General features: G+C 34.2%; 1 protein-coding gene across 1 annotated transcript; it reads left to right on the forward strand.

Annotated features, from left to right (window-relative positions):
• Positions 1-4,745: 4,745 nt before the first annotated feature.
• LOC101887940 (scavenger receptor class B member 1) lies at positions 4,746-109,426 on the forward strand. The gene is made up of 9 exons (XM_059130831.1): positions 4,746-5,379; positions 57,382-57,408; positions 82,608-82,693; positions 101,838-102,090; positions 104,715-104,888; positions 104,950-105,142; positions 105,208-105,586; positions 107,407-107,528; positions 107,600-109,426. The coding sequence occupies exons 3-9, from the start codon at positions 82,633-82,635 to the stop codon at positions 107,975-107,977; spliced, it is 1,560 nt and encodes a 519-aa protein (XP_058986814.1). The 5' UTR covers positions 4,746-5,379; positions 57,382-57,408; positions 82,608-82,632; the 3' UTR covers positions 107,978-109,426.
• The last annotated feature ends 16,718 nt before the right edge of the window (positions 109,427-126,144 follow it).

Consider the following 126,144-nt stretch of genomic DNA (forward strand, 5'->3'; position numbering starts at 1 on the left):
TATAAACAGTAGGAAACACCCAGGTATTCTAGAGCCAGTAGAAAGTCTCCTGGTCTTCCAGAGACAATATAAAACCTCCAACTGTGAGGTCTTCTACAGGCTATAAAAAAAATTCTCAAGAACTGCTGAGGAGAGAATCTCTTTTGCACATCTTCTAAAGGAATATTTGAAGGCAAAATCATTGAAAAATAAAAACAAAAAGTTCATGGAAAAATTCCTTTTAAATATTCTCCCTCTTCTCCTTCGTCCACCAATGAGATCTAAAAAATAACCTGTTACCTTTTTTAATGTGTTTTTATTGACCTAATCTGGATATTAACCTCCACTCGCTTAATTTTGTCTGTCATATCTCCCACCACCCCTCCTCCACCCCCCGCGATTGAGATTAAGTGCAAAATATGTTTTTGAAACAAACAAACGGAACCAGAAACTAAATCATCATTATTTTTGTTTTGTTGGTGTTTTTTTTTTGCGGGTAGACCCATCCGGCCGCTGATCAATAAACCCGCATCAATTTCAAAATTATTTTGCATTTATTTCAGTCTTGTTGTTGTTGCTGCCTTTGATTTTGTTATAATTTTTATTTCGGTGGGTTTTTGCTACATGTTTGCATTCTTCTTTCCTTTACCTCCGTTGTTGGGGCTGTTGTTGTTGCTGCTGCTGTCGCTTAAGTGAAACGAGTTCAAGGATAACTTCCATGCTGCCGGTTTTTTTTTTAAATATTTTCCTCTGCTTTCGCACATTCTCTTCTTCTCAGCAGCATTTAAAATCTGCGTTGACTTCAATGGAGATTTATCTTTGAGTGTATCCAAAAGGTTTAAACCTCAACTTGTTCCAAAGCTTTATTGGTCCCGTTCAATCGGTTTGTTGGCTATTGGATATAAGCTACTGGTGTTGTTGTTGCTGCTGGTGCTATTTCGGAGTGTTGTCAACAGTTTGTGCCGAGCCGATGATGATCACCGATCATCGGCATTTCGTAGACGACATTCGAACGACGTTGTGAGGTCGTAGAGTGGTGGGGCCGTAGCTTTTGTTTGATTGTGCGTTTCGTCGGCTGGGAGATTTGTTGCTGTGTTGTTGGTGGTCGTTCGTTTGTTCATTCGTCTATTACTATTCGTTGTGATTTGTTTGCAGGTATGGATAGGTGTGTGTGCGTGTGTGTTTCTTGGCTCCACACTGAGAAGATATTTCAAATTATCACATTGGAAGATAAATTATTGAAGTTTGCTAAACATTTACTCAAAGATATTCCGAGTGGTGAATATCTAACCATATTGGTGAATAATTTGAAAATCGTTTTCTCCAAAGTGGTGAATATTTTATACCAGTTATTGTATAATACATCTAAAGGGGTAAATTTATCCATTGTTGGTGGATAAATTTTTTTAACAGTTATTGGTAGATCCTCTGTGGTGGATAATTTATCCACAGTGGTGGATAAAATTTCCACTGTGGTGGATAATATAAAAAGTATCCACTGTGGTTGATAATATATCCACTGTGGTGGATTACATATCCACTGTGGTGGATTTTATATCCACTGTGGTGGATTATATATCCACTATGGTGGATAATATATCATATTCCGTGGATAATATATCCACTAAGGTAGATAATATATCCAAACTGATGGATAATATATCCACAGTGGTGGATAACCACAGTGGTGGATAGTATAACAACAGTGGTGGATAGCATAACCACAGTGGTGGATAATATATCCACTGTGGTAGATAATACATCCACTGTGGTGGATAATATATCCACTGTGGTGGATAATATATCCAATGTGGTGGAAAATATATCCACAGTGGTGGATAATATATCCACTGTGGTGGATAATATATCCACTGTGGTGGATAATATATCCACAGTGGAGGATAATATATCCACTGTGGTGGATATTATATCCACTGTGGTGGATATTATATCCACTGTTGCATAATTTATCAGCAGTGGTGGACAATATATCTACTGTGGTGGAAAATATATCCACAGTGGTGGATAGTATATCCACTATGAAGGATAATATATCCGCTGTGGTGGATAATATATCCGCTGTGGTGGATAATTAATCAGCTGTTGCATATTTAATCAGCAGTGGTGGGCAATATATGTACTGTGGTGGAAAATATATCCACAGTGGTGGATATATATATCCACTGTGGTGGATAATATACCCACAGTGGTGGATAATATACCCACAGTGGTGGATAATATATCCACTGCGGTGGATAATATATCCACTGTGGTGGATAATATATCCACTCTGGCGGATAATATATCCACTGTGGTGGATAATATATCCACTGTGGTGGATAATATATCCACTGTGGTGGATAATATATCCACTGTGGTGGAAAATATATCCACTCTGGCGGATAATATATCCACTGTGGTGGATAATATATCCACTGTGGTGGATAATATATCCACTGTGGTGGAAAATATATCCACAGTGGTGGATAATATATCCACATTGGTGGATAATATATCCACTGTGGTGGATAATATATCCACTGTGGTGGAAAATATATCCACTCTGGCGGATAATATATCCACTGTGGTGGATAATATATCCACTGTGGTGGAAAATATATCCACTGTGGTGGATTATATATCCACTGTGGTGGAAAATATATCCACAGTGGTGGATAATATATCCACAGTGGTGGATAATATATCCACTGTGGTGGATAATATATCCACTGTGGTGGAAAATATATCCACAGTGGTGGATAATATACCCACTGTGGTGGATAATATATCCACTGTGGTGGAAAATATATCCACAGTGGTGGATAATATATCCACATTGGTGGATAATATATCCACTGTGGTGGATAATATATCCACTGTGGTGGAAAATATATCCACAGTGGTGGATAATATATCCACTGTGGTGGATAATATATCCACTGTGGTGGATAATATATCCACTGTGGTGGATAATATATCCACAGTGGTGGATAAAATATCCACTGTGGTGGATAATATATCCACTGTGGTGGAAAATATGTCCACTGTGGTGGAAAATATATCCACTGTGGTGGATAATACATCCACTGTGGTGGATAATATATCCACTGTGATGGATAACATATCCACTGTGGTGGATAACATATCCACTGTGGTGGATATATATCACTGTGGTGGATATATATACACAGTGGTGGTTAATGTATCCACAGTGGTGGATAATATATCCACTGTGGTGGATAATATATCCACTGTGGTGGAAAATATATCCACTGTGGTGGAAAATATATCCACAGAGGTGGATAATGTATCCACTCTGGTGGATAATGGATAATGTGGTGGAAAATATATCCACAGTGGTGGATAATGTATCCTCTGTGGTGGATAATATATCCACTGTGGTGGATAATATATACACTGTGGTGGATATATATCACTGTGGTGGATATATATACACAGTGGTGGATAATATATCCACAGTGGTGGATAATATATCCACTGAGGTGGATAATGTATCCACTCTGGTGGATAATATATCCACTGTGGTGGATAATATATCCACTGTGGTGGAAAATATATCCACAGTGGTGGATAATATATCCACAGTGGTGGATAAAATTTCCACTGTGGTGGATAATGTATCCACTCTGGTGGATAAAATATCCACAGTGGTGGATAAAATATCCACTGTGGTGGATAATGTATCCACTCTGGTGGATAATATATCCACTGTGGTGGATAATATATCCACTGTGGTGGAAAATATGTCCACTGTTTTGGAAAATATATCCACAGTGGTGGATAATATATTCACTGTGGTGGATAATGTATCCACTCTGGTGGATAATATATCCACAGTGGTGGATAATATATCCATAATTATTCCACTCTGGTGGATAATATATCCACTGTGGTGGAAAATATATCCACAGTGGTTGATAATTATTCCACTGTGGTGGAAAATATATCCACAGTGGTGGATAATATATCCACAGTGGTGGATAATATATCCACTGTGGTGAATAATATATCCACTGTGGTGGATAATATATCCACTGTGGTGGAAAATATATCCACAGTGGTGGATAATATATCCACTGTGGTGGATAATATATCCACTAAAGTGGATAGTATATCCACAGTGGTGGATAATATATCCACAGTGGTGGACAATATATCCACAGTGGTGGACAATATATCCTCGGTGGAGGATATTTTTCAGCAGCGGTGGTTTTTCCACGTTTGTAAAAAAATTATAAAAGGTAATTTGTATTTCAGCCACAATGGTGAAAAAAAAAAATTAAAATTATGATTAGATTAAAATGCCCATCTTTATAGATGGTTTGAAAAACTAGCCTCTTTTTTCTCTCGGTGTTTTGGCTTGGCTCGCATTACCTGTTTAGTAGGTTTGAGCCAAGCTTTATTGTACGTCGACACAAACACACACTAATACACTTGCACTCATACAAAAGCCCCCTTTTACGACACACACACACCGGCACTCACATAGAGGTGTTTGCTGTTGGGCTTACGGCCAAACAAAAAACAACAACAGCAACAACAACTACGACGGCAATAACAACATTAAGATTTTTTAGAAACTGAAAACATTGCCGTCTCAATACTTGGCTCTGAAAATACGAATTTCTTGTCTTCAGTTTTTCATAGACGTTCATAGCGTAAATACGGCTATTTAAGCTTAGCTTAAAAAAATAAATAAATTAATTAAAATAAAAATATTAAAAATAAATTCTTCAAAAGAAAGAGAAAAAATTAAACGAAATATTTTTTTTCGTAAGAAAAATACATATCCACCAAAAAAAGAAGAGAGAGAGAAATTTAAAAATAAAAAAGAAATCGAACAAGTGTTGGCTTTTAGAGATTTTGTGTTTCGAGTCATTTTTTTCTTGTAATTTCGAATCGAATCGCGATTTCTCGAGGAAACCCCACAAGAGAAATATTGGAAACGTGTTTTTGTTGGAATTAAGAAAAACCAAAAAAAAAAAAAACAAAAAAAGAAAAGTCATAACGAAATAGAAAACAAAAAAAGGCAAAGAAAAATTGAAAAAAAAAGAAGAAAAAACAAAAACTAGACCCCAGTGAAGTGAACGAAGTGAGTACGGGTTTGGAGTTGGTGTCCAAACCAATCGTTTGTCTGCCTGTCTGTCTGTTGGGTGTTTTGAACCCAAGTGTGGGGTGGCAGCGTATCGAACGGAATTTCAATACCAAAGACACTCAACGGTGACAGTCCGGCACAGAAACTGTGCGGCCACTTGAAACCCTAGTTTTGTGCAAAGCTGAGTCTGAAAAATTTCCATTCCATTTGGCGACGGAGTAGCAGATATCTGGTGCCACGCTTCAACGACAGCTTCTTCTTCTTCTTCTCGTGGAATTGAAAAAGTAATGATACCCTCCCAACCGATACTAACCAAGCTAACAAGCATCAGCAACTTTGTTTTCAGCATTGCATCTTGTCTGCATCACAACCATCGTCATCGTCATCATCTCTGCCATTCCAATCGTCATCATCATCAGATCACCAGGTTTAGTCTGCATATCCATCAGCCAGTCAGCCATCCATCCATCCATCTAGCCATTCAGCCAGCTCTTGGTTTTTTTTTTTTGCTGTTGTATCTTTTGTTGTATCAATCTTTGATAATAATTATTGCTCACTCGCTCTTAAGCTCCAAAACAAGACTCCAAAAAGTAGCAACAACAACAACACCGCCAACAACCAAGAAGTTGTAATAACAAAAAACACAACAACAACCACTGAATTTTTCTCCATTTCCATCATGTAATCGTGCAAAATTGTTTAGATCTTGCAAAAGACTTGGAAATAATGCCTCACACACACACAGAGACACATGGAGGCATATTTACACACACACTCACACAGGAAACTCCTCTCTTTGCATTCGTTGTCACCGGGCCCCGGTCCTTGAGTTAACACTGCATGATTTTTCTTTGGCTTAATGATGTCAATTTAAATTTGGATTTTAGATTGGGAGTTGTTAAAGTGAGGTTATGAGGTGGAACAGGAGGATCATTGGGGTCTGTTGGGCCGGTCTAGAACAAAAATGTATTTTTTTCCGGGAGGAAATTTTGATATTTTAGAATAAAATTTAGAATATTTGTCAGCCAATTTCAAGCTAGGATCATTGGGGTCTACAGGGGGATCTAGAACAAAAATATTTTTTTTTCGGATAGATGTTTTGAAATTTCATACAAAAATTTGGGCTATGATTATGGATGTCTCTAAGCCCATTTCAAGCTGGGATTTTGGCCATATTCCAAATCGGAAAGAGATATTCATTAAGTTCTCAAAATCAAGGAAGAAATCCCTCAGAAATTTGAAATGGCGGTTTTAGGCCCTAGGTCTCTTTGTACCAAATCCGTTTCAGGACAATTGGAGTCGATCTAGAGTCCGCCCGTCCGTCTGGCTGGTTGGTGCACACGATAACTCTCGAAGGTATTATCCGATTTTATCGAAATTTGATACATCATAATATTATTACCAAACTTAGATCGAGTCCAGAGATGGGCGATATCGGTCCACTCCTTTTGGTACCACAGAAAAAGTCAACATTTTCACAGAATAGAACATGAAATGATCATCCAATTTTGTACAAACTTTGCAAGCCCGAATGTTTTAATTAGTGCTATGTCAGGTGCGACCCACAAAGGGTCCAAATTTGGAATAATTACAACTCTTATAACATGTGAAATAAAAATCCAAGTGTCTTCAAATTTCACACATCCTAATGTTTTTAGTAACACAAGAATTAATGGGAAGATGGGATATATCGGTCCACTCCCTCTGGTATCTCCCTCACAAAGGCAATACATAGCCCTGATGCTCAAAAAATGTCAAATGAGCATTCAAATCTTTTCAAAATCGACATATCTCAATATTTCTTCCAAAACAAGATTTGGTGTAAAGATAATAGATGTTGGCCCACTCCATCTGGTACCTCTCCAACAACGGGTCAAAAATTTTGAATAATTATAACTATCATAAAATGCAAAGTGTGCATCCTATCCTTTTAAATTTCACCCTTCCAAATATTTTTTCCGAAACAAGATCTGGTGTACAGATGGTATGTATCGGTCCGATCCTTCAGGTACCTCCCTGACAAAGGTTCAAAATTTTAAATATCCGTGGAACTCATAAAATGCGGAATTAACATCCGATTCTATTCAGGCTTTACAAATCTCTATATTTCTATGAACACAACATCTGTTTTAAATTTAGAAATTTGACCATTTCTTCTGGCACCTCCCCCACAAAGGGTCAAAGTTTTGAATAACGAAAATGATTGTAAAATTCGAAATAAGCTAAATATCAAACACAGATACCATCAGTAGTCTAAATATCAAATTTCAGAAGTTTATCTCTATTCCTTTACGCAACACAAAATATAGTACCATTTAGTACTTTTTGTACAATTGTAGTACACAGTTCCGAAACCACCTCTATATACCGACCGAGTCTACACATAAACAGTGGCCACTTATACCAAATTTCAGATTTCAAGTACTATATGCTCATTAAATACCAAAGTGTACTAAATGTAGTACTATTTAGTACTTTTCGTGCACTTGTAGTAAACATTTCCAAAACCACGTTTTTATCACAAACCTATCATCAACAGGGACCCCAATACAAAATGTCATCCTATCCTTTAAACCAAACTTTACCAAATTTAGTACCACTTAGTACAAATCGCACTTTTAGTACACATTTCCAAAACCACCTTCATATATCAAACTTACTTGCCAACCTTGATTCTCATATCAAATTCCCAGTTTTTCGATATATCCGTTCCTATAATACCATATGGTGCCATTTTAGAAGTTTAGTACAAATTTAGAATACTTCGTAACCCTAAAATTCGAATTTTCAAAAATGCTTTTGTACATCTATCCTGCACTCCATCATTGACTCTCATTCCAAATTTTAGAATTCTAGTTCGATTCAGTTGTCCAATAAAAAGTATTTCATTATATCATTTTCGAAGTTTAGTACCATTTCAGAACTATAAATCTTAAAGTTCGAATTTCTAAATACCTTTGTTTATCCTGCATTCCATCAGTGTCTCTCATTCCAAATATCAGAATTCTAGATCATTCCATTTGTCCAATACGAAATATTCCATTTTTAGTACATTTTAGTCTTTTCGTGCATTTAAGTACCGTCTGGTAAATTTAGTACCCTTAAAGTACGAAACTCCACCCTACTTTCCAACCTTGTTTCTCATACCAAATTACAAGTTTTTCGCTCTATCCGTTTACATAATACCAAATGGCTCTTTTTTAGATGTTTAGTACCATTTTCGAACTTTTCATAACCTAAAAATTCGAATTTCTAAAAACCATTTGGTACATCTATCCTGCACTCCATCAGTGACACTCATTACAAATTTCAGAATTCTAGTTTATTCCATTTGTCCAATAAAAAATATTAAATTTTTAGTACATTTTAGTCTTTTCGTACATTTTAGTACCTTTTAGTATGTTTAGTACTATTCAAATACGAAACCCAAACTTACTTTCCAACCTTGATTCTCATACCAAATTTCAAGTTTTTTGCTCAATTCGTTCACACAACACCAACAACACCAAATGGTACCTAAAGTTCGAATTTCCGAAAACTCTTTGGTACATCTATCCTGGACTCTATTAGTGACTCTCATTCTAAGTTTCAGAATTCTAGCTGATTCCATTTTTCCAATACAAAATATCAAATGTTTAGTACATTTTAGTACTTTTCGTACGAATTTGGTACCTTCTAGTACCCTTAAAATACGAAACTTCAAAAGTCTCGGTTTTTTCGCCCAAAAGACAAATAGTGATTGCTTGTCATCGATTGCTCAATCACAATGTTGTACCATTTTTGGACTTTTAGTACCTGCAGGGTACATAAAGTACGCATTTCAGGAACAACTGTCGTACTTAATCCTTCCAATCATGCTATGCAAAATTTAAAATTTTCAGCTTTTGCTGGCATCTTAATAGCAATGTTGTACCAGGTTGTACCATTTAGTACTTTGGTACATTAAAAGTACAAATATTAAAAAAAACGAAAATATCATTCTTGTGTGCCAGGAGTAACTGACAATGACTTAGTGTTAAATAACAATGTTGTATCATTTAGTACGTTTCGTACCCAAAGTACGTAACTCCCGAAAGTCCAGCGGGATCTCGACGTCCACCAAAGCCAATGATTGTAATTGAAAATTAGAAAATTTCAGCTGCTACAGGTAGCTCTATATGACTATTGTACCACATTGTACCTTTTAGTACTTTGGTACATTCAAAGTGTACATTTTAGAAGAACCCGTCATATTTCCATCTTCTGTGCCTGGAATAACCGTCACAGACCGTAAGAGACTCTCATGGACCATGAGTGGTACAATAACAATATTGTATCATTTAGTGCTTTTCGTGTCGAATGTACGAAATTCAGAAAATCCTGTCGTAGATCATCCTTCCACACAAATGGTGATTGCCATGCTAAATTTAAAAATTCCCGTTTTTACCGGTAGCTATTTATGAAAGTTGTATCACATTGTACCTTTTAGTACCTTTTCACTTTCAAAGTACACATTTTTAAAAATTCCGGCATATCTCAAAATTTTTTTACCAGAATTTTCGAAATTTAAAAAAAAGAAATTGAACTTATACTGGTAGTTCCATATAAATGTTGTGCCATATTGTACCGTTTAGTACTTTGGTATAATAAAAGTACAAATTTTCGAAAAACAGGCATGTTTCGCAATTTTGTACCATTTCGTACCCTTAAGTACGAAAATACTGCCGTATCTCATTCACCCCCTCCCCCACACATACACACAAAATGAGAAAAAAAAGAAAGCAGAAACTCTGCACCACTTTCGTACTTTTCGTACCCCAAGATTATTTAAACAATTTTCATTTTTCCTCCCTTATCATACTGCCCCTCTTCTGAATACAACATGCATATCCATTAGTTTGAGCTTAGTTTAATAGATATATTTTATTTGGGATTTGCTTCATGCATATCAGCCAAAGTGTTTTGTTGTTTTTGTTGTGGCATAGACGGCTTTATGCTACAGGTATTCAAGCGAATAATACGATTCGAACATAAAAATCCCGAACCATTCATAGACTTGAAACATGTTGATGCCAGTGTATAGATATGTATATGGACAGATCAACATAAATATGTATCATACATATACACTCTCATACCATATAACACATGCAGATCATGCATGCATGTTGCAATGGCCCAGGTATGGCTTGAATTAGGCCTAACCCAATACTGACTGGTTTGGCCAATTGCCCAGGTTTTTTTTTCGTCTTTGATTTACTCCCTGTAATTTGTATCTCTGGAACGTCTCCCACTCTTGCTCTCTCTCTCTCTCTCCATTTTGGTATGCTGTAATTTGAGAGCGGTGAGAGTACAAAGTGACTTGCTATCCGTTTATGTTTTCCTTTTCCAATTGAAGACTTATCAACCAGTTGCCTCTCGGTTTTGCCCAAGTTTTTCTTTTGTTTACTGTCATGCATGGCAAAAACAAAAACAACAATAACAGCAAAAATATTTTCAATTGAATAAAGTTTGTTATTTTTTGAAAGAAAAATTGTTATTCGAATTGTTTAGAAAAAAAAAAAACACTCACACACAGACACACGTATTTTTTACAATCACATATTTGAAGTTTGGGGAAAGGGGCTGTCTATAGTTTTGCTTCATTGATGTTAAAAACTAAGAGACTCCATGAAAGACAGACTAAAAATAAAAAACCAAACAGCTGAGCTTATTCGTCTTCATGTGCCTCTGTGAAAAGGCGGAGAGAGAAACAAGTTAAAAAGCAGTAAGTTCGGCCGGGCCGAACTTTTAATACCCTCCACCATTTACAACGAACTTGGAAATTTTCAAAAAATAAAATCCTTAAAAAATTCTGTTAAAATTTTAAAAATACCGAATATAGCCGTTATGTTGGGGTCTATACGACGTGGACATACATATGCATTGTTTGTCATAAGCCATATTCAAATTCGAAACTGGACCCGCACCGACAATTTTCTGTCACAGACTGTAGTTCCCATAACGAACTTCAATTATCAAATTTTAAACAATTCCGGTTAATAATGTCGCTAAAATCATCAAAATACCGAACATAGCGAGGTGCCGTTATATGGGGGCTATACGAAGACGTGGACCTGCACAGACAATTTTCAGTCTTAGGGTGTAGAATCCATTTGGAACTTAAAATACCAAATTTGAAACAATTCCAGTGAATAATGTCGCTAAAATCATCAAAATACCGAATATAGGGAGGTACTGTTATATTGGGGCTATACGAGGACGTGGACCTGCAAAGACAATTTTCTGTCTTAGGGTGTAGTATCCATTTGGAACTTCAAATACCAGATTTGAAACAATTCCAGTGAATAATGTCGCTAAAATCACCGAAATACCGAATATCGGGAGGTACCGTTATATTGGGGCTATACGAAGACGTGGACCTGCAAAGACAATTTTCTGTCTTAGGGTGTAGTATCCATTTGGAACTTCAAATACCAGATTTGAAACAATTCCCGTGAATAATGTCGCTAAAATCATCAAAATACCGAATATCGGGAGGTACCGTTATATGGGGGCTATACGAAGACATAGACTTGCACAGATAATTTTCTATCTTAGGGTGTAGTATCCATTTGGAACTTAAAATACCAAATTTGAATCAATTCCGGTGAATAACGTCGCTAAAATCATCAAAATACCGAAAATCCGGAGGTACCGTTATATGGGAGCTATATGAAAACGTGGACCTACATGGCCCATTTACGAACTTAACCTGCCTACTGGAAAAATAAACATGTGTGCAAAATTTTAGCCATCTATCTCAATTTATTCGAAAGATAGCGTGATTACAACAGACAGACGGACAGACAGACAGACAGACGGACAGACAGACAGACAGACGGACATCGCTAAATCGACTTAGAATTTTACGCTGATCAAGAATATATATACTTTGTTGGGTCTGACATGAGTATTTCGAGGAGTTACAAACGGAATGACAAAGTTAATATACCCTCCATAGTATGGTGGAGGGTATAAAAAAGACAACAATGAATTGGAAATTAAAGTGGAAGTGTAAAAATAGTTTTACCATTCATTTACCACATTGTAATTGGTGGTTTTTGTTGTTGTTTTAATGGGGCTTTACTCCGCTTTGTTGTTGTACCCTACACCCATGTGGGTAGAGGTGAGATCAATATTTGAGTATTTATCAAGAGGAGGAAAAGTAGGAACAGAATATGCTTTTTTTAGAGAAGGACGACAGAGAACCTTTTTAGCTCAGAAAAATCTGATAAAGAGAATTTAGCCATATTCCATACATTGGAGTTCGAAAGGAGTTTTTGTTTTTATACAGAGAACTTGCGGACGGTCTTCTACCCAAAGAAGATTTCTAAGAAGCCATCTATAAATAGATGGTATTTTCCATAACTGATGGGCCTTCTAAAGATCTCCATGTAAAGACAACTTTTTTGAGATTTCCTGAACAGAAAAGACCTTTCGGACATTTTCTGCACATAAAGGGTCTTTAAGAAATCCTCGAAATAAAGCCGATTTTTTAGAAGTCTTAGAAAAGTCGTAATTTTCTGCATTTTCTGAAGATTTCGAAAAGGAACAATTCAAAACTCTCGAGTTTTTTGAAGTTTTTTTTTTCAGAGGTAGGTGCTTGCACCCTGATTCCGGGAAAGTATTTTTTTCTTTGGGGACGGACTTGGATATCCGGATATTTGACAATTTTAGAAAGGTTATATGTGGACACCCAAAATGGGGCCTTTTTCGATTTTTGGGGAACTTTTAAAAAAAATCGATTTTTTAGAAGTCTTAGGAAAGTCGTAATTTTCTGGATTTTCTGAAAACTTCGAAAAGGAACAACTCAAAACTCTCGAGTTTTTTTAAGTTTTTTCCAGAGGTAGGTGCTTGCACCCTGATTCCGGGAAAGTATTTTTTCTTTGGGGACGGACTTGGATATCCGGATATTTGACCATTTTAGAAAGGTTATAGTGTCAACATTAATTTGGCATAAATGATGTGGGCACCCAAAATGGGGACTTTTTCGACTTTTGGGGTACTTTTTAAAAAAAAATCGATTTTCAGAAGTCTTAGGAAAGTCGTAATTTTTTGCATTTTCTGAAAACTTCGAAAAGGAACAACTCAAAACTCGAGAGTTTTTTTTTTAAATTTTTTTTTCCAGAGGTAGGTACTTGCACCCTGATTCCGGGAAAGTATTTTTTTCTTGGCGGAAGGACCTGGATATCCACATATTTGACCATTTTCGCATAAATGTTGTGGACGCCCAAAATTTGGCCTTTTTCGACTTTTGGGGAACTTTTAAAAAAAATCGATTTTTTAGAAGTCTTTGGAAAGTCGTCATTTTCTGAAAACTTCGAAAAGGAACAACTCAAAACTCTCGAGATTTTGAAGTTTTTTTCGAGAGGTAGGTATTTGCACCCTGATCCCCGGAAAGTATTTTTTTTCTTGGGGGACTGACCTGGATATCCGGATATTTGACCATTTTAGAAAGATTATTGTGTCAACTATAATTTGGCATAAATGTTGTGGACACCCAAAATGGGACCTGTTTCGACTTTTGGGGAACTTTTTAAAAAAATCGATTTTTTAGAAGTCTTAGGAAAGTCGTAATTTTCTGCATTTTCTGAAAACTTCGAAAAGGAACAACTCAAAACTCTCGAGATTTTGAAGTATTTTCCAGAGGTAGGTACTTGCACCTGATCTCGGGAAAGTATTTTTTTCTTGGCGGACGGACTTGGATATCCGGATATTTGACCATTTTAGAAAGGTTATAGTGTTAACTTTAATTTGGCATAAAGTTGTGGACATCCAAAATGGGGCCTTTTTCGATTTTTGGGGTACTTTTTAAAAAAATCGATTTTTTAGAAGTCTTAGGAAAGTCGTAATTTTCTGCACTTTCCGAAAACTTCGAAAAGGAACAACTCAAAACTCAAGAGTCTTTTTTTGAAGTTTTTTTTCCAGAGGTAGGTACTTGCACCTGATCCCGGGAAAGTTATTTTTCTTGGGGGACTGACCTGGATATCCGGATATTTATTTATTAATTTCATATCATAATACTAAAGCCTCCAAGGCCAATGACAATGATGATATTTGACCATTTTAGAAAGGTTATAGTGTCAACTATAATTTGGCATAAATGTTGTGGACACCCAAAATGGGACCTTTTTCGACCTTTGGGGCATTTTTTTTTAATCTGGTCCCAAAAATGTCAAAAATTTAAATACAACTCCGGAACCGTCTTAAACAACCCCCATCATATGTCCACTTGTTACGTAGGTTAGTTCTAGGTTAGGCTAGCTTTCAAATTATAAGGTCCGGGTATAATTTGACTTAACATCAAATATCAGGATTTTAGGTCTGTAATTTCCCTATAATCAATTTATGTACCACTTAGTACAATTATAGTACCCATATCCAAAACCAGCTCCTCCTCTCAACCACGGACTCCAACAGTGTCATGCATATCAATTTTCAGGGTTCCACCTCTATTCCTTCATGCAATTCAAAATTTCGTACTATGATGCAAGTTTTGTACAATTATGGTACACATTTCTGAAACCACATCCAAATCTCAATTCCAGATACCAACGGAGATCTCAATATCAAATTTCAGGATTCCAGACCTATCATTTCACCTAATACCAGTTTTAGTACCATTTAGTACTTTTCGTAAAAATATGGGGGACATTCCAAACCACCGCAATATCTCAAACACAGATAACATCAACATCAAATTTCAGAATTTAAACTACATCCCTTCACCCAATACTGAATTTATCAAATCAAATTTCAGGATTTGATTGTATATTGGTACGCATTGGTATTGTATATAGGACGCATATCCATAACCAGCTCCTTCTCTGAACAATATCAAATTTGAGAGTTCCAGTCCTATTATTTCGCCCAATACCCAATTTAGTACCACTTAGTACTTTCCGTACAATTATAGGAAATATTTTCAAAAAAATCTCCATATTTCAATTCCATATTCCAACAGACCCCTAACTATCAAATTTGAGGATTCCAATCCTATCCCTTTACCCAATACCAAATTTAGTACCATTCAGAACTTTTTGTACAATTATACTACGCATTTCTAAATCTCAACCTCAGATACCAACAGCGACCTTAATATAAAATTTCAGGATTTTAGCTCTATATGATCACCAAATACAAAATTCAGTACTATTTAGTACATTTCGTACAATTATAGTAAATATTTTCAAAACCACAACCATATGTCAATTCCAGATACCAACATAAACCTTAATATCAAATTTAAAGATTTCAGACATATCCCTTCATCCAATAACAAATTTGGTACCATTCAGTACTTTTTGTACAATTATAGTACACATTTCCAAAACACATCCATATCTCAAGTTCAGTTACCAACAGAGGCCTCACTATCGAATTTGAGGATTCCAGCTCTATCACTTCACCCAATAACAAATCTAGTACCAATTAGTACTTTTCGTACAAATTTAGGAAGAATTTCCAAAAAACCCCGCCATGTATCAAACACTAATGCCACTAGTAATTTAAATATCAAATTTCAACATTTTATTTCTATCCCATCATCTAACACCAAATTTGGTACCATTCAGTACTTTTCGTACAATTATAGTACACATTTCCGAAACGACCTCAATATGTCCAGGCTACACATGAACAGCGACCTTAATATCAAATTTTAGATTTCAAGCATCATCTTATCACCCAGTACCAAATTGTACCTAATATAGTACCATTTAGTACTTTTCGTGCACATGTAGTACATATATCCAAAAACACCTCTTTATCACAAACCTAGCACCAATAAAAATGTTCAAAATTCCAGCTTCATTCGTCCAACCTAAATAAAACTGTTCCAAATTTAGTACCATTTGGTAAAATTCGCGAATTTCGTACACATTTCCTAAACCACCTTCATGTATCAAACTTACTTTTCAACCATGATTTTCATACCAAATTTTCAGTTTTTTATCCGTTTTACCCGTTCATATAATACCAAATGGTACCATTTTAGAACCTTTCGTAACTTTAAGGCCCGAATTTCCAAAAAGCCCTTTGGCACATCTATCCTGCACCCTATCAGTAATTCTCATTCCAAATTTTTAAAATTCTCAATTTTTGGTACATTTTAATACTTTTCGTACGTTTTTAGTACGAAAAGTATAAGTACAGTCTTATCACACCCCCAAGCACCAATATTGACCCTAGTGAAAAATTTCAGAATTCATATGTTTTTTTTTTCGTCTGGGCTTTAATTGTCCGTCAGTTATTTCGCTACTCCTTTATATACATATGTGAGATATAGTTATTCAAAATTTTAATCAGTTGTGGGGTAGGTACCAGAAGTAGTGATCCAATATGTTCCATCTTCTCTTCAGATCTTGTGCTGATAGAAATACTGGAATGTGCTGAATTTGAAAGGAATCGGATGCTCATTTCGTATCGTATGAGTTTCATGGTTATTTAAAATTATGACCCGATCACCCACAAAGAGTTGTCCGGCAATAAAAAATTTTTGATGTACAAAATTTTGAAGAAAATAGGACTCTTATTTCATATTTTATAAAAGTTGCCATTATTCAAAATTTTGACCCTTTCTGGGGGAGGAACTTGATGAAATGGTTCGATATCGCAATGCTGCAAATATTAGAATTTGCAAAGTTGGAGCAAAATCGGATTATCCTTTCTCTTTCTGTGCAGTAATATATATATATTTTTTTTTGAAAATTTAAACCTTTTGTGGAGAATGTATCAGAAGGAGTGGACCGATATTGCCCAACTCCGAACTCGATCTAAGTTTGATAACAGTATTATGATGTTGCAAGTTTGGACGTAATAGAATACTCCCTTCGAGAGTTTTCGGGCACATCAGCCAGATAAACAGACGGACACACCTACATCAACTCCGAATGTCCTGAAATGGTCCAAAGAGTCCTAGGGTTTAAAAACGATGAGGCACGTGTTGGTGGTATGACGGCCGAGGGTAAAAAATTCGTATTTGTAGATTTCAAAAAAAATCCACATTGTTGGTATTTAAGTCCATATTCTTTTTCATTTAGAAAATTATTCGAAAAAATACACTCTTCTTGTGGCTTCAAAAATTTAATTTTAAGTCCCTAAAGACCTTTGAGCACAAGAAACTTTCTAGAGATTTTTTTTTAGCATAAATTACCTTCACATCCCCTGAAGATGTCCTTTCTTTAAGGTTTTTGAAAATAAGTGACTTTATTTTGGGTCTCATGAGTTCAGGGGCTTCGCAGAACATTGAAGGCCGTTTTTATTCGTTTTCAGTGGCATCTCTTCTTTTTGGAACAGGCTCGCCAATGTAGGTAGACTAACTCGAGCGATTCCATCATCCATTGTCACTTTTTCCTCTGGAATTGATTCATTCATTTTTGTGATGACAAACGACAACGTCAACGACGCCGAAGACTTTTTCTTTTCTTTTGTGGGCACTCGTTTGAGGGGGTTTCTCAATTTCTCTCTCACATTCCCTCACTCTCTCTCTCTCTTTACAATTACAGGCATTTATTTGTTGAAAGCACAAGGGAATTTCTTGCCGCTGCCGCTGCTGTTGTTGTTATTTTTTTATTTAAACACCAACTTCATTGCGCATGATTATCATGTTTAAATACTTACCAGGCAACAGCTAGAAAACAAACTGAAAAAAACGCTTTCTTCACCAGGTATTTTGTTGTTATTAACAACAACAACAGCAACAAAACAAACAACTCTGCTGGCTGGTGGAGATGGAAAGAAAAGTAGCAAAAAATAAAGGTAGAAAAATGAAAACAAAAAATACAAAACGCGTGAAAGAAATGCTCTCACAAAGCCAACAACAATAAAAACTCCGTGTTTTGTTGTTGTTTTTTGCAGTTGTAAAGTGAAGAAAGAGGTGTGTTAAACATTTCTTTTTTTCGGTTTTTTTGTGTTGTGTTTTTTTTTTGGATGAGGAGTTTCTTATTTTTTTTTTGGTTGTAAGACACGGTATCACAACACGAAAATGATTTAACAATAAACAACAACAACAGCAACAACTTTATAACAAAAACGAGTTAAAAGTTTGTAAGCGCTTTAAAATTGGGGCCAAGCTGGGGGAAAAAACTCCTCAAAACTTCGCTGAGCTGAGGTGTGAATGATCTAATTTTTTTCCTTGGGTGTAATTATGAATTAGAGAAGGTCGCAACTGCTGCTCATCATTGATGATTGTTAAATAATAGCCAGAGTGTGTTCATAATTTTCGGTGTGTGGTGCTTTTTGGGTAATTTTTTATTTCGGCATTTACATGAATTTAAGAGCTAAACAGGTGTGTTGACGAGGGGAAGAGATTAGAAATGCAGTTTTGAAAGGGGAAATAAAGTTGTTTATTTAAATAATGAATCACTTTGTTGGGTGTTGTTAAGAAGGCGAAAGGAGGTGTTGGTGTTGAAATCAACGCTACTTCCGTCTTTCCCATGTGAATCTTCATGGGAGAATATGAGAGGAATAAGGAACGTAAATGAGATTAAGTTCAAGCCTTGGTTACCCACTTACTTATAGGAAAGTGGGACCCCCTGGGCCTGGATTCTCTCGACTTCGTCAATTTGTGAATAATTTTTGTTTTTATTTTTAATGAAAAAATTAATAATTTTTATTTTTTACAAAATAAGAACTTCAAAAACCAAAACTTGGCGAAAATTAAACGATAAAATTTAACTGAAACGTAAAAAATAGTACAAATCGGGGTTTGCTCTTATCTGGCAACACTTCACCAAAAAGGAAACTGGCATGATTTTCAAAGTAATCCAAAGCTCTCTATAAATTTTCAAAACTTTATACTTAACGTTTCGAAGTATATTTCAAAATATTGAAGTCCCTTTTTAAAATGGTTATGGATTATCTACGCGCCTCAAAATGTTTGACCTGAGATCCCGAAACCCTGGGGATTGTGATTTATTAATCGGCTACTACAGGCCTCAAAATGTTTGACCTGAGATCCCGAAACTCTGGGGATTTTGATTAATAAATCGGCTATATATATTCAAATTAACTTGGAAGTTTTCACAGCTCAGGTTATTGGATAGTGAAATGAAATTTGCAGTGAATTCGGAAAAAGTATTTAAGTTGTCGACATTAAAAAAGGTTTTTTTTTTTCTATTTGATTGATGATATTTTTTAATGGCAGATATTAAATATACAGATTTCTTTCCTTTAGAAACTTACATTGAAATTTGATGAAGAATATTTCTTTCTTTGACAATTTCCCCCAAAAGTGAAGCAATAAGGGAGATTTTGACTTAGAATGGAAATCTGTTAACCTGGCAGTAAAAAAAAGTAAATCCATATTTTCACTTGAAATACGCAAATTTTGAATGAAATTTTATTAAAAACTATTATACCTAGATGTATGATTTATTCTGAGTTTTGTAGTGAAATTTTGTGTAGAATATTTTTTCCTTTGATACTTTCTCCAAAAAATGATGTCTTAAAGGGGATTTTGACTTAGAATGGAAATGTGTTAATTTAGCAGCTGAAAACTTAAACACATAATTTTTCACTTTTGGTACACACATTTCGAATGAAATTTTATTATAAACAATTAAACCTAGATGTATAGTTTATTCTGTGTTTTATAGTGAAATGTTGTGTAGAATATTTCTTACTTTGATAGTTTTCCCAAAATATGATTTATTCGTGAAAATTCGGACTCAGAATGTAAACGTGTTTAATTTGCAGTCAATAACGTCAACACATAATTCTCACTTGTAATATGCAAAGTTGGAATGTGATTTTCTTATAAACTACTAAAATTATGTTTATGATATATTCTAAAAATTATTATGAAATTTGGTGTAGAATATTTGTTCCTTTGGAATTTTCCCCAAAAAATGATATATTCGTGGAGATTTGTACTCAGAATGGAAACGAGTTAATCTAGCAGTTAAAAACATCAACACTTGTGGTACACAAATTTCGAATGTAATTTTCTTAAATACCATTAAACCTAGATGTATGATTTATTCTGAGATTTATAGTGAAATTTTGTGTAAAACAATTTTTTCTTTGACACTTTCCCCAAAAAGTTATGTTTTAGAGGAGATTTTGAATTCGAATGGAAACGTGTTAAATCAGCAGTTAAAAACGTCAACACTTAATTTTCACTTGTGGTGCACAAATTTCGAATGTTTTTTCCTTGAAAACTATTGAACTTAGATAAATGGTTTATTCTGAAATTTATTATGAAATATTGTGTAGAATATTTGTTCCTTTGACATTTTCCCCAAAAAATGATGTATTCGTGGAGATTTGGACTCAGAATGGAAACGTGTTAACTTAAGCAGTTAAGAATGTAAACACAAAATATTCAGTTGTGATACACAAAATTCAAATGTAATTTTTTTTAAAAAACCATTAAACCTACATGTATAATTTATTCTGAGATTTGTAGTAAAATTTTGTGTAGAATATTTCTTTCTTTGACACTTTCCCCAAAAAAATTTGTCTTAGATAAGATTTTGTCTAAGAATGGAATCATGTCGAATTAGCAGTAAAACTCTTAAACACATACATTTCACTTGTGGCACACAAATTTCGAATGTAATTTTCTTAAAAATTATTTAACTTAGAAGTACGGTTTATTCTGAGATGTGTATTGAAATATGGTGCAGAATATTTCTTCCTTTGAAACTTTTCCCAAAAAATCATTTTTTACAGGTGGTTTTGACTTAGAATGGAAACGTGTTTTCCTAACAGTACAAGAGATATTTTAAGTGTACGCTTGTTATGAACAAATTTCGAATGTAATTTCTGTGAAAACTATTGACTTCTGATATATAATTCCTTCGGAGATTTTTAGTAAAATGTTGTGTAGAATATTTCTTTCTTTGGTAGTTTTTCACAAAAATGAAATATTAAGGGAGATTTTGACTTGGAATGAAAACGTGTTAAATTGGCTCTAAAAACCGTAAACCCATAATTTTCACTTATAACATATATATTTCGAATGTAATTTTCTTAAAAAATATTTAACCTACATATTTGGTTTATTTTGAGATTTATAGTGAAATTTAGTGTAGAATATTTCTTCCTTTGACGGTTTTTGCCTTGAGCAAAATTTTATGTTACTTTCATGCCTCAACTCGACAAAAGACCAATGAATAATTGATCAAAAAATTAGGAAATATTTTCGCATTTTATTTGCCAACATTGATGTAGACATTTCATTGATATATAGTGGAAATAGAGATTTCCTTTCTTAGGTGACTTATAGTGAAATTTGATGAGGAATAATTTTGTCTTTTACGTCATCCTTCTAAAATGATGCTTTGTTGGAGTACTTTGCCAAAACTCACCTAAGGTACTGCTTTAAATCTAAAATGTGTTCTTAGCTTTTTTTTGAATTATTGGCATTTAGGTAAGATCTGGACTTTAAATATCTTCTGGGACCTATGGTAGAATTTCATGATAAAAAAATGTAGGATATTTTGATTGTAGGATGTTACGCTCGCGTTTACCGGCAACTTTTTTTAACATATTTTAAAGAAAGGACCAAAAAGACCCTTTTTTTGACTCGCTTGATGGTCAACTTTGCTGAACAAAATAAACTTATTATTCTCTGTAATATTGCCGAAGACACTTAGTACCTCAAATTTCGGGATTCCAAAAAATCTCAATCCATTATTTTCAAAAATGCAAAAGAGGGGAAAATTTCGCACCGTATTTCCGTTATTTTGTGTTGGACTTTTAGAATATGCTGATATGGGTATCTTCTGTTTTTTAGTCATACTTTCATAATCTGTTGGATTTTCCCTGTACTTATGAAAAAATGTGCAATCATCTTGCATCAAGATATCGCTGGTACAATATTTAATACAACCTAGAAGAAGACATGACCAAAAAAGCAAAATATCGGTACGTGTTCGTACCCCAAAGAAGTCCACACTTCCAAGTTCTAGATCCCAAATTCAACTTAATAATTCTACCCTGCTTACTGAAAGCTAACTTTCAAATCCTTTTTGAATTGTGGGTGCCCTGTTTAGTACCACAAATGTACGTTTGTCAAAACCGATGTAGAAGAATTGTTTGTGGTTAGGTAGTGCTAGTACTCTTTGGTATAAATTTTCGGAAATTTTTTGAAAATGACTTAAAATCTGAATTATTGTAATTCGAAGCTTTACGTATTTGTTGTTATTAGAAAAAGTCAGAGGACTTAAAGAAGAGCTGCCTTATGTCCTAAAATGTCTATAACATATGTAAAGATTGGCCAGGCTTCTTAAAAATTATAAAGTTTTCAGTCTATAAAGGTATGCCTTTAGAAGGCCTAAGAAATTTCATTTTTATAGATGACCCCCGAAGGTCTTCAACCTATGGAAATTTTTAAGAAAGTATTTTGTCTATAGAAGACGAAATTAAGGCTTCTTTGAAGGTCCGAACACTCTAGAATGTCTTATATTTATGAAATAATTTTCATAGGTACACCATCTGCTAAAGACCTTTGGAAGGTAAACTTTAGATTAGCTTTAAAAAAAATTCCCACGAAAATCAGGAAGTAATTATGATCTGCACACATTTTCATTGAAATCATTTCCAAAACATTTTTAATTAATATAATTAAAATTAATTTTTCAAAATATATTTTTTTATTTTATTCATTTTAAATCATGGGGAAAAAAAATCACGATCACGTTGTCTGGCCATTCGACAGCAAAGTTAGGTATTTGCTTTGTTTTTCGTTTTTTTTTATTTGGACTTTTTGACAAACAAAAGCTCAAGTTCATATTGCAATATTTATATAAGTCATAGAGCAATTAGCCATAGTTGTTGTTGTGAATTCAAATAATTTCAGTTAACCTTTGAGTTTTGTATGCCTTCCCTAAAACAGAAGAAAACTGCGAACGCAATAGACCTTGTAAATAGCTCGGATTCAAAATTGAATGACGGACTGTCAGATAGACAGACAAACCGACATCATTCATGTTTGAAATGGTTTTATGGAATTTATGTGGAGTTATGCGCACGCGCACAAAAGCCCATGACGCACTTGCCCATTTGACGTTTGCGGCGTTGTGTGACACTTGTGTTTTTTTTTTGTTTTTATTTTTTTTTTGATGAAATCGAAAACTTGGTGTCAAAGACGCTCAACGCTGAGACATTGACCCTTTTTGTGATTTCAAAGGAACAGATAAAACTTTTGAAACTAAAAAATATTTAAATATGCGCACACACAACCACATGTGTGTGTGTGCATGTGTTGCTCTGTGTCAACTTGTGTAAAAGAACATAATTGTTATAATTGATAGCGAATTATGTTGAAATTTGCTGGGGTTAAAAATAAAAAGGCGGCCATCAAAGGCAAGCCATTCATTGTTAAATGCAAACCATAACATCGCTTTTTTATAAAAAAATAAAAAAAAAAAACACTTCTTCAAGATCATTCACACATTTCAATTTATCTGCAATAAAATGTCAATGGATATATGAATGGATGTTTGCATATTTCTGTTTGTTTATTATACCCTCCACCATAGTATGGATGGCATATTAAGTTTGTCATTCCGTTTGTAACATCTCGAAACATACATTTTAGACCCCACAAAGTATATATAATCTTGATCAGCATAAAATTCTATGTCGATTTTGCGATATCCGCCCGTCTGTGGAAATCACTCTAGCTTCCGAACGAATTGAAATAGATTAATCAAATTTTACTCAAATATATATTATGTCTGCCGAACTTTTGGTATTGAAAATGGGCCATGTAGGTCCACGTTTTGGTATAGCCCACATATAACTGTACCTCCCGATATTCTGTATTTTGATGATTTTTGCGACAATATTCATGGGAATTGTTTAAAATTTGGTATTTGAAGTTCGAAATAGATGTTACAGCCTATGACAGAAAATTGTCTGTGTAGGTCCACGTCTTCGTATAGCACCCATATAACGGTACCTCCCTATATTCGGTATTTTGATGATTTTAGCGACAATATTCATCGGAATTGTTTTAAAATTTGGTATTTGAAGTTCGTAATGGAACTACAGTCTAGGGCAGAAAATTGTCTGTGCAGGCCAACATTTTTGAATAGCCCCCATATAACGGTACCTCACGATATTCGGTTCTATGTTGATTTTAGCGACATTATTTACCGGAATTCTTTCAAAAATTGTATTTGAAGTTTGAAATGAGTACTACAGCCTATGCCAGAAAATTGTCTGTGCAGGTCCATGTCTTCGTATAGCGCCCATATGATGGTACCTCCCGATATTCGGTATTTTGATGATTTTTGCGACAATATTCATCGGAATTGTTTCAAATTTGGTATATGAGATTCGAAATAGATGTTACAGCCTAAGACGGAAAATTGTCTGTGCAGGTCCAGGTCTTCGTATAGCCCCCATATGACGGTACCTTCCGATATTCGGTATTTTGATGATTTTACCGAATTTATTCACCGGAATGGTTTCAAATTTGGTATTTGAAGTTCGTAATGGGTACTACAGCCTATGACAGAAAATTGTATGTGCAGGCCCACGTTTTGGTATAGCCCACATATAACTGTACCTGCCGATATTCTGTATTTTGATGATTTTTGCGACAATATTCATGGGAATTGTTTAAAATTTGGTATTTGAAGTTCGAAATAGATGTTACAGCCTATGACAGAAAATTGTCTGTGTAGGTCCACGTCTTCGTATAGCTCCCATATAACGGTACCTCCCTATATTCGGTATTTTGATGATTTTTTTCGACAATATTCATCGGAATTGTTTCAAATTTGGTATTTGAAGTTCAAAATAGATGTTACAGCCTAATACAGATCATTGTCTGTGCAGGTCCACGTCTTCGTATTTCGCCCATATGATAATACCTCCCGATATTCGGTATTTTGAAGATTGTGGCGACATTATTCACCGGAATTGTTTTCAAATTTGATATTGAAGTTCGAAATGGATACTACAGTCTATGACAGAAAATTGACTTTGCGGGTCCACGTCTTCGTATAGATCCCATATGACGGTACCTCCCGATATTCGGTACTTTGGTGATTTTAGCTACATTATTCACCGAATTTTTTTAAGTTTCGCATTTGAATATTGCAATGGCTTATGACAAAAGTAACCTTTGCAGGTCCATGTCGTCGTATAGATACTAATATAACAGCTACATTCGATATTTTCAAGATTTTAACAGAATTTTTAACGGATTTTATTGTTTTTGAGAATTGCCAAATTCGTTCCAAATGGTGGAGGGTATTCAAAGTTCGGCCCGGCCGAATTTACAGCTTTATTACTTTTTTTTGTTTTTTTTTTTTGGTTTTATTTTAACAGCCCAATATAAGCCCGCGATTATTTTATGTTTGATAAATTACACTGTGCAAAAAAAAAAAAAAAAAAAAAATCCAGACAAAAAACAAAGCTGGAAAACGCCAATAGATTTTAAAAGTAAACCTAAAAATTAAGGACACTTATATCGGTATTTTGATAGTTTACATCTCCAAGTTAGTAAATAGAAGGGAAATTTTTACCCATTCTTTATCATTTTTTGAAATTTTCAGTTTAAGATTCCTTGGAATTCCTACATTTTGGGTATATAGTGTCTTCGACCATATTGCTGATAACAATACAAGAATTATTTTTCTCAACAATTTTAACCCTTAAGGGGGTCAGCAAAGGGGTCTTTTTGGGTCCATTTTCCATAATATAACTAAAAACTGCCTTTAAACGGAATCATAGCCTCTCAAAATATTCCACAAATTTATTTGTCGTAAAATTCTACTATGGGTACCAGAAGACATCTTAAGTCTATATGTAACCTGAACACCAGAAAAAACACATTTTAGGGTTAAAGTCGTACCTTAGGTGAGTTTTGACAAAGTACTCCACAAAAGCATAATTTTAGAAGGATGACGCTAAAGACAAAATTATACTTCGGCAAATTTCACTATAAGTCACCAAAGCAAAGAAATCTGTATTTCCATTTTATATCAGAAAAATATTTAGTTTAATGTAGTCAAGAAAGCGAGAAAATATTGCCGAGTTTTTAAGCAATTATTGCTCGTCCATTTTCGGAAGTAACATAAAATGTCACTTTAGATAGAAAGTGTCAAAAGAAGAAATATTCTACACGAAATTGCACTATAAGTCTCAAAAGGAAACATATATCTAAATTTAATAGTTTTTAGGGAAATTACAATCGAAATTTATATACTACAAGTGAAAAAGTTGATTTGCGTTTTTTCCTGCTAATTTAACAAGTTTTCATTCTGAGTCCAAATCTTCTCTAATACATCATTTTTTGGGGAAAGTCTCAAAAGAAGAAATATTCTGCACAATATTTCACTATAAATTTTAGAATAAACCCTGTATGTAGATTTAATAGTTTTTAAGAAAATTATATTCGAAATTTTGTAGACCACAAGTCAAAATTATGCGTCTACATTTTTACTGCCATTTCAACGCGATTCAATTCTTAGTCAAAATCTTATCTAAGACGTATATTTTTGGGGAAAATGTCAAAGGCAAAAATATTCTACACAAAATTTCACTATAAATCTTAGAATATACTATATATCTAGATTCAATAGTTTTTAAGAAAACTACATTCGAAATTTATATATTAAAAGTGAAAAAGTTGAGTTTGCGTTTTTTTGTGCTAATTTAACAAGTTTTCATTCTAAGTCTAAATCTCCTCTAATATATCATTTTTTGGGGAAAGTATCAAAGGAAAAAAAAAAAAAAATCTACACAAAATTTCACTATAAATCTCAGAATAGATCATGTATGTAGATTTAATAGTTTTTAAGAAAATTATATTCGAAATTTTGTAGACCACAAGTCAAAATTATGCGTCTACATTTTTACTGCCATTTCAACGCGATTCAATTCTTAGTCAAAATCTTATCTAAGACGTATATTTTTGGGGAAAATGTCAAAGGCAAAAATATTCTACACAAAATTTCACTATAAATCTTAGAATATACTATATATCTAGATTCAATAGTTTTTAAGAAAACTACATTCGAAATTTATATATTAAAAGTGAAAAAGTTGAGTTTGCGTTTTTTTGTGCTAATTTAACAAGTTTTCATTCTAAGTCTAAATCTCCTCTAATATATCATTTTTTGGGGAAAGTATCAAAGGAAAAAAAAAATCTACACAAAATTTCACTATAAATCTCAGAATAGATCATGTATGTAGATTTAAGATTTTTTATGAAAATTATGTTCGAAATTTGTAGACTACAGGAAAAATTATGAGTTTACATTTTTACTGCTATTTTAACATGATTTTATTCTGAGTCCAAATCTACACGAATACATTATTTTTTTGGAGGAAATGTCAAAGGAACAAATATTCTACACAAAATTTCATAATAAATTTCATGATTAACCATATGTCTAAGTTTAATAGTTATTGAGAAAATTGCATTCGAAATTTGCATATTACAAATAAAAATGATGTGTTGACGTTTTTAGCTGCTAATTTAACACGTTTCCATTCTACGTCAAAATCTCCTCTAAAACATAATTTTTTGGGGAAGGTGTCAAAGACAAATATATTCTACACAAAATGTCAGTATAAATCTCAGAATAGACCCTGTATGTAGATTCAATAGTTTTTATGAAAATGATGTTGAAAAATTCGTAGACTACAAGCAAAAATTAAGAGTTTACATTTTTACTGCTGTTTCAAAACGATTTCATTCTGAGTCCAAATCTCCATGAATACATTATTTTTTTGGGGAAAGTGTCAAAGAAAGAATTATTCTACACGAAATTTCATCATAAATCTTAGAATAAAATATATATCTAGGTTCAATAGTTATTAAGAACAATACATTCCAAAATTCATATATTACAAGTAAAAATTATGTGTTGATGCATTTAACTGCAAATTTAAGACATTTCTATTCGAAGTCAAAATCTCCATTAAAACATAATTTTTTGGGGAAAGTATCAAAGAAAGAATTATTCTACACAAAATTTCACTGCAAAACTCAGAAGAAACCATACGTCTTGGTTTAATAGTTTTTAATAAAATTACATTTTAAATTTGTTTATTACGAGATAAATTATGTGTTTACGTTTTTTACTGCCAGTTTGACGGATTTCCATTCTAAGTCAAAATCTCCCCTAATGCTTCACTTTTGAGGGAAAGTGTCAATGGAGGAAATATTCTAGATCAAATTTCATTGTTAGTCTCTGAACAAGAGAATCTTGTATATTTAATATATCCATAAAAAATATATCATCAATGTTAGGTTCTAATTTTTGTATTTTTAACAAATTTTGCAATATTTCCGAATTTGCTGCAAATTTTCTTATAACTTCCCAGTCCAGTAGCCAGTGTGGGTTGTGAAAATTTCCAAGTGGATTTGAGAGTACTCAGTTTGTAAATAAAAATCTCAACTGAGTTTTGGGTTCTTAGGTAAAACTTTTTAAAGCTTTTTTATAACCTTGATCATTAAATTAAGAGAAGACCTTTTAAATGTTTAATTTTTTTAAGATTTTCCTAATGATTCTTTCACATGGAAAACAGAATTTTAGACGACCACCAAAGACCTTCTTTGAAAAGAAATCCCCTTAACAATCTGTCTGCACATTTTTTTTTGGACAAAAAAAAAACTAAAACATAGCTTAAGGGCCATCCTAACTCGGAAACAAAAGCCAAACAATTAATAATTCAAAATCGTTTCTTGCTTCGAATTCCTTGGCATAGTTTCTGCTGCTCTCCGTCTCTCTTCTTTCATTTATTAATAATGGTTAACAACACCATTTGTTATTGAACTGTATAATTAACACTTTTTTGTTGGTCTTTTTTTCTTCTTCGACAATATTTTGTATTAATTTTAAACTTTGATCTTGAATTTAAAGTTGTCTCGTTTTGTTTTTCTTGAATGTTGGTCAAACATTCAAAGTCATTGGCAAAACAGATAGATTCATTTCAAACCTCAAACTTGTGTGACGTCTATATGATATAAAGTGGTCTACTGGTATTTATTTTTTTAATATGTGTTTACATACATATATATATATACCGACAAGTGTTACTATGATTTATGATAAAAATGCAAAAAGACGATCTGCCGGCAGCTTTTTTTATCACACATGTCCGTCGTATACTGACTTTAGTTCAAGCATGTCGAGGTTAATGCCATCGTCGGATGCTTTCAAGTGAAGAGGAAATAAATGTTTTATTTCTTTTTTTTTTTTTTAAATTGTCAATGCGCCAGGAGATTTATATTTTTAGATATATTAAGAAATTGTGATAAATTCGCCAGAACTTTTTATGACCCTTCGGAATGAGGAACATTTAATATATTTAGTGGAAAATGTAACCAGGGGTTCAGAACACCATAAAATCTGGGCCGTTATCCTCACATTAAAGAAAGCTAAAGATAACTTCTTATAGGGACTATAGAAAGAAGTAGATCTACATTAAAAATATTGTAAAGGAAGTTTCTATCCTCTGAGGTCCCGAAATAAAAAAATACAGCCAATTCGGCTAAAACTCGTACATTGTATATGATTGCTCATCGTAGAATCGACATGAAGATGGTCAATCTCGGTGTACTGCATCTGATGTTTCTTCAGAGTTCTAATGAAAAAAGGCTTATAGCCACCCTCAATGGCTATCAGGTGAAAATCGAACAAAATTCAAATTACACTAAATATTAAGATGCACCAAGTCTGAATGGAATCGGATGGCAATTTCGCGTTTTATGAGCTTCATGGATATTCAAAATGTTGACCCTTTATGGGAGGAGGTGCCAGAAGGAGTGGACCCATATATTCCATCTTCACAACAGATCTGGTGTTAGTAGAAATATTGGGATGTATAAATTACGAAGAGATCCGGATGCTTATTTCGGATTTTATAATAGTTTTGAACTGGTCCAATCCCTACCATCTTTGTAACAGATCTTGTGTAGACGGATATATTGAGGTGTAGCAAGTCTGAATGGAATCGGTGTTAATTTCATAGATATTCACAGTTTAACCCTTTATGGGGGAGGTACCAGAGGGAGTGGGCCGATATATTCTGTCTTCACACCAGACCTTGGGTTAATAAAAATGTTGTGGTGTGTGTAATTTGAAGACAATCGGACTCTCAAATTTTGATCCTTTGTGGGGGAGGTACTTGATGGAGTATTTTCAATTTTCACACCTGACCTAGCACGGATGCAGACATTAGGATTTGCAAAGTTGGAGCAAAATCGGATTATCCTTTCTTGATCTATTGGTTAAATTATTTTCGGGAGGGGGGGGGGGTTGTTATGTTACCAGAAGCAGTGAACCGGTATTGCCTATCTCCGAACTCGATCTAAATAATATTTCAAAATACCAAATTTGGATCAAATCGGCTACTCCCTTTAAGAGTTATCGTGCATATCAATTAGACAGACGGACGGACACCTCTAGATAGACTCCAAATGTCCTGAAACGGATTATGTCCAAAGAGACCTAGGGTCTAAAACCGTTATTTCGATGAGGCACGTTTTGGCCTTATTAAACGATCTATACCATCTGTAGCTCCAAATGCAACAATTTTGCTTGTTTACATACGACGGAGCTCTGTGCTTCTCTTCTTCCCAAATCTGTACCCAATTTTCGCACACATTCGTAATTTTTCCATATTTGTTACGCGGAAGGATAACAAACATTAGATTACGGGCCCTTAATATTGTGGGGTCGATGAAGAAAAATCGAGTTTCTGATTTTTATCACGGGAAAAAGTCGATATCGATTTTTAGACTTTTTATACTCTCTACCATACATAGTATGGAGCTCTGACCATCCGTTCGTCTGTTGTAATCACTCTATAATCAAAACGAATTCAAATAGGAAGCTAATGTTTTGCACAGATCTGTCTTTTGTCTGCAGGCAGGTCAAGTTCGAAGATGGTCAACCATATCATATAGCCTCCATATAACGGTACCTTCTGCCCTATATTCGGTATTTTGATGATTTTAGTTACATTTTTCAATGGAATTGTACACTAGGAGTTCTTTGTGAGTACTTTACCCCCTGAAAAGGAATTGTCTATATATGTCCACAATATCGTATATGCCCCATATTTCGGCACCTTCCGCTATTCAGTATTTTTAAGATTTTAACAGAATTCTTAATGGATTTTATTTTTTTTTTCAAAATTTTCTAATTTGTCCCAAATTGTGGAGGATATTCAAAGATCGGCCCGGCCGAACTTACTGCTTTTTTGCTTGTTAATACTAAAAGTCGATTTATTGGTCAATCGAAGGATGACCTCGACGTTTGAAGAAATAATGTCTCTTCGACAATGTCTATTCCACAATTTCCAAAAAGAAAAAAAAATCTTAAAAATACCGAATGCCTATACGACGACGTGGACCTGCATAGGCAGCTTTTGTCATAAGTTATTACAACATTTAAATGCGAAACTTGAAGAAAAATCTGTTTATAATGTAGCTAAAATCATCAAAATACCGAATATAGGGGGTATCGTTATATGGGGGCTATACGAAGACGTGGACCTGCACAGAAAATTTTCTGGCATGGGATGAAGTATCCATTACGAACTTCACATGCGAAATTTGAAACAATTCCGGTAAATAATGTCGCTAAAATCATAAAAATACCGAATATCAGGGGGTACGGTATATGGGGGCTATATGAAGACGTCGACCTATATGGCTCATTTTCTGTTTTATGCTATTACGAACTTCAAATACCAAATTTGGAACGATTCCGTTAAATAATGTCGCTAAAATTATCAAAATGCCGAATATCGGGGGCTACCGTTATATGTGGGCTATATGAAGACGTGGAGGGTATAATAACGGCAAATATTTGTAAAAAGTATTTAAGGTATTTTTGTTTTTTTTTTTTTGTTTTTGTACTCAACTCATACGATGCGGTTTATTTGTAATTGAGGCTATTTGTTAAGCTTTTTTGTAATTCCCAGCAGGTAACTCAGCCGGGAGAAGATGAAAGAAAAGCAGAAGATAGCAACAACAACTGACATTTGTATAACATAATCAACAAAAAAAAAAAACCTAGACAAAATAAAACTTAACCACAATTTATGAAATGCGTTTTAATTTATTTCGACATAATTATCGCACGCTCACAAAAAAAAACAGCTACACTCGAGGAAATGATTGCTGATTATTTTGATGGGTTTTTCTATTTCTCTATTTTATTTTTGTGAATTAAACAATTTTTATGGTTGATTTCTTTGTTGTTTTCCTTATTTTTTCGGAATTCTTTTTTATTGGCTATTTGGCCATTATTATTTTTATTTGTTGCTTGCTTTCTTGCCCACTCTTGGCTGAATGGTCATCGATCGTTGTTAAGTGGCGTGGTTGCTGTTGTTGTTGTTTGCTTGGTTGGTTGGTTGGTTGGAGTTGCCTTATAACGTCCCATCCAACTATCATTTCCAGCAGCAATTTTGGCTGTGACTAACCATTCGTTCGCTCATTGCATGTTTTTGCATCCGGTTGTAATTTGGCAATCAGCTCAGCTTAGCTTGGCTTGGCTTGCCTAGTTAACTAATGCCTTGTCTCTTTTTTTTTTTTTGGTGAGAAACTGCCGGCAATGATAAACCATCTTCTTTGCCAGTCTTGTGGCAAGCTGTCACACATTTGAAGGTATTTAAATGAAGAGAAGATTTTTTTTTTCGTTTTTTTTTGGTCGATTGGCCAATTTTCCATGTCATGGCACAGATTTGCCAATACCTTCCCAAAAGAGGAAGAAGAAATGCCAACGAAAAAAGAATGGCATGGCAAATTAAAATTTTAAACAGCTGCCATGAATGACTGACCATTCATTCACTCATTTAGTTATCTATCTTTCGCGCCAGCCAGCATCAGTTATTTAATTACCAACCTAAAGCAGGTGAAAGCATTTTGAGATCACACATCAACAGCGGAATTGAGTTTGATATGGCTCGGAAGTTTTTAGGAGGTTTTCTTCTATCTTTCATTTTTGGTTTTTCTTTTTGGTTATTGTTATGTGACACTTCGTGTGACATAATTTATAGACTTAAGGCGATATTGTCTCTATTTTGGCTAATTTGGAAAATAGGAGAAAAAGGAGGAATTCTGTTATGAGACGATTTAATGGTTCACAGTGAAGGATAGATGGATTTTTCATAAGAATACTTATTGGTCCTGCATTAGAAGACTTATTTGGGGTTTCATAAGCAGGCTATGGGTCTTCTACAAAAGATAATCTCTATGAGATGATCTCGTAGAGTAGTTAAACTGATTTCACTAAAATGGGAAGTATGAAACATTCAGCTCGGCGGAACTTAGCTCCATTTTTTACTTGTAAGAATAAAATACATAAAATTGAAAAATTAAGTTCTGCAGTGATCATTTTTTCATTACCAATACAAAAATCTACTATCTTACACTTTTAAATTACACTGTGCAACAAAATTGATTTTTTTTTAATAATTACAAGATTATGAAAGTGGAGCCAAAAAAAATTCACCTGTATCGGCGTTTTGAATGTTTTTATGGCAAACAAACCTAAATAGGGCGGGAAAATTCTCCCCTCTTCCACTTTTTATATCCTCAGCCATATTGTTAGTTATACCGCCAACCATATGGCTAGAGAGGGTATATATCATTTGATTGATGATTTTGCCTCATAGAAATAAGGGTTTTAGATCCTAGGTCGATCTTGTGATATCCGTCCGTCTCTCTGGCTGGCTGGAGCGCACGACAACTCTCGAAGGCAGTATCCGAATCAGTTCCAACTTGGTAAATCATGCGTCTTTTTCATGCGTCCACTTAAAAAAGACGAGGACACATTGATAAAATCCAACAATTTTCACGATTTTGTGGCAACATTGATGCAAATATTTTCTTGGTATATAATGAAAATAGAGATATACATTCTTTGGTGACTTATGCTGAAATTTGATCTAGAGTATTTCTTCCTTTGAAATCTTTCCCATAAACTAAAGTATTGTTATGGAAACGTGTCAATTTAGCAACTAAGAACTTGCTGCACATAATTTTCACTTATAGTCTACAAAATTCGAATGTAATTTCCTTAAAAACTATTGGAGCGAGATATGTGGTTTATTCTGAGATCTGTAGTGGAATTTTGTGTAGAATATTTCTTCCTTTGACACTTTCTGACTAAAACAACATTTTATGTTACTTTTATGCATCAACTGGAAAAAAGGCCGTGGACAAATTGATTAAAAAATTAGAAAACAAATTTCTCGATTTTGTGGCAACATTGATGTAGACAATATCTTGGTATATAATGAAAATAGAGATATACATTCTTTGGTGACTTATGCTGAAATTTGATTTAGAATATTTCTTCTTTTGAAATGTTTCCCAAAAAATCAAGTATGAATTGAGATATTGACCTGTTATGGAAATGTGTCAAATTAGCAACTAAGAATTTGCTACACATAATTTTCACTTGTAGTCTACAAAGTTCGAATATAATTTCCTTAAAAACTATTAGACCTAGGTATGTGGTTTATTCTGAGAGTTATAGTGAAATTTTGTTTAGAATATTTCTTCTTTTGACATTTTCTGACTAAAATAACATTTTATGTTACTTTCATGCATCAACTGGAAAAAAGGCCGTGTCGGAAATTGATCCAAAAATTAGGAAACAATTTTCTAGATTTTGTGGCAACATTTATGTAGACAATATCTTGGTATATAATGAAAATAGAGATATATATTCTTTAGTGACTTATACTGAAATTTGATTTAGAATATTTCTTCTTCTGAAATGTTTCCCAAAAAATCAAGTATAAAGGGAGATATTGACCTGTTATGGAAGCGTGTCAACCTAGCAATTGAGAATTTGCACATAATATTCACTTGTAGTTTATAAAGTCGAATGTAATTTCCTTAAAAACTATTGGAGCTAGATATATGGTTTATTCTGAGATCTGTAGTGAAATTTTGTGCTGAATATTCTTTTCTTTAACATGTTACACAAAAAGTGAAATATTAGGGGAGATTTTGACTCAGAATGGAAACCTGTTAAGCTAGCAGTGAAAAACGTAAAAACATATTTTACACTTGTGGTCTGCAAAATTCGAATGTAATTTCTTCAAGAACTATTAGACCTAGATGTGTAGCTTATTCTGAGATTTATAGTGAAATTTTGTGTATAATATTTCTTCCTTTGACACTTTTTGACTAAAATAAAATTTTATGTTACTTTTATGCAACAATTGGAAAAAAGGCCGAGGAAATATTGATTCAAAAAATTAGAAAACAATTTTCTAGATTTTGTGGCAACATTGATGTAGACAATATCTTGGTATATAAAGAAAATAGAGATATATATTCTTTGGCGACTTAAGCTGAAATTTGATATAGAATATTTCTTCCTTTGAAATGTTTCCCAAAAATCCAATTATTAAGGGAGATATTGACCTGTTATGGAAACGTGTCAATCTAGCAATTGAGAATTTGCTACACATAATATTCACTTGTAGTTTATAAATTTCGAATGTAATTTCCTTAAAAACTATTGGAGCTAGATATATAGTTTATTCTGAGATCTATAGTGAAATTTTGTGCTAAATATTATTTCCTTTAACATGTTACACAAAAAGTGAAATAATAAGGGCGATTTTGACTCAGAATGGAAACCTGTTAACCTACCAGTGAACAACGTGAACACATAATTTTCACTTGTAGTCTACAGAATTCGAATATAATTTTCTAAGAAACTATAAAACCTAGATATATGATTTAGTTTGAGATTTATAGTGAAATTTTGTGTAGAATCTTTCTTTCTTTAACACTTTTTGCCTAACTAGAAATTTTATACTACATTCATGCATAGACTCAAAAAAAAAAAAATAATAAAAAATTTGGTAATATTTTCGAAAATTTTTGTGGCAAACTTAATGAAAATATTTTCTTGATATATAATGGATATAGAGATCTTTTTTCTTCGGTGACTTATATTGAAATTTGATGAAAAATATTTTTGTCTTTGACGTCATCCTTCTGAAATGGCGATATTCAGGAGAATTTTGCATTAACTCGCATAAAGTACGTCTTTAACCCTAATAATCTGCTTTTATTACATAGGTAAGATTTGGTCTCTTGACGTCTTCTAGGACCCATAGTAGAATTTTGTGACAAATAAAATTTTTTAGTATTTTGACTTGTTGTAATTGTTGTTAATGGGAGCTGCTAACTATATTTTGAAAGAAGGACCAAAGAGACCCCTTAAGTGACTTCCCTGAGGTTAAAATATAATCGATAAAATAATCTCGTATTTTCATCTGTATTTTTACTGACGAGGCTCTACTGGATTTCAAGGAATCCTAGGCCGAAAATGTCCGAAATTATTGAGTGGGGGGAACTTGGGTACAAGCTTTTAAAATGTCTTTTGTTTTTCGGTCTACTTCCATAATCTACTGGATTTTCCCTATAATATTTTTTTTGTTTTATTCCGTGTTATATATTAAAATCATTTTATTTAAATATTTTTTCAAACATGAAATTAATTTCGTTTTTTTTTCTTTGTTTTCTTTTCATTTGCAGCTAAAATTGGTAAGTTCACATACCAAAGTGTTTGAAGCCATGCCATGGCTGTTTTTGTTTTAATTTTTTTTTGCATACAGGCATTCATAGCGAATATTTATTTTGTGGGCCATGTTTTGAATTTGAATTAATTTTTTTTTTATTTTCTGGTGGGGTTATCAAGTCGCCGCAATCAGAGGTTTTCTAAAAGTTGTAGTATTTTTATTTCATTTTTAAAAAAGTTGAAGTGGCTCACCTTGGAATTTCGGTGTGGAAATGTAACGGGGGCCAGTAAATAAAAATATAAAAATTTTTATTTATGGGAAATAAAAAAAAATATTGATAAAATAGTTTAGATTTTTATAATAAAATAGTAAAATTAAAATTAAGAATATTTTTTATTTTCATATCTTAATTGGCAATAAAATTATGTTTTTTGATTTACACACCAACTTTGCGATCTTGCTCGGAAACGTTCTTTAGCGAGGCTGTGAAAAAAAGCTCAAATTTAAGTTGCCAGGTGGTTTTTTTCTCCACCACACTTTGTAGTTAACATGAAATTTTAAAACCATAAAAAAACTGGAAATTAAAATGTAAACTTAAGTGTCACATTAAAAACCCAAAAAAAAAAAAAAAAACACAAAAATTATTGCATTTTATTTTTTTTCTCTCGATGGTACTTGTAAGCGATCATATCACTTGAGACAACGTGATTTGAATGTTTAAGAAGCTTAGCGAAAATATTTTGAGTACAACAAAAAAAGGCCAAAAGAAAACAATTGAATTATTCACAACCACTATGAAAACAAGGTAATTAGTCAGCAGAGGTAGAAATATTGATGGGAATGATGGGCCAAAGATTTAGTTAGAGTTTTAGCGAATATTTAAAAATTTTCAAAAATTTCTATGAAAATCAATTCGATATCGAAAAGATTTTCTATGAAAATCAATTCGATATCGAAAAGATTTTCTATGAAAATCAATTCGATATCGAAAAGATTTTCTATGAAAATCAATTCGATATCGAAAAGATTTTCTATGAAAATCAATTCGATATCGAAAAGATTTTCTATGAAAATCAATTCGATATCGAAAAGATTTTCTATGAAAATCAATTCGATATCGAAAAGATTTTCTATGAAAATCAATTCGATATCGAAAAGATTTTCTATGGAAATCAATTCGATATCGAAAAGATTTTCTATGAAAATCAATTCGATATCGAAAAGATTTTCTATGAAAATCAATTCGATATGGAAAAGATTTTCTATGAAAATCAATTCGATATCGAAAAGATTTTCTATGAAAATCAATTCGATATCGAAAAGATTTTCTATGAAAATCAATTCGATATCGAAAAGATTTTCTATGAAAATCAATTCGATATGGAAAAGATTTTCTATGAAAATCAATTCGATATGGAAAAGATTTTCTATGAAAATCAATTCGATATGGAAAAGATTTTCTATGAAAATCAATTCGAAATCGAAAAGATTTTCTATGGAAATCAATTCGATATCGAAAAGATTTTCTATGAAAATCAATTCGATATCGAAAGATTTTCTATGAAAATCAATTCGATATCGAAAGATTTTCTACGAGCACCGATCGAAATCGAAAGATTTTCTATGAAAACCGATCCATATCGAATGATTTTCTATAAAAAATGGAAATATGGAAAAATTTCCAATGGAAATTAATCGATGTATCGAAAAATTTCCTATGGAAATTAATCGATGTATCGAAAAATTTCCTATGGAAATTAATCGATGTATCGAAAAATTTCCTATGGAAATTAATCGATGTATCGAAAAATTTCCTATGGAAATTAATCGATGTATCGAAAAATTTCCTATGGAAATTAATCGATGTATCGAAAAATTTCCTATGGAAATTAATCGATGTATCGAAAAATTTCCTATGGAAATTAATCGATGTATCGAAAAATTTCCTATGGAAATTAATCGATGTATCGAAAAATTTCCTATGGAAATTAATCGATGTATCGAAAAATTTCCTATGGAAATTAATCGATATATCGAAAAATTTTTAATGGAAATTAATCGAAGTATCAAAAAATTTCCAATGGAAATTATTCGAAGTATCGAAAAATTTATTATGGAAATTTATCGATGTATCGGAAAATATGGAAATTAATCGATGTATCGAAAAATTTCCAATGAAAATACATCGATATTTTTTTTACTCATGTTACCCTAAAAATGTCATTACCAATCCAAAGCTAAGAGATCGTCTCTTTATGCTCCGAGAGATTATGAGATGAAGTCTAAGAGAGATATCTCTTTCATAAGTAAAAATAAAAAATACTGCCAAAGTGTTAGCAAATAATAAAATAAATAAAAAAAATCAAACACAAACTATACACTTGACCCCGGTCAAGGTGGCATGCAAATACAAATATATTAAGCAAAATCAAAATAAAAAAAAATGTAGAAAAATTCAAAACCAATTTACTCAAGCATTCCGATGAGACAAAGTGGAAAAAGCGCCTTCTCATACTCTGGGCCATTAAGTTTGGCAAGAAAGAGTGACAACAAAAATTTACATTTTTGTTTTTGCTTTTTTCTATTGGCTAATGCAGCATCTACGAGTATCTAACGCTTACTCAGCCAACTAATGTCTCTCGCATCCACGGCAAGTTCAGAGATGGCAAATCGATGGCAATTGGTCATGGCATACTTTTTTGGGTTAAATAAAAAATATTTAAATAAAATAAAAAAAATGCAAAATGTAAATATTTGCAGCATCATTGAAGATGTTAGCATTATTATTATTTATTCAAAGAGATTTGAAATGATAATGAAGATATTTGGGCGATCGCATAGGGGTGTCAATAATTCAATTTGGTGGTAGATAGAACTAATTGCTTGAAATATTATTATTACTATTTTAATAAAAAATCGTATAAACTTTAAAAATTGTTCAAAATACACATATATTTAGTTTTTGAAATATATATTTTTTAAAAAATCCACGATTATCAATTTTTGGAAAATAGTGTTAAAAAATCTACGATTATTGGTAGCCTTATATTTGAAATAATTATTTAAAAAAACAAACGATTTCTGGTTTTAAACAAGTAAGGGAAAACAAAAGTCGGGATGGAGCCGATATACTTGATTCTAGGCTAAAATTTGGTAGTCTCTGCTAAAATTCATCCCATTTGGTCTGATATTACACATTTGGCTAACAATATACTTGAAATCGAACGAAGATATATTTGGAAGCTAAGTATGAACCGATTTTATTAAAAATTGTCAAGGGTATTTCCCGGCTGTATCTGATATTTTGTACTGAATATAATTTTGAATAAAAGTGAATATTACGAATGTTGATGACATAAATATAAAATGGGATGAAACCTATATGTAGGGTGAGATTAAAAAACTGCAGCAAGGTCAAACGCTATAATTTTTACATTTTTTAAAATTTCATTGAATGAACGCAAAAAATGTCGGAAATAGCATCAAATTTTAGAATAAGTTTAGATTTGTTCGAATTGGTCACCTTTGGCACGAATTGTGGTCTTCAATGTTGCTATGCGGGATTTTGGCCCATTTCGGGCGGAGAAGACCAAATTCGGCAGTTCACCACTTTCGGCCAAGCGAAGCAACTCTTTAGCTCTTTGGAGTCTATTTTTTTCTGTTGCGGTGTAAGTTCTTGCACTTTTTGAACTTTATCCCTAGCTCATTTTTCAATATTTGCCGAATGGAATATTGCGATATGTTCAGCTCACGAGCGATATGTTCAGCTCACTGCGATGCGGGTGTCGATCAAGTCGCTTCTTTACTTTTCGAACCATTTCTGCTGATGTTGCTGTTCGTCTTCCGTCCACTTCCTTGACGTCGGCCTACGCTACCAGTATCATCTACCAGGTAACGAGCAATGGTACGGGACATAAAAGTTTTATTCAGATTTAAATGCTGAAGTGCCCTAACGATAGCCAAATTTAAAGAAATCACACTATCCTAAAATTCTCACCAAATTCGCTTGTAGACAATATACTGAGCTGTCATGGGAATAATTTTAACAGCTGTCAGACTAGTGGCTTAGAAACGACAGCAGTCTGAAGTTGGTTGTAGTTTTTTCATGTCACCCTGTAGGTAGACCTTTTAGCACAGCAGTTATATAATGATAACCATTGATTTTTGCTATTGCAAGGGTCTTGCCCTTTCCTAGACCTTTGAAAAGTTTTGAAAAAAAATGCTGTTTTATGGCTCCCAATATCCTCCGAAAAAAACTCCTCCAAGAATGTTCGAAAAAACTTGAAAAATAAACGGAAATAGCACTAAATTTCCACAAAAAAGAGAATCTTAAAAAAAAAAATAAATAAATAAATCGAAGTTTTTACCTTTGATGTTCTCAACAGAAATATGCTCAAAAAATCTTTTCCCTGACTTGAGGGCCTGAAGGTGCCACAAAGATTTTTTTTTAATTAATGTTTATTGTGGCAATTTTCTTCAGGATAATTTTCTTTAAAAATCTACGTCTATGGGTCCTAAAGTTATCTTAAAAAATATTAAAAATTCTCTTTTATGGCTTCGATAATGCTCGAAAAATATTTCTGAAAAATCCAGAAAAATATTTGAAAAAAAAAAATCCAAGCTTCGAAGATCTCTTGAAAAAAAACTAAAAGACATGGGTCCTCCTAAAAAAATTAAGTTTATGACCTTGACAGTCCTCATTAAAGTAATCTTCAAGAAAAAATCTCCGTTTTTGAGAAAAAGTACTGATTACATCCGTCCCTGATCTGATTTTCTTCTTCTTATATTTTGCCATTTTCCCTCTCAACAATTTCTTTTTATACCCACCACCATAGTATGGATTCCGTTTGTAACACCTCGAAATAAACATTTTAGACCCCACAAAGTATATATATTCTTGATCAGCATAAAATTCTATGTCGATTTATCAATGTCCGTCCGTCTGTGGAAATTACTCTAGCTTCCGAACGAAATGAAGTAAGTTGATAAAAATTTATTCAAATGTGTATTATGCCTGCGGGACTTTTGGTATTGAAAATGGGTCATATAGATCCACGTCTTCGTATAGCCCCCACTTAATTGTACCCCCCGATATTCGGTATTTTGATGATTTTAGCGACATTATTTACCGGAATTGTTTCAAATTTGGTATTTGAAGTTTGCAATGGATACCACAGCCTAAGACAGAAAACCAGTAAGGAAAGCTCAAAAGTCGGGCGGGGCCGACTATATGATACCCTACACCACTATGCATATTTAGTAGAGCTCTCGTAAAAAGGTTTATACAGGGCATTTCAGAGCTCTATGAGATATTTGGTACAAAATCAAAATCTATCTAATTCTATCGTGCATTTTACGAACTATAGCTATCTCTGAACCGGGTTTCTCCAAATTTTACGTATTAGCTTCTAGACTGGTGATTTGGGCTGATATTGACCATTTAGTGCACATTTAACCCGAAATCGGATGAAGATATATATGAGAGCTATATCCAAATCTGAACCGATTTCGATAAAATTTAAAACAGCTATTCCTGTGCTCCATCTAATACCTGGTACCAAATATCACGGTTGTGGAGTGAATATTACGAATGTGTGGGACTAAAACTCTAAATCGGATGAAACATGTATATGGTTGCTATATCTATATCTGAACCGATTTTCACTAAATTTGATATACTTGCTTCTAGGCTGAATTTGGTCCGATGTACTAAAATTCAGTCCATTTGGACTTATATCGGCCATTTGGTGCACAATTAACCCGAAATCGGATGAAGATATATATGGGAGCTATATCCAAATCTGAACCGATTTCGATAAAATTACAAACAGCTATTTCTGGGCTGTATCTTATATCTGGTACCAAATATCATTCTTGTGGAGTGCATATTACGAATGTGAGAGGCTTAAACACCAAATCGGATGAAAGATATATATGGGAGCTATAGCTATATCTGAACCGATTTTCTCCAAATTTGATATACTTGCTTCTAGGCCGAACTCGGTTGGGTGTGCCAAAATTCAGGTAATTTGGACTGATAGTGGATATTTCGTGCACATTTAACCCGAAATCGGATGAAGATATATATGGGAGCTATATCTAAATTTGATCCGATTCTCACCAATTTCAATAGGGTTCGTCCTTGGGCCAACAAAATATTGTTTGGAAAATTTCATCTCAATCGGATAATAAATGCGACCTGCATTTTGTTCACAAGAATACATGGACAGACGGACGGACGGACGGACGGACGGACGGACAGACGGACTGACATGCATAAATCGACTCAGAAAGTGATTCTATGAAGGTTATCAAAAGTAACTATGGGTCTATCTCGTTTCCTTCTCCATGTTACAAACAAATGCACAAAGACATAATACCCTTACCACTATGTGGTGTAGGGTATAATGAGCTATGTAGGTCCACGTCTTTATATTGCGCCCATATAACGGTACCTCCAGATATATGTTATTTTAAAGATTTTAGCGACAGTATCCACCGAAATTGTTTAAAATTTGGTATTTGAGGTTCGTAATGAATACTACAGCCTATGACAGAAAATTGTCTGTGCACGCTTACGACAAAAGTTGCAAAATTTGTCCAATTGGTGGAGGGTTTTCAAAGTTTGACCCGACCGAACTTACAGCTTTTTTACTTGTTTTTTTTTTTTTTAATTTTACAGTATTTTCATACTAATTTCGGCAAAATTTTGATCAACATAGACCCAAGTTTTGATATAACCCTCACATGAAGGTACCCCCTGGTTACGCGATTTCCTGGTTCTTGGCCACATTTTCCAAGGGATTAGACCCTTATTCGGCATTTTGATATCTGAGGCGGTAGAAACTCTCTTCGCCGAAAATTGTTAATATAGGTCTATGTTTTGGAGTAGTGCCCATTTTACCTATCTCGAGGATTTTGGCCAAATTTTCTAATCGATTTGGATAAAAACCTTTATTTAGGCTCGAGAGAGATAGCCATCGTATAGAAAAATTACAACAAAGGTAAAGTCCCTAGGTGGGGGTCTATACCAAAATATACTGTACGAAGGTTTTCTACCCCCCCCCCCCCCCCCCAAAATAGCCTTAACACAATTTTTTAGCCAAATCGACTGGAAAATGTTTTCAAGACCCTCGGAATAGGTAAAATCAGGAGGTATCTCTATATGGACACTACTCCGAAACATTGACCCATATTAACTATTTTCTGCGAAGAGGTTTTTTACTCCCTTAGACTTCAAGATGTCAAATAAGGTTTAAATCGATTGAAAATGCCAAAAAGTGGGCCTATATTGATTTTTTGCGGGGATGGTCTCTTTTTACTAAAAATTTAAATGATCACAATTTGTCTAGGAAAATATTCGCACAAAAATTTCTCGTTCGTTTTTTTAGAAAAAAAAAAAAAAAAAAAAAAATACTGATTACCACCTCCCCAGTCTGATTATTTTCTTCTTCTAATATTTTGCCATTTTCCCTCTCAACAATTTCTTTTTTATTTTGTAATCTAATTATTTGCAGCGCAATATCGTTGATGATCTCGTCATTTGTTTGCAGTTTCGTTGTCTCAAAAAAAAGTTTCGAAAAAAAAAATACAAAATCAAAAATTACAAAATAAACAAAACACTGTCAATGGGAGGAAGAAAGAAAAAAAAGCAAACAAAACAAAAAGCTGCAGCCCTTTTCGATTTCGGTAGAGAACAGTTTTTCTCGCTGTCGGACAGCTGGTGGCACGCCACAACAATTTTCGAGACAAGCGTTTTTTTCTTTTTTTTTTTTGTTTTCTTGTCGTCGCTCAATGTTTTGATCGTTTTCGTTTTGTACTTTTGCCCTTTTGACTTTTGTCTTTAATTGATAATAAAAAATAATAAAAAAAAACTACAACAACAAAATAATGAAATGAACTAAGAAAAAAAAAACACACATTTTAAATAATTATTTCGAAAAAAATGCACAATTTACAAACAATAACTACAACAACCTCCACTACTGCTGCTGGTGGCAACCAAGTCGAAATGGAAAAACAAAAAATTAAAAGTGGCTACTGTGTGATTGCGTAACCAAAGTTAAATGTTTTCAACTGAGAACCCCGGCTATCTATGGATGGATGGACGGGATTGGATGTGGTGTTGAAAGATAGAAAAACAAAAACAAAAAATAATAATTTATTAATATTTACATTAAATTGTTGCAGGGGAATTTAAGTGATTTTCCTACGTAAAAGGGGCTAAATCACCATTAAATCGCTTTATTTTTTTACATAAAGTTATATATTTTTTTTGTTTTATGAAATTAACCTTTGAGAAGATAATAAAATTATTAGCAGATATTATCAACATGATTGCCGGTAGGTAAAGTTCATATTTTGTTAAAATAAAACATCTTTAAATGTGGTATTTTTAGAATATGACCTCCCATGTCGACACCAGATTTCAATCACTCAGCCCTCAAACTCATTTGGTTGTCCCAATATTTTATAGTTTTTTTTTTTTTTTTTTTTTTTTTTTTTGAAAATTTGGCCTCCCCCCAGCCACAAATGTCAGCCATGTGTATCGCTCAATTGTGGCCTAGGCTCTGTCGCTTTACGATCAAGGTCATCTTTAATGTCATAACTAATAGCAATGAAACCAAAAAAAATAACAACAACTAACCGAACACCACACTTGGCTAATTGGGGGGCAACTTGTTGTCATACCAAGTAATTTGGTTATTCGTCACTGAGACGTCGAAGACATTTTGTGTTGTTGTTGTTGTTGTGACATCAAATGGAAAGAGAAAAAAACAAAAACAAAATGGGAAATTGCTAGAAGCATGAGTTTCAAATCAAAATTATTGCTGTAACCGATAAACGGTTAAAAAAAATATTTAAATTTTTTTTTTAAATATTCCAATTAGATAAACATCAAACAACTTCTAGAAGACCATCGAACCTTCAAACGTGGGGTTTAAGAATTTTTAATTTTTTTTTCAGAATCAATACCTTCTGCAAGTGGATTTTTAAGTAATATTGTTCCCACAACCTTCAGATCACCAAACTTGGATAATTTTTGGCGATGCCATGAGATCGCCAATTTATCGGCGAATTTATTAAATACCTCCATTTTAAACCTCTACCTGATATTTCAAGACTTTGGTTTCAAACATTGGATCGCCACATATGGATTCAGAGTTTGTTTTTAAATTTATTGGTCCTACAAACTTGGATTTTTAAAAAGTTTTTTCTGGAAGACTAAGGTATGGATTGTTCTAGGATTTGTTTTAAACCCCCATTGGGTCTCCAAACATGGATTCGTTTAATAAAGATCGGGTCTTTAGGAGTCCATTTTTTTTAGATAGGCCATCTGACAGTTAGGATTTAGTTCGAAGAACTTATGACCTTTTTATACCCTCAGCCATATGGCTACAGAGGGTTTATCATTTGATACGGCCAAAACGTGCCTAGTCGAAATAACGGTTTTAGACCCTAGGTCTCTTTTTACCAAATCCGTTTCAGAATATTTGGAGTCGATCTAGCGATGTCCGTCCGTCCGTCTGTCTGTCTGGCTGGCTGATGCGCACGATAACTCTCTAAGGAAGTATCCGATTTGGTCCAAATTGGCTACATCGTAATGTTTTTGTCAAACTTAGATCGAGTTCGGAGATGGGCAATATAGGCCCACTCCTTTTGGTACCTCCCCCACAAAAGCTCGAAATTTTCAAAAAATATATTTTTTGCACAGAAAGAGAAAGGATAATCCGATTCTGCTACAACTTTGCAAATCCTAATATTTGCGTCAGTGCTAGTTCAGGTGTGAAAATGGACAATATCGGTCCACTCCATCAAGTACCTCCCCCACAAATGGTCAACATTTTGAATAATTACAACTCTCATAAAATGTGATGTAAGAGTCCGATTGTCTTCAAATTTCACACATCCCAATATTTATATTAACCCAAGGTCTGGTGTTAAGATGAGCAATATCGGTCCACTCCTTCTGGTACCTCCCCCACAAAAGGTCAAAATGTTCAAAAAATATATTTTTTGCACAGAAAGAGAAACGATAATCCGATTTTGCTCCAACTTTGCAAATCCAAATATTTGCATCAGTGCTAGGTCAAGTGAAAAAATGGACAATATCAGTCCACTCAATCAAGTACCTCCCCCACAAATGGTCAAAATTTTGAATAATTACAATCTCATTAAATGTGATGTAAAAGTCCGATTGTCTTCAAATTTCACACATCCTAATATTTGTATTAACCCATGGTCTGGTGTGAAGGGGAATACATCGATCCACTCCTTCTGGTACCTCCCCCACAAAATATTGAAATTTTGAGTATCCATGAAGCTCATACAACGCCAAATTAACATCCGATTCCATTTAGACTTGGCACATCTGTCGAAATATTTATATCATATTTTTCGGTCCGATAGGAAATTGGCAATATTGGCTCATTCCTTCAGGACCTGCTCCATAGAGGGTCAAACGTTTGAATAATCTTAACACTTGTCAAAATATATTTAAATAATCGAACATAGGCTGAGGGTATATATCTGGCGGCAATATCGACTGATACTTTTTAACTTGTTTATGTAGATATTTTTAAAGACCATCAAGTCTCCATGTGTAAATTTATTTTCAAGGAAGGTTCAACATAGATTTTTTTACAGATGTGGATTTTTTAATTTGTATACCTTCCACCATGGGGGTTATATTAAGTTCGTCATTCCGTTTGCCATCGAAATAATAATTTCGATAATGATTTTAGCCACATTTTTCAATTGAATTGTCTGAAATTCCACACAAGGAGTACCTTGTGAGTACTTTATCCCCTGAAAGAAGATTGTCTATATAGGTCCACGATATCGTATATCCCCCTATATAATGGCATCTTCCGATACTCGGTATTTTTATGAGTTTAGCCACATTTTTCAATGGAATTTTCTGAAAATCCACACAAGATGTTCCTCGCGAGTACTTTATCGCCTGGAAGAGAATTATCTTTATAGGACCACGATATCGTATAGCCCCCAATACAAGGGAACCCCCCGATATTCGGTATTTTGATGATTTCAGTCAAATTTTTCAATGGAATTGTCTTAAAATCCACACAAGGGGATCTTTCTGAGTACTTTACCTCTTAGAAGAGAATTATCTAAATGGGTCCACGTTTTAATATAGCACTCATATAACGGTACCTCCAGATATTCGGTATTTTTATGATTTTTGCGACATCATTCACCGGAATTGTTTCAAATTTCGTATATAAAGTTCGGAACCGTTACTACAGCCTATGACACAAATTACTTACGCAGGACCACGTCTTCGTATAGCCCCCATACAATGGTTTTCATTTGAGCGGTATTTTTTGACGATTTTTTTTTGAATTGTGTCAAATTTCTTCCAAGTGGTGGAGGGTATAAAAAGGCTCCATTGGATCTGGAAGATTGCGTTTGCAGATATGTATTTTAAATATGTTTTCCCCAATGACTAATGGGGCTCCAGATATGGATTTTTCTAGAACCCCCATGGGACCTCCGGACATGGATTTTTAAATATTTTTTTAAGGACCATATGGCTTTTAAAAGTGTATTTTTTTCAGAATATTTTTGCAAAGACCAATTGATCTCTTTACATGGATTTTTTAAGAATTTTATTTCAAAGATTAAAGGACCTCCACGAACATTTTTATACCCTACACCACAAAGTGGTCAGGGTATTATGTCATTGCGCATTTGTTTGTAACAGGCAAAAGGAAACGAGATAGACCCATAGTTCCTTTTGATGATCTGCATAGAATCACATTCTGAGTCGATTTATGCATGTCTGTCCGTCGACGTCCGTCTGTCTATGTATTTTTGTGAATAAAGTACAGTTCGAATTTATTCCCCGATCCAGATGAAATTTTGCACAAATCATTTGTTTGGCCCAAGGACGAACCCTATTGAAATTGGAGATAATCGGCAAAAATTTAGATATAGCTCCCATATATATCTTCGTCCGATTTGCCTTTTATTGTGCACCAAACGTGTAATATCGGCCCGAATAGTATGGAATTTTGCACATACAACCAAATTAGGCCTTAAAATATGTATGCCAAATTTGATCGAAATCGGTTCAGATATAGCTATAGCTCCCATATATATTGTTCATCCGATTTGTTATTTTAGTCCTCCGCAGCCTTAATATACACTCTGCAACAACAATATTTGGGGAAACATATCAAATACGGCTCAGAAATACCTTTGCTAAATTTTATCGAGATCGGTTCAGATTTGGATATAGCTCCCATTTATAACTTCGTCCGATTTACCTTTTATTGTGCACCAAACGTCTAATATTTGTCCAAATGGGATGAAATTTGGCACTTACGACCGAATTGAGTCTAGAAGGTAGTATGTCAAATTTGGTGAAGATCGGTTCAGATATAGCTATAGCTCCCATATATATTTTTCATCCGATTTGTTATATTTGTTACCCACAGCCGTAATATGCACTCCGTAACAACAATATTCAGAGAAATATATGAAATACAGCTCAGAAATAAATATCTTTGCCAAATTTTATCAAGATCGATTCAGATTTGGATATAGCTCCCATATATATATCAAATGGGCAATACAAGTCCGAATTTAAAAAATACAAATGCTTCAGCATATTTAGTCTTTTGAACTTTAAATTATAATTGGAATTATAGCGTGTATGATTGAATTCTCCCATAAAAACTTTTAATTGTTATGTGGAGCTCTACTAAATTAGCAAAGTGGTGTATCGCATCATAAAGTCGACCCCGCCCGACTTTAAGACTTTCTTTAATGGTTTTATATAACGTTTATGAAAAAAATATAAAGATATTAACGTTTTAAGAATTTTTTCCAGACGTGGATATTTTTAATTTTTTTCTACAGACCATTGGAATTCAAGGCTTGGGGTTTTTCTTCAGTTTTTTGATAAAGACAACAGGACCTTCAAAGCTCGATTTTTTCAGACACGCATTTTTTAACATCTTTTAAATTTTTTTGCAAAAGGAAAGCGGTTCTCCAGACATGGACTTTTTAATAATTTTCCAACGATTTTTTTAAAAAAATTTTTTCAAGGACTTTTAATTTTTTTTAAGTTTTTAAACGTGGATTTTTTAGAAATGTTTCTCAACGACTTTTGAATTTCTTAAGAATATTTTATTATCCCTCATCGGAGCTATAAATTTGGATATTTTAAGAATTTAATTTAGTTCCTCTTAGGAGCTTTTAAAGTGGAATTTTTAAGCAATTAGTAGAACCTCAAGAAAGCTCTCAAGGTGAGAATAGTTTTTGTTACCTCTTTACCTCTAACTATTTAAAAGAGGATTTCTAAAAAAAATATTTTTTAGACACTCATGGACTTCTTTAAAAATTGTTTTTAGATCTTCACAAGCCTGTACTATTTCTGAATATTTCTTCAAGAATTTAATATCTGTACATTTTAAATAACCTCAACAAATGGTGATTTGTTTTGATAATTTTTTGGAATTTGTAAACCCAATAAAAAGGATTTTTTTTAATATTTTCCAGTTTTTTTTAGACTCTAGACACAACTATCGGTTTTTAAAATCCACAATTTTCAGCAATTATATCTCTCATAACAAGCTCCCTTTTTATACCCCCTGGCATATGGCTAGAATAAGGATATTAGATCCTAGGTCTCTTTGGACAAAATCCGTTTAAGCACATTTGGGGCCAATCTAGCAATGTCCGTCCGTCCGTCTCGAAGGGGGTATTTGATTTGGTCCAAACTTGGTGCATCGTAGTATTATCATCAAACTTAGATCGAGTTCGGATGTGGGCAATATCGGTTCAGTCCTTCTGGTACCTCCCACACAAAAGGTCAACATTTTCAAAAATATAAAAAAATAAAAAAAAATATTTTACTGCACAGAAAGAGGAAGGATAATCTGATTTTGCTCCAACTTTGCATCAGTGCCAGATCAGGTGCGAAAATGGACAATATCGGTCTAATCCATAACTTACCTCCCCCACAAAGGGTCAAAATTTTGAATAATTATAACTTTTACAAAATGTGATGTAAGAATCCGATTGTCTTCAAATTAAACCCATCACAATATTTTTTTAAACCAAGGTCTGTTAGAAAGATGGTAGAGATCGGACCATTCATTCTGGTACCTTGCCCACAAAGGGTCAAATTTTGAATAGCCAAAACGAATATAAAATCCGAAATAAGCATCTGGTTCTCTTCAAATTTCACACATCCCATTGTTTCTATTAACCAGAGATCTGCTGTGAAGATGGTAGAGATCCGACCATTTCTTCTGGTGCCTCCTCCACATAGGCTTCAAGATTTTAAAAAACCAAACGCTCAAAGGATGCAAAATAAGCATTCAACGCAACAAACATTTTTGCTAACACAAGATCTGTTGTGAAGATGATTTATATCTGCGAACCACTTATTTATTATGGTATTTTCGATTTTCTTATAACTTTGTCCATACCTATATTTTTACCAATACCAAAATTAGATGATGCATAAAAATGGGATACTTCGGTCGACTAAATCTGGGTTTCATGCACATTTTAACATTTTCTAAAAATTATCAAATATCTCATGTAAATTGGAGGAAGTAGTATCATATTTAGTTAGGTCCTAAACGACATGAGGGTCAACAATTTGAAAAATCGTAACAGAAGTTAAAATATATTTAAATAATCGAAAATTGGCTGAAGGTATACATCTGATGGCAATAACGTCTAATACATCTCAACTTGTTTTTTATAGAAATTGTGTTAATAATTAAGAGTTCTGCAAACATGGCACTGTTAGGAGAATTGTGTCGTCCAAACTTCGATATTTGAGGAATATCTTCTGTAGGACTATCAGTTCTCTAATCGGGTACTTTTTTAAGAAAGTCCATAAATGAGAAGTTGGATTAAGTTAAGGACCTTTAATTCTTGAACCCAGACAATTTTTAATAGCTATACTAAGGACTAGTAAGGATCATTTTGATGATGAAGATTGATAATCTAAACAATTTCATTTTACTTAGAATTTTTTATTTTCCAAATGTGGGGAGCGTAAGGAAATTTTGAAATAACCTATCAGTCCTTTATGCGGAATATTTCAATGGATTGTGGTTAACGATTATCAATTCCCAAAATACCGATTTTTATAGCATATTTTTGGGATCAAATTTACCGAATATCGGTGGGTATGGTTATATTTGCGCTACTGGAACACGTGGGGCTAAATATTCAATGTTCTGCCACTGGGCTAGAACCCATTATGAACTACAAATATCAATTTTTAAACAACTCCGTGGAAAAATGTGGCGAGAATCATTAAAATATCGAAAATTTGCAGGTACCGTTATATGGGTCCATACCAAAACATGGATCTACAATTCGCCACCGTAGCTAGGACCCCTTATGACCTACAAATACCAATTTTTAATAATGCTGTTGTGTTGTTTTAGATTTAAATTTGTTTTGCCTATTTCAATTTGTAATTAGCGTTTCGATGGTAAATTATAAGTGTTTCCTAGCCTGCAGTTGCTGTGCTGGGAAATTTTGAAATTTTTAAAATTCGAATTACAATTTCAATTATGTTCCTGACAATATTTAATTGTGTTTGAATTATTTCCCAAATAAACATTTTGAGTCTTTGAGTTGAGTTAAATATGCATTGGCTGTTCCAAGAAAAGTGACCACCACCGGTGCTGTTGTTGTTATCTTTGTCTAGAATAATTAACATCAATAGTTTGTGAACTAAATACACTTGCGTTGTGAAAAAAAAAAAAATAAAAACATTAACAAAAATGTGTGGATAAATGATATTTTTTTCTGTTGTGTGAAAAATTTGGCTGTGAGAATTTTTGGGCATTTGTGTTTCGAGTTTTGTTTCTGTGTCAAAACCATTAGGCAAACATGTTTTAGCAAATGACTTAGAATTTGGAGAATAATTTTAGGATTTCATAAAAAGCCTGGTAATGCGTAAAGAAAGTCTAATAACTAGAACCGAGTGGATTTTTCATTACAATGAATAAAAAAAAAAAAATTATAAAATTTTGATTTCACTTTCAAATTCAAGTGAATTATAAAAATATTATATGTCTTGTCTATAATTCATGTGTCTCAGTTTATTATATTCAAATAAAATATTGAAATAAACACAGATGTAGTTTTTTTTTTTTGTATTTAATAACGAAAGCGAATTTATTTCCATATTAGCATTAATTAGCCCAAGGGCAACTAGTGTTTAGAAAAAAATTGAATTTTAGAAAAAAACAAGTAAAAAACATTAATTTTATTACCCTCCACCTTAGGGTAAAGGAAACATTAGAGCCCATTAAGACCCAATTCCAATTCCAATTTTTAGACATATTCATGGGAAAATGTTCCAAAATCCATCAAATTACCGAATATCGGGAAATACGGCTATATGGGGTTATACAAAAACGTGGACCTATACATACAGTGTTTCGCCACAAGAGCTAGAACCCATTAAGACCAACAAATAGCAATTTCTTCACAAATCCGCGAAGAAATGTGTCAAAAACCATTAAAATGCTGAATATCGGGAGGTACCGTTATATGGGGGCTATACCAAATCGTGGACTTACACATGCAATGTTTCGCCAAAGGAGCTAGAACCCATTATGACCTACAAATACCAATTTCTAGAAAAATCCATGAAAAAATGTGGCAAAAATTATTAAATTACCGAATATCAAGAGGTACCGTTATATGGGTACTATACCAAAACGTGGACCCTTACATGCAATGTTTCGCCACCGGAGCTGGAACCCATTATGACCTACAAATACCAATTTTCAGACAAATCAGCGAAAAAATGTGGTAAAAATAATCGAAATACCGAATATTGGGAGGTACCTTTATATGAGGACTATACCAAAGCGTGGACCTATACATGCAATGTCTCTCCATACGAACTAGGACCCATTATGATCTACAAATATCAATTTTTAGACAAATCAGTGAAAAAATGTGGCAACAACCATCAAGATACCGAATATCGGGAGGTACCGTTATATGGGGATTATACTATAAAACGTGGACCGATATATCTCATTTTCAATACTAACTATCCTAGACAAAATACAAATTGTTCTGCTAAATTTTGGCGCTCTAAGTCAAATAATGTGGGCTGTATCGTGATTGCAACAGACGGACAGACAGACAGACGGACATCGTTAAATCGACTTAGAATTTTATGCTGATTATGAATATATATACTTTATGGGGTCTACGACGAATATTTAAGGATGTTACAAACGGAATGACAAAGTTAATATACCCTCCTTCCAAGGTGGAGGGTATAAAAACAGGTGAAATAGTATCAGTCGGTTTTGCCGACAGTTGTGTACCCTCAGCCAATGTTGGATTATTTAAACATACTTTGACTTCTGTTATGATTTTTCGAATTATTCACCCTATTAGGAGTAGGTTCCGAAGAAAGGGGTCAATAAAGTCCACTTCGTATCGGATCTACATAAATATGATATAAATATTACGACGTGCCAGGTTTGGACTATATCGACTACTTCCTTTCACTTTATACGAGATATGTGATAATTTTTAGAAAATGTTAAAATGTACGAGAGGTACCAGACATAGTCGACCGAAGTCCATTCCATTTCCATACTTCATCTAATAGAGATAAAAATATTGGTATTGGCAAAATTACAAGAAAATCGAAAAATGTTATCCAATTTTATGCGGAATCTTAAATTCCATATCCATGCCAGGTTTCTGGTTGAGATATTGAAATTGTAAAGAATCGCTGATTTGTTTCGCAAGTTATGTCAGATAAAAGTATTGGAAATTGTGACTCTTTGTGGTCTTTGGTGACGTACCGGAAAGGGTTCGCAGCTATATATCAGCTCCACAACAGATCTTGTGTTAGCAAAAATGTTTGTATGTGTGCAATTTCAAGAGAAATAGCTGCTTATTTCGCTTTCTTTGAGCGTTTTGTTTTTCAAAACTTGATCCCTGGAAGAAATTTTCCGATATCTACCATCATTATGACAGATTTTCTGTCGGATGGAAACATTGAGATGTGGCAAGTCTGAATGGAATCTGAAGTTATTTTTGCGTTTTCTGAGCTTCATGGATATTGAAAATTGTGGCGCTTTGTGGGTGAGCTACCAGAAGGAGTTCGCAGCTATATATCATCTTCACAACAAATGTTGTGTTAGCAAAAATGTTTGTGTGTGTGTGTGAATTTTGAAGAGAGTTGGATGCTTAATTCGCTTTCTTTGACCTTTTTGTTTTTCAAAATCTTGAACCCTATGTGGGGCAGGTACCAGAAGAAATGGTCCGACCGCTCCCATTATTACAACAGATCTTGTGTTCATGGAACAATTGAGATGTGCTAAGTCTGTATTGAATCTGAACTTAATTTCACGTTTTACGAGATTCATATTCATTCAAAAATTTGACCCTTGTGGGGGAGGTACCAGAAGGAGTTGACCGATATATCTTATCTTTAGAGCATATCTTGTGTTAGTAGAAATAATGGGATTTGTGAAATTTGAAGAGAACCGGATGCCTTTTTCAGATTTTATGATCGTTTTGGTTATTCCAAATTTTGACCCTTTGTGGGGAGGTACCATTAAGAATGGCCCGATCTCTACCATCTTCACAGCAGACCTTATATTAGTAGAAATAATGGGATGTGTGAAATATGAAGAGAACCGGTGGCATATTTCGGATTTTATAATCGTTTTTGGTTATTCCAAATGTTGACCCTTTGTGGGGGAGGTACCAGAAGATATGGTGCGATCTCCATCATCTTTATTACAGATCTGGCGTTGATAGAAATATTGAGATGTGCCGAGTCTAAATGGAATCGGATGGTAATTTTGCGTCATATGAGCTTCAAGATTATTCTAAATTTCGACCCATTGTGGGGAGGATGGGAGCTTGATGATTATTCTAAATGTGAACACTTTTGTAGGGGAGGCACCAGAAGCAGTGGACCGATGTACTTCATCTTTACACCAGACCTTGGGTTGATAAAAATATTGAGATATGTGTAATTTGAAGATAACCGAACTCTCACATCAAATTTTATAAGAGTTATAAATATTCAAAATTTTCACTCTTTGTGGGGGAGGTACTTTATGGAGTGGGCCGATATTGTCCATTTTGGCACCTGACCTAGCACTGATGCAAATACTAAGATATGCAAAGTTGGAGCAAAATCGGGACATCCTATCTCTTTCTGTGCAGTAAGATATTATTTTGGAAAATTTCGACCTTTTGTGGGGGAGGAACCAGAAGGAGTGGACCGATATTGCCCATTTCCGAACTCGGTTTAAGTTTGATAATATTATTACGATGTATCAAGTTTATATCAAATCGGATAATCCCTTCGAGAGTTATTGTGCTCACCAGCAAGACAGACGGACAGATGGCCGGACGGACATCACTAGAACGACTCCAAATGTCCTGAAACGGATTTGGTCCAAAGAGACCTAGGATCTAAAATCGTTATTTCAATAAGGCGGTTTTTGGCCGTTTGGTGTGAGCCGCCATAACAGCCGCTCTCCGCTCGTATTAATCGACCGTGGCATCATAATAAATGCCGAATATTATCGCGAAGATATTCTGGAGGGTGTATTAAAGCATTGGGCACACCCACATTTGGCCACAGACCTTGTACATTCCAACAGGACTCAGCACCATCAACAATGGCCACCAAAATCTCCGGATACCAATCCGTCCGTTGGACTGTTGTGTCTGGAGTATTTTGGAAAGCAAGGTTGGCACTGAAAAATACCAAAGTGTCGATCACCTGAAGCAAGCGCTTCGCCGGGAATGGGCCAAAATAGCGCAGAGCAACATTCGGGCAGCGTGTGACGGTTTCATTGGCCGTTTGAAGGCCATAATTCGTGTCAAAGGTGACCAATTCGAAAGAGCTTATTATTTCTAAAATTTGATGCTAGTTCCGACATTTTTTGCTTTCATTCAATAAAATTCAAAAAAAAAAAAAAATGTAAAAATTATGGCTTTTGATTTTGTTGCAGTTTTTTTATCTCACCCTGTATACCCTCTCTAACCTGACGATATAAAAATGTCTAGTTAACGCTTTACTTGTCTCAAAATATTAAAATAAAAAAAACAAATAAAAAATAAAATAAAAAACGCATGCAAATTTATTTCCATATTAGCATTAATTAGCCCAAGTGCAACCAGTATTTACAGAATTTTAGAAAAAAATAATTAAAAGTTGTTATTAAATTAGAAATGACATTTGTGTAACAAAACAGTCAGGGGCGAAAAATATTTATTTTAAAATCAGAATGCTGCTAATAATTTAGATACACATATTTTTTAAAATATTAATTGTTATTTAGTTACTCCGGAAAATTCCAGTTATTTGTTATTGGGGTTGCATAAGATATGAACTGTCATATGACGTATCTTAATATGTGACTTACATATTTTACACTGCCAATTAGTGGCGTTAATTAATACCATTTCATAAGAAAATTAGTCATTGAACCCTTCTAAAACCCTATTGAACACAAGTCGAAACCTACATTCTTTCCAATCCCATTTGATATTTATTTTATTTTTCAAAGAAAATTGTCAGCTCTTTACAAAATTCCAACAAAATTCACCTTTACATCACCCAACCACCACCCCTCGCCATTCATTCCAGACCTCATTATCCATTACTCATTTAGAGTTAAGCCATTTAACATTCTGCAATTATTATTAAATATTCTTTTCCTACTGGAAATACTGCATTTTAATTAATATCATTATTTTCTCTTCTCTCTCTCCCCCTCTCTTTACAGAATCCATTACATTTCATAAGATACCTGGTAAGTTTTGAGATGCCAGTGGCATTTATCCATTTCAAACTGGCATGTGTTAATGAAACAATTATGAAAACACAACATCAAGTTCTGGAAATTATTATCCAGATTTGAATCGAGAATTTATTCGTTGTTAGGGTCCAAATTTCAAAGATGAGTTAGAGAGAAAAATGCAATTACAGGGAATGCTAATTAGAAATCCAGTAGAACTTGTATTGTATGGATATAGATTAAAGCGAATACAAGTGATTCTGAACCGAAAAAAAAAAACTTACAATAATATTTTTTGAAAAAAGAGAAAAAATAAAAAAAAAAAAGAAAAAAACATTTCAGAGCAGGTGGGGTGGCGCCCAACTGATTAATAACCAAATTTTACAAGCAAAAAGAACAATAAACAAATAAAAAAGCAGCTAAGTTCGATCGGGCTGAACTTTAAATACTCTCCTTCATTTTGAAGGATCTTGAAAAATTAAAAAAAAACCGTCGAAAAATACCACTCAAATGAATACCCTCATATGGGGGCCATACGAAGACGTGGACTTGCATAAGTAATTTCTATAGCCTCCACCATACATAGAATGGAGGCTATATTAAGTTCATTATTCCGTTTGTAGCTCATCGAAATAATAATTTTAGACATAACGGAAAAATTATTAAATGTTGGAAGATCCGGTGGCTTTTGGTAAATTTCTTTAAAGTAAAACCAAATATGGAGGTTTATTGACAAGAAAAAAATCTCTAGAAAAAATTGGTAAAAATTTAACCTAGTCCAATGGTGTCTAGAAAAAATTTGAACCATCAATATCTGGAAAAAACACTAATTAAACCAGTAAAGAAAGTCTTAAAGTCGGGCGGGGCCGACTTTATGATACCCTACACCACTTTGCTAATTTAGTAGAGCTCCACATAACAATTAAAAGTTTTTATGGGAGAATTCAATCATACACGCTATGATTATAATTATAATTTAAAGTTCAAAGGACTAAACATGCCGAAGCATTTGTATCTTTTAAATTCGGACTTGTATTGACCACAATTAATTTGAAATCGGATAAATATATATATGTGAGCTATATCCAAATCTGAACCAATCTTGATAAAATTTGGCAAAGATATTTCTGAGCTGTATTTGATATATTTCCCTGAATATCGTTGTTACGGAGTGAATATTACGGTTGTGGGTAACAAATATAACAAATCGGATGAATAATATATATGAAGGCTATAGCTATATCTGAACCGATCTTCACCAAATTTGACATACTAGCTTCTAGACTCAATTCGGTCGTATGTGCCAAATTCCATCCCATTTGGACAAATATTAGACGTTTGGTGCACAATAAAATGTAAATCGGACGAAGTTATATATGGGAGCTATATTCAAATCTGAACCGATCTCGATAAAATTTAGCAAAGATACTTCTGAGCTGCATTTGATATATTTCCCCCAAATATTGTTATTGCGGCTGCGAAGGACGAAAATATCAAATCGGATGAACAATATATATATGGGAGCTATAGCTATATCAAATTTGGCATACTTATTTTCAGGCCTAATCTGGTTGTATTTGCAAAATTCCACACTTTTCGGGCTGATATTGCACGTTTGGTGCACAATAATAGGCTATATTTTAAATTTTAACCGATTATCTCCAATTTCAATAGGGTTCGTCCTTGGGCGTCCGCGTCGCAGTGGCCGAAAAATGGCTCGTGAGCTGAACATATTGAAATATGCCATTCGGCAAATATTGCAAAATGAGCTCGAGGTCAAACCATTGAAATTCCAAAAAGTGCAAGAACTTACACCGCAACAGAAAGAAAATAGACTCAAAAGAGCTAAAGAGTTGCTTCGCTTGGCCAAAAGCGGTGAACTGGCGAATTTGAATTTTCTTCGATGAGAAAACATTCGTTCAGCAAGGTCAGCTGAAAATGTGCACCTTCGGTTGGCCACCAGAACTCAAGCGCCGGCAATGGTGATGGTGTGCCGATGGTTGCCATAAAAGCCGATAGTCGCTCTACGCTCGCATTAATCCACGGTCGATTAATATAATCAATCAGAATAAATGCCGAATATTATCGCGAAAATATTCTGGAGGGTGTATTAAAGCCTTGGGCACGCAAACCGCATTTTGGCCGTAGACCTTGGACATTCCAACAGGACTAAGCACCATCGCACTCAGCACGCGCCACCAAAGAATGAAATTACAAAATGAGGTTCCTCGCTTCATTTCCAGCGCACAATGGCCACCAAAATCTCCGGATACCAATCCGTTGGACTTTTATGTCTTGTAAATCTCCGGATACCGTTCGAATATTGTGTCTGGAGTTGGCACCAAAAAAATACCAAAGTGTCGATCATCTCAAGCAAGCGCTTCGCCGGGAATGGGCAAAATTCGGGCAGCGTGTGACGTTTTCATTGGCCGTTTGAAGGCCATAATTCGTGCCAAAGGTGACCAATTCGAACAAATCTAAACTTATTCTAAAATTTGATGCTATTTCCGACATTTTCTTCTTTCATTCCATAAAATTAAAAAAAATGTAAAAATTATGGCGTTTAACTTTGTTGCTGATTTTTTTTAACTCACCCTATTTTCTATAGCCCCCATTCTCCCGATATTCTGTATTTTGATGATTGTAGCCAATTTTCCACAGAATTATTTGAAATTTGGATTTTTTTTAAATCCACGATTTAATGGTTCAGGGAAAATATTATTTAAAAACAATATATGATTCAATTACCCCTAAAATTTATCTTTAAAATCCAAAATTTCAGTTCAAAGTCTATATAAAAATACGGGATTTTAGTCTCATTTATCATCAATTAACCCGCTAAAATATTGGTTTTTATACCCTACACCACATAGTGGTAAGGGTATTATGTCTTTGTGCATTTGTTTGTAACATGAAGAAGGAAACGAGATAGACCCATAGTTACTTTTGAGAACCTTCATAGAATCACTTTCTGAGTCGATTTATGCATGTCAGTCCGTCTGTCCGTCCGTCCGTCTGTCCATGTATTCTTGTGAACAAAATGCAGGTCGCATTTATTATCCGATTGAGATGAAACTTTCCAAACAATATTTTTTGGCCCAAGGACGAACCCTATTGAAATTGGTGAGAATCGGATCAAATTTAGATATAGCTCCCATATATATCTTTATCCGATTTCGGGTTAAATGTGCACCAAATATCCACTATCAGTCCAAATTACCTGAATTTTGGCACACCCAACCGAGTTCGACCTAGAAGCAAGTATATCAAATTTGGAGAAAATCGGTTCAGATATAGCTATAGCTCCCATATATATCTTTCATCCGATTTGATCTTTAAGTCCCTCACATTCCTACTATGCACTCCACAACCGTGATATTTGGCACCAGGTATTAGATGGAGCACAGAAATAGCTGTTTTAAATTTTATCGAAATCGGTTCAGATTTGGATATAGCTCCCATATATATCTTCATCCGATTTCGGGTTAATTGACCACCAAATGGCCAATATCAGCTCAAATGGCCCGAATTTTGGCACATGTGACCGAGATTAGCCTTAAAGCAAATACAACAAATTTGGAGAAAATCGGTTCAGAAACAGCTATAGCTCCCATATATATGTTTTATCCGATTTGGTGTTTAAGCCTCTCACATTCTTAATATGCACTCCACAAGAATGATATTTGGTACCAGATATAAGATACAGCCCAGAAATAGCTGTTTGTAATTTTATCGGTTCAGATTTGGATATAGCTCCCATATATATCTTCATCCGATTTCGGGTTAATTGTGCACCAAATGGTCGATATAAGTCCAAATGGACTGAATTTTAGTACATCGGACCAAATTCAGCCTAGAAGCAAGTATATCAAATTTAGTGAAAATCGGTTCAGATATAGATATAGCAACCATATATATGTTTCATCCGATTTAGTGTTTTAGTCCAATACATTCGTAATATTCACTCCACAACCGTTATATTTGGTACCAGGTATTAGATGGGGCACAGGAATAGCTGTTTTAAATGTTATCGAAATCGGTTCAGATTTGGATATAGCTCCCATATATATCTTCATCCGATTTCGGGTTAAATGTGCACTAAATTGTCAATATCAGCCCAAATCACCTGAATTTTCGTACATAAGACCGAATTCAGTCTAGAAGCTAATACGTAAAAGTTGGAGAAACCCGGTTCGGAGATAGCTATAGTTCGTACAATGCACGATAGAATTAGATAGATTTTGATTTTGTACCAAATATCTCATAGAGCTCTGAAATGCCCTGTATAAACCTTTTTACGAGAGCTCTACTAAATATGCATAGTGGTGTAGGGTATCATATAGTCGGCCCCGCCCGACTTTTGAGCTTTCCTTACTGGTTTTTTTTTGATGATAATCGCGTGTTTTTAAAAAGACTTCTTCATAACATTTTGGATTTTAGAGATTACTGTTAAGGCTTATTGAGCCAAATATTATCGGTTTTAAATAAAATTTTTCATTCCTTGTTTTAAAAAAAAATAATTTTTAACAAATTTCGATCGATAATCAAGGGGTATTGGGGAAATAATTTTTTTTTCAGATTTTTTCTAGAATTCCCATAGTAGATTTTTTAAATACTTTTGTAATTTTAGAAACATTTTTGAGATATATATTCCATTTTTTATGATTTTGTTCTTGGAGGTTTTCAATTTTGTGGACAATCCGAAATATTTTCAATCAAAGAGTCTTCCAAAGTTATTCGCCATAACCAAAGTCTGCTTACCTGCTTACCTTACTTAGACAGTACCTGTGTTCTTTGCCTTTTCCGCATTTACTTTATTAACATCTCTGGCAATAGAAATGGACTTTTATTCCAATCTAATGGATTATTATTTATTATAAGGTATTTTTATTTTTATTATTTGTTTCTTAACGTCATCGATTTTTATTAGCTTAGCAGAATCCATTTTTTTTGTTGTCTTTCCAATAAACAATAAATAATCTCAACAAAATATGCAAATAACAACGATTTATAGTCGTAATTTGCATTATTTGGTTTTGCAATCGAACATTTCATTTGCGCGATTGATAAATAACCGATCAGGTTATAGCGTGTTCTAACTGCCAATCAAACAATTTTGAGTTTTCGTTTTGAGATTCTTGTTCAGAAGTGTCATTGGATACCTGTTTCCATTTCAATAATTGGCCACAATTGTAAGGCTCCATAAAAACACAAAAACACGTAAGTGGCTGGTTAATGGGTTTTACGGCAATTGCCTTCTGTTTTTAAATTATCAGATATCAATTCAAAAAAAAAAAAAACCAAAATCAAATTTTGAACCATCATCTCTTGGAGACATGATCAATTGTGTTTCTGCTTCGTTTTGTTATGGCGACCTTAAATTTTGACTTCAAATGACCGTTTCAATTTTTCTATAGCTTCTATTCTTTGCGTTTGACTAGCTGACAGACAGGCAGACATACTGACAGATATATTGGAGTCTTAAGGCAACAACAACAACACTTCAAACATTTACTCATTGTTTTAACAAAACAACAACATTTTGGGGCTTGAGTAAATTATGACTATATGTTTTTATGCTTGCCTTATTGTTGTTGTTGCTTCGCATCGCATTATTTCGTAAAGATTCGTGCGAATGTCAAATTATATAAATCGAATGAGGTGTAGCGAGGGGGAGAAGGGGGTCTTCATATGCTGGTAATTGTAGCACCGGTTCTCTTTGCCGCTAATTTATTTATGTCACACTTAAACGTGTTTAAAAATGTAAACGACCACGAACAAAACATACAAACAAATGTGTGTATGTTTGTGTGTATGTGCACATAAATATGAGGGCCGATAACCAATATCTCCCCCCGACTCTTAGCCAACAATGTTGTGATTTGTTTAATGTCGTCTAATTTTTGTTGGTTTAGTTTGACTTTGAAAATGTTTTTAGTGCGGGATATTGCACTATAAAAGAAGAAGGAGAGGAGGAGGGCGATATTTTTTGGAGTGGTAGATAAAAGAGAGAAAAACTCCAGGTCTTCTATGCGAAGACCTTTAGGTCTTCTATGAAAAGACCTCCAGGTCTTCTTTGAGAAGAATACCTTCAGGTATTCTATCAGAAGAATACCTTCAGGTATTCTATGAGAAGAATACATTCAGGTCTTCTATGAGAAGACCTCCAGGTCTTCTGTGAGAAGAACTCCAGGTCTTCTATGAGAAGACTTCTCGGACTTCTATGAGAAGACTACTAGGTCTTCTATGAGAAGACTTCTAGGTCTTCTATGAGAAGACCTCCAGGTCTTCTATGAGAAGAAGACCTCCAGGTCTTCTATGAGAAGAAGACCTACAGGTCTTCTATGAGAAGAAGACCTCCAGGTCTTCTATGAGAAGAAGACCTCCAGGTCTTATATGAGAAGAAGGCCTTCAGGTCTTCTATAAGAAGAGCATCTGTCCTCTTCTATAAGAAGAGCTTTTGTCCTTTTCTTAAGAGGAGCTTCTGCTCTTCTATAAGAAGAGGAGCTTCTGCTCTTCTATAAGAAGAGGAGCTTCTCCTCTTCTATAAGAAGAGCTTCGGCTCTTCTATAAGAAGAGGAGCTTCGGCTCTTCTATAAGAAGAGGAGCTTCGGCTCTTTTATAAGAAGAGGAGCTTCGGCTCTTCTATAAGAAGAGGAGCTTCGGCTCTTCTATAAGAAGAGGAGCTTCGGCTCTTCTATAAGAAGAGGAGCTTCGGCTCTTCTATAAGAAGAGGAGCTTCGGCTCTTCTATAAGAAGAGGAGCTTCGGCTCTTCTATAAGAAGAGGAGCTTCGGCTCTTCTATAAGAAGAGGAGCTTCGGCTCTTCTATAAGAAGAGGAGCTTCGGCTCTTCTATAAGAAGAGGAGCTTCGGCTCTTCTATAAGAAGAGGAGCTTCGGCTCTTCTATAAGAAGAGGAGCTTCGGCTCTTCTATAAGAAGAGGAGCTTCGGCTCTTCTATAAGAAGAGGAGCTTCGGCTCTTCTATAAGAAGAGGAGCTTCGGCTCTTCTATAAGAAGAGGAGCTTCGGCTCTTCTATAAGAAGAGGAGCTTCGGCTCTTCTATAAGAAGAGGAGCTTCGGCTCTTCTATAAGAAGAGGAGCTTCGGCTCTTCTATAAGAAGAGGAGCTTCTGCTCTTCTATAAGAAGAGGAGCTTCTGCTCTTCTATAAGAAGAGGAGCTTCTGCTCTTCTATAGGAAGAGGAGCTTCTGCTCTTCTATAGGAAGAGGAGCTTCTGCTCTTCTATAGGAAGAGGAGCTTCTGCTCTTCTATAGGAAGAGGAGCTTCTGCTCTTCTATAAGAAGAGGAGCTTCTGCTCTTCTATAAGAAGAGGAGCTTCTGCTCTTCTATAAGAAGAGGAGCTTCGGCTCTTCTATAAGAAGAGGAGCTTCGGCTCTTCTATAAGAAGAGGAGCTTCGGCTCTTCTATAAGAAGAGGAGCTTCGGCTCTTCTATAAGAAGAGGAGCTTCGGCTCTTCTATAAGAAGAGGAGCTTCGGCTCTTCTATAAGAAGAGGAGCTTCGGCTCTTCTATAAGAAGAGGAGCTTCGGCTCTTCTATAAGAAGAGGAGCTTCGGCTCTTCTATAAGAAGAGGAGCTTCGGCTCTTCTATAAGAAGAGGAGCTTCGGCTCTTCTATAAGAAGAGGAGCTTCGGCTCTTCTATAAGAAGAGGAGCTTCGGCTCTTCTATAAGAAGAGGAGCTTCGGCTCTTCTATAAGAAGAGGAGCTTCGGCTCTTCTATAAGAAGAGGAGCTTCGGCTCTTCTATAAGAAGAGGAGCTTCGGCTCTTCTATAAGAAGAGGAGCTTCTGCTCTTCTATAAGAAGAGGAGCTTCTGCTCTTCTATAAGAAGAGGAGCTTCTGCTCTTCTATAGGAAGAGGAGCTTCTGCTCTTCTATAGGAAGAGGAGCTTCTGCTCTTCTATAGGAAGAGGAGCTTCTGCTCTTCTATAGGAAGAGGAGCTTCTGCTCTTCTATAAGAAGAGGAGCTTCTGCTCTTCTATAGGAAGAGGAGCTTCTGCTCTTCTATAGGAAGAGGAGCTTCTGCTCTTCTATAGGAAGAGGAGCTTCTGCTCTTCTATAGGAAGAGGAGCTTCTGCTCTTCTATAGGAAGAGGAGCTTCTGCTCTTCTATAAGAAGAGGAGCGTCTGGTCTTCTATAAGAGGAAGAGATTCGACTCTTCTATAAGAAGAAGAGATTCTGCTCTTCTATAAGAAGAAGAGCTTCGACTCTTCTATACGAAGAGGAGCGTCTGCTCTTCTACAAGAAGAGGAGCTTCTGTGCTCTTCTGTAAGAAAAGCTTCTGCTCCTCTATAGGAAGAGCTTCTGCTTTTCTATGAGGGGAGCTGCGACTCTTCTATGAGGAGAGCTGCGACTCTTCTATGAGGAGAGCTGCGACTCTTCTATGAGAAGAGCTGCGACTCTTCTATGAGAAGAGCTGCGACTCTTCGATGAGAAGAGCTTCGACTCTTCTATGAGAAGAGCTGCGACTCTTCGATGAGAAGAGCTTCGACTCTTCTATACGAAGAGCTTCGACTCTTCTATACGAAGAGCTTCGACTCTTCTATGAGAAGAGCTTCTGCTCTATCCGAAGAGCTTCTCTGCGGGAAAAACTTCTGGTCTTTTTTTAGCTCCTGCTGACTTTCTATTAAAATTCAAGATTCAAAATAAAATGGAATTCAAAATATTCCTTAAATTTCCTGTTCTATAATTTTGATGATATTTGGAAAAATATTCTTTGAAAAATCGAAGCCTATGTCTTTGGTGTTGCTTTAAAATTGTTCTCCAAAAATTAAAGGCCATAGCTCTGGAGTTGCTTGAAAAAAATTATTTAAAAAAAACCGTATGAAGTTGAAAATATCTAAAAATTCGACCCCTTCCAATGTAGTTTCTTAGGTGCTCTGCACTTGATTTATTTATGTTTGTATTGCATGTGTTGTTTCCTCATTGTTGTAGTTGTAGTTATTGTATTTGTTGTTGTTATTTATATTGCAGTACCAGAAATGCCATGCACAATACAAAATAACACACCAGAAATCCAAACTTTTTACTGCGAAACATATCACCTTCTCTCTGTCTCTGCTGTCAAATAAGACGTCTCCATAGCTTAAGTTGGTAGTGAAAAAAAAAATTTTTGTTTGGGGTTTCCCATTTTACCCCCTGCTACCTGATAGGTAAATATAGTCGTTTGTTGATTAATGAAATGCCAACAATGTTGAAAATAAATATTCCGCCAAAAAAAAAAAAAATAAATAAATAAATAAATAAATAAATAAATAAACAGAAGCCAACACAAATATATGTGTGCGGGTCTAAATAAATTTACTTTCGAGCGCCATCAGTGGCAACAAAATTTTCACCCGAAAAATAAATTTGAAAAAAAAAAAAACAAACACACACCCAACAACAGCATAGCTTCAACAAATCATCGACGTAATGAGTGTCCAACAATTTATGCGTAATTTAGCAGTATGAGAATTACAGTGGAACCTATTGCATATTACACATGGAAGATTGAGAAGAATTGATACTTAAATAATATTTAAAAAAAATATAAAATAATAATAATGGAAGAAACCAAATTTTCTATTTGAAAATTTGCTTTCTGGTATATAAAGGCTTTACTTGTCAATTTCAGTCCACATTTGTTGATAATTGTTTAAATACCATCCCCACCCAAAAAAAGTTAATAACAATTTATTTTGTAATTACATTCAAAGGTCGTTTAAACTTCAAAAATTAATTGGCAGCACATCTGAATGTCCATTATTTGGATGATTAAGCCGCAAAAAAAGCGAAATAAATAATTGGTCCCCTAACTTGGCTGAAGCTCCAGTTATGAAACAAATTTGTGATATCTTCTCTATTCGAATGTTAGTTTAAACAACTTTCTATTATCTGTTGCAGCGCAATTTAATTGGAGACAGGTTTTAATTAAATTTTAATGAAAACATTATTTAAACTGAGTCTCGGAGATGTCATCTGGATTGTTTGGAAATTTTTTTTCGAATAGAAATATTCAAAACAAAATTAAATAAATAAAAGGAAACAAGTAAAAACTTGAATACCCTCCACCATTTGGAACGAATTTTGCAATTCTCAAAAAAAAAAAAAAAATAAATAAATAAATAAAAAAAAAAAATAATAATAATAAATAAAATCCTTAAAAAATTCTGTTAATATCTTAAAAATACCGAATGTAGCCGTTATATTAGGGTCTATACGACGACATGGACATTTTGTCATAAGTCATTGCAATATTCAAATGCGAAACTTGAAAAAATCTGTTTATAATGTAGCTAAAATTATCAAAATACCGAATTCAGGGAGGTACCATGGGGATCACAAAACGTGGACCTGCATAGACAATTTTCTGCCATAGGCTGTAGTATCCATTACGAACTTCAAATGCGAAATTTGAAACAATTCCGGTAAAAACTGTAGATAAAATCATCAAAATACCCAATATCGGGAGCTACCGTTATATGGGGGCTATACGAAGACGTGAACCTATATGGCTCATTTTCTGTCTTAGGCTGTAGTATCCATTACGAACTTCAAATGCGAAATTTGAAACAATTCCGGTAAAAACTGTAGCTAAAATCATCAAAATACCCGATATCTGGGGTTACCGTTATATGGGGGCTATACGAAGACGTGGACCTTCACAGACAATTTTCTGTCTTAGGTTGTAGTACCCATTAGGATCTTCCAGTATGAAATTTGAAATGATTCCGATGAATAATGTTGCTGGAATCATCAAAATACCAAATATCGGGAGGTACAGTTATATGGGGGCTATACGAAAACGTGGACCTGCATACAAAAATGTTTGTCATCGGCTGTGGTATCCACTACGAAATTTAAATGTGAAATGTTAAATAATTCCGGTTAATACTGTCGCTAAATTCATGAAAATACCGTATATAGGGAGGTACCGTTGTATGGGGGCTATACGAAAACGTCAACCGACATAGCCAATTTACGAACTTTACTTGCCTACTGGTAAGCTATGCATGTATGCAAAATTTTAGCCTTTTATCTTAATTCGTTCGTGATAACAACAGACGGACAGACAGACGGAGATCGCGAGATCATCTTAGAATATTACGCTGATCCAAAAAAAAAAAAAAAAAACAAGTAGGCAAAGGCTATAGTTGTGCGGGCTGACCATGTGATACCCTAAAACACTACAATATGTTAGAAGCTCCCTTATGTCCAAATCCAGTTTGAAAGATTTCGCTTTTGAAATTATGTCAAGGAACACTGTCCAGATATTACCCTTAGTATTTTGATCAGGGACATTTGCCCAATATTTACGCACGGCGTCTTGCTGTTATGGTTGTGGTCCATTTTATAGCTAAATATAATCCAATGGTCATCCAAAATGCTAGAATTCTTCCCTGTCCTTATCTCAGGCGTGTCGAATGGCTTCAATTGTGGGATAAGGAAAATTTATCTGTTTTTGGTTTATTTGAACCCCTAAATACAGCGTGATATAAAAAAAGCAACAAAGTCAAACGCGATAATTTTTAATTTTTTTTCAATTTTATTGAATGAAAGCAAAAAATGTCGGAATTTGCATAAAATTTTAAAATAAGTTTAGATTTACGAATCTGGAACGAATTATGGCCAAGAAAGTATCCAGGTCTTCTATATGAAGACCTCCAGGTCTTATATGAGAAGACCTCCAGGTCTTTTATAAGAAGGCCTCCAGTTTTTAATAAAAGAAGACCTCCAGGTATTCTATTTGGAACGAATTATGGCCTTCAAACGGCAAATGAAACCGTCACACGCTGCCCAAATGTTGTTCTGCGGTATTTTGGCCCATTCCCGGCGAAGCGCTTGCTTGGGGTGATCGACACTTTGGTATTTTTTTTGGTGCCAACCGTGCTTTATGAGTACCAGGTCTTCTATGAGAAGGCTTCCAAGTCTTCTATGAGAAGAACTCCAAGTCTTCTATGAAAAGACCTCCAGGTCTTTTAATAGAAGAAAACCTCCAGGTCCTCCTAGAGAAGAAGACCTCCAGGTCTTCTATGAGAAGACCTCCAGGCTTCTGCTCTTCTATAAGAAGAAATTTAGCTCTTCTATGAGAAGATCTCATGGTCTTCTATGAGAAAAACTTCAGGTCTTCTATTAGAACACCTTCAGGTCTTCTATCAGAACACCTCCAGGTCCTCTATAAGAAGACCTCCATGTCTTCTATGAGAAGAAGACTTCCAGGTCTTCTATTAGAATTCCTACAGGACTCCAGGTCTTCTATAAAATGACCTGAAGGTTTTCTGCGAAAAAAAAGCCTTCAGTCTTTTATGTGAAGAAGACCGTGCTTTCCAAAATACTCCAGACACAATAGTCCAACGGATTGGTATCGGGGGATTTTGGTGGCCATTGTGCGCTGGAAATGAAGCGAGAAACCTGTAACGATTCTTGGGTGCTGGGTGCCATGGTGCTGAGTCCTGTTGGAACATCTAAGGACTGTGGCCAAAATGTTTGCCTGGCCAAGGCTTTAATGCACCCTCCAGAATATTTTCGCGATAATATTCGGCATTTATTCTGATGCCACGGTCGATTAATACAATCGGGGAGAGACCATCGGCTGTTATGGCGGCCCACACCATCACCATGGCCGGCTTGAGGCTTGAGTTTTGGTGACCAACCGAAGGTGGACATTTTCAGCTGACCTCTTTGGAAAGTAAACACGACCATTTTGTTTGTTTACAAACTGCTGGACAACGAAAGTTTTCTAATCGGAGAAAACCAATTTCGGCAGTTCACCACTTTCGGCCAAGCAAAGCAACTCCTTAGCTCGGCTGAGTCTATTTTCTTTCTCTTGCGGTGTAAGTTCTTGCACTTTGTGGAATTTCAATGGCTTTAGACCGATCTTATTTTTCAATATTTGGCGAATAGAATATTGTGGATATGTTCAGCTCACGAGCCATTTTTGGGCCATTGTGACGCGGGTTTCGATCAAGTCGCTTTTTTACTTTTCGAACCATTTCTGCTGATGTTGCTATTTTCTTCCATCCCATTCCTTGATGTCGGGCTACGCCACCAGTATCACGGTAACGAGCGATGGTACGGAACACAAACGATTTATTCACATTTAAATGCTGAAGTGCTCTAACGATAGCCACATGTGGTTCTCCAGTCAAATATAAAGAAATCACACTATCCCGCTTGAATTCTGGAGGCCATCACGAATAACTTTTTTTCTGGAAAATTCTCACCAAAACGCTTTTGTACGCTTGCAAACAATATAATGAGCTGTCACTGGAATAATTCTAACAGCTGTCGGACGAGTGGCATAGAAATGACAACAGTCTGAGGTTGGTTGCATTTTTTAAAAGTTTTTTCGAGAGTAGATTTTGTATATTTTTTTTTAAAAAGAGAGAGAGAGTAATTTTTAAGTCTTTTAATGAATTTTTATGAGAATGATTTGGTTTTGTTTACATTATAAAAAGGATGGCTTTGGATTAAAAAAAATATTTTTTTAATATCCTAAATTGTAATGTTCTTTTTGTAAGAATTTTTTTTTTATACCCTACACCACAAGGTGGTCAGGGTATTATGGCTTTGACCCATAGTTCTGCATAGAATTACATAGAATCGCATTCTGAGTCGATTTATGCATGTCCGTCCGTCTGTCCATGTATTTTTGTGAACAAAGTAGAGTTCGCATTTATTAACCGATCCACATGAAATTTTGCACAAATCATTTGTTTGGCCCAAGGACGAACCCTATCGAAATTGGAGATAATCGGTAAAAATTTAGATATAGCTCCCATATATATCTTCGTCCGATTTGGCTTTTATTGTGCACCAAACGTGTAATATCAGCCCGAATAGTATGGAATTTTGCACATACAACCAAATTAGACCTGAAAATAAGTATGCCAAATTTGATCGAAATCGGTTCAGATATAGCTATAGCTCCCATATATATAGTTCATCCGATTTGTTATATGTGTCCTCCGCAGCTGTAATATGCACTCTGTAACAACAATATTTGGAAAAATATATCAAATACAGCTCAGAAATACCTTTGCTAAATTTTATCGAGATCGGTTCGGAATTGGATGTATCTCCCATATATAACTTGGTCCGATTTACCTTTTATTGTACACCAAACGTCTAATATTTTTCCAAATGGGATGAAATTTGGCACTTACGATCGAATTGAGTCTAGAAGCTAGTATATAAAATTGGATGAAGATCGGTTCAGATATAGCTACAGCTCCCATATATATTGTTCATCAGATTTGTTATATTTGTTACCCACAGCCGTAATATGCACTCCGTAACAACGATATTCAGGGAAATATATGAAATACAGCTACAGAAATATATTTTCCAAATTTTATCAAGATTGGTTCAGATTTCCTATATATATATCAAATGGGCAATACAAGTCCAAATGCTTCGGCATATTTAGTCCTTTGAACTCTAAATTATAATTATAATCATAGCGTGTTTGACTGAATTCTCCCATAAAAACGTTTAATTGTTATGCGGAGCTGTACTAAATCAGGAAAGTGGTGTAGGGTGTCATAAAGTCGGCCCCGCCCGGCTTTAAGACTTTCTTTACTGGTTATTTTATTAAGGAGTTTTTTAGAAATGTTTAGATTTTTTTTCAGTCCTATTAAAGATTTTAGCGTATTTTTAAATACCCCCATCAATGCTTTTAAAGAATTTTTTTCTAAGCTCCATCTGTTCCTGAATTTTTACTAAATTTAGCAAGACACCTCAAAGATTTTAAGGAGAATTTTCAAGGAATATAACTCAAAGCTTTATTTGGGCACTTTCTCAAGAGTATTTTATTATATTTATCTTGCTCCAACAAAGCTTTAATCGGAGATTTTTTAACGTATTTTTTTTTTAATTTCGACCCATCTGCATGTACTTGTTTTGTTTACGGTTTTCGCCTGATCAGGTGGAAGTTATTTTTGTGAGTGATTCTCAATCAATGGAAAAGGCACGCACGACTTGTGCCATCATCGCAGCAGATACACCGAACAGAGAAATGAAACCAAAAAACAGATCGCCAGACCACCGCAATGCTTGGCAAACCAAAAAAACAAAAGTGGAATACTATGGCCAGGCCAGAAACCAAAACATGAAACGCCATGCAATACTCAGAAAAACAACAAAAACACACAACAATTTTTGGCCGGCTCTTGGTGGTAATCGGAAATCAACAACAATTTTGCGATTTCTGGTTTCTGAAAAAATAAAACTACCGGCCGATCAGGTATTCCAAAAGACCAGAGGAAGGAATGGAATGGACAGTTGGTTGGTTGGTTGGTTGGCTAGTCGGTCGTCTGTCCATCCGTTTTGTATGGCTTAATAAATTCGTAAGTTTTATTAGGCAATATTTAGAGCTTTTCAGATCCAAGAGTTGGCTGGCTGGTTGGTTGGTTGGAGGTTGGGTGGCTGACTCGCCTCAGCTTGGCTGCCTAGTCAAGTTTCTGTTTCTTTTTCAAGCTACTGCTGCTGCCGCTGCCTAGGCTAGGTAAACTGGTTTCCAACTCAACTGGCAAATCATTAACTGATGTCTGAAAAAAAAAAAAACTGAAAAATAGATAAGTTTTTAATTTATTTTTCAATTTTTTCGTGGAATTCTTGTTAAAAGCGCAATTTTGTATTCTTCGGCTGGGCCTTCTTTGTCCGCAGGCAAAAGATGAATATAGATATGCGGTTTTATGACCCTTATTTTTTAGATGAAATTTCGTCTAGGAAATTAAGAATTTGTATTTTTTAAAGGTTTACAAGACCACTTCAAGATCGTGACATATTAACATACTCATCTGATGAGGTTGTTTGTTTTTCATTAAAAGTTTTTGTATTTTAATTTCGAATATCGATTTAATTTCGATCTGCCAAGGTTGTAGGTTTTTTTTATGGGGTCATTTAACTTTTAGTTCCGCAAAGTTGTAATTATATATTATTAAGTTTTTTTTTATCGTGGTTGTTGTTGTTGTTTTTTTTTTTTTGTTTGGAAGTAATCAACCATGTCTGCTCTTAATGATGGGAATTTTATTTCGAATATATATTTATTTTATTTTTGCTGTTCAAAGAAAAATATTCAGAATTTCTATGTGTCTGTGGATCATTAATTGGTACACCACACAAAGGTGTTTATGTGTGTGTGTGTGTGATAGAGATATATGCATACAGGGGCAATAAAAACAAGTAAACGAGTAAAGAAAGTCCTAAAGTCAGGCGGGGCCGATTTTATGATACCCTACACCACTTTGCTAATTTAGTTGAGATCCACTTAATAATTATGAGTTTTTATGGGAGAATTCAAGCATACACCCTATGATTATAATTATAATTTAAAATTCAGAGGACTAAATATGCCGAAGCATTTGTTTCTTTTAAATTCGGACTTGTATTGCCCATTTGGTGCAAAATTTATTTGAAATCAGATAAAGAACCGATCTCGATAAAATTTGGCAAAGATATTTCTGAGCTGTATTTGATATATTTCCCTGAATATCATTGTTACGGAGTGCATATTACGGCTGTGGGCAACAAATATAGCAAATCGGATGAACAGTATATATGGGCTATATCTGAACCGATCTTCACCAAATTTGACATACTAGCTTCTAGACCCAATTCTGTCGTAAGTGCCAAATTTCATCCCATTTGGACAAATATTAGACGTTTGGTGTACAATAAAAGGTAAATCGGACGAAGTTATATATGGGAGATATATTCAAATCTGAAGTGATCTCGATAAAATTTAGCAGAGGTATTTCTGAGCTGTATTTGATATATTTCCCCAAATATTGTTGTCGCAGAGTGCATATTACGGCTGTGGAGGACAAAAATAACAAATCGAATGAACACTATATGTATGGGAGCTATAGCTATATCTGACCCGATTTCGATCAAATTTGGCATACTTATTTTCAGGTCTAATTTGGTTGTATGTGCAAAATTTCATTTTATTCGGGCTGATACTACACGTTTAGTGCACAATAAAAGGCAAATCGGACGAAGATATATATGGGAGCTATATCTAAATTTTTACCAATTATCTCCAATTTCAATAGGGTTCGTCCTTGGGCCAAACAAATGTTGTTTGGAAAATTTCATCTCAATCGAATAATAAATGCGACCTGCATTTTGTTCACAAGAATAGATGGACAGACGGACGGACGGACTGACATGCATAAATCAACTCAGAAAGTGATTCTATGCAGATCATCAAAAGGAACTATGGGTCTATATCGTTTCCTTTTGCCTTTTACAAACAAATGCACAAAGACATAATACCCTGACCACCTTGTGGTGTAGGGTATAAAAAGCTCGAAGTTCGTCCGGGCCGAACTTTGAATACCCTCCACCATTTGGAATGAACTTGGCAATTCTCAAAAACAATAAAATCCATTAAAAATTCTCTTAAAATCTTAAAAATGCCGAATGTAGCTGTTATATAAGGGTCTATACGACGACCTGGACATTGGTCATAAGCCATTACAATATTCAAATGCGAATCTTAGCTAAAATCATCCAAATACCGAATATCGGGAGGTACCGTTCTATGAGGGCTATACGATACCAAATTTGAAACGATTCCGGTAAATAATGTCGCTAAAATCATCCAAATACCGAATATCGGTGGGTACCGTTATATGGGGGCTATACGAAGACGTGGACCTGCACAGACAATTTTCTGTCATAGGCTGTAGTATCCATTATGAACTTCAAGCACCAAAATTTCAAACAATTTCTGTAAATAATGTCGCTAAAATCATTAAAATGCCGAATATCGGGAGGTACCGATATATGGGGGCTATACGAAGACGTGGACCTAGATGGCCCATTTTCTGTCTTTAGCCGTAGTATATATTACGAACTTTAAATATTAATTTTCAAACAATTCCGATAAATAATATCGCTAAAATAATCAAAATACCGAATATCGAGAGGTACCGTTATATGATGGCTATAGCAAATCTTGGACCTACATGGCCCAATTTCAATACCAAAATCCTGCAGACATAATATGCATTTGAGTAAAATGTTATCAATCTACATCAATTCGTTCCGAAGCTAGAGTGACTTCCACAAGCGGACGGACATCGTTAAATCGACATAGAATTTTATGCTAATCAAGAATATATATACTTTGTGGGGTCTAAAATGTATAATTCGAGGTGTTACAAACGGAATGACAAACTTAATATACACGCCATACTATGGTGGAGGGTATAATAAATAACTCCCACATACCTTGCATATGGTAGAAAATTTGGTCGATAGACCTGTAATATATTGTTCAGACATCAGATCATTTAATGAGAAATTTTCACCTCTTCCTGAGTCCTTGGGATTCTCTGTTTATCAGTCGTTTTTAACCAAACTTAAAACTGATATGAAATTGGGGATTTTTCCGACATTTAGTACGCATTTCTTCAATCAATTTCTCCATCCTAGACACCAACAATGATCAAAGTTAGTACCATTTAGTACTTTTTTAACAATTATAGAACATATTTTCAAAAACCTCCTCTTTATCTCTATTCCAGACACCAACATCGACCTCAATATTAAATTTGAGGATTTCAGGCCTATACCTTCACCCAAAACCAATTATAGTACCATTTAGTACTTTCCGTACAATTAAAGTACCCATTTCCCCATTCACTTCCATATGTCCAGGTTAAACATGAACAGGGACCCTTAATACAAATATCAGATTTCAAGCACTATCTGTTCACCCAAGACCAAATTGTACCAAACATAGTACTATTTAGTACTTTTCGTGAACTTGTAGTACACATTTCTAAATCCACCTCTCTAATACGAACCTACTATCAACAGGGACCCAAAGACAAAATTTCAGACAAATTTCAGTTCTCAAACAAAATTTCTAGTTTTTAGCTCTTTAAAGTTTAGTAACATTTTAAAACATGACCTTAATTTAAATTTCGAATTTCCAAAAACTCTTTGGTACAACCATTTTGCACTCCATCAGTGACTCTCATTCCATATTTCAGAATTCTAGCTCCATCGGCTCATCACAATTCTACAAAAGTTCGAATTTCCAAAGCTTTTTACTTACCCCAATCCTACACTCCAACAGTAATCTTTATTCCGAATTTGATGATATCAGCTCTATTGGTTCCCCCAATCCAATAGAATTCTTATTTCCAAATTCCGGGATCCCAATTCTACCGGATCTCCCCAAATTTAAATAGTACCAAATTTCGTACGAATTTGTAAAAATTCTTACATACTCATATAATGCTATAGGAATCTCATTTTCAAATTCTGGAATCCAAACTCTATCGGTTCTCCAAAAATTTAAAATTTATCAAATTTACTACCATTTAGTACACATAAGTACGAATTCCCAACGCTTCTTACATACCCCAATCCTACACGGCAACAGCAATCCCAATAGCAAATTTTAGGATTTCACCCCTATCGGTTCACCCAAATCAAATTTTGTACCAAATTTAGTACTATTTAGTACTTTTCGTGCAATCCTAAACTCCATCAGTAACGGTAATTTCAAATAGTGCTAAATTTAGTACGGCTTAGTACTTTACTAGTCTAGATGAGTACACACTCCAAAAACTAATACCTATCTTCCATCAACCCTACTTCATTATCATTCCAATTTTGAAGTTTTTAGCTCTAATCGTTCACATGATACGAAATGGTACCAAAAATATAGTGCATTTAAGTACTCAAATGTACACTTGTAGCACGAATTTTCGGAAACCCTTTGGTACATCTATCAGTGACCTTCATTCAAAATATAAGAGTTTTAGCTCAACTGGTTCGTCAAATACAAAATGTGGTACCATATTTAGTACATTTTTGTGTTTTTCGTACCGTATAAAATTTCCAAACACCCTGCCTTATATGACACCTTCGGACCAAGATTGACTTTCACCCAAAATTTCAATATTCTAGCCTCAGCCGATTCGTTTGGGCTTTGATGAATCAGTCAGTCACTCATTTTTAACTCTTTACTGGCCAAAAACGTTGATCTTTTAACGAATGAATTTTTTCTTATCTATAATTGTTTTTAGGAGAACACCTCCCTCTCCCATACCTTCAAATGTTCAATATGTTTTCTATTGAAATCTTGGCATGTCAAAATATTTCGTTTACTAAAATATTCACTAAATACCGGAAAGCTAGAATTTAATGGCACCCCTCCCCATTTAGGCTGCGTCATTGATCCATAGGTCTACTTCTAATTGGGAGTCTCAGTTACAGACTTTTGTCTGATTTTCTAAAAAAGAGAACCTTCATAGAACCTTCTCAAGATGTAGAAGTTTTTATACCCTACACCACATAGTGGTAAGGGTATTATGTCTTTGTGCATTTGTTTGTAACATGGAGAAGGAAACGAGATAGACCCATAGTTACTTTTGAGAACCTTCATAGAATCACTTTCTGAGTCGATTTATGCATGTCAGTCCGTCTGTCCGTCCGTCCGTCCGTCCGTCTGTCCATGTATTCTTGTGAACAAAATGCAGGTCGCATTTATTATCCGATTGAGATGAAATTTTCCAAACAATATTTTTTTGGCCCAAGGACGAACCCTATTGAAATTGGTGAGAATCGGATCAAATTTAGATATAGCTCCCATATATATCTTCATCCGATTTCGGGTTAAATGTGCACCAAATATCCACTATCAGTCCAAATTACCTGAATTTTGGCACACCCAACCGAGTTCGGCCTAGAAGCAAGTATATCAAATTTGGAGAAAATCGGTTCAGATATAGCTATAGCTCCTATATATATCTTTCATCCGATTTGATCTTTAAGTCCCTCACATTCCTACTATGCACTCCACAACCGTGATATTTGGTACCAGGTATTAGATGGAGCACAGAAATAGCTGTTTTAAATTTTATTGAAATCGGTTCAGATTTGGATATAGCTCCCATATATATCTTCATCCGATTTCGGGTTAATTGACCACCAAATGGCCAATATCAGCCCAAATGGCCCGAATTTTGGCACATGTGACCGAGATTAGCCTTAAAGCAAATACAACAAATTTGGAGAAAATCGGTTCAGAAACAGCTATAGCTCCCATATATATATTCATCCGATTTCGGGTTAAATGTGCACCAAATGTCCACTATCAGTCCAAATTGCCTGAATTTTGGCACACCCAACCGAGTTCGGCCTAGAAGCAAGTATATCAAATTTGGAGAAAATCGGTTCAGATATAGCTATAGCTCCCATATATATGTTTTATCCGATTTGGTGTTTAAGCCTCTCACATTCGTAATATGCACTCCACAAGAATGATATTTGGTACCAGATATAAGATACAGCCCAGAAATAGCTGTTTGTAATTTTATCGAAATCGGTTCAGATTTGGATATAGCTCCCATATATATCTTCATCCGATTTCGGGTTAATTGTGCACCAAATGGCCGATATAAGTCCAAATGGACTGAATTTTAGTACATCGGACCAAATTCAGCCTAGAAGCAAGTATATCAAATTTAGTGAAAATCGGTTCAGATATAGATATAGCAACCATATACATGTTTCATCCGATTTAGAGTTTTAGTCCCACACATTCGTAATATTCACTCCACAACCGTGATATTTGGTACCAGGTATTAGATGGAGCACAATAGCTGTTTTAAATTTTATCGAAATCGGTTCAGATTTGGATATAGCTCTCATATATATCTTCATCCGATTTCGGGTTAAATGTGCACTAAATGGTCAATATCAGCCCAAATCACCAGTCTAGAAGCTAATACGTAAAATTTGGAGAAACCCGGTTCAGATATAGCTATAGTTCGTAAAATGCACGATAGAATTAGATAGATTTTGATTTTGTACCAAATATCTCATAGAGCTCTGAAATGCCCTGTATAAACCTTTTTACTAGAGCTCTACTAAATATGCATAGTGGTGTAGGGTATCATATAGTCGGCCCCGCCCGACTTTTGAGCTTTCCTTACTGGTTTTTTGTGTAAATTACCCTTTGCAGGTCTTTAATAGAAGAAATACCTTATCTGGGTAAAAAAATCTATTTTGAACCCAAGGTCTTCAAAGTCTCTATTTTATTCCCTTGAATTGCTGATTAATTGAGGAACTTTAGTGGCTCTTAGAATTTTTTACCTCTCTTAATTCTGAAAACAAATTTCAGAATTAATTTTTTTTCAGCTACTAAAACAACACGTGAAATCTATTATCTAAATATTTGCATAGCCACGCACACATACACACACGACACACATACGTAGCCATTGTTTTCTTTATAACCCAAAAGCGTTTATTTAACACAATTTGACACAATTAAGCTATCCAATTGACTCGAGTGGGCTGGCGAGCGAGTGAGCACACAATTAACAGGCAGGCTGGCTGGATGGCTAACTGGCTGGCTGACAGGCATTATGCAGCTAAATTGTGATTGAATTAAACTGATGATAGACCATTAATGAAATTGCTAATCATGCGTGGCGTCGCAGCACGCCAAGAATACCTTCGAATGTTTTTGTTGTTTTGTTTTTGGCTTAGAAGTCTTGTTTGGGGTTTTAGAGGTAGAATTCAGAAGAAAAATACTATTGATGATGTTGGCAATTTTTTGGGCATTTGCAAAGTGGTGGCATTTTGGGAGAGGAGCTATTTTGTGGAAGGGGTAACGAAATTCAAATTGTTTCCGATAAGGGTCTAATGAAATCTCATCAAGGAAAATGGAAAGTTGGGATTCTGACATTTTTTTGTGATTTTTACTATTAGGTACTATTTTTTTAAAATTTTCCCAAAAGAGTACAGAATGTACCAAAAAAGGTATACAGGGTGAGATAAAAACCCGCAACAAAGTCAAACGCCATAATTTTAACATTTTTTTTAAATTTTATTAAATAAAAGTAAAAAATGTCGGAAATAGCATCAAACTTTGGAATAAGTTTAGATTGGTTCGAATTGGTCAACTTTGGCACGAATTATGACCTTCAATGAAATCGTCACATGCTGCCCGAATGTTGCTCTGCGGTATTTTGGCCCATTCCCGACGAAGCGCTTGCTTGAGGTGATCGACACTTTGGTAGATTTTAGTGCCAACCTTGCTTTCCAAAATACTCCAGACACAATTGTCCAACGGATTGGTATCCGGAGATTATGGTGGCCATTATGCGCTGAAAATGAAGCGCGAAACCTCATTTGGTAACCATTCTTGGGTGGCGCGTGGTGAGTGCAATGGTGGGTTGGTGCTGAGTCCTGTTGGAATGTCCAAGGTCTGCGGCCAAAATGTTTGCGTGTTCAAGGCACAATACACCCTCCAGAATATTTTCGCCATAAAATTCGGCATTTATTTTGATGCCACGGTCGATTAATACGAGCAAAGAGCGAACATCGGCTGTTATGGTGGCCCACACCATCACCATGGCCGGCTTGAGGCTTGAGTTCTGGTGGCCAACCGAAGGTGCACATTTTCAGCTGACCTCTTTGGCAAGTAAACACGATCATTTTGTTTGTTACAAACTGCTGGACAACGAATGTTTTCTCATCGGAGAAAACCCAATTCGGCAGTTCACCACTTTCGGCCAAGCGAAGCAACTCTTTAGCCCTTTTTGAGTCTATTTTCTTTTCGTTGCGGCGTAAGTTCTTGCAATTTTTTATACCCTCCACCATAGTATGGAGGATATATTAAGTTTGTCATTCCGTTTGTAACACCTCGAAATATACATTTTAGACCCCACATATATTCTTGATCAGCATAAAATTCTATGTCGATTTATCAATGCCCGTCCGTCTATCCGTCTGTGGAAATCACTCTAGCTTCCGAACGAAATGAAGTAGGTTGATAAAATTTTACTCAAATGTGTACTATGTCTGCAGGACTTTTGGTATTTAAAATAGACTATGTAGGTCCACGTCTTCGTATAGCCCCCATATAACGGTACCTCCCGATATGCGGTATTTTGATGATTTTATCGACATTATTTACCGGAATTGTTTCAAATTTGGTATTTGAAGTTCGCAATGAATACTGCAGCTTCAGAAAGAAAATGGGCCATGTAGACCCACGTCGTATAGCCCCCATATAACTGTACCCTCCGATATTCGGTATTTTGATGATTTTAGCGACATTATTTACCGAAATTGTTTCAAATTTGGTATTTGAAGTTCGCAATGGATTCCACAGCTAAGATAGAAAATGAGCTATGTGGGCCATCGTCTTCGTATAGCCCCCATATAACGGTACCCCCCGATATTCGGTATTTGGATGATTTTAGCTCATTTTTCAATATTTGCCGAATGGAATATTGCGATATGTTCAGCTCACGAGCCATTTTTCGGACATTGCAATGCGGGTTACGATCAAGTCGCTTCTTTACTTTTCGAACCATTTCTGCTGATGTTGCTGTTTTCTTCCCTCTTCCATCCACTTCCTTGACGTCGGGCTAAGCTACCTGGCTACCACGGTAACGAGCGATGGTAGGAGACACAAAAGATTTATGCACATTTAAATGATGGAGTGCTCTAACGATAGCCACTTGTGGTTTTCCAGCAAAATATAAATAAATCACACTATCCCGCTTGAATTGCATCACGAATAACTTTTTTTTCTCGAAAATTCTCACCAAAATGCTTTTGTACACTTGTAAACAATACAATGAGCTATCACTGGAATAATTCTAACAGCTGTTGGACGAGTGGCTTAGAAATGACAGCAGTCTAAAGTTAATTGCAGTTTTTTCATCTCACCATGTATTGCTACAGGCCAAAGGAGTAGATTTCTAAGACATATATTACTTTTTTTTGTTTTGATTCTTGTTGATTATAGCCAATAGAACCCAGATCATTTAAATATTACAAATGGCTCCCTGTTACATCCCCCCCCCCCCTGTTGCCAGCTCTTGGCCATCATTCCCTATATTTTTTCAAATCATTGAACTTTGTGTTATCTTAAGGTTATCTTTGGAGCTACAACGACACATCAAAAACAAACAAATAAAATTTCTTATTAGCATTTTTTTTATTAACATATATTCAAACACTCACACACATACGTATATATACACATGGATGTATGTATATATTTACATTAATGCCACATGCCAATCGATGGCAAACCGTTTTTTCTTAAGAAAACAACAATCTGTTAATAGCTTCTAATATTTTTCGATGAATCATTTTCTAAACATTTATTATTTATTTATTTGTTTAACTCAGTTTTTTTTGTTGTTTTTTTCTTTCTTTCCAGCTAATAATTATATGACATATTTACTATGAATGGACAAAAGCACAAACTTTGCACAAAACTCTCCAGCACATATCTGAGAAAATGGTGTAAGTAGTCAATTTAATTATTTTTATTTAATTTTAAGGGGCTATTAGTAATTAAATATATGGAAAAGGATTAGTATAAAGAAAAAATAAATATAAATAAGAAATAATAATAATATTTATATTTATATATATATATATATATATATATATATATATATATATATATATATATATATATATATATATATATATATATATATAATAAAAATAATAATATTTTATAATAATAATAATAATAATAATAATAACATTAATTATGATGGTGACGATGATAGTAAAAACAAGTCAAAAAGCAGTAAGTTCTGCCGGGCCTATCTTTGAATACCCTCCACCGTTAGGAACGAATTTGGAAATTTTCAAAAAAGTAAAATCCCTTAAAAATGTTGATAATATCTCAAAAATACCTAATGGTGCCGTTATATTGGGATCTATACGAATATGTAGACCTGCATAGGCAACTTTTGTCATTAAAATATTCAAATACGAGACTTGAAAAAAATCTGGTAAATAATATAGGTGAAATCATCAAAATATCGGATATATGGAGGTGCCGTTATATAGGGGCTATACGAAGACGTGAACCTGCATAGACAATTTTCCGTCATAGGATTTAGTATAATCCATTACGGACTTCAAATACGAAATTTGACGCAATTGCGTTGAATAATGTCGCGAAAATCCTGGAAATATCGAATATCACAGGGTAGCGCTACATGGGTGCTATACTAAAACGTAGACCTATATAGACAATTCTCTTCTAGGGGATAAAGGAACTCCTTGTGTGGAATTTTCCATTCCATTGAAAAATGTGGCTAAAATCATCAAAATAACGAATATCGGGGGGTACCGTTATATGGGGACTATGCGATATCGTGGACCTATATAGACCATTCTCTTCTTGGGAATAAAGTACTCGTAAGGAACTCCTTGTATGAATTTTTAGACAGTTCCGTTGAAAAATGTGGCTAAAATCATCAAAATACCGAATATCGGAAGGTGCCGTTATATGGGGGATATACGATATCTGTGCTAAATTTTAGCTTCATTCTATGTATGGTGGATGGTATAAAAATAGAAGATACCTGTATCGGCGTTTTGAAAGTTTCCATCGCAAAGTTACCTAAAAAGTGGAAGCAAGTTCCCCCGACCCTTCCACATTTTTTGACTATTTTTAAATTGAAATTCCTTGGAATCGTTAAATTTTAGGCTTCTGGTGTATTGCAGATAAAAATATGAACGATATTTAGGTAGAAACTCTTTAAACCTCAAATGAATCAACAAAGGGGACTTATTGGACCTTTTTGGAAATCGTTAAACGTTACTTTAAATCGTTACTTGCCACAAAATTCTACTATGGGTCCCAGAAGACGCGAAAAGTCTTACACTCACGGGAGCTATTTGAATTCATACATTTTTGGGTTAAAGCCGAACTTTGAGACTTTTGATTTAATATTCCTTGGAATCCGTTGATTTCAGAATTCCAGAATTTCAGGTATATAGTGTCTCTTTTTGGTCCTTTATACCCTTAACCACATATCGGTAAGGGTAATATGTCTTTGTGGATTGGTTTATAACAGGCACAAGGAAACGAGATGGATCCATAGTTACTTTTGAGAATCTTCATAGAATCACTTTCGGAGTCGATTTATGCATGTCCGTCTTTCTATGTATTTTTGTGAACAAAGTGCAGGTCGCATTTCAGGTTTTTTGTGCACCATTGGCTACCATCAGCCCAAATAAACTGAATTGTTGGAAATTTTGGTGAAAATCGGTTCAAATATAGCTATAGCTCCCGTATATATATATTTTATACGATTTGGGGTTTTAAGTCCCTCACATGCGAAATATCCACTCCACAACAATGATCTTTGGTACCAGATATCAGATACAGCTCATAAATAAGTGCCTACAATTTTGTCAAGATCGGTTCAGATTTGAATATAGCTCCCATATATATCTTTATCCGATTGCAAGTTTTTTGTACACCAAATGCCCAATATCAGTCCAATATCAGATGTGTGAAATATGAAGAGAATCGGATGTTTATTTCGGATTTTATAATCGTTTTGGTTATTTAAAACTTTGATCCTCTGTGGGGAAGGAATTGTCCCATCTCTACCGTCTTTATGAAAGGTATTGTGTTGATGGAAATATTGAGATGTACCAAGTCTGGAATGGAATCGGATGTTAATTTCGCTTTTTAGAGCTTCATGAATATTCCAAACTTTGACCCCCATTGGGGGGGGAGGTACAAGAAAGAGTGGACCTATATATCCCATTTTCACAGCAGATCTTGGGTTAATAAAAATATTGTGATGTGTGTAATTCGAAGACAAACGGACTCTTACATCACATTTTATAAGAGTTAAAATTATTCAAAATTTTTTGGCCTTTGTGAGGGAGGTACATAATGGAGTGGACCTGTATTATCCATTTTCACAAATGAAATAGCACTGAAGCAAATATTAGGATTTGCAAAGTTGAAGCAAAATCGTATTATCCGTTCTCTTTCGGGGCAGTAAAGTGATTTTTTCTTTTTGAAAATTTCGACGCTTTGTGGGGGAGGTACCCGAAGGAGTGGCCCGATATATTGTATCTTCACATCAGATTTTGTGTAAGTAGAAATAATGGGATTTGCAAAATATAAAGAGAACCGGGTGCTTATTTTGGATATTAAAATGCTTATGGCTATTCAAAACTTTTACCTTTTGTGGGGGAGGTACCAGAAGATATGGTCCGATCTCTACCATTTTGATAGAAATTTTGAGATGCACCAAGTTTGAATGGATATATGGATATGGATATTCACAATTTTTTCTTCACGCCAGACCAACGTTTTAAGGGCTCCGGAATATATGTTTCAAATTATTTTTTCGCAATCACATATGAATATCTAGAAAATCAATTAGAAGGTTTAAATGGAGATGAAAATCGACCAAAAGGCATGCCTTGAAAAATCTCAATTGCCAAAATTTTTCCAGCTAATAATAGTAATTGACTTACGGACTTTTTAATTTAACGAGAAGCGATAAACCTGCCCTCCCTACCCATCTTGATCCCTTATCTACCTGAGTATATGTTACTGATAATCTCCCATTATTTTGTGTATTTGTTTTTATTCCTGTAACCCCTCCCCCCTCAAGTTAATTAAATAATTAATAAAACATTTCATTTAACATTGATTACAAAGCCAGATATCGATAAATAGTTGGGCGAAGTGCAAATACTACAACGACAGCAACAACAACAGCAAATAATCGTGAATTAAAAAATTATTAGAAAATTGTGCAACAAATTGGAAAGAAATAAAATAGCAACAACAACAATAACAACAACTATTAGTTGACAACAAAATCACCTGTGCGATAAGACGACTCCGACTGACTGACTGACTTATTTGCTAAACATGTATTGGACATGACACATTCGAGGATTTCATTCGAGTGAGCTGGTGTGTGTGTGTGTGTGAATACCTGTGTGAGTTTGAATGTTCTTCGCATTGCCGTTTCAAAACTGGGGAGGCATTACAAAGTCGTTTTCCTTCTATTGACGGCTCGGCTAAGTTACATGAATGGGAGGGGGAACGGGGTGGGACAGGGGGACAACCTAGACTTTGATCAACGTCATTTCTACTTATAAATCATCATCACTTATAAATGTCTCAATGGACATGTGCGGAATGCCAATATCAATGATTCCGTCATATTAGGAGGTAACAAAAAATGTATAAAAATTAAAAAACAGCAACAACAACAGCAACAATAATTGGCAAATAGTTAATAATATGTTGTGTGCAATTTGGTCGGCAAATTTATTGTTTTAGGGCAGATTAAGGATATTTTTAACAAATTTCAAAACTCTAAGGAGGCCAGGGATATTAAATTTTAATGGCTGGTGAAGACTTATATAAGCCATATGGCTAAGGATATAAATATGATGTATACCCTCTCTAGCCATATGGCTGAGAGTGTATTTCATTGGATACGGCGAAAACGTGCCTCATTGAAATAACGGGTTTAGACCCTAGGTCTCTTTGGACCAAATCTGTTTTAGGACATTTGGAGTCGATCTAGCTATGTCCGTCCGTCTGTTTGTCTGGCTGGCTGGTGCGTACGATAACTATCGAAGGGAGTATCCGATTTGGTCCAAACTTGGTACATCGTAATATTATTATCAAACTTAGATAGAGTTCGGAGATGGGCAATATCGGTCCACTCCTTCTGTTACCTCCCCCACAAAAGGTCGATATTTTCACAAAATATATTTTCTGCACAGAAAGAGAAAGCATAATCCGCCTTTGCTCCAACTTTGCAAATTCTTATATTTGCGTCTGAGCTAGGTCTGGTGCGAAAACGGGCAATATGAGTCCACTCCTTCTGGTACCTCTCCCACAAAAGGTCAAAATTTTAAAAAATTCTCATAAAATGTGATGTAAGAGTCCGATTGTCTTCAATTTGCACACATCCCAATATTTATATTAACCCAAGGTCTGGTGTTAAAATGGAATATATTGGTCCACTCCTTCTGGTACCTCCCCCACAAATGGTCGAAATTTTCAAAAAAGTACAATTTTGTTTTTTGCACAGAAAGAGAAACGATAATCCGATTTTGCTCCAACTTTGCAAATCCTAATATTTGCATCCGTACTAGGTCAGGTGTAAAAATAGACACTACCGGTCCACTTCATCAAGTACCTCCTCCCCAAAAGGTCAAATTTTTAAAAAATTACAACTCTCATAAAATGTGATGTAAGAGTCCGATTGTCTTCAAATTGCACTCATCCCAATATTTCTGTTAACTCAAGGTCTGGTGTGAATATGGAGTATATCGGTTCACTCCTTCTGGTACCTCCCCTACAATAGGTCGAAATTTTCATAAAATATATTTTCTGCACAGAAATTGAAAGGATATTCCGATTTTGCTCCAACTTTGCAAATGCTAATATTTGCGTGGGTGCTAGGTCAGGTGTGAAAATGGACAATATCGGTCCACTGCATCAAGTACCTCCCTCACAAAGTCAAAAAGTCAAAATTTTGAATAATTACAAGTCTTATTAAATTTGATTTAAGTGTCCGACTGTCACCGAATTTCAAACATCCCAATACTCTTAGTAACGCAAAGTCTCGTGTGAATATGGAATATATCGGTCTACTTCTTCGGGTATCTCCTCCACAAAGGATCGAAATTTTCAATATTCATAAAGTTCATAAAACACCAAAGTAATATTCCATCGCACTCAGACTTGGCACATACCAATATTTCCATCAACATAAAATCTGTTATAAAGATGGTCCACTCCTTCTGGTACCTCCCCTACAATGGGTCAAAATAAAATTTGTTATAAAGATGGTCCACTTCTTCTGGTTCCTCCCCTACAATGGGTCAACCTTTTGAATAACTATGAAGCTCATAAAACCCAAAATTAACATTCGATTCCATTTAGACTTGACACATTTGAATATTTCCATTACCACAAGATCTGTTATAAATATGGTAGAGATCGGGTCATTCCTTCAGTTACCTCCCCCACAAAAGGTCAACATTTTTAATAGCCAAAATAATTTTAAAAATCCAAAATAAGCGTCCGGTTCTCTTTATATTTCGCATATCCCATTATAAAGAACATAATCGAACATTGGCTGAGGGTATACATCTGTGTGCAAAACCGTCCGTCTGTCCGTCTATCCGTTCGTGGAAATCATTCTAGCTTCCGAACGAATTGAAGTAGATCTATAAAATTTTGCTCAAATGTATGTTATGTCTGCAGGACTTTTGGTATGGAAAATGGGCCACGTAGGTCCACGTTTTGGTATAGCCCCCATATAACGGAGCCTCATGATATTCGGTATTTTGATGATTTAAGCGACATTATTCACCGGAATAGTTTCAAATTTGGTATTTGAAGTTCGTAATGGATACTACAGCCTAAGACAGAAAATTATCTGTGCAGGCCCACGTCTTCGTATAGTCCCCATATAACGGTACCTCCCGATATTCGGTATTTTGATGATTTAAGCGACATTATTCACCGGAATTGTTTCAAATTTTGCATTTGAAGTTCGTAATGGATACTACAGCCTGTGACAGAAATTTTTCCGTGTAGATCCACGTCTTCGTATAGCCCCCATATAACGGTTTCCCCCCTGATATTCGGTATTTTGATGATTTTATCGACGTTATTTACCGGAACTATTTCAAATTTGGGATTTGAAGTTCGTAATGGATACTACAGCCTAAGACAGAAAATTGTTTGTGCGGGTCTTCGTATAGCCCCCATATAATGGTACCTCCCGATATTCGGTATTTTGATGATTTTAGCGGCATTATTCACCGAAATTGTTTCAAATTTCGTATTTGAAGTTCGTAATGGATACTACAGCCTGTGGCAGAAAATTGTCTGTGTCTGGTCCACGTCTTCGTATAGCCCCCATATAACGGTACCTCCCGATATTCGGTATTTTGATTATTTAAGCGACATTATTCTTCGAAATTGTTTCAAATTTCGCATTTGAAGTTCGTAATGGATACTAAGACAGAAAATTGTCTGTGTCTGGTCCACGTCTTCGTATAGCCCCCATATAACGGTTCCCGCCTAATATTCGGTATTTTAATGATTTTAGCGACATTATTTACCGGAATTGTTTCAAATTTCGCATTTGAAGTTCGTAATGGATATTACAGCCTGTGACAGAAAATCGTCTGTGCAGGCGTATGCAGGTCCACGTTGTCGTATTGACCCTAATATACGGCTACATTCGGTATTTTTAAGATTTTAACAGATTTTTTAAGGATTTTCCTTTTTTGAAAATTGCAAAATTTGTATCAAATAGTGGAGGGTATTCAAAGTTCGGTCCGGCCGAACCTACAGCTTTTTTAATTGTTTTTTTTTTATTTTGAATAAAAAAACCTTTTCAAGATTCCAATGTGTAGGGTATGTCATATGCCAGCCAAACCTGATCATACCTTTAAGTATAAATCATTAGGTGATCGATGTTATCGCTGAGGCTATTACAGTCATCGCCATCGACTTCCTCACAATCCAGTTGACAGCGGACATTACTCGTTTGAGTAATTGTTTCAAAATTACACTTTTTTCCCTCCTCTAAACAAAAGTAACTGATTTAGAAACGGCATACAAATTAGAGATATATGCTAGAATTTTTCTAAAGACTAACCTCCCTCCCCAACCTACCCCTCCACATCTATCAGAAAACTGTTAGTTTTTTGTAAAGGGAACAATGACGCGCTGCATGTGAATTGTTTTTGTTGCTCGCCAACAAATAATTTATGGATTAAATTAAAATTGAAAAAAAAAAAAAAAAAACGGTGGATACGAAAAAAACCTACTTCGTAGAACTGCACAATAGCAACAGCAACAACAGAATAGAAAGGCGACCTTTAAACCCGGCAGAATGCAGTTGAAAAAAAAAAACACAACAAATGTGAGCAGTGGTCGTCGTCGTGCACCACAACAAAATATGAGTCATTCAATTGCCCAGTTGGGGGAAAACTCACATGGCTGGGCAAGTGAGAAAAAATGCAACAACAACAACATGAAGAAGAAAATGTTTCGCATAAATTAGAGACATGTCATGAAAGTGATGATTTTTCCTGGTACCACAATCTAGGGGTTCCAGGCAACCAAATCTATCTTGGAAATCATTTATTGGTGACATTAGCCCAAGGAATTGATCATCATGGCTGCTAATAATTTTCTAGAATTACGATGATGATGATGCTGATGACGGCAATCATCATGAGCCTTAGCATCTTGGCAAATAAACTGCCAATGCAGTGCCGGGTTTTGAGGCCTCTTGCTTTACTTTTAATTAAAGATGATTTATATGCAACTCAGCCAGTTGGCCGCTTACCATTTCATTTTTTATTTCTTCTCTCGCTTTTAATGGGAAAAATGTGCATTGCCGGCCAGTGAGCGGGGGAGGAGAGAGAGAGAGATAGGCAGGCAGTGATGCCATGCGAATGCAGTGAAATGAAGTGTTTTCACTTGTTTTGCAATGCGCCTGCCATGCTGACGACGGTGTGACTAGTGTAACTGCGTGTTTTGTGTGACATGAAATCCAATAAAATGTGTGTGTGTATGTGCGAACTTCGAGAGTTTTATTCTCTCGCCTTGCGGCCTGACCACTGTCAACACAAGACATGACAACTTAAGATCATAAAATTACATGCGTTCCCGCATAGATTGATAGGGGGATGGCTAAAAAAACAAAACAAATAAAAGAAATATAAATAAGTCATAAAATAATTAAATTAGCAAAAAAATAATGACATTAAGGAGGATTGTTTTAGCAATGAACTTCCTGATGAACGGCAAATGGCGATAATAAATGGCTCAGACGGACAGGCATGGCAATTAAAACAGATGGCGATACGGGGAAAATGCCACAGACTCGAATGAAATTTATGGGAAATTAAAAAAAAAAAAAAAACAACAATATATCAAAACATTCGGAATATTATCCACCAATGTGAATAAATTTATCCAAGACTACGGATAATTTTATCCGTCAATGTGGATAATGTTATCCACCAATGTGGATAATTTTATCCATCTATATGGATAACTTGATAATTTTATCCACCAATGCGGATATTTTTTTCCAAAGCGGCGGATAATATTGTCCAAAAAAGAGGATGACTTTATCCACTTATGTTGATACTTTTCTCCACTAAAGTGGATAATTTTATCCACCACTTTTGATAACTTTATCCACCACCGTGGATAACTTAATCTACCATTATGGATGATTTTATCCACCACTGTGGATAACTTTATCCACCATTGTGGATAATTTTATCCAGTACTGTGGATAAATTTATCCACCACAGTGCACAATTTTATCCACCACGGTGGATAATTTTATCCACCACAGTGGATAATTTTATCCACCACAGTGGATAATTTTATCTAACACAGAGGATAAATTTATCCACCTTTTTATCCACCTATGCGGATAACTTTGTCCAAAAAAGAGGATGACTTTATCCACTAATGGATAATTTTATCCACCAATTTGGATAAGTTTATCTACAAATGTGGGTAACTTTATCCAACACTGTGGATAATTTTTTCCACCTGTGTAGATTTTCCACCATTGTGGATAATTTACATTTATAATTTTATCCACGAAGGTAGAATTTTTATACATCAATGTGGATAATTTGATCCACCACTGTGGATAATTTTATCCGTCAATGTGGATAATTTTATCCACCACAGTGGATAAAATTTTATCCACCAATGTGGATAGTTTTTTCCACCACTGTGGATAATTTTATCCACCTCTGTGGATAATTTTATCCCCAGCTGTGGATAATTTTATCCACCTTTGTGGATAATTTTATCCATCAATGTTGATAATTTTATCCACCAATGTTGATAATTTTAACCACCGCAGTGGATAATATTATTCACAAATGTGGATAATTTTTTGCACAAATGTGGATAATTTTACCCACCACTGTGGATAACCTTATCCACCAATGTGGATAATTTTATCCACCAGCGTGGATAATTTAATCCACCATTGTGGATAATTTTATCCGCTACTGTGCATACTTTTATCCACCTATGTGGATAATTTTATTCACCACTGTGGATGATTTTATCCACCTCTGTGGATAAGTTTATCCACCTATGTGGATAATTTTATCCATCAATGTGGAAAATTTTATCCACCTTTGAGGATAATTTTATCCGTCAATATTGATAATTTTATCCACCATTGTGGATAACTTTATCCACCCTTGTGGATATTTTTATTCACCACTGTGGATTATTTTATGCACAAATGTGGATAATTTTATCCACCACTGTGGATAATTTTATCTACCATTCTGGATAATTTTATCCAAGACACTGGATAAGTTTATCTACCAATGTGGATAATTTTATCATCAATGTGGATAATTTTATCCATCAATGTGGATAACTTTATCCACCATTGTGGATAATTTTATCCGCTATTGTGCATACTTATATCAACCTATGTGGATAATTTTATACACCGCATTGGATAATTTTATCCACCAATGTGGATAATTTTATTCACCATTGTGGATAATTTTATCCGCTACTGTTCATACTTTTATCCACCTATGTGGATAATTTTCTAGACCGCAGTGAATAATTTTATCCAACACTGTGGATAATTTTATCCGTCAATGTGTATAATTTTATCCACCAATGTGGATGATTTTATCCACCAATGTGGATAACGTTATCCACCATTGTGTATAATTTTATCCACTACTGGGCATATTTTTTCCACGCACGTTGATATTTCTAAACAGCAAAAGGGATACATTTTTTATTTTCTTTTAAATAATTTAGTTTTGTCTACCTTTCCGGGCAACTTTTCCAAACAACGTGGATAAGTTTACCCACCATCCGTGTAAGACATGAAATATTCAAATTTTCCTTATCTCCTAAAAAAATTGTCTCTTGGTTTAGAGATGACAGTTGTAGTTCTCAGCCATCACCACCTCGGTGACATTCTTCTCACTGCACTTGCCACTCACATTTTATTATGGTTTACTTTCTATTATTTGATTTAATTTTTCACACTATTTATATTGATATTGTTGTTGTCGTTTGTAACACTGCGTTCGAGTCAGATTAATTATTCAAAAAACAAAAAAAAAAAAAACTCGAGTATAAATAAATATATCTGCCTTGATCTTAAAACAAATGCAAATTGAATTTTTGCATTTTAAGTAGCATTTCTGAAGATGGTGAACGAGTCAATAAGAGGCGTAGGGTGGAGGCGATGGAGGAGATCGAAAAAATGCAATCTTGAAATTAATAAATGCAAATAATCAATTTGCTAATTAGCAGCGTAAATTTATTTGATTAAAAAAATAAAAACGCAAACATAGAGAGGGAGATGAAATGAACAAATGAACTTTTTTGCGTTTTGAAAAAATTCAAATTCATTGACAAGGTTGTGGACTAGATTTGCTGTGAAGGAATTGGGGTTAATAGATTTTTTTGGTTGCAGTTATGAAAGGGAATTGAGATTGAAATTGAAAGATGTACTCTTGAGGAAAAAAAAGAAAATTTCTGATGGGGTTTAAATATACCAAAGAACTCCCATGACCTTTTATAGTTTTGATTACTGAAAAACTCTAATGAGGCGTTTAATTGTAGATGACCTGCACATAGAACATCTTCTTTTAAGTGTGTTAGATAATTTTAAAAAATTCCCTCAATATAAAACGTGTCATATTAGCTTCCCTGCTTTACACCCTCAGATATATGGCTACAGAGGCACAAAACGTTCCTTATCAAAATAACGGTTTCATACCCTAGCTCTCTTTGGACCAATTCAGTTTCAGGACATTTGTAGTCGATCTAGCGATGTCCGTCCGTCTGACAGGCTGACTGGCTGGGGTGCACGATTACTCTCGAAGGGAGTATCCGATTTGTTCCAAAATTAGCACATACAAATATTATTATCAAACTTAGATCGAGTTCGGAGATGGGTAATATCGGTTCACTCCTTCTGGTACCTCCCCCACTAAAGGTCAACATTTTCAAAGAAAATATTTTGTGCACAGAAAAAGAAACGATAAACCGATTTTGCTCAACTTTGCAAATCTTAATATTTTCATCAGAGCTAGGTTTGCTGCGGAAATTACCAATATCGTTCCACTCCATCAAGTACCTACCTAAGTGTCAAAATATTTAATAATTATAATTCTTATGAAATGTAATGTTAGTGTCCGATTTCTTCAAATTACACACATCACCATATTTTTATTAACCAAAAGTTTGGTGTGAAGATGGAATATATCGGCCCACTCCTTCTGCTACCTCCCCCCACAGAGGCTCAAAAATTTTGAATACCCAAAATGATTATAAAATCCGAGATAAACATCCGGTTTTCTTCAAGTTACACACATCACCATATTTTTATTAACCCAATGTTTGATGTGAAGATGTGATGTATCGGTCCACTCCTTCTGGTACCTCCCCCACAAAGGATCAAAGTTTTGAATATCCATGAAGCTCAAAAACGCGAAATTAAAATCCGATTCCATTCAGACTTGGCACATCTCAATATTTCTATCAACACAGGATCTGTTATAAAGATGGTAGAGATCGGACCATTCCTTCAGGTACCTCCCCCACAAAGGGTCAAACTTTTAAATAACCAAAACGATCATAAAATTGAAAATAAGTATCCTATTCTCTTCATATTTCACACATCACATTATTTCTACTAACACAAAATCTGTAGTGAGGATGGGATGTATCGGTCCACTCCTTCTGGCCTCTCCCCCACAAAGGGTTAAAATTTTGAATAACCAGGGGCATCATAAAACGTGAAATTAATAACCGATTCCAGTTAGACTTGGCACATCTCAATGTTTCCATAAGCTCAAGATTTGTTTTAAAGATGGTAGAGATCGGCTCACTCCTTCTGGTACCTCCCCTACATAAGGTCTAAATTTTGAATAACCAAAACCATCATTAAATCCTAAATAAGCATCCGGTTCACTTCAAGTTACACACATCACCATATTTTTATTAACCCAATGTTTGGTGTGAAGATGGGATATATCGTTCCACTCCTTCTGGTACCTCACCAACAATGGGTCATAATTTTGAAAATTTGTATCTGTCACAACTTGCGAAAGAAGTCAGCGAATTCCTTACAATCTGCTACATCTAAATATTTGTCTCAACCATAAATCTGAGTTAAAAACGGAAATTGTCGGAATTTATGAATTCGCCTAAAATTGGATATAAATGTTCGATTTTCTTGTTATTTTGCCCATATCAATATTTTTATCTGTATTAGATGAAGTATGAAAATGCAATACTTCGGTCGACTATATATATCGTACCTCAAGCACATTTTGAGATTTTCCAAAAATTATTACATATCTCATATAGGGGTGAAGGAAGTCGTCGATGTAGATCAAACCTGGCACGCCCCGATATTTATAACATATTTATTTGGGTCCGATACGAAATGGATATTATTGACCCCTTCCTTCAGAACCTACTCTATAGAGGGTCAACAATTTAAATATTCATTACAGAAGTCAAAATATATTTAAATAATCGAACATTGGCTAAATGTATACATCTGTCGGCAAAACCGACTGATACTTTGTAACTTTTTATACCCTCCACCATATTATGGAGGGTATTATAAGTTTGCCATTCCGTTTATATCACCTCGAAATACAAATTTTAGACCCCACAAAGTATATATATTCTTGATCAGCATAAAATTCTATGTCGATTTAGCGATGTCCGTCGGTCTACCCGCCTGTCCGTCTGTCCGTCTGTCCGAAATCACTCTGGCTTCCGAACGGACTTTTTGGTATTGCCTCCATAAAACTGTACCTCCCGATATTCGGTATTTTGATGATTTTAGCGAATTTATTCACCGAAATTGTTTCAAATTTGGTATTTAAAACTCGTTATGGATGCTACAGCCTTAGACCGAAAATTGTCTGTGCAGGTCCACCTCTTCGTAAAGCCCCCATATAACGGTAACTCCCGATATTCGGCATTTTAATGATGTTAGGGACATTTTTCACCAGAATTTTTTCAAATTTGAAATTTGAAGTTCGAAATGGATACTACAGCCTACGAGAAAAAATTGTCTGTGCAGGTCCACCCTTCCCCATATAACGGTAACTCCCGATATTCGGTATTTTGATATTATCGACATTATAACCGAATTTTTTTTTTAAGTTTCGCATTTGAATATTGTAATGGCTTATTACGAATGTTACCTACGCAGGTTCATGTCATCGTATAGACCCTAATATAAAAGCTACATTCGGTATTTTTAAGATTTTAACAGAAGTTTTAACGGATTTTATTGTTTTTGAGAATTGCCAAATTTGTTCCAAATGGTGGTGGGTATTAAAAGTTCGGCCCTGCCGAACTTACAGCTTTTTTACTTGTTTATTTACGTTTTTATTACGAAACACGTGTCCAGATGTTAGTAGTTTTTTTTTTTTTTTTAATTAGTTCGTGTATTTTTATAATCGCATCTATTTTTTGTTTTGTTATTTTTATGACCAGTTCTGACGCAATTAAATCCACAATCTTAATGTGGTAGTAAAATTAGCCTGATTGTTCTATGCAATTTGCATTTGAAATTGATGGGGTTTAGAAATAGGTATTTAATTTTTGCTGAGAATTCCTGTTTCAATGGCAATATCCAATATTTTTTTTATTGGTAATTTAAAAAAAAACAAAACAGAAAAAATTTATGATGGCAATAATAAGCGCCATAATTTTTTTTTACTTTTTTTTTAATTATCTAAAATTTAAAAAAAAACATATAATTTTTATGCCCAAAATAATTACTACAAAAAATCCATATTCTTAAATAAATCATAATTGGTTAAATACCCTTTGATAGATTTGATTTATTTTCTGTCTTGAATTAACCCAGCAGTTCCCTGGGAACTAAACCTGATCTTGTAATTGATTTTAATTTTAAACTTATTCCCACCATTTGAAAATTGTGTAGAAAAAATAATAATTTTCATTTATTTATTTATTTTTTCATAAATGTTTCTTATTCATTTCCGATCGTTGCAACTCCATGTTATTTGTTATTTCCAGTTGCCACAGAGAGTCGCAATTGTAATTACTCTTAATTATATATCAATGTGGCTGTTGGTAATATTTTCCTTCCTGTTTGAAATGGCGAATCGAAGCAAAAAAAAAAAAAAAAAAAATTGGCATGAATTATTTTCTCATGCAGAAAATGCCATTTCGTGGAGCAATGGACTCAAGTTGACAATTACACTGGGGAACATTAAAATATTGAGGGAGAACACAGTGATTATGATATTAAAGAAAGGATAAAACACGAGCGGGGTAACCTTTATGATACCTTACACCTACATAAATACTTAGTGGGGCTACATTTAACACAAAAAAAAAAAGTGAATGAACATTAAGTTCGGTCGGGCCGAACATTTCATATCCTCCACCTTAAGCTGTGTGGATTTTATGAAGAATTTTGAAAGGTCCCTTTAAATAAACACTGCGTGGATTTTATGAAAAATTTTGAAAGCTCCCTTTAATCAAATATTTTGTGGATTTTTTAAACAACGACTGCGTGGATTTTTTTTAAGAATTTTTAGAGGTCCCTCTAAGCTATTACTGCGTGGATTTTTTAAAGAATTTTTAGAAGTCCCTCTAAGCTATTACTGCGTGGATTTTTTAAAGAATTTTTAGAGGTCCCTCTAAGCTATTACTGCGTGGATTTTTTAAAGAATTTTTAGAGGTCCCTCTAAGCTATTACTGCGTGGATTTTTTAAAGAATTTTTAGAGGTCCCTCTAAGCTATTACTGCGTGGATTTTTTAAAGAATTTTTAGAGGTCCCCAAAAGCCACTACTGCGTGGATTTTTTAAAGAATTTTTAGAGGTCCCTCTAAGCCATTACTGCGTGGATTTTTTAAAGAATTTTTAGAGGTCCCTCTAAGCTATTACTGCGTGGATTTTTTAAAGAATTTTTAGAGGTCCCGCTAAGCTATTACTGCGTGGATTTTTTAAAGAATTTTTAGAGGTCCCGCTAAGCTATTACTGCGTGGATTTTTAAAAGAATTTTCAGAGGTCTCTCTAAGCTATTACTGCGTGGATTTTTTAAAGAATTTTTAGAGGTCCCTCTAAGCTATTACTGCGTGGATTTTTTAAAAAAATTTTAGAGATCCCTTGAAGCCACTACTGCGTGGATTTTTTAAAGAATTTTTAGAGATCCCTTGAAGCCACTACTGCGTGGATTTTTTAAAAAAATTTTAGAGATCCCTCTAAGCTATTACTGCGTGGATTTTTTAAAGAATTTTTAGAGAACCCTTGAAGCCACTACTGCGTGGATTTTTTAAAAAAAAATTTTAGAGATCCCCACTACTGCGTGTTTTTTTTTAAAGAATTTTTAGAGGTCCCTCTAAGCTATACTGCGTGGATTTTTTAAAGAATTTTTAGAGGTCCATCTAAGCTATTACTGCGTGGATTTTTTAAAGAATTTTTAGAGGTCCCCAAAAGCCACTACTGCGTGGATTTTTTAAGGAATTTTTAGAGGTCCCTCTAAGCTATTACTGCGTGGATTTTTTAAAGAATTTTTAGAGGTCCCTCTAAGCTATTACTGCGTGGATTTTTTAAAGAATTTTTAGAGGTCCCTCTAAGCTATTACTGTGTTGATTTTTTAAAAAAAAATTAGAGGCCCTTTGAAGCCACTACTGTGTGGATTTTTTAAAAAATTTTTACTGCAACTACTGCGTGGATTTTTTAAAGAATTTTTAGAGGTCCCTCTAAGCTATTACTGCGTGGATTTATTAAAGAATTTTTAGAGGTCCCTCTAAGCTATTACTGCGTGGATTTTTTAAAAAAAATTTTAGAGATCCCTTGAAGCCACTACTGCGTGGATTTTTTAAAGAATTTTTAGAGGTCCCCAAAAGCCACTACTGAGTGGATTTTTAAAGAATTTTTAGAGGTCCCTCTAAGCTATTACTGCGTGGATTTTTTAAAGAATTTTTAGAGGTCCCTCTAAGCTATTACTGCGTGGATTTTTTAAAGAATTTTTAGTGGTCCCTCTAAGCTATTACTGCGTGGATTTTTTAAAGAATTTTTAGAGGTCCCTCTAAGCTATTACTGCGTGGATTTTTTAAAGAATTTTTAGTGGTCCCTCTAAGCTATTACTGCGTGGATTTTTTAAAGAATTTTTAGAGGTCCCTCTAAGCTATTACTGCGTGGATTTTTTAAAGAATTTTTAGTGGTCCCTCTAAGCTATTACTGCGTGGATTTTTTAAAGAATTTTTAGAGGTCCCTCTAAGCTATTACTGCGTGGATTTTTTAAAGAATTTTTAGAGGTCCCTCTAAGCTATTACTGCGTGGATTTTTTAAAGAATTTTTAGAGGTCCCTCTAAGCTATTACTGCGTGGATTTTTTAAAGAATTTTTAGAGGTCCCTCTAAGCTATTACTGCGTGGATTTTTTAAAGAATTTTTAGAGGTCCCTCTAAGCTATTACTGCGTGGATTTTTTAAAGAATTTTTAGAGGTCCCTCTAAGCTATTACTGCGTGGATTTTTTAAAGAATTTTTAGAGGTCCCTCTAAGCTATTACTGCGTGGATTTTTTAAAGAATTTTTAGAGATCCCTCTAAGCTATTACTGCGTGGATTTTTTAAAGAACTTTTAGAGGTCCCTCTAAGCTATTAATGCGTGGATTTTTTAAAGAATTTTTAGAGGTCCCTCTAAGCTATTACTGCGTGGATTTTTTAAAGAATTTTTAGAGGTCCCTCTAAGCTATTACTGCGTGGATATTTTAAAGAATTTTTAGAGGTCCCTCTAAGCTATTACTGCGTGGATTTTTTAAAGAATTTTTAGAGGTCCCTCTAAGCTATTACTGCGTGGATTTTTTAAAGAATTTTTAGAGGTCCCTCTAAGCTATTACTGCGTGGATTTTTTAAAGAATTTTTAGAGGTCCCTCTAAGCAATTACTGCGTGGATTTTTTAAAGAATTTTTAGAGGTCCCTCTAAGCTATTACTGCGTGGATTTTTTAAAGAATTTTTAGAGGTCCCTCTAAGCTATTACTGCGTGGATTTTTTAAAGAATTTTTAGAGGTCCTTCTAAGCTATTACTGCGTGGATTTTTTAAAGAATTTTTAAAGGTCCCTCTAAGCTATTACTGCATGGATTTTTTAAAGAATTTTTAGAGGTCCCTCTAAGCTATTACTGCGTGGATTTTTTAAAGAATTTTTAGAGGTCCCTCTAAGCTATTACTGCGTGGATTTTTTAAAGAATTTTTAGAGGTCCTTCTAAGCTATTACTGCGTGGATTTTTTAAAGAATTTTTAAAGGTCCCTCTAAGCTATTACTGCATGGATTTTTTAAAGAATTTTTAGAGGTCCCTCTAAGCCATTACTGCGTGGACTTTTTAAAGAATTTTTAGAGGTCCCTCTAAGCTATTACTGCATGGATTTTTTAAAGAATTTTTAGAGGTCCCTCTAAGCTTTTACTGCGTGGATTTTTTAAAGAATTTTTAGAGGTCCCTCTAAGCTATTACATTTAAATGCTGGAGTGCTCTAACGATGGCCACTTGTGGCCATGTCCGTACTATCCCCACTTATCACATTTTCCATAAAACGTTTCGAAAAGTATTAAATGAAAAAATGGAGGGATCGAGTGTCCTTTCTTCATTTTATAATTTTAGTAACTTTTTGGTACTAAAAATGTACGATTTTTTTCATAAACCTACATTTCTGAATTCTATATCCAATTGTTCTTCTAGTACTCAATACCAATACAGATCCAATTTAGAAATTTTAATTGTAGGTTTTTCCATAAAATCACATCTATTCCGTACTTTTTAGTACCTTGAGCTTCAATGCAAATCTCTGAATTTTCATATTCTGTACTTTTCCATAATTATATAATTTTATTTCAAATTAAACCTTCTCGAATCAATTATCTAAACTAAATATCTATCATCTAGCCAACCCTGCCATTGATCTAATTTTACAAAATCGTATTGAAAGTGATTTTGAAATTAAAAATAAAAAAAACAACATTTAAAACGGCATCGATAATTACAATAAATTAGTTAAGTAATCACTGCGATGTGTAATTAACATTTAGCTACTGGGAAACTATTTACGTTAATTATTTAACTAGCCTCGTAAATAGACGCCAGCATAAAGCAAAAAAAAAAAAAAGAGTACGGGAAAATAATAATAAGGACTGGCGGCAGTCAGTTAAACAAAACGCCACACAAATCATTTAATTGCTCGTCATAGAATTATTAATTATTCTTTCTGGCTGAGTAAATTAAATGCAGCAGCAGCAACAAAAACACTTGCATGCGACAGTAATTGTGGCGTTTTGTAACATGACTTATTAGCAACTTATAAATAAAATGTCTCACATGGAAAGTGGTTGGGAGGGAGAGGGGGGAAGAGAGGAATATCTTAATCTCCCCACTTGCTCAACACAAAGGATGCTGATGCTACTAGACATCATGTTTTATTTCCTTATTTAATTTAAAATATATTTTTACTAATTAAATTGTTGTTGTTATTGTTGTTGATGTGTGTGATTAATTTCCCTTTTGTTTTCTTTGTTTTTCTCTTCTTCATCTCCATCCAGGGTGCACAATCGGTGTCTCGGTCATACTGCTGATCTTGGGCATCCTGGTGGCCTGTCAGTTTTATGCCTTAATTAATACGGTCATAAATTACCAGGTGGCCCTGCGGCCGGGTGGCCAAACCTATGGCTGGTGGGCCAAGCCTCCAGTGGAGCCAAAGATTTCCGTCTACGTTTACAATGTCACCAATGCCAATGAATTCCTGAGCAATGGCTCCAAGCCCATTGTGGATGAAGTGGGACCCTATGTCTACACGTGAGTAACACAAAAATGCTTTTGATGGCATAATTTTAAAACTATTTTGAAATTATTGTTGTTTTTATACATTTTCAAGCCTAATAATTAAAAAAAAAAAAACAATTAAACGAAAAAAATTAAATTAAAAAAATAAATTTAAAACAAAATTAAATTTTAAAAAAAATATAATTTTGAAAAAAAAAATAAAATTTTGAAAAAAAATTAAAATTTAAAAAAAGTAAGAATTGGAAAACATTAAAAAATTAAAAAAAATAAAATTACAATAGAACAGTGTTGGATTGTTTGTCGTATTTTGTTGTTGCAAAATGGTCAGGCTTTATTATTGTTGTTTTTTTTATAAAAATAAAAAGCAATAACAAAATAAAATTAAAATTTAAAAAAAAAAATAAAATTAAAAAAATTAAAATTTGGAAAAAAATTAAAATTTCGAGTAAAATTAAAATTTTGAGAAAAATTAAAAATTCGAAAAAATTAATCGTTCTCCACTAATAAACAAACGTTGTTTTTATAAAAACAACAATAAAGGGATTAAGCCTGACCATTTTGCAACAACAAAAAATTAAATTTTTGAAAAAATAAGAATTCAAAAAAAATTGAATTTTTAAAATAAATTAGAAATTGGAAAAAAAATTAGAATTTCAAAAAAAAAAAATTAATCGTTCTCCACCAATGAACAAACGTTGTTTTTATAAAAATAACAATAAAGGGATTAAGCCAGACCATTTTGCAACAACAAAAAAAATTAAATTTTCGAAAAAATAAGAATTTGAAAAAAAATGGAATTTTAAAATAAATTTGAAATTCGGAAAAAAATTAAAATTTTAACACACGTGAGTAACACAAAAATGCTTTGGTGGGATATTTTTAAAACTATATTAAAATTAGTGTATATAAAATAAAATGTATACATTTTAAAGCTATTTAATTTAATAATAAATTTAAATTAAAAAAAAAATAAATTTAAATAAAATAAAAAATTAAATTAAATTAAAAAAAAATAATTTTTAAAAAAGTTAATATTTTGAAATAAATAAAATTTTTGAAAAACAATCAAATTTAATATTTTGAAATAAATTAAAATTTAAAAAAAAAAATAAAACTAAAAAAAAAATAATATTATGAAATAAATAAAAGTTTTGAAAAAAAAAATTAAAAAAAAAAATAATATTTTGAAATAAATTAAAGTTTTTGAAAAAAAATAAATATATTAAAATAAATAAAATTTTGGAGAAAATTAAAGTTTAGGAAATTTATAAAATTTTACTAAAATATTAAAATTTTATTAAAATAATAAAATTTTAGGAAAATATCAGAATTTTGAAAAAAATTAAATTAAAAAAACGAAATTTTAAAAAAATTAAAATTTCGAAAAAACTAAAATTAGAATTTTTTTATACCCTCCACCATTTGGAAGAAACTTGAAAAAATTCAAAAAAAAAACCGTCAGAAAATAACACTCAAATATGGGTGGCTATACGAAGACGTGGTTCTGCATAAGTAATTTGTGTCATAGGCTGTAGTATTCATTTCGAACTTCAAATACCAAATTTGAAACAAATCCGGTGAATAATGTCGCTAAGATCATCAAAATACCGAATATGGGGAGGTACCGCTATATGAGGGCTATGCGAAGACGTGGACCTACACAGACAATTTTTTGTCTTAGGCTGTAGTATCCATTACGAACTTCAAATACCAATTTTGAAACAATTCCGCAGACACAGACAGACGGACGGGCGGACAAACGGACGGACATCGCTAAATCGACATAGAATTTTATGCTGATCAAGAATATATGTGGGGTCTAAAATGTATATTTCGACGTGTTACAAACGGAAAGACAAACTCAATACATCCACCATACTATGGTGGAGGGTATAAAAGTAGAAAAAAAAAATAGAAAAATTTAAAATTTAGAAATAAATAAAAAAATAAAATTTGAAAAACAATTAACATTATAAAAAAATTAAAAGTTTGAAAAATATTAAAATCTTAAGAAAAATTAAAAAAGTAGTTATTTATAAATATCAAAGTTCTTAAAACTAAAAAAACAAGTTATATAAAAAAGGAAAAAAACTAAAATTTAAAAAAAAAAGTTAAATTTCGTGCAAAGTAAAAATATTGAGAAAATTAAAATTGTGAAGCAAATTAAAATTTTGAAAGAATAAATAATATTTTGAATAAAAAAACAATTATATTTTTTGGGAAATAATAATATTTTGAAAAAATTTAAGTTTTGGAAAAAATTAAAACAACAAAAAAATTAAAGTTTTGAAAAAATTTAAAATTAATAAAAAAAAATATTTTGAAAAAGTTTTTTAGTTTTTTTTCAATATTGAATTTACAATTTTGGAAAATGTTTTTAAAGTATTTTTTTGGAAATAATTTCTTCTCGTTCTTTCACAATTTTGAAATATCTTTCATGTACAGAACGACGAATGCAAAATATGAAATTTTGAAAAAAATTAAAATTTAAAAAAAAAAATTAAATGTTTGAAAAAAAAAATTTGAAATGATAATTTTTGGAAAATATTTTGTAATTTTTTTGAATAATTTCTCCTAGTTCTTTGACAATTTTTGTAAAATTTTGAAATCTTTTTCATTTTCTTTTCATTTTCCAGTGAATCCTGGGAAAAGGTGAACATTGTGCAAAACGATAACGGTACCCTCACCTATAGTCTCAAGAAAATCTATGTCTTCCGTGAAGAATTGTCTGTGGGCTCGGATGATGATGTGGTCATTGTGCCCAATATTCCCATGTTGAGTGCCACCTCACAGAGTAAACATGCGGCCAGGTAATATTTTCGAAAATAAAAATTATATTCCAAATTTTAATTTTCTCAAAATCGTTTTCAGATTTCTACGTCTAGCCATGGCCAGTATTATGGATATTTTGAAAATCAAACCCTTTGTCCAGGTGTCTGTGGGCCAATTGCTGTGGGGTTATGAAGATCCCCTCCTAAAACTGGCCAAGGATGTGGTGCCCAAGGAACAAAAACTGCCCTATGAAGAGTTTGGTTTGATGTACGGCAAAAATGGTACCTCAGCGGTGAGTCTTAAAGAAAAAATCCTTGGAAATTCCTGAAATATTAAATTTGTTTTTAAAATTTTCAGGATCGTGTCACCATTTTCTCTGGCGTCGATGACATCACCAAATTTGGTATTATCGACAAATACAATGGCCGCTCCCATCTGCAACATTGGCTGACCGATGAATGTAATGTCCTGAATGGTACCGATGGTTCTATTTTCCCACCCCACATCACAGAGGATCGTGTTTTGCACATTTATGACAAGGATCTGTGTCGCCTGATGCCATTGGTCTTCGAAAAGGAGGTGGTGACCAAGGGTGATGTCAAGGGTTATCGTTTCTCACCGCCCACCAATGTCTTTGCCGATGTCAACTCGAATCCCGATAATATGTGTTTCTGCCCAGCTGGCCAGCCATCGTGTTCGCCCAATGGATTGTTCAATGTTTCCCTGTGTCAATATGGTAAGAATTCGAAATAATTTTTAAAGGGTATTTTTCTAGGATATTTATTAGAGGCTCATCGAAATTTAGTACAATTTAGTACTTTTTCGTACAGTTTTGGTACATTTTTTCCATATCTACATCCATATATGAAATACACCTCAAAAAGTAACCCTAAAAAAGTTCAGATTTCCAGCTAATTGCCTTCTCACATATCAAATTTAGTACCCTTTACCATTTAGTACATTTCGAACATTTTGGTACATACAGGGTGAGATGAAAAAACTGCAACCAACTTCAGACTGCTGTCACTTCTAAGCCACTTGTTCGACAGCTGTTAAAATTATTACAGTAAGATAATTTTCCAAAAAAAAAGTTAATCGCGATGGCCTCCAGAATTCAAGCGTGATAGTGTGATTTCTTTATATTTGGCTGGAAAACCACAAGTGGCTATCGTTAGAGCATTTCAGCATTTAAATGTGAATAAATCTTTTGTCTCTCGTACCATCGCCCATCCCTCGTTACCGTGGTAGCCTGGTAGCGTAGCCCGACGTCAAGGAAGTGGACGGAAGAAAACGGCAACATCAGCAGAAATGGTTCGAAAAGTAAAGAAGCGACTTGATCGAAACCCACGTCGCAGTGGCCGAAAAATGGTTTGTGAGCTGAACATATCGCAATATTCCATTCGGCAAATATTGAAAAATGAGCTCGGCGTAAAGCCATTAAAATTTCAAAAAGTGCAAGAATTTACACCGCAAAGATAGAAAATAGACTCAAAAGAGCTAAAGATTTGCTTCGCTTGGCCGAGTGGTAAGTGGTGAATTGCCGAATTTGGTTTTCTCCGATGAGATGAGACATTCGTTGTCCAGCAGTTTGTAAACAAACAAAATGATCCGCTCGTGTTTACTTGCCAAAGAGGTCAGCTGAAAATGTGCACCTGCGGTTGGCCACCAGAGCTAAAGAGCTGGCTACGGTGATGGTGTGGGCCGCCATACCAGACGATGGTCGCTCTCCGCTCGTATTAATCGACCGTGGCATTAGAATAAATGCCGAATATTATCGCGAAAATATTCTGGAGGGTGTATTAAAGCCTTGGACACGAAAATATTTTGGCCGCAGACCTTGGACATTACAACAGGACTCAGTACGCGCCACCCAAAAATGGTTACAAAATGAGGCGCCTCCATGGCGATGGTGTGAGTCGCCATAACAGCAGATGGTCGCTATCTGCTCGTATTAATCGATCGTGGCATCGGAATAAATGCCGAATATTATCGCGAAAATATTCTGGAGGGTGTATTAAAGCCTTGGGCACGCAAACCGCATTTTAGCCGTAGACCTTGGACATTCCCACAGGACTCAGCACCATCGCACTCAGCACTCGCCACCCAAGAATGGTTACAAAATGAGGTTCCTCGTTTCATTTGCAGCGCACAATGGCCACCAAAATCTCCCTCCTCATGCCAATCTGATGGACTAATGTGTCTGCAGTATTTTGAAAAGCAAGATTGGCACTAAAAAATACCAAAGTGTCGATCACCTCAAGCAAGCGCTTCGCCGGGAATAGGCCAAAATATCGCAGAGCAACATTCGGGCAGCGTGTGACAGTTTCATTGGCCGTTTGAAGGTCATAATTCGTGGCAAAGTTGACCAATTCGAACAAATCTGAACTTATTCTAAAATTTGACGCTATTTCCGGCATTTTTTGCTTTCCTTCAATAAAATTTAAAAATATTTAAAAATTATGGCGTTTGACTTTGTTGCCGTTTTTTATCTCACCCTGTAGAAAATTATTAAAATTATTAATTATTTAATTAATTATTATTAAAATTGATTTTCAGATTCCCCAATTATGTTGAGTTTCCCCCACTTCTATTTGGCCGATGATAGTTTGCGCACAGCTGTCGAAGGTATTTCTCCACCCGAAAGAGAGAAACATCAGCTGTTCCTTGATGTGCAGCCTGTGAGTTGATCAAACAAATTTGAATTATTCTTCAAGAGATTTTTTATTTATTTTTTTTTTTTTTTTTGCAGGACATGGGCACCACTTTAAGGGCCCGAGCTCGGGTACAAATCAACTTGGCCGTCAGTCAAGTGGTTGACATCAAACAAGTTGCCAATTTCCCCGACATTGTCTTCCCCATACTCTGGTTCGAAGAGGGCATTGACTATTTGCCCGACGAAATTACCGATCTGATGAAATTCGCCACCACGGTGCCGCCAAAGATTCAGGTCATCCTAACGATTGTGTTCTTTGCCATCGGTGCTCTGTTGCTGTTGATCTCCGTCTTTTGTTTGATACGTAAATCCCATCGGCAAAGTACCCTGCATTTGGAGGGTTCAAACTACTTGGCCACCGCCCAGGTGGATGCCCAGAAGAAGAAGACAAAAGAACAAAAACAAAAATATTAGGTTAACGATTCCAGCGATTTCCAGTCCCCGCCTTTACCCCGCCCTCTAGCAACGAAATTCCCATTCCTACATCCTAGAAAATTCCCAGTTCTTTTTTTTTTGCTTTCGTTTAAATTCCCATTATTTTTTTCCCCAACCAGCCTAGTTAGGTCTTTGTACTTAATACCTGTTTTTTTTTTTAATTTTTTGTAAACATTTTTGCAGACCGACAAAAAACACACAATTTTTTTTTCACAAATCTATCAACTATTATTTAGGGTTATAGGGTTAGTAAGAGAAAAATAAATAATAATTTTAAATAATATTTTAATAACATAAAAAAAAGGAAAAGCGAACAAAGAAATATGTCAAACACTTAATTTTAAAAATAATAAAAAAAAGTGATCTTATATCTTTTTTTCGTGTGGGTGGCATATGTCGTAAATATATATATAATTAAATATATATATAAAAAAACATATTTATAGTTAATAAGTTACATACGTGTTTTATTTTAAATGATGTACTATAATTTTATATAGTTTTTCCGATTTTTGTTTTACTTTACTGTTTTTTTTTTACACTCTCTGTACTTATTGTTTGTTTTGTACTCATCAATGTTTGTTATTCACATTTTTTCTATATTAAATTGTTTTTCATCTACCAGAACCTTAACATAAAATTTGAAAACCGCAGTAGTTAACGTTCTGTGATTTGTCCGTTGAAGAAACGTATCATAGGTTGCGTTACGTTAACGTTGCGCTTTTAAATAACATGTCACAAACAATTCTCTCACAGATATTCCCCCTACTTTGTGTAATACTCTCAGTAAATTCTCAGAGAGAAATGGAATAAATTCCACGTTCCTCATAAAGTCTCACCAGCAAAATTCACAAAGCAATTCTCTTTACTTCTCCGTTGTCATTTGCCACAAATTCTCAACTTCAAATATGGCTCTTTTGAATTTTCGCTCTCTTACTGGAATAAAGAGTCAGCAACAATTCTCTCAAAAATATTCTACGGTGTAATACTCTTAGAGACATGAAAAAAATATCGATTTCTCACAAGCAAGTGTCACAACGCTAATTTCTTTTCCCCCTCTCTCGCTCTCTCTCTCTCTCTTCATTTACTAAATTTCCCAATTTTAAATTCCACATAGTGTCTTGATTTCCTTTAAAAATTTTTCTAATCTCCTTTTTAATAATAATTCCCTACGTAAGGTTTAAGGTCAGCCAGCAGTGGAGATGAGTCACAAATATATTTTTTTTGTAATGTTAAATAAATAAGAAAATTCTACAAAAACAACAACAACCACAAATATACGAATTATTTTTATTATTAATATTATTTTGCTGTATTTTAAGTTAAAATATAAATAAAAAAATGTAAATCATTAATGTGTAATAGTTGCATATTTTGTAAAAGTAAAATAAAAAAATAAAATACGAAAAATTATTTTTCGTTTTTAATTTTGAAATTGTATGCATTACGGGTACGAAAAGTACTAAGTGGTACAAAATGGTACAATATTTTTGTTAAACGATTAGTGAGATCTAGAACTTCGAAATTTTGCATGAAGTTCAATTCTGAGTTGGAGGATTTAATTTTTGAAATTCATACTGCAAAAATACAAAAAGCACTCAAAAGTATAGCTGAAACTTCTAAATGTTGTCTGAGGGTCACATGGAATGTAGAGAGACAATATTGGCTAGCATTATGGAGAATTTGCATACTAAGGGTACGAAAAGTATTCGTACTAAAAAGTCCTAAATATTGTATTGTAAAATTCAATTTGTTTGGCCCGATCCTCATGGAATTTAGCATGGAGGTGGGGCTAGGTTAAGAATAGAAGACTATTGTTTTTGGAGATGATCGCATAATATTTTCAGGTTAAAATGGACCTAAAACAGAAAAATTACATTGATGCCCATATCCAAGATATCGCATATACAGGGTGAGATGAAAAAACTGCAACCAAATTAAGACTGCTGTCATTTCTAAGCCACTCGTCCGATAGCTGTTAAAATTATTCCAGTGACAGCTCATTAGATTGTTTACAAAAGAAAAAAAAAAAGCATTTTGGTAAGAATTTTCCAGAACAAAGATTATTCGTGATGGAATTCAAGCGTGATAGTGTGATTTTCTTTATATTTGGCTGGAAAACCACAGGTGGCTATCGTTAGAGCACTCCAGCCTTTAAATGTGAATAAATCTTTTGTGTCTCGTACCACCGCCCATCGCTCGTTACCGAGATACTGGTAGCGTAGCCCGACGTCAAGGAAGTGGACGGAAGACGGAAGAAAACGGCAACATCAGCAGAAATGGTTCGAAAAGTAAAGAAGCGACTTGATCGAAACCCGCGTTGCAGTGGCTGAAAAATTGCTCGCAATATTCCATTCGGCAAATATTGAAAAATGAGCTCGGGGTAAAGCCATTGAAATTCCAAAAGGTGCAAGAACCTACACCGCAATAGAAAGAAAAACGACTCCAAAGAGCTCAAAAGTTGCTTCCCTTGGCCGAACGGTGAGTGGTGAACTGCCGAATTTGGTTTTCTCCGATGAGGAAACATTCGTTGTCCAGCAGTTTGTAAACAAACAAAATGATCGTGTTTCCTTGTCAAAGAGGTCAGCTGAAAATGTGCACCTTCGGTTGGCCACCAGAACTCAAGCCGGCCACGGTGATGGTGTGGACCGCCATAACAGCCAATGGTCGCTCTTCCCTCGTATTAATCGACCGTGGCATCAGAATAAATGCCGAATATTATCGCGAAAATATTCTGGAGGGTGTATTAAAGCCTTAGGCATGGAAAAAAAATATGGCGTTTGACTTTGTTGCAGTTTTTTATTTCACCCTGTACATATGATGGTTAAAAATATTTTAATTTAAACAAGTAAAACAGCAGTAAGTTCTGCCAGGCCGATTTTTTAATACCCTCCAGCCTTTGGAACAATTGTAGCAATTTTCAAAAAAAAAAAAAATAAATAAATAAATAAATCCGTAAAAAATTCTGTTAGAATCTTAAAAATACCGAATGTAGCCCTTATATTAGGGTTTATACAACGACGTGGACCTGTATAGGCAACTTTTGTCATAAACCATTACAATATTCAAATGCGAAAATTGAATAAAAAACAAGTAAAAAAGCTGTAAGTTCGGCCGGGCCGAACTTTTAATACCCTCCACCATTTGGTAAAAAATTGGCAATTTCCAAAAAAAAAAAAAAAAATAATAATAATAATAATAAAATCCGTTAAGAAAACCTTAAAAATACCGAATGCTTATACGACGACGTGGACCTGCACAGACAATTTTCTAGCATGGGCTGAAATATCCATTACGAACTTCACATGCGAAATTTGAAACAATCCCGGTAAATAGTGTCGCTAAAATCATCAAAATGCCGAATATTGGGGGGTACGGTATATGGGGGCTATATGAAGACGCGGACCTACATGGCCCATTTTCTGTTTTATGCTGCAGTATCTATTACGAACTTCAAATACCAAATTTGGAACAATTCCGCTAAATAATGTCGCTAATATCATCAAAATACCGAATATCGGGGGGTTCCGTTATATGGGGGCTACACGAAGACGTAGACCTGCACAGATAATTTTCTATCTTACGCTGTAGTATCCCTTAAGAACTTCAAATGCCAAATTTGAAACAATTCCGGTGAATAATGTCGCTAAAATCATCAAAATACCGAATATCAGGAGGTACCGTTATATGGGGGCTATATGATAACTTGGACCTACATGGCCCATTTACGAACTTAACTTGCCTACTGGCAAAATATACATGTGTGCAAAATTTTAGCCTTCTATCTCAATTTGTTCGAAAGATAGCGTGATTACAACAGACAGACAGACAGACACACAGACAGACAGACGGACATGGCTAAATCGTCTTAGAATTTTACGCTGATCAAGAATATATATACTTTGTTGGGTCTGACATGAGTATTTCGAGGAGTTACAAACGGAATGACAAAATTAATATACCCTCCATAGTATGGTGGAGGGTATAAAAAATTGATAGATAATGTAGCTAAAGTCATCAAAATACCGAATATCGGCGTTACCGTTATATGGGGGCTATGCGAAAACGTGGACCTGCACAGACAATTTTCTGTCATAGGCTGTAGTATCCATTATGAACTTCAAATGCCAAATTTGAAACATTTTCGGTGAATAATCTCACTGAAATCATCAAAATACCGAATATTGGGAGATACCTTTATATGGGGGCTGTACCATAACCTGGACCTACATGACCTACTTTGAATACCAAAAGTCCACACACACATTTGAGTAAAATTTCATCAACCTACTTCATTTCGTTCGGAAGTTAGAGTGATTTCCACAGAGGGACAGACGAATAGACGGACGGACATCGCTAAATCGATATAGAGTTTTATTCTGATCAAGAATATATATACTTTGTGAGGTCTAAAATGTATATTTCGAGGTGTTACAAACGGAATGACAAACTTAATATACCCTCCATACAATGGTGGACGTTATAAAAATAGTTCTTTAAAAAGTTCAAACATTCTTTAAATATCCTTCAATAAAATTCTGTAGCCAATCTATGTTGTTAGTCTTACAAATAATAATAATAATAATAATAATAATAATAATAATAATAATAATAATAATAATAATAATAATAATAATAATAATAATAATAATAATAATAATAATAATAATAATAATAATAATAATAATAATAAGAATATGAATAATTATAAAAACAATAATAATAAATAAAACATTTTCTGTAACTCATTCACTACTTGTGTTTGATCCATTTCTTCAAGAAACGAAAGATCTAATTTTATTTTTTTGTCATCCTAAAAGTATGCTTCATTTTGTAATATTCAACAGTTGGAAATAATACAAGTTGTCAATACCTATAAATGTGAATGTACTGTTTCCGAATACTAAGGCCACCAGTATATAAAACGAAAAATCAGCATAAGGCAGAATCAGACAGATATTCGCACATTTGTCTTTTATTATTTTTTGTTATTTATGATTTAAATATAACTTTTTTTATTTGTTTTTCTCACAGTGTGAGTCAGTGGGTGGGAGTCAGTCTATGTTCATTGAGAGCACTTTCGAGGGCCATTGCCCAATATTGCTTAACGTTATGTTTAAAATCGATTTTAATCTATTCAAGTTAGAGCTAAATTGTTGGATTTCTTTCAAACGTAACCTCTTTGTGAATCAAGAAGTTAAGTTTGAAAGAAATCCAATAATTTAGCTTTAACTTAAATAGATTCTTTTATTCGCTGCTGTATTTTTGCTAGTTCTTAGCTTCTACATAAAATCCACGTAGTCATATATCCTAATTTATATTTATTCAGATAAATTACAAAATATTTTCAATTTTGCTACACCCTGTTAAATTGTTTCAAATTTCCGTTACCAATCGCAATATTTCAACAGTCACTTATTGAATAAATGTTTGTTTTTTGAAACACCCTGCTGTTTTCTCATGCTCTCACTCTCTCCCCATCAAATTGTTCTCAGCACTTGCTTATCAGTTAGTCCAATGCTTGCTCGTTCTGTCCACTACTGCCCGTCCACTGCGCTCCCATTTGGTAGCTGGTCAGAAATATGTCGTTCGAACTCAAATCATTATTTAATGATTCAGAAAAAAAGAAAAGAATAAAACGAAAAACAAACCCATGCTAACAGACACTCTCGCTCCATGTTCATCTCAATGACCCATATTTTGGTGTTTTTTTTGTTTCTGCTTCTTCTTTTCCACAATCCCCTGATATCTCCTTACACAGGCTAAATAACCATAAATCGTTAGCAGCTATTGATATTTGCATTCGCTAAATACTGAGATTTGTATGCTTATGGTGTAGAAGAAGCAGCAGAGAAAAAAATTGGAATTATGCATACATACATGTGTGCTGACATATACATGTATGCATGTACGTGCGTGTGCTTGGTGTTCTAATGCAGATTATGAGATTTGCTTTAGAAATTATCAAAAGAACCATGTAATAGAGACGTCAAGTCTGACTGGGTGGAACTTCTGAAACCCCTCTTCTACGCCCGGGAAAGAATATATTCAAAATAGGTACCCGAATATTGTTCTGTTAAAAATTATTTTTACAAGACATGTTTTTATACCCTCCACCATACTACGGAGGGTATATTAACTTTGTCATTCCGTTTGTAACTCCTCGAAATACTCATGTATATATATTCTTAATCAGCGTGCAATTCTAAGTCGATTTAGCCATGTCCGTCTGTCTGTCTGTTGTAATCACGCTATCTTTCGAACGAATTGAGATAGAAGGCTAAAATTTTGCACACCTGTTTATTTTTCCAGTAGGCAGGTTAAGTTCGTAAATGGGCCATGTAGGTCCACGTTTTCATATAGCCCCCATATAACGGTACCTCCCGATATTCGGTATTTTGATGATTTTAGCGACATTATTTACCGGAATAGTTTCAACTTTGGTATTTGAAGTTCGAAATGGATACTACAGCCAATGAGAGAAAATTATCTGGGCAGGTCCACATCTTCGTATAGCCCCATATAACGGTATTTTAATGATTTTAGCGACATTATTCATCGGAATTGTTTCAAATTTGGTATTTGAGATTCGTAATGGATGCCTTTGACAGAAAATTGTCCGTGCAGGTCCACGTCTTCGTATAGCCTCCATATAACGGTACCCGCCAGATAGTTGGTATTTTGACGAGTTTAGGTACAATACCCACCGAAATTGTTTGAGATATCGTATTTGACGTTAGTAATGGATGCTGTAGCCTGTGACAGAAAATTGTCTATGCTGGTCCAGGTCTTTGCACAGCTCCGATATAACGGTACCTGCCTATATACGATATTTTGATGATTTTAGCTACATTATTCACCGTTTATTTCAAGTTTCGAATTTGAATATGGTAATGGCTAATAGCAAACAAAGCCTATGTAGGTCCACGTCGTATAGACCAATATTCGGTATTTTTAAAATTTAACAGAATTTTTTAAGGATTATATTTTTTAAAAATTTCCAAATTCGTTCCAAATGGTGGAGGGTATTCAAAGTTCGGCCCGGCCGAACTTACTGCTTTTTAACTTGTTATTCTTTCGTCAGTGTCTCTTATCCACATTTCCGAATTCTAGTCCAATCCGTTTGTCTAATACAAAGTATTAAATTTTTAGTACATTTTAGTACTTTTTTAGTACGAATTTTCAAAAACACTGCCTTATCACATGGCTAAGTAACAACACTGATCCTCGTGCAAAATCAGTTTTGATACGTAGAGGCGAGTGACAAGGTTTGGTTTTGGCGAATTCGTACTAAAAAGGTGCGAAAAGTACTAAAATGTACTAATTTTAAATGCTTTCTCTTGAACAAACGGAATTTTGAATGAGAGTCACTGATGGAGTGCAGGATAGATGTATGTGCCAAAGAGTATTAGGAAAGGCTACGAAAAGTTCGGAATTGGTACCAAAATTCTAAACTGGTATAAACTTGATATTGAAATTGAGCTATAAACTTGAAATTCGATATGAGAATCAAGGTTGAAGTAAGTAAGTCTGATATATGAGGGTGGTGGTTATCGAAATGTGTACTAAGTGTGTGAACTGTACCAAATGGTACTTAATTCGGAAATACGGTGAACGAATGAAGCTGGAATTTTGAAAATTTTTTTTATGGCGGCCTTTGTTAGTGGTTTTGTAGGTATTGTTAATGTGTAGCCGGAACTGTATGGAGGTGGTTTCGCAAAATATGTACTATAATTGTACGAAAAGTACTGAATGGTACTATATTTGGTATTGGATGAAGAGATAGAGATAAAATTCTAAGATTTGATATTTCGACTACTGAAGGTATTTGTGTTTGAGATTTGGCGGTGGCTTGAAAATACGTCCCATATTTGTACCAAAAAGTACTAAATGGTACTAAATATAGTATTGGGTGATGGAATAGGGCTGAAATCCTCAAATTTGATGTTGAGGTGTCTGTTGATATTTGGAATTGAGATCTGGAGGTGGTTTTGAAAATGTATACTATAATTGTACGAAAAGTACAAAATAGTACTCGATTTGGTATTGGCTGAAGGAATATAACTGAAATCCTAAAATTAAGTAAATAGTACTAAATTTGGTATAGATGAAAAAAGTACAAAAGTACTAAGTGGTACTAAATTTGGTATTGCGTGAAGAGGTAGAGATAAAAAATTTGATATTTCGATTACTGATGGTATCTGTGTTTTTAGATTTGACGGAAGTGTGTGGAAATGTGTGCTATATTTGTACGAAAAATACGAAATGGTACAAAATTTGGTGCTGGGGGAAGATATAGGGCTGGAATCCCGAAATTTTATATTTAGGTCCCTTTTTGCTTCTAGGGTTTACATGTGGGCACCTTGCAATAGTTTTGAACAGAAAAATTGAATGTGGCCCCATTGTGCAATGGTTTTACTAACATCCTCCTTGGTAAACTTGAAAATGAAAGATTTTGAAGACTTTTTTGGTGTAAAAGGTGAACATTTCCGCATTATTCTTTCAGAAAAATTAAAAAATTTGGATATTATATAAAATATTGAAAGTCTAAAAATTTAGTACGACCAAAAAAAAAATTCAGTCAGACAGAGCAAATTGTGCATTTTGAGTACTAAAAGAGCCAAACGCGAATTGTTGGAACGAATCTAAAATTTTAAGGTGGACTTTTCGCTGACGAACGTAGCGGGCACTTGTTAGTAGGTTTTTAAAATGGTTCTAAAGCCCCTCAAAATATCGATTTTTATTTGTTTTTGTAATATTCATGATTATGACATGGACCTTGTGTACTTCGAAATAAAGCGATACCCTTAAAAAATACCTAAAATCAGAAAAAAACGTTCAAAATACCTGAAATCGGAAGGCATCGATTTTAGGTATTTTGGGCTAAAGCAAATCAAAAATCAATTTCTGTTTTTTTTTTTTTTTTTTTTTTGGCAAAGTTGACATATTCAATGTTGGCTGATAGTCAATTATGTTTAAAAAATGTACGGAGCCTTCAAAATATCTAAAATTGCAAATTTATCCCCAAGATATTTTTTATACCCTACACCACAAAGTGGTCAGGGTATTATGTCTTGGTGCATTTGTTTGTAACAGGCAAAAGGAAACGAGATAGACCCATAGTTCTTTTTGATGATCTGCATAGAATCACATTCTAAGTAGATTTATGCATGTCCGTCCGTCCGTTTGTCCGTCCGCCCGTCTGTCCATGTATTTTTGTAAACAAAGTACAGTTCGCATTTATTGCCCGATCCAGATGAAATTTTGCCCAAATCATTTGTTTGGCCCAAGGACGAACCCTATAGAAATTGGAGATAATCGGTAAAAATTTAGATATAGCTCCCATATATATCTTCGTCCGATTTGCCGTTTATTCTGCACCAAACGTGTAATATCAGCCCGAATAGTATGGCATTTTGCACATACAACCAAATTAGGCCTGAAAATAAGTATGCCAAATTTGATCAAAATCGGTTCAGATATAGCTGTAGCTCCCATATATATTGTTCATCCGATTTGTTATTTTTGTCCTCCGCAGCCGTAATATGCACTCTGTAACAACAATATTTTGGGAAATATATCAAATACAGCTCAGAAATACCTTTGCTAAATTTTATCGAGATCGGTTCAGATTTGTATATAGCTCCCACATATAACTTGGTCCGATTTACCTTTTATTGTGCACCAAACGTCTAATATTTGCCCAAATGGGATGAAATTTGGCACTTACGACCGAATTGAGTCCAGAAGCTAGTATGTTAAATTTGGTGAAGATCGGTTAACATATAGCTATAGCTCCCATACATATTGTTCATCCGATTTCTATTTTCTATTTGTTACCCACAGCCGTAATATGCACTCCGTAACAACGATATTTCAGGAAATATATCATATACAGCTCAGAAATACCTTTGCTAAATTTTATCGAGATCGGTTCAGATTTGGATATAGCTCCCATATATAACTTCGTCCGATTTACCTTTTATTGTGCACCAAACGTCTAGAAGCTAGTATGTCAAATTTGGTGAAGATCGGTTCAGATATAGCTACAGCTCCCATATATACTGTTCATCCGATGTGTCATATTTGTTACCGACAGCCGTAATATGCACTCTATAACAACGATATTTCAGGAAATATATCATATACAGCTCAGAAATATATTTGCAAATTTTTTTCGAGATCGGTTCAGATTTGGATATAGCTCCTATATATATCTTTATCTGATTTTAAATTAGTTTTGCACCAAATGGGCAATACAAGTCCGAATTTAGAAGATACAAATGCTTCGGCATATTTAGTCCTTTGAACTTTAAATTATAATTAAAATCATAGCGTGTATGATTGAATTCTCCCATAAAAACTTTGAATTGTTACGTGGAGCTCTACTAAATTAGCAAAGTGGTGTAGGGTATCATAAAGTCGGCCCCGCCCGACTTTAGGACTTTCTTTACTGGTTTTAATTTTTTCCATTTCAAAAATGGCCACACTACTTCCTTGCTGTTCGTTTTTAATTGTTTTATTTTTTTTTTCAAATTACTGACCCTTAACAATGGCCAATGGATTTGCAAAGAGAACAACAACAAGATTTACAAATGTTTACATTTTCCACAGGGTTGCCATGTCTTCTAACATTGCATTCCATGTGAGTGTAATGCAGTTGGCTGTGTGTGCGTACACGTGTGCATCCCTCCATCGATTTGTAAACAATTTTCTATTTAGTTTACCCATCAAAAACACACACTCGCACACACGCTCACATATACTACGATCAGTCGCACTTATCGCTCACGGCCTATCTCTTCAAGTGTGGGCGTTAAATTCAATTAGCGTGAGTATGTGTGTGCGTGTGTGTGCTGTAGCCTGTTCTCTGCAGCGCCGAGCAACATTTACAACACACTTCCGCATACATTTATCATGAATGATTACTGCTCTGCTCGATGCATGAGAAAAATTGTGTTGGGAGCGAAATGGTTGCTGCTGCTGCTGGTGGTGGTGGTGTGCGAACAGTGGGGCAAAAGATGTAAAAGAAATATGTGAAATAAAAACGAAACAGTTTCAAGGACATGGATTTTTTAAAGAGTTTTTTTTTTTTTTTAATGCCCATGAGGCCGCCTGCTAACAGAGAATACTAACAGAGAACTCAATATCAAATTTTAGGATACCAGCCTTTTTCCTTTACCCAATACCAAATATAAAACCATTCAGTACTTTCCGTAAAAAAATGGTACACATTTTCAAAATCACTTTCAAATCTTACCGACAGAAACCAACAGTGACAGCTATATACAATTCAGAATTTCAGTTCTATTCCTTTTCAAATTTCGTAGTTGTAATTCATAATGGTTACTACAGCCTATTACAGAAAATTGTCTGTGCCGGTCCACGTCCTCGTATAGCCCCCAAATGACGGTACCTCCCGGAATTCGGTATTTTGATGATTTTAGCGACATTATTCACCGGAATTGTTTCAAATTTGGTATTTGAAGTTCGTAAAGGTTACTACAATCTGTGGCTGAAGTCTGCGTATGTACACTGGTGGCCAAAACTAAAGCAACTTAAATCGCAAAGACAATAAATGTCCTGTAACTTTTACAAAAATAAACAAATCGTAATTATTTTTCCAGTTTTAAATGAGGTGTTTAATTCACTTTTAAGAAACTAAAAATAAAAATACAAAAATAATTTTGAACGAAAAATAATATGTGGAAAACTAAAATGACCCAATTTTTGCTTGGTCAAAACTAAAGCAACTTTTGATTTTTTATTTAAAAATAATTAAATTTTGGCTAGTAGTCGATAGCATAACCATTATTTTTGATATCAGCCGCACACCTACGAGGCATTGAATCTATAACACGCTCAATTTGATCCTTGGGTGTGCTTTCCCAGGCACCCCGAATTCTTTAGAAAATGTTGTGCTTATTTATTTCCGAATCTCTGTTGATCTTCCTATCTACGATACTCCAAAGGTTTTCTATGGAGTTTAGGTCAGGTGATTGTGCCGGCCATAAAAAAACATGAATTTTTGACTCCCGCAACCAATATTTGACAAGTTTTGATACAAGTTTGGGATCATTGTCATGCTGAAACACCCAAATCAGCCGAATATTTTACTCAGCGTAAGGGAACAACGTGATGTCCAACACATCTTTGTAAACAAACCGATCCACAACGTTCTTTATTTTATGGATAGGCCCAAGTGCATAGAAAGAAAAATAGCGCCACGCCATTTTTGACCCTCCCTCATGCTTCACTGTACCTTTGCAACACTGCGGCTTGAGTCCTTCATTTTTTGGTCTTCTCACCGTAAAATTTTTCACGTCTGAGCCTTTAATATTAAACGTAGACTCATCCCAGAAATAATGTTTTTTCCATTGAGCTTGATTCCACTTAATATTATCGTTTCCGAAAGCCTTTTTGATTTTTTCAGATAAAAATGGTTTTTTGATGTCTTACGGACATACAGACCAGCTGCCACTACTCGTCTACGCACTGATCTCGAGCTTATATCCAATGATTGCTCTCTCACCAATCCAGTTGAACTCTTAAATAGTTGTTTTTTATTTCTCTCACAATTTGTGGGTCAGTAGGGGCTGAAGTTTTTCAGGGCCTTCATCCGTTATAGACTGTTACTATTGATCCAGTTTCAAAAAACCGACTTAGTATACAGAAATAATTATGAAATCACATAAATATTTATGAAATATTTCTCGGAAATCATTTTCTGTGATATATTGTTTTGATAGTCACTGATAATTTGCTGTTTTATTCAGGTACTGTATTTGCTTCTAGCCATTTTTAAAATTTTTTTGGGCAGTACTTAAAAAACGAAAAGAAAAACACATACTGTTGTAAAAAACTTCTCAAAAAGGATTTATGACAAGCGAAATTGTCGAAGGAAGCAAAAAGCGATAAATATCACAGTAAAAACAACAGAAATTGCAGCGATTATATGAATGTATAACAGAGTTGCTTTTGTTTTGTCCACGCCAAAATCGGGTTAATTGACTTTACCAAACATTATTTTTTATATAAAAATGAATTTTGGTTTTATGTTTTAGGGTTTTAAAAAGTGAATAAAATACCCAATTTAAAACAAGAAAAACTTTGCCATTTTCTTAATTTTTGAAAAAGTTACAGGGCATTCATTCTCCTTGTAATTTCAGTTGCTTTAGTTTTGGCCACCAGTGTAGGTCCACGTCTTCGTATAGCCCCCTATAATGGTACCTCTTGATATTCGGCATTTTGATGATTTTAGCTACATTATTTACCGGAATTGTTTCAAATTTGGTATTTGAAGTTCGTAATCCATACTACAGCCTAAGACAGAAAATTGTCTGTGCAGGTCCACGTCTTTGTATAGCCCCCACATATTCGGTATTTTATTGATTTTAGCGACATTATTCACCGGAATTGTTTCAAATTTGGTATTTGAAGTTCGTAATGGATACTATAGCCTAAGACAGAAAACTGCGTATGCAGATCCACGTCTTCGTATAGCCCCCATATAATGGTACCTCCCGATATTCGCTATTTTGATGATTTTAACTACATTATTAACCGAAATTGTTTCAAAATTGTTATCTGAAGTTCGTAATGGATACTACAGCCTATGACAGAAATATGTCTGTGCAGGTCCACATCTTCGCATAGCCCCCATATAACGTTTTAAGTGGTAGTTTTCGGATTTTTATATCCTACACCACAAGGTGGCCAGGGTATTATGTCTTTGGGCATTTGTTTGTAACAGGCAAAAGGAAACGAGATAGACCCATAGTTCCTTTTAATGATCTGTATAGAATCACATCCTGAGTCGATTTATGCATGTCTGTCCGTCTGTCCGTCTGTCCATGTATTTTTGTGAACAAAGTACAGTTCGCATTTTATTACTACCCGAACCAGATGAAATGTTGCCCAAATCATTTGTTTAGCCCAAGGACGAACCCTATTGAAATGGGAGATAATCGGTAAATATTTAGATATAGCTCCCATATATATCTTCGTCCGCTTTTGTCTTTTATTGGGCACCAAACGTGTAATATCATCCCGAATATTATGGCATTTTGCGTGTACGATCAGATTAGACCTGAAAATAAGTATGCCAAATTTGATCGAAATCGGTTCAGATATAGCTATAGCTCCAAAATATATTTTTCATCCTATTTGTTGTTTTAGTCCTCCGCAGCCGTAATATGCACTCTGTAACAACGATATTCAGGGAAATATATCAAATACAGCTCAGAAATATCTTTGCCAAATTTTATCAAGATCGGTTCAGATTTGGATATATCTCCCATATATAACTTCGTCCGATTTACCTTTTATTGAGCACCAAACGTCTAATATTTGTCCAAATGGCATGAAATTTGGCACTCACGACCGAATTGAGTCTAGGTCGTAGTATGTCAAATTTGGTGAAGATCGGTACAGATATAGCTATAGCTCCCATATATATTGTTCATCCGATTTGTTATTTTTGTCCTCCGCAGCCGTAATATGCACTCCGTAACAACGATATTCAGGGAAATATATCAAATACAGCTTAGAAATAACTTTGCTAAATTTTATCGAGATCGGTTCAGATTTGGATATATCTCCCATATATAACTTCGTCCGATTTACCTTTTATTGAGCACCAAACGTCTAATATTTGTCCAAATGGCATGAAATTTGACACTTACGACCGAATAGAGTTTAGATCGTAGTATGTCAAATTTGGTGAAGATCGCCTCAGATATAGCTATAGCTCCCATATATATTGTTCATCCGATTTGTTATTTTTGTCCTCCGCAGCCGTAATATACACTCTGTAACAACAATATTTGGGAAAATATATCAAATACAGCTCAGAGAAATATCTTTGCAAAATTTTATCAAGATCGGTTCAGATTTGGATATATCTCCCATATATAACTTCGTCCGATTTACCTTTTATTGTGCACCAAACGTCTAATTTTTGCCCAAATGGCATGAAATTTGGCACTTACGACCGAATTGAGTCTAGGTCGTAGTATGTCAAATTTGGTGAAGATCGGTACAGATATAGCTATAGCTCCCATATATATTGTTCATCCGATTTCTTGTATGTGTTACCCACAGCCGTAATATGCACTCCGTAACAACGATATTCAGGGAAATATATGAAATACAGCTACAGAAATATATTTGCCAAATTTTATCAAGATCGGTTCAGATTTGGATATAGCTCCCATATATATATCAAATGGGCAATGGACAAGTCCGAATTTAAAAGATACAAATGCTTTGGCATTACCGTGCATTGGCCAAAAACCGCACAGTGCATCATTAACGAAAAAAAAAAAAAACACGACCAACCAAACAATTAAAAGAAATGCGTTTAGAACAGTGTTTGGCTTGTTTTTTCAGGATACCATAGTATTTTGTTGTTGCAAAATGGTCAGGCTTAATCCCTTTATTGTTGCTTTTTATAAAAACAACGTTTGTTTATTAGTGGAGAACGATGGTAATGTTTACCAGGGGGTAAGGCAGGAAATACCTAGGTTTAGGAAAGAGGCACCAATCCTCATCAGTTCCCTTGCGTTTTTTATATTTTTTTCATTGCAATGTTTATTTTGTTTTTAAAAGTTAAGTTTTTTTTTTAAAAGTTGTTTTTTAAGTTTTTTTTTAAGTTTTTTAAGTTTTTTTTTTAGTTTTTTCTTATATTATTATTTTTTTTAATTTTTGATTTTTTTTTAAATTAAATTTAATTCATTTAAATTTAAATTAACTTAAATTTAATTATTTTTTTTATTATAGTATTAAAAGCCCGCCGATCTTTTCTGTTTTTTTTTCTTGATATTTTTTTTGAGTTTTTTTTTTAAAGTTTTTATTTTAAATTTTTTTTAAAAGTTTTTTTATTTTTTTTTTAATTTTTGATTTTTTTTAATTAAATTTAATTAATTTTATTATTTTTTCTAATTTTTTTTTTATTTTTTTTATTTTTTATTTTTTTTAAATAAAATTTAATTAAATTAAATTAAATTTATTTAACTTTTTTTATTTTTTTAAGTTTTACTTTTTTTTAAGTTGGGCCCCGCTGACCTTTTCTTCTTTTTTACTTGTTAAATATTCACCATTTCCACTGTGCCACCTAAGAGAGCCAGTCATTATCGTGCATTGGCCAAAAACCACACAGTGCATCATTAACGACAAAAAAAAAAAAAAAAACACGACCAACCAAACAATTAAAAGAAATGAGTTTTTTATATTTTTTCTTTTTGAGAGAATTTCGATGCAATGTTTATTTTGGTTTTAACAGTTTTTTTAAGTTTTTTTTTTTTAATTTTTATTTATTTTTTTTAATTTTTGTTTTTTTTTAATTAAATTTAATTAATTTAAATTAAATGAAATTTAATTAATTTTTTTTTATTTTTTTTTTTAATTTTTGATTTTTTTAAATTAAATTTAATTAGTTCTTTTTTTAAGTTTTTTGTTTAAGTTTTAGAAGCATTTTTTTAAGTTGGGCCCCGCCGACCTTTTCTGCCTTTTTACTTGTGAAATACTCACCATTCCCACTGTGCCACCTAAGAGAGCCAGTCATTATCGTGCATTGGCCAAAAACCGCACAGTGCGTCATTAACGACAAAAAAACGACCAACCAAACAATTAAAAGAAATGCGTTTTTTATTTATTTATTTATTTTTTTTTTTTTGAGAATTTCATTGCAATGTTTATTTTGTTTTTTTAAATATGTATATAAAATTTTGTTGTTGTTTCATGTAGCACTTTTTAAAAATGTTGTTACTTCTTTTTCAAAGAGATGGAAGTGTGTGCAAGGATTGTTTTTAAATTGTGTTTCGCTTTTGGCGATGAATGGCTAATGGGGATGAGGATGGCATGAAGGGGAAAAAAGGGGGAGGGGTGTGATTTTATCATTAAAACTTATAAAACTAGACATTTTGAAAAAAAATCACTACTTAATTGTTTTTCTTTTGTTTTCTTAAATATTAACATTTATATATAAATATATATATATATAAGGAGAATATTTTTTCGTTCTTTTTCATTCTTGCTTTGCTTTAATCACCTTTCCGTTTTTTGTGTTTGATTTTTTTTTAATAAAGCTAAAGTTTAGTTCTTGTTGTTGTTGTTTTTTGTTATTAATATTTAAAAACACATACTTATGGAGCTGTTGTTTTTTAATAATCTTTGTTTAAAATGTATAAAGTATATATCAGTATAAAACTAGATTTATGTATGTATATGTATATATATATAGAATTTGTATGTATATAAAAATATTTGTATAAGTTTACATTTTTGTTTTATGTGTATGTATATGTGTATATATAGAAATTTTTATAATGCTTTCTTATTATTATTTTTATTATTATTCTTATTATTATTATTAATTCTACTTGTATTTTATACTTAAAGTAATGAAATACACACACAGACACAAACAGAGGTTATAAGCTGAGAAGAATACAATCAATTGCTTGGCTTTCATGTTGTTGTTGTTGTTTTTTTTTTTTTGTTGCTATTGGATTGCATACTTTTGCTTACACACATAGGACATACATAGATATTCTCATTAATATGTATGGAAAAATATGTTTGTGTTTTATCAACAGATTACGGTATTTATTTTCTTGTTTTTTTTTTTTTTGTCATAAGTATAAATTAATTTTTTAATAATTTTATTTTTTTTTTAATATATATATAATTTACACTGTTTAACAGCCAGGGGGAGATTTATTCAATTCCATTTCCTGTACACACACACCGTTCAAAATAAATCCTTTCCTATACCAAGTTTCAAAATCACCTACCTATTTTTGTTTCAAAATTTTTCACAAATGAAAGAAAATAGCAAAACTAAAAAAAATCACAACACTTTGGACCTCAATTCCAAGTTTCTCACACACATTTACCCTAGTCTACAAGTTATACACGACGAGAAAAATTGCTTTCATTTGCTAACTTTACACAAACAAAAAATGAATTAATTAATAAAAAAAACTCCTATAAACATTTAATGCAAAAAGTAAAAACACCCAGATTTTTTTTTATTTTTTTGGTATTCAATCTCGAAATTGAAACATCAAATTAACATAAACGACTATTTACATTCATATATATAAAAAAAAAAATGGCTACATTGAGCCAGTCCTCATTCAGGA

Source organism: Musca domestica, unplaced genomic scaffold (genome assembly GCF_030504385.1).
Source record: "Musca domestica strain aabys unplaced genomic scaffold, Musca_domestica.polishedcontigs.V.1.1 8, whole genome shotgun sequence".
NCBI classification, from domain to species: Eukaryota; Metazoa; Arthropoda; class Insecta; order Diptera; family Muscidae; genus Musca; species Musca domestica.

Bases quoted from the DNA above. Each gene is read 5' to 3' on its own strand.
- LOC101887940 (XM_059130831.1), top strand. From the start codon at position 82,633: ATGAATGGACAAAAGCACAAACTTTGCACAAAACTCTCCAGCACATAT. The intron at 102,091-104,714 runs GTGAGTAACACA...TTCATTTTCCAG, and splicing joins GTGGGACCCTATGTCTACAC to TGAATCCTGGGAAAAGGTGA. The intron at 107,529-107,599 runs GTGAGTTGATCA...TTTTTTTTGCAG, and splicing joins TGTTCCTTGATGTGCAGCCT to GACATGGGCACCACTTTAAG.